The sequence below is a fragment of the Lutra lutra genome, chromosome 2, assembly GCF_902655055.1.
Source record: "Lutra lutra chromosome 2, mLutLut1.2, whole genome shotgun sequence".
Lineage (NCBI taxonomy): Eukaryota > Metazoa > Chordata > Mammalia > Carnivora > Mustelidae > Lutra > Lutra lutra.
Genome location: NC_062279.1, coordinates 174,170,885 through 174,293,480, shown reverse-complemented (window position 1 = coordinate 174,293,480; position 122,596 = coordinate 174,170,885). Strand labels below are relative to the sequence as shown.

General features: G+C 39.1%; 1 protein-coding gene across 4 annotated transcripts; it reads right to left on the bottom strand.

Annotated features, from left to right (window-relative positions):
- Window positions 1-17,937: 17,937 nt before the first annotated feature.
- On the bottom strand, window positions 17,938-119,480 carry KLHL5 (kelch like family member 5). 4 transcript variants are annotated; one of them, XM_047719118.1, is made up of 13 exons: window positions 119,217-119,369; window positions 98,888-99,362; window positions 97,670-97,768; window positions 75,940-76,122; window positions 73,123-73,259; window positions 72,258-72,454; window positions 66,833-67,045; window positions 53,403-53,589; window positions 38,839-39,063; window positions 33,523-33,685; window positions 27,229-27,441; window positions 23,480-23,651; window positions 17,938-18,632 (listed from the first exon to the last, which is right to left on the bottom strand). In XM_047719118.1, the coding sequence occupies exons 2-13, from the start codon at window positions 99,265-99,267 to the stop codon at window positions 18,576-18,578; spliced, it is 2,226 nt and encodes a 741-aa protein (XP_047575074.1). In that variant the 5' UTR covers window positions 99,268-99,362; window positions 119,217-119,369; the 3' UTR covers window positions 17,938-18,575. The 4 variants fall into 4 exon arrangements, with proteins under 4 accessions (XP_047575074.1, XP_047575075.1, XP_047575076.1 ...); XM_047719119.1 differs by lacking the exon at window positions 97,670-97,768; XM_047719117.1 differs by lacking the exon at window positions 17,938-18,632 and having other exon boundaries at window positions 22,250-23,651.
- Window positions 119,481-122,596: the final 3,116 nt, after the last annotated feature.

Sequence of the window (122,596 nt, the reverse complement as noted above, 5' to 3'; positions counted from 1 at the left end):
ATAGGGGCGCCCGGGTGGCTTAGTCGTTAAGCGTCTGCCTTTGGCTCAGGTCATGACCCCAGGGTCCTGAGATTGAGCCCCGCATTGGGCTCCCTGTTCAGTGGGAAACCTGCTTCTCCCTCTCCCACCTCCCCAACCCCCGGCTTGGGTTCCCTCTCTCACCGTGTCTCTGCCAAATAAATAAATAAAATCTTAAAAAAAAAAAGGAGAAGAATATGAATCTAACAAAACAGCAGAGACAGTTGTCAGAAACTCAGGGATAAAAGTAATTTTTTGTACTTTGGTTAAAAGAATCACAAAAACAGTATTTTCAAAGAAAGATTTATGAAAGAAGACAATAACAGTTTCTATTGGCCCACCGACTTATAAAGAAAGGAGGACTCTCTCATGGTTCATTATTAGAAAACTTCATATAATCGAACGATGGCAGCTGCTAGCCTTCTTAAATGATGAGGGAGAGAATGAAGGAGACGGAGCAGTTAGTGGCTGGCATATTAGGCCAGGGATATTCGCATATTTAGAATGGGGCTAGAGACATAGGGCCTTCAGCACCAATTAACCTGTTCCTGGATCTTGTGATTTTTCTTTAAATTTAAACGTAAAAATTTTCTATGTCTCTTTTCACCTTCTTTGTTCCTGTCTCCTTTTTACTTTTTCTCTGTCCTGGAAATCATAACTATCTGAAAAAGAAGCTTTTCCCTTGGCTCATCACTAGCAAGATATTGTAACCTAAGTATCACCTTAAACTCATAAAAATGTTAATTTCAGAGGTTTCAGCATTTCTTTCCGTGCCTTCATTCACTTTCTCTTATCTCTCCCACAGGAAAGGGGATCATTTTTCTCCTAAAAATTTTTTGAAAGGAAAAGAAAACTGAATTTTGTGTGCCTCATTTGCTCCATCACACATATGGTCATTTTCATAAACTCTACCTCATATGGATGGAGTTATGCACAGAGGAGCTGCCATTGTTAGTTCTGAGATCAGATGTGCAGTTTTCAAAAATCAATTATTTGCAGATGATTTGCAATTGCACCAATGTTTCCTATGCATCTGAGGAAAGCAAGAAATTTACTTTGTGGAAAACTGGAAGGAGGAGGCCTAGAACGCGGAGAACATGTGTCAAGCTGAAAACTGAGTCGTTTTTTTTTTTTAATATTTTACCAAATTTTGAAACAACTGGAGAGTTACAGAAACATAATTTTTTTCTGAAGGGTTCGTGAGAACATTGCGAGTTTAATGGTCCATCATCCCAGAATATTCTGTATTTCCTACAAACACACTTCTGTACAAAACCACAACACAACCATAAAAAAATTAGCAAGTTCACACGATACATTACTATCACCTGGTTGTCTCTATAATGTCTTTGATAGTGAAAGAATTCAACCCAGGATCATGCATTACATTGTGTAAGGGCCTATTCAGCCAGAGCAGCCCCACCCCGGTTGAACTGCCATTTTGCTGTAAAGCTTAAATTGACCTTGCCCCGCCCCGGGGAACTTATTTAAAAAGCAATTCCAGGAAACCAGTCCCAGGTAACAAAGTCCAAGTACAAGGGTGGGTCAGGCCAGGTGGAGGGATTCAATCAGTGGGGGCGCATATTGTCTCCTAGCTACCAAAGAGTATGGGCCCCCACCCTTTGGGAGTCTTTTGGCGCCAATCCTAACCAAGGTGTGATAGGCTGGTTCAAATGTCTACTAGGGTAAATTGTAATTCAGCTGGTCGCCTAGCATCACTGTGGAGTTTCCTGTGTGTGTTACAATCTTATTGGCCACCTGTGTGTGGCCAGGCCCAACCACATGGCCTTTGCTCTATAAAAATTAGTCTGGAAAGCAGGGAGGGATCGCCCTCTTTGTAAGAGGTGTGGCCCTTGCTGACCAGTTTGATTCCTGATGCTTGGCGAGAAATAAAGCTTTGCTTCACCTTCGCTTTGTATCAGTCTCACTCCTTTAATCACGGACCCATTATTGGGGGTACCCAATTTTGGGGGGACCCAACAATTGGATTATCCTGTTTCTTTGGTCTTCAGTCTGGTACAGCTGCTTGATCTTTCCTTAACTTTCAAGCCTCAACACGTTTGAAAATTCCAGAGTAGTGATTTTGTAGAATGACCCTCCATTTTAGTTTGTCTGATAATTTCCCATGATTAGATTCAGGTTTTGCATCGTTCGCAGGAATATGAAATCACAGAAGTGATGCTGTGTTCTCATCCCATCCTCTCATGTGGTATAAGATTTTGCTTTATCCCATTACTGATGATGATCACTTTGATTACTTTTTTTTTTTTTTAAGATTTTTTAAAAGTATTTTTTCATGAGAGGCAGAACGGGCAAGGGGAGCCCGATGCGGGACTCGATCCTATGACTCAGGGATCATGAGCCGATCGTGACCTGACCTCAGATTAACCAACTGAGCCACCCAGGCACCCCTGATCACTTTGATTACTTGATTAAAGTGGAGACTGCCAGGCTTCTCAATTTAAAAGGACTCTTTGTCCTTTGTAATAAACAAATATTTTGGAGGGAGATACTTTAAAACTATGTAAATGTCTTGTTCTTCATCAAACTCTCAGTGTATGTGTTTTGATATCTGATGGGTTCATGTTTTATTCAAAAACTTATAGTTCATCGCTGTCTTTTTTTTTTTTAAGTTCTTATTTATTTGACAGAGAAATCACAAGTAAGCAGAGAGGCAGGCAGAGAGAGAGGGGGAAGCAGGCTCCCCACTGAGCAGAGAGCCCGATGTGGGGCTCGATCCCAGGACCCTGGGATCATGATCTGAGCTGAAGGCAGAGGCTTTAACCCACTGAGCCACCCAGGCGCCCCTGTCCTTTATTTTTAAGCTTAAATAGGCTCCAGTTTGTTTAGGGAAAGCCCCTCCAAGCTGGCTTCCATGTCCTTTTGCCATGTCCTCCACATTTTTTTGAGCACAATGTTGTTTGCTGTCACAATAAAAGGTTTTAGGCTGTCCTTGTATTTTTCCTGCCCCAAATCTGGAACCAGGCATTTCTCCAAAAATCTCTGCTTCCTGTTAGAAAATGGTATTCAGAAGTCAAGATCTGGGCACAAGGTGTGATCACTGCTATTCCAAGATTGTCTCTGTGGAGAGAGAGCGCTAAGGAATATTTGTCCATTTGTCTGTCTAAACTATGCTGAACTATGAGTTCACACAGATGCATCCAATCCGAATTCAATACCAGGATTCATTCTAGTTTTTACTATTCTGTATTTATAACTCCCTTCTCCAACGGTGAGAATCTTGTGTTTCATTATCCTTAATAATTACTAATCCGATGAATCCCCTTTAAACGTTCTGGGACCAAACCCAATGTCTGTGGGTTTTTTCCACACCATCAAGTAATCCGTGTCTTAAAATTCAACTCAATTCTTTTTTTTTTTAAGGCTTTACTTATTTATTTGTCTGAGAGAGAGAGAAAGAGCAAGAGAGAGAGCACGAGCAGGGGAGCAGCATGCAGAGGGAGCAGGCTTCCCACTTCGCAAAAACCCACTGGGGGACTTGATTCCAGGACGCTGGGATCATAACCTGAGCTGAAGGCAGATGCTTAACCGACTGAGCCACCCAGGCGTCCCTCCACTCCATGCTGACACTACCTGGAGATCGTGTCAGATCCCATAGGTTAAGGGCTCCATCCCACAAGACTGCAACCCCCATTCCCTCAGTTCAGACACTAATCACAAGTCCAGTTTGCCACCTGTGCATCTCACCAACTGACTGTGGATTAGAGTTTCCAACAACCCCCTCCTTGGGTTTGATTAATATGGCAGAAAGGCTCGCAGAAACATTTTACTTAACAATCTGTTATTAAAAAGATACAACTCAAAAGGAGAGCCCAGTGGAGAAGATGCATAAGGTAGGGTAACTTACCTGAAAGATGTGGAGCTTCTCTGCCCCCTCCCAGCTGCCAGTTTCCTCAGTTCTCCACAGATGCATCAACCCAGAAACTCTCCAAATGCCATCCCTTCTAGTTTTGTTAGGGAGGGTTCATTTCTTAGGCATGATTGATTAAATCATTGGCCACTGGTGATTGAACTCAATCTAGGTCAGGGGTGGGACTGAAAGTTCCAACCAATAATTCACCTGGTTGGTTCCCCTAGCAACCAGCCCCCAGCCTCAGGGGCTTTCCAAAAGTCACCTCATTAACATAACCAAAGACACCTCCATTGCTCTCCCCACCTGGGAAGTTACAAGTGTCTTAGGAGCTCTGATGGGAGACATAAAATATGTATTTCGTATAAATTACAATATCGCACCTTTGTATGCACACACTTCCCAGTCCCTGTCCCCACTCTCTTCATGTCCAGATACCCACCGCTCCCCCCTGGGCTCTGACTCCCCCTTCCAGGTTGTCCCCCTTGGACACTTATTCGCTCTGGCTCAGTCTCCGACTTGCCAATGGGAGCTGCCCCACGGTGTGGTTACCCTCCCTACACTGCTTGGACTCCAGCCCCCCACACTGGGCCACCATGTCTTCCCTCAATACCACTGCCCATGTTGTCCTTGCCATGTTCCTCCTAATGGCTTTAGATTGCATTTTTAGGGAAGGAAAATGCTTTCTTAAAAATAAATTTTAGGGGCACCTGGGTGGTTCAGTGGGTTAAGCCTCTGCCTTCGGCTCAGGTCATGATCTCAGGGTCCTGGAATCCAGCCCCGAGTTGGGTTTCTGCTCAGCGGGGAGCCTGATTCTCCTTCTCTCTCTCTGCCTGCCTCTCTGCCTACTTGTGGTCTCTCTCTCTCTGTCAAAAAAAAAAAAAATCTAAAAAAAAAACTTTAAACTACTTAAATACGATCTATGTTTTTATTTGAATAGGCCTATTTTTCCAGTCATTCTGTTTCTCTTACTTAGTTTTAAATTGGCTCAGCACGAAAATCAGATGGTACTTTGGGCTGGCATTACTGGTGAGCAACGGACATTTTTCAAGGGCTGTTGTTTTTACTTTTAGAAGCTGTATAGAGCTTGGTATTTTTTTTTTAAGATTTTATTTATTTATTTGACAGACAGAGATCTACAAGTAGCCAGAGAGGCAGGCAGAGAGAGAAGAGGAAGCAGGCTCCCCGCTGAGCAGAGAGCCCGATTCGGGGCTCCATCCCAGGACCCTGGGATCACGACCTGAGCTGAAGACAGAGGCTTTAACCCACTGAGCCACTCAGGAACCCCTAGAGCTTGGTATTTTGTTCTCTACTCTTTATTTTCCCCTTTTCTGTTCAGCTTCGTGTTGTCCCCTGTAAACTTTTTTCCTCTGCCATCTTCTTTAATTTCTTTTTCTTTTCTTCCATTATTTAGTGAGCTCATTTTTCCCCCCATCTTTCCAGAGAAGGGTCCATAGGTTGGTACCACACAGTCTGAGACTGCCAGATTAGGTTTTGTTGATTGTTAGTTCAGGCAGAAAAGGAAGAGAACATCTCTCTTCCCTTTCCAGTTGACCTCTGGTTGGAACATGAGATTTACCTCCATGCCCATGTTGAATTTCTAAATCTGAAGTTTCACTGGGGATGGGCAAGGGTATCAGATTATGGAAGAAGAGAAGTAGACACTACACATTTATTTATTTAATTCAGCTGTCTGTGCCCCCCAGCTTGTGAGCTCCTTAAGATTGCTGAAGGGTTAGGACTATGTCTTTTGGTTTCTGCAGCTCTCAGCACTCAGTGGAGATCACACACACACACACACACACACACACACACATTTGTTAAAATGGATTGAATTACCCTCTTCCTTCTATTCTATGTTTTCACACTATATCTTGATGCGCTGTGTCTTGTACTACGGATAGTCATATACGCTAGTCTTTAATTTATGCCTTCTCATCTCCAGTCTTCATTATGTGCCCTGTGAAAACAGAAATGGGCCTTTTCCTCCTTTTCCAGCTGGCAAATGCTAAATGCTGGAGACATGGCAAGAGGAAGGGAAAGGCCATCTACGGCAGTCCCTCGGTATCCCTCTTTATTACTCTTAACCCTGGGCCATATCTCAGGGTGGTGTGTGTATGTAGAAACCTTGAGGACAAAGCTGGCTTGGTTACCATTTACCAGAAAATCAGTGAATTCCCTAAGCTCGGTGGATTCCCCACCTGCTCCTGTGGGACTTGGGGGCCAGGAGAGTTAACCCAAACTGTGATAGCCACACTCATTTTTTGTACTTTGGGTAATAAAGTTCTTTGTCTCTGCCCCAGTTTAGTGTTCTCTGCCAACACCCATGAAACAATAACAGGCGGATTTATTAGCCTGCAAGTAGGGCAATCCAATCCCACACCGTGACAGCCAGCCAGCCCTGTGCGAGTCTCACGTTCTGTAATAGCGCGTAATTCCTTATACCAAACCTTCTCTGTTCCAGGTATGCTGTGGGTGCCGGCTCCTGCTTGGACCCTGATCGATCCAATACAGCTACAGAATCCTCCTCCTCACAACCTCAGAATTTGGAAGCCCTTGTCTCTTTGAAATTATAATTAAATGTTGAACAATGGATTGGCGACTTGCTAGTAACAGCTCATCGTCTCATTTCCATTTGTTACTGGTCCACCCAGCACCCCTCCCTTTGCTCTATTGACAGCAACAGCGCTCTGTACCCAGGACATTAAATATGCCACCCTCACTAAAATGCCCTTCTTTTGTCCTCTCCCAACAAGCGGCTCTTATTAAGGGCCTGTTTGTGTGCGCGCGCATGCGCACTCATGCGCGTAATAGGTAGAATTCCGTAGCCTGTTCCTACTCATTAAAAGTGAACATTTACAATGTGGCACAGATGTGATGAGGACACTATCATAACAACTGACCTTGGCATCAAATATGTATCATCCTTTGAGCTAAAGCTCACCTCCATGTGGCAATCTTGCCTAGGTTTTTGAAGAAGGCTCTGAGGTCCTACAGACCTGGTTGGTTTTTAAATTTGGCTCTGCCATTTACTAGCTGGTTTCCACACCATGAAGTGGGAATGATCGTATCTACTTCATAGGGCTCTTGTAAAGATCTTAAAAATTAACATGCTTAGCACAGTATTGGCCACATAATCAAGTTGACTCAAACTCTGCATTTCAGTAAACGAACAGCCAAGTCTGAGGCAATTTAATAAAAACATGAGCTTTTAACCCAACTTCATTTGGCTACCTCAACAGCTAAGAGAATCTCTAAGTGTCTTCCGGCCTGGAGAAGACTTCTCCGAGACTCAGTGGGGAGGCAAACTGAGTTCACAATCTCATTCCTCGAACTTTCCTTCTCTCTCTTCTTCCAATCACTTTCTTGCTGTTGAAAGCTCCCTCTTGGCTTACCATTTTTTTTGCTCTATATTTTCCTCATTTCCACCCTGTCAGAGGCCTCATCTCCTAGGTGATGGAAGAATGATTCTCCCTGTACAGATTGGCAAACTTTTGCTGTAAATGTCAAGAAAAAGATACGGTTTCTGTCACAACTCAACTTTGTGGTCACGCACCAAAGTAGCCAAAGGCCATATGTAAACAAATAGGCACATCTGTGTTTCAATAAAACTTTACGGACACAAACAAATGGCAGACAGATTTGCCCTGTGGGCTATGGTTTGTTGACCTCTGACCTCTAGTTTCTCTGCTTCTATTTAGTCTTTGGACCTAGAGAACTGAAGTATAATTTTGAGTTGGCCATCTTCCTCTGTGTTTGGTCTTCAAAAGAGGAACTCATTTGTGGAACTTTGCCTCGCCACAGGTAAAATCTTCATTTTAAACATATTCTCTATTCCAGTAGTACTTATTGTATTTTATCATGGGCCTTCATTGAATGGTTCTATCTGGCTTCCTGAGAGTCTATAGTCATAGGCTATTTATTATATGTATGTAGATGATTAGATACAAAAATACCTTTAGCTCTAATCTTAAAGCACTATGTAATTACTGAAAAAAAATGGCAATGTGCTGAATAGCATTAACTATACAGTATCAATGAACAACCCAGATTAATCAATCAGCATAATTTTTACACTTTGATGTAATATTAGAAAGCCCATAGTCTAAAATGTTGACTGCGAAAGACAAAGAAAAATGGAACTGAATAATTTTTATTATCAACGAGAGAGTAATTTCAAAATAATGACTGTTAAAATGTTTAATATTGGGGCACCTGGGTGGCTCAGTCGTTAAGTGTCTGCCTTCGGCTCAGGTCATGATCCCAGGGTTTTGGGATTGAGCCCCGCACTGGGCTCCCTGCTTGGCAGGAAGCCTGCTTCTCCCTCTCCCACTCCTACTGCTTGAATAACCTCTTTCATACTCACCCCCTCTATCAAATAAATAAATAAAATCTTAAAAAAATGTTTAATATTAATTAAGTCATTGTTTTATTATGGTCAAAGAACTTACTATTATGCAGTCATGGATGTACTGGGATTTTGGTTCTCTTAACTAAACTGTCAGTTGATATTTTGTAGGTTTTGCAACTCTTTCTGAATGCTCCAACATTATATAACATGCTTATACTAATGGCAATTGTTGCAGTGAACAACACAGAAGACTAGATTGAATTAGAGAATTAACATCTTTCACCATATTTTGAATAATTATAGAATTAGTTTAATGAACAAATTTTAGCATTGTTGAAGGTCATATGAATGAAATATTTTATTGGAATTGTGTAGATAGGGCATTTCTTTGACGTCATTTTTCTGAAATTAATTACCTGAGCACATATTATTCTGTTTAAATACTTTTTAGAAAGATAGTCTTCCTTGGGCGCCTGGGTGTCTCAGTGGTTTAAGCCGCTGCCTTCGGCTCAGGTCGTGATCTCAGAGTCCTGGGATCGAGTCCCGCATCGGGCTCTCTGCTCAGCGGGGAGCCTGCTTCCTCCTGTCTCTCTGCCTGCCTCTCTGCCTGCTTGTGATCTCTCTCTGTCAAATAAATAAATAAATAAAATTAAAAAAAAAAAAAAAGATAGTCTTCCTTGACTGGTAGAAATTGTCTGAAAAATCTGGGCCTGGAGTTTTCTCTGTGAGAAGATTTTCTTTAAATGATTATAGGACTATTCAGATTCCCTCTGTCTCCTGTGATGTAAATCTGGGGCAACTTTATGGCAGGGGTGTGTGTGTGTGTATGTGTGTGTGTGTGTGGCTTGTGATCACCTGTTCTGAAGAGATCCTAAGGCATTTTCTTTCCTCTTTTCCTTCCTTCTTCCCTCCCTCCCTCCCTTCCCTTTTTCTTTTTTTCCTTTTTCTTTCTTTTTCAGTCTCCTGATAATGGAGAATGAAGTAGGTATTATTTTGGTTTGCCATTTCCCTTGGGCTGTAGCACTTTGAGATCTCAGCTTTATAGAGGTAATCTTCCCCTTCGGGCACATCTTGGGATTTAACTTTTCTAGCCCACACAGTAGGAGGCCAACAAAACCAGAGAAAAGCTCCTCAGTTTGGGGAATGCCCTGGGGCAAAAGAGGTTTAGTGCTCTCAGCTCATCTTTCTGGGTCTTTACTTTCACTTAGCTTTTTGTCTTCATAATCATTAATATTTCATTTGTTTTTCAGTGTTTTGAAGAAAATGCATTTTATTCAGAATTTTTAGTTGTTTTAAGCAGGATGATTCATCTAAATGCTCTACACAACCACATTCCCAGAAACGAAGGAAGTCTGCTCTGAGTTGTTCATGTTTTTCAAAGCTGCTTTTCATTTTAGACCATCACAATATCTTTGTTAAATGAGTTTGTTAAAAATACTCCATTTCTTCTACAAAAATACTATACAGCCTCCCTGATTTGGTATAATTTGGGAAAAGCTCATCTAAATTGCGAAAACCTCTCAATGGTATGTAATTTTAAAATAAATTGTATACTTTGCACATGCTAAGTAAAGCTAGCAAGATATCATCTCATAGTGGTCCTTGGGGGAACTTGAGCAGATAAGACTGATTTGCAAGCTCATAATTATGTGACTAAATGGCTCTCCTAAAACCGTTAGAAAGTTCCCTCTTGGTGTAACACTGTGGTAGTCTGTCTGGCTGCTATATTAAAAAAAAAAAAAAAAAAAGTCTACTGTTTATCAACAGTAGAAATTTATTGCTTACAGGTCTGGAGGCTAGAAGTCCAAAATCAGGGTGCCACGTGATTGAGTGAGGGCCCTTTTCTGGTTGCAGACTTCCTGGATATTCTCTCAAGGCAGAAGGATCTAAGGATCTCTGTGGAGCCTCTTTTATGAAGACACGAATCCCATCCAAGAGGGTTTCTTCCCTCATGACTTAGAAGCACTTTCCAAAGTCTTCGCCTACTAATACCATAACTTGTGGGGAAGAGGATCTTAACACATGACTTTTGGGGGGACACAAACACTCAGACTACACCAAGCATAGAGGGCCTTGATTTGAAGAAGTTGGCAAGCGGTGACGTAGTCTGAGGGGAGCGGAAGCCACACTGTGTGACACTGGCCGGGATTAATGGTTCTCTGCTGTGGCTGCACATTTGAATCACCTAGGTTCTGGCTGGGACTGACATCCTGCGATGGCATATAAGGGGTAGACCCCTTATATGGGGTCTTTTAAAAATCTGTCAAGTAATCCTGATGGGATGCCATGGCTTGGAATCCCTGGCGATGCCTGCAATGCGGTGATAACTCTGTAGCATTCTGGGTTCTGGTGGGGATGGTAGCCCCAGCTGTCATGGGTGGTGGATATCAATGCCCACAGATACTCAGATGATAGTCAACCTACTTTACTGAGTACTGGAGCTGGAAGGGACCTGAGTAGTCATCTAGGACAATCTTTGCAAAGACTAGTTCTTACTGTGAAAGGTTTAAGTAATGGACAATACAGATTTTCCCAACCGCCCAAATATTGAGTTCAATGGTCATGACACTTGAAAATCGTTATTGTTGTAATATTGCTGGGAGAAGAGAAAACAGACAATTTAGTTGATATATTGTAGCTGCACATGGTCCATATGGCTACTTAAACGAGGTCAGAGGGGAAGAGCAGGTAGACAGAGCATAATGGGGACCTACCCGTAGACTGCATCCCTGGTGTTATTTATATCCTTCTAGAGCTTTTGCATAGTATTTTGGAGTCATGTGCAGATAAAAACGATGACTGTCCTTCTTGAGTAAAACAGTAATTGAGCCAGTGTTTCCTTCCATCGCCCTGCATGTATCCGATGAATGGGCAGTCAGCCTGGGCTGCCCCTTCCTTCCTGAACATATTCTAGTTTCCTCACTCCCGTGTTCATGCTTTCTACCCCTCTCCTCATGTCATAACCCTCTTCCAAAATGTGAATAAGGAAATCTCCTAAATACTTTTTGTTCTTTCAGAATCTGTGTTACTATAGACCTGCATTTCAATATATCTGCAGGGACTGACCTCAAAGACCAAGTCGACCCCATATTTACGTCAACCGGTAATTAGCAAGAGCCTATTGGGTGAAGGTGTAACAGTGGGGAAAATGCTAAGTGCTGTCGTGGGTACAAAAAGATACCCCAGTACGTGCCCTTAAGGAATTAGCCTTCTTTCCCCTTCTTTGTGTCATGATCAGCGATTGTGTAAGATTTTAGTTTCCTTACGGCTTTGCTCAGTGCCTTATTGATCAGAAAGTTTCTGAGATAAATGATTCTCAATTGGATTAACTTCCCCCGCCCCCACTCCCAGTCCTTCTCTGCAGCTCCGCTGTTGAGTTTGTGATACAGAATCAGTCAGGTAAGTAGGTCAGCTTTTGCCAGACTTACTACCTGGCTTTTTCTTTCTCTGAAGTCCTCACACAGCCCAGCTAATCTTGTCACTGACAGGCAGATCTTTGAATGACAGCTTCTCTCTAACCTCATTGCTCCGGCCACCATGAAGCCAAGACCTCTTTCCTTCCACAAAATTTTTCTCCATCTGGGTCTCTTTGGAACTGCTCAGCTTATCATGTATTCTAGATTTGCAAAGATGCGAACTTCAAAGAAAGCAATTTTTAAAATGTAGTGTGCATCCTCCTTCTCAATTTCAAGTAGTGTGTCTGTGCTCTCTTAAAAAGTGACAACAGACTTTCTGGGTAGAATTCGCTCAGAAAAATATAAATAAGCAATGTGACTAGTTTTGAAACTAGTGTAGCTATGATAATTTTAATACCTTGAGCATGCCACCACTCCCGGTATGACAAAAGGGTCACCGAGTCATTGTTTGCCTTCCCAACTTCTATTAGTTATCCTCTAAGCACATATTATACAAGTAGTGTTCATTCAATAATATATCTGTATGCTGATGTATTTACAGATATCTCGATTAAATATGTGTTTATTATCCACAAAGAAATGTCACCAAATGGAACCAACATTGACTTGGGGAAAGATGGAGGACACTGAACATGGTTTCCAAGCTTCCTTGGCTTCACTCTTTGGAGGCATCTCATTAGCTAAATGAAATAATTACCCAGGGAAGGGGGAAATAGGGTGGGAGTAAACGCCAGATATGATGTTAACACCTACATCAATCAATATTGTATTTCTCCAAGAGATTCACAAGATGCCAGAGTTGCTCACGCCCAGGAGAAGATACAAAGTAAACATGGTCTTTTCTTTTCTTTTTTTAAAGATTATTTATTTATTTATTTGATACGAGAGAGAGAGACAGAGATCACAAGTAGGCAGAGCAGCAGGCAGAGAGAGAGAGGGAAGCAGGACCCCCGCTGAGCAGAGAGCCTGATGCGGGGCTCGATCCCAGAACCCTAAGATCATGACCTGAGCCGAAGGCAGAGGATCAACCCACTGAGCCACCCAGACACCCCAACATGGTATTTTCTTGGGAGTAAGGACAGAGTCTCTGATAGGGGAGTTGGTCCATTTTTATAAATCATGGAAGGTATCTGAGATTGAGAAGGATGAAAATGCCAAAAGTAGGTTTTAATTTTTCATGGCATTTGATTTTTTTACTCCAACTAAAAAATGAAATAGAATGAAAATATTACATGGGAATTTGTAATCCAGTCACAGTAAAACGTCATTTCACTGAATATTTATTCAATAACAGTTAAGAAATTACAACAATTTTAAGCATTATTTTATGAAAAGATACTTTGACTTTTAACATTTATGGGATGCTTTTGGGTAGTAGGCATTGGAAAAGAGCTTCCAATCAAAATTTCCTCTGTCATTGTTTCTCACTCTTAGATTAGAATTACATTCTAAAGAGATATTGTCAGACTCTTAAAAATCTGTTTACTTGCAGATTGCATTTAGAAATAATCTCTTTGGGATGAATATAAATGCAGAGTTTTAATCCTAGCAATATAGAGAGAATGTCTGTTGTTATGACATTTAAATAACAATTTGTAATGTACCTACTAAGCTTTTTATTGTTGTAAAATATACATAAAATTTGTCATAAGTGACATTTAGTACCTTCACCCTGTTGTGTAACCACCACTAATTAGTTCCAGAACATTTTTATCACCCTGAAAGGAAACTCCTTACTCATTAAGCAGTCATTCCCTACTCCCTCTTCCTCTCAGACTCTGGTACCCTCCACAATTTTGCCTATCTTGTATATTTCATATAAATGGAATCATACAATATGTGGTCTTTGTGTCTGGCTTATCTTACTTAACATAATGTTTTCAAGGTTCATCCATGTTGCAGTATGTATCTGTACTTCATTTCTTTTTAAGACTGAAAAGTATTCTATTATATTATGTACCAAAATTTATCGGTTCATTGGCTGATGGACATTTGGGTTGTTTTTACCTTTTGGCTACTATGAATGTTGCTATGAATATTTATGTGCAAATTTTTGTTTAAACACCTGTTCTCAGGGTTTCTTATTTTGGTTGGAGGGTGGATATATACCCAGGGGCAGAATTGCTTGGTCACATGGTAATTCTGTTTAATTTATTGAGGAACCACCAAACTCTTTTCCACTATATCTATACCATTTAACCATCCCACCAACAATGTATGAAGGTTCCAATTTCCCCACATCCTCTCCAGTACTTATTTTCTGTTTTTAAAATTATAGTCAACCTAGTGGATTTGAAATGGTATCTAATTATGGTTTTTATTATCCTTCCCTAAAGACTAATGATGTTGAGCATCTCTTCATGTGATTCAGACCTACATTGGAGAAATGTCTATTCAAGTCCTTTGCCCATTTTAAAATAGGTTGTCTATCTTTTTGTTGTTGACTGTAGGAGTTCCTTATATATCCAGGATAGAACCTTATATGATTTGCTAACATTTTCTCACATTCTGTGGGCTGTCTTTTCACTTTCTTGATAGTGTCCTGTGATGCACAGAAGCTTTTAATTTTTATGAAATCCAATTTATCTTTTGTTGCCTTGTACTTTTGATGTCATATATATGAAACCATTGCCAAATCCAAGGTCATGAAGATTTATGCCTATGTTTTCTTCTTAGAGTTTTATGGTTTTAGCCTTATATTTAAGGTCTTCAACTTATGTTAATACTTATTGTGTCCTATTTCATTCTTTTCCACATGAATATTGTTTCAGCACCATTTGGTGAAGAGACTATTCTTTCTCTATTGAACGGTCTTGGCACACTTGTTGAAAATCAGTTGACCATAGTTTATTTCTGGACTTTCTATTTCATGCTAGATTTTGAAATCAGGAAATGTGAGTCCTTTAGCTTTGTTCTTTTTAAAGATAGTTTTGACTTACAATCCCATATGAATTTTAGGATCACCTTTTCCATTTCTGCAATAAATGGCCATTGGGTGTTTGATAGGGATTACATTGAATCTGCAGACTAATTTGGAGACTATTGCCATCTTAACAATAAGTCTTTTAATCCATGAATGTGGGATGTCTTTCCATTTATTTAGAGCGTTATTTCATCAGTGTTTAGTATTCTTCAGTGTGCAAGCCATGCACTTCCTTGGTTAAGTTTATTGCCAAGTATTTAATTCTCTGTGACTACTATAAATAGAATTGTTTTTAAAATTTCCTTCTTGGATTTTTTTTTTTTTTTTTTTTTTGCCAATTTGTGTATTGATCTTGTATCCTGCAACACTTTTGAATTTATTTGCTCTCAAGTTTTGGGGTGTGTGTGTGTGTGTGTGTGTGTGTGTGTATTTGTTAGAATTTTTAAAATATGGGACCACGTCAGCTGCAAATATCGTCGTCTTACTTCTTCCTTTGTAATTGGGATTCCTTTTTTTATCTTTTTCATTGTTCTAATTGTTCTTGCTAGAACTTCTGGTGCCATGTTAAGAAGAATTGGTGTTAATGTCTCTTTAAATGTTTGGTAGAATTCACTGGTAAACCCATTTGCTGCTGTACTTTCTTTGTTGGGAGTTCTTCACCACTGATTCAATCTCTTTACTTGATATAGGTCTGTTCAGATTTTTTATGTCTTCTTGAGTCCATTTTGGTAATTTGTGTGTTTCTAGGAATTTGTCCATTTCATCTATATCATCTAATTTTTTTTGGCAATAAAGCCTTTTGACCAATAAATCTGTTTATGGTTCAGTCATCCAAAATACCATGTAATTTATCTATTATTTATAAAATGTGGAGTATATATCGTGTTTTCTTGCATGTACTTTTCTAAATAAAGCAAATTTATATGTAAAATTCCATAAGAGATTTAAACAAAATTTCCCTAGTGAGGGGTATGACTGGTATAAATTGTGATTCTAAAAATCATAAACCTTCTTCATTTTTATTAAAATAAATGATTCCTCATTTATTAAAATGAAACCTCTCTCTTTCTACCTAGAGAAAGAAATAAGAGTATGGACTCTCAAGTGCAGAGTATGTGCATTCAAATTTCTTCTCCTACCACTTACTTGCTATAGATGATCTTGGGCTTAACTTCTCTGTGCCCCTGTCTCCTCACTGTAAAAATGAGAATAACGGAACCTACCTCATGAGGTTATTGTGAGGATTAAATGCATTAATGCATGCAGAAAAACTGATTCTTAATTCATAATAAGCATTCAATAATTATTAACAAATATTTTTGCAAGGCATCACTAATTGAGGTTAAAATAAAGAGCACATAGACATCATCATCAATGAACCAGCAAATAAAAGTCAAGGCAGCTACTGCTGGATGATGGATACTAAGAGTCATATTTTCCTCTAGAGTCAGAAGACCCCAGAGGAGCAGAGGAAAGAGTATTTTGGTGAGCATTCTGTCACTAGAAAGAATTGGTTCTCTTTATTCCTATTCAGGAAAGCTGATCCTCTGGACCACAGCTGACCTTTGAACAACACGGGTTTGAACAGTATAAGTCCGCTTATATGAGGATTTTTTTCGCTATAGTACAATACTGTACATATATTTTCTTTTTCTTGTGATTTTTTTTAAATAATATTTTCTTTTCTGTAGCTTACTTTAATCTAGGAATACAGTATCTAATACATACAATATACAAAATAGGCGTTTATCAACTGTTTACATTACTGGTAAGGCTTCTGGTCAACAGGAGGCTATCAGTGGTTGAGTTCTGAAGGGGTTAAAAATTATATGCAGATTTTTGCTGTACAGAGAGTTGGCATCCCGAAACCCTGTGTTGTTCAAACACCAACTGTACTAAACTGCATAAAAAACGGCCTCTCTCAGGGTAGAAAATCAAAGGCACTCTTTATGAATCCCATAAAGAAAAGGAAGGTCCTCAGAGAGGAGAATCAGGTCTTTTACTCTGACATGAGTCTGGCCTCCACTGTGGGCCATAAGGAGTCAGAGAGTGGGTGGTGAGCGTTCAAAGGAATAATCGCAAGTATAAATCCTTGTGCTTCTATAAGCATAGATTCCTTTCAAATCGCAGGCCTAAGCCTCCCCGAGAAGGTGATGATGTGCTAACACATTTCTGCTTTTGATTTTCGTTTTGTTTTGCTTCTTAAAACTTTCTTCTTTTCCTCTCTCTTTCCCTAAATACATAAATATACTCTAAGGCTGATCCCTCTTTGTCATGAAAAGAATTGAATTTATATCCATAATATAATGAATATAGAAAACTTTAATGTATTTTTCATGATTACCAGTATTTAGTTTGTGGCCACACCAATAAGATGACCACAAGATTTTTTTTGGGAATGGAAGCATTCAGTTTCTTGGTTTCCAAAGAAACATTTCAAGAGCATTCAAAATTGGCTCCCTCCCTCCCCACCCTGCCCCCCCTCAGTAAAAAAAAAAGAGCTTGGTTTAATTTTTTAAAGAAAGCAATTAGAATGAAGTCTACCTTGATATAAAATGTAAAAGCACATTAACCACGGCATTGTATTTTAAAAGATGGGAATTTAGTTTATACTCATTTTTATATTAAGACATAAGTTAATGACTTTTATATCTTAAAGGATTTATCATAAAATGTTGCTGCCCAGTGCATTTTTCAGACAATAAACAATTCGCTGAGAGTATTAACATTCACATGTGTAACTGGAGTTTACAAATGTACAAAACTTCAGGTAATAAACACTTTAAACTTATTTTTCAGACATTCAATAAGCCCATTCCCCTCAAACTGTTTGATTACGAAGAAACACGAAGGGTTACTAACTGCAGCAAAATGTGAGAAACAAAGCAAAGGAGGCAAATCCAGACTTGAGGACGTAAGAATATCCGAACAGTTTTGTCAATATCAAAAGACAAGAATCAAAACATCTTTCATAATAAAAACAAATCCATATAATTATTACTTAGGTGAAAGAACATGTTAGGGTATATGACATTTCTTTCCTCAACATAAATGTGCCTCTCTTCAATTTACTGCAAAACACCATCTTTCAGTTCCAATTTGAGGATATCATAGCCTGTATTGTTAGTGACTCTAACAATACCAGGAAGACCATTTTATTTTATTTTTTTTTTTTAATTTTTTATTTATTTATTTGACAGACAGAGATCACAAGTAGGCAGAGAGGCAGGCAGAGAGAGAGGAGGAAGCAGGCTCCCTGCTGAGGAGAGAGCCCAATGTGGGGCTCGATCCCAAGACCCTGAGACCATGACCTGAGCTGAAGGCAGAGGCTTTAAACCACTGAGCCACCCAGGTGCCCCAGGAAGACCATTTTAAAAGAAGCCAAAGATCATTTCGTTTGCATTTGGTCATTGTTTTGACTCTCGTTTTTCTTTATTCATGAGACTAAGCCAATTGAGAAGTCCACAAGTCAAAGCCTATATAATGCAGCTGTTTCTGAAAAAAAAAAAACTGAAGATTAGCATAGTGTTTAGTATGTCATGAAAGCAGCAGTTGTGGTTAAACGGATAAAAATTACTGCAACCAACATATGATAAAGTTATAAAGCAAACGTTCAAGGTGTTCTCTGGTGTATGTGCACTGTAGTAAAAGAAATCTGGGTAATGTTAGTAAAATGTGATTGATTATTAATAAATGACATCCCCAGCCAGCACAGGCTTCTGTTTTTAGAGCGGTGAATTTGTCCTCACACGTGGTGTCAGTCCCCCAGCTGTAGTTTTGATTTACTGAGAAATGACTTAACGGAGAAATGCAGGATTTAATTCCAGGTCTTCCCCTCGTTGCTACCTTGTTTGACTGTCTTCGCTTTGAGATGGGCACTCCGTGCCCAGGAATGCGGCATTGCAAATTGGCTAAAAATGTATCCCTTGGTAGGAGAATAATTTTAGTAAATTCGTGAGGAAGACGATATCTTCATTTAGAAAACAAAGCACTGTATTATAGTTTGACAGTTACGACGCAAGCCCCAGCTCTTCCTAGGCATAGTGGAGCAACCTAAAAACAAAAACAAAAACAATAACAAACACAAACACGAAAACAAAAAGACATATTTGTTGGGTGTGTAGGTACAACTGTTGATAAAACCACGTAGTTGGTAAAATATTGAAACAGTCTGTACTCATCAAAGAGCAGCTCCCAACTCTGCCGCCCCAGCCTTACTGTAGGGCCAGCCCATCCTCCAAGCCCCCTGTAGAAGTCCAAGTGTCACAGACTCAACTGTTTAGGGCACAGTACTAAGCAGTACTTCTTTTTAAAGGTACCTCCAAAAAAAGAAAAGATCGTTTGGGACTTACTCTATCTGAAACAATTTATTTGGCCAACAGGATGTGGGATATGGATAATGAGGAAACGCCCAACACTCCAGGACCCAAGTGGCGAAAATACCGCGTATTATCCAGAGAAGGCGTGTAACAGCTATGCTGTTTCAGAGCACACCAGAGTCGCTGTGTGCCTGGCTGCTTTTTCCCAGGGCACCAAGCATTGCACATTCACTGACTAACTTCTCTGTGCATGGCTGGACAATCTAAACCCACTCTCCTACTTCCTAGCACAGTAAATAAATAATAAATATACCTCCTCCAACTCCACCCTAGGAGTAGAAACAAACCTGGTGAATAAACTCTATGACAATGAGGTATAAGGACGGGTGCTAGGGAAAGAAACAGAATCTTAGTTTAGGGATAAGGAGTAATTCCTAAATCTTTCACTTACCCTTCCTCCCTCCTTCCCTCCCTCCCCTTCTTCCTTCCTTCCCCTTCCTTCCTCCTTTCCTCCCTCCCTCCCTTTCTTCCTTTCCTTCTCTTTCCTCCCCCCCTTCCTTTCCTTCTCCTTCCTTCCTTTCTTCCTTCTTTCCTTTCCTTCTCCTTCCTCCCTCCCTCTTTCTTCCTTCCTCCCTTCCTCCCCTCCCTTTCTTCCTTCCCTTCCTCCCTTTCTTCCTTCCCTTTTCCTTCCTTCCTCCCCCTCCCCTCTTTCCTTCCTCCCTCCTTCCCCCCTCTCTCTCCCTCTCTCCCTTTCTTTTTGAGCACTCTAGACACCAAGCAATTCAGAGTGCAAAACTACAAGTGTGGACAAGGATAGCTTTTAAAGGATTAATTTAAGCAGAGTAAGCCCTAAGACTTAAAATGACAGTATTTAGAGAAGGGGTGACTAATACAAAGTACTGAGAAAATTTGTACGTATGTATGCGGGGGTATGTAATACAGTGTTATTGTCAAATACATGATATCAAAATGACTCCTTGGTCAGGTTGGCCTCTCTCCCAACCTTTCCAGACCAGTGACTGGATCTTAAAAATATACCAGACTTCAACTGAGACTTCTCAGTTGTTCTCTATCTGAATCAGGTGTTTTGATCCCTATTCTATCTCCTTGAACAATCAAATCACCCACTTTAAAACCATCTCTATTTAGAGTGTTCTAGGAGTAAACTCTAAATCATTTCAATCAAAATGACTATTTGTAATGAGCAGCCTTTCTCCAAACACTGAAGACCTGAAGTCTTTACACTGTAAAGAGTTGATGTTCCCTAACAACCAGCTAGAAAGTTCAGCTTAGGGTATTTACTAAATACAATGGACTCACTCCTGCTTTGGATCAAGGTGGATAGCAGGGTGGGTGATGGCTTCAGACTTTATAACCTCATTTCATTCCCTGGACAAATGTCCTCTTGCCCATTTGTTGGAACACTGAATGGAAAACATTTATTTTTCATATTCCACAGTTGTAAGTTCAAATTCAGGTGCTTAAAAATAGTAATAGAGGGGACATGCAAACAAAATATCTATGTGGTCACAGGTAATTAATTTTGATAGTAATTCAGCATAAAGCATTAATTACCTGTAATAACAAGTTTCGAATACTGGCCAAAAAATTTCTTATAACTAGGCCTAAGTTTATAAATAAAATACACCTTAGAAAAAGAGATTTTACATCTCTTTCTGTGCTCCTTGTTTATCATTCATGTTGCCACAGTGAGAGGCTAATGGTAGAAAATCACATAATTTCTTTTTTTTAATTAATTTATTTTAGAGAAGGGGGTGCAGAGGGAGATGAAGAGAGAGAAAAAATCTCAAGCAGACTTCCGGCTGATCATGGACTCCGACGTGGGGCTCATTCTCATGACCCAGAGATCATGACCTGAGCTCAAATCAAGAGTTGGATGCTTAATCCATTGAGCTACCTAGGCGCCCAAATCACATAATTTCTAGTGAAGTTCTGCAGTACTGATTCAAGCTCTCAAATTATCTATACTTCCCTTCACCCAGTGACCACACTTAAATTGAAGAAACAAGATCAAGGTCAAGTCCCTTTTTTATAGTCTATCCTCTTCATTTAAAAATTCCCTGCCCCTTTCTACAATCATATTCTCATCTTCTTTCCCAGCCTTAGAAGAGATCTTTCCTCCAGTCTGCAGAGGACCAGTCTTTGCTTTCAATTCTGTATCTTGCCCTTCTTTCTTGCCCTTCAATGTTGCTCTTTCTAGCATCTGGAATCTCTACTCTCTTATTTTTACCTTTATTGTGAAAAAGACCTATGGCTCAAATTCTAACTGCCATTGATTTACTGTGTGGCTTGGGTCAACTATTTAACCTCTCTCTGTCTCAGATTCCTCATCCAATAGAGCCTGGTACATAAAATGTGTTCAATAAATGTTAACTTTCTATTATCATCATTTGAAAACTGTATGCTCCTCCAGCTCCTGCATTTACTTATTTTTCTCTTTACTTTTTACACTGTGAGTATCTTTTGCTTCTATCACATTCTCAAAGGTTCTTACAACTTCACGAATGATAAATTATCTTCATTCATCCTTATCCTGTTGAAAGCCTGTCTCCTCTCTCTAATGCTCTACCTCATTATCTTATCTAAGACACCCTCTGGTCATTCATTTGCTATTTTCTTGAGAAGTTGAATCTTTAATTCAACCCTGCAAGTGTAGAAAGAAAGAACAGATAGGACTTGGTAATATCTCTTGAATCCATTTCTAGAGTTGACACCTCAAGCCTTAAAGTGAAGCAACCTTCTATATGTTTTTTATTCAGCCTTTGCTTCCCTTGCCCCTAACCCAACTTATCCTGTCCCCAACCACCACATGAAATTTCTGTTACTGTATCACTCTCCTGGTTAAGTCTCCACCAGCTTCCCACTACCAAACTCATGAAGCATGGCCTTTGCCAACTTCTATCCTGACCCCAACCTTGCCCTCCAATAAGAATGTTCACAACAGCCAAACTACAGAAAGAGCCTAGATATCCATTAACAGATGAATGGAGAGAGAAGATGTATATGTATACAATGGAATATTATAGAGCCATCAAAAATGAAATCTTGCCATTTGCAACAACGTGGATGGAACTAGAGGGTATTATGCTAAGTGAAATAAGTCAATCAGAGAAAGACAATTATCACATCTCCATATCATTCATATCACCACAGGTATGTGGAATTTAAGAAACAAGGCAGAGGATCATAGGGGACAAGAGGAAAAAAATGAAGTAAGATGAAACCAGAGAGGGAGACAAACCATGAGAGACTCTTAATCATAGGAAACAAACTGAGGGTTGCTGGAGTGGAGAGGGGTAGAGGGATGGGGTAACTGGGTGATGGACACTGGGGAGGGTATGTGTTGTAATGAGCACTGGGTATTATATAAGAGTGATGAGTAACAGACCTGTGCCTCCAAAACAAATAATACATTATATGTTAATTAATTGAAATGAAATTAAAAAGGTGGGGGGGAAAGACGTCCTACTCTTACTAAGCATGGATCCTTAGAACCAGCCACGCTTTCTCAGTATATCTTGTGTATTTCTTCTTCACTGACATTTCTTTCATGTTTTCTCATACAATTTCCCATTTCTTTCTACATTTTGCATTGGATCAATTGAAAGCTTAGCTTAAGTCCAACTTCTTCTCAACAACTTCCAACTTCTCCAACTTCTAAAGCATTCTCAACAACCAATTTATTTTTTCTCTTTAATTTCCTACACCACTCAATGCCTACACCATGGGACACTTGCTACCAACTGTTCTACATTGCGGGTTCTCCCCTTACACCCCCAGATTATACCTACTTAAGTCTTTAAGTTCTATGGCAGTGGGGATTCTTTTAAGTTTTGTTTTCTTGACAGTACTTACCATTGCTCCTTGTATATAGAAAAACCTTGGGTCAATTAAACATCTGAGGGTCTTTCAGGTACCAGATTCTGAACTGGGGCACAAAATTCCTAATTCTGTTCTCGGTAATGATGGAAACAAAGATCTCAAAAGATCATTCTTAGAAGTACTAGCCCCTCCAGAAATAGACATGGCTGGAATTCCTTTTGTTAATAAGCTTGCCAGGTCAAGTTTCTTACTTGTTAATGTAATTTAAGGTTGCCATCTTTATTAGGTGATGACCAGACATTTCATTTGCTCCCAAACATCAGTGGCTTGAATATTTAAAAATTATACCGTATGTCTGCCTAAGTGGTTCACATTTTTCTGATTTCTATCTTTGTTTCTTATTTTCCACCATCTCCCCTCCCTCTGCCACAGCTCTCTTGTGGTCCTATCTGGCCTATCAATACTAGAACATCTCATCAGTTCCCAGTAAGCAAATGGTGGCAGGTCAAAACTATTAGTAATTTCTCTGAGTATTAATTTATTCTTTAAAAATAATTTTGGATTTTAATTATATCATAAAATTAAACATTCCTTCTTGTTTTCATATATTTAATCAAAGAGATGACTTTATCATGTTATGCCATATATTTTGGTATTGACAAATGGAGATCATTTTTATTAAACAAATTGTTTTAATAAAAACAGAGAAGTGTAATAATGAAAAATGAAATGCCATACCTGGGTCCACTCATTTGTCTGGGGATCATAAGCCTCCACTGTATTAAGATAAGTCTGTCCATCATACCCTCCAACAGCATATAATTTATCACCAAGTAAACAGACTCCCACTGCGTCTCTGCTGATGCTCATAGATGCCACTGCAGTCCACATATCTGTTTTGGGATCATATCTGAAAGAAAATTTTAGAACTGGAGCTGACATTGTTCTCACAATATTTTTAAAAAATATTTTATTTATTTATTTGATAAAGAGACACAGCGAGAGGGGGAAAACAAGCAGAGGGAGTGGGAGAGGGAGAAGCAGTCTCCCTGCTGAGCAGGGAGCCCGATGTGGGGCTCGATCCCAGGACCCTGGGATCATGACCTGAGCAGAAGGCAGATGCCCAATGACTAAGCCACCCAGGCACCCCATTCTCAGAATATTTTTATGTAAAAACAGTTTATGGATGAAAGACTAGCATGTTGGACCTGATACCATAGACCTTCTAGAAGAAAACATAGGGAGTAAGCTCCTTGACACTGGTCTTGGCAATGATTTTTTTGGATTTGTCACCAAAAAGCAAAGGCAACAAAGGTAAAAATAAACAAATGGGAGCACATCAAACTAAAAACTTCTGCATAGTAAAGGAAACCATCAACAAAATGAAAAGGCAACCTATGGAATGGGAAAAATGTTTCCAAATCATATATCTGATAAGGGGTTAATATCTAGGAGATAAAAAGAATGTAAAAAAAAAAAAAAAACCCCAACAAATAAACCACTTAAAAATGGGCAGAGGGTCTCAATAGACATTTTCTAAAGAAGACATATAGAGGGCTAATAGGTACACAAAAAGGTGCTTAACGTCACTAATCATCAGGGAAATGTAAATCAAAACCACAATGCCTGCTGAAAAGATAATAACAAGTGTTGGTGAGGATATGGAGAAAAGGGAACCCTTGTGTACTGTTGGTGGGAATGTGAATTAGTGCCACTGCTACAGAAAACTATATGGATTCCCCCCAAAAATTAATAAGGGAACTACCATATGATCTAGTAATTCTACTTCTGGGTATTTATCCAAAGGAAATGAGAACACTAATTTGAAAAGACATATGTACCACCCATGTTCACTGCAGAATTATGTACAGTAGCCAAGGCATGGAAACAACCTAAGTGTTCATCAATGGCTGAACAGATAAAGAAAATGTGGTACATGTAGACTACACACATATGCATGCACACACTGAACATTATTTGGCCATAAAAAGAAATGAAATCTTGCCATTTCGACAACATGGATGGACCTTGCAGGCATGATGCCAAGTGAAATAAGCCAGAGAAAACAAAAACTATGGTCTCACTTATATGTGGATTCTAAAACAGAACAACAACTAAGTTCATAGATTGGTGGTTGCCAGAGATGGGGCATGGAGGGGGTGGGTCAAATGGAGGAAGAGGGTCAAAAGGGACAAATTTCTAGTTATAAAATACATGAGTTATGGGGATGTCACGTACAGCATGGCAATGTAGTTAATGATACTGTACTGTATATTTGGAAGTTGCTAAGAGAGTAGATCTTTAAGGTTCTCATCACAAGAAAAAAATTGTAAGTATATATGGTGATGGATGTTAACTAGACTTACTGTGATCATTTCTCAATGTTTACAAATGTCAAATCATTATGTTATATACCTGAGAGTTGTATGTCAATTACACCTCAATAAAAGAATATCAACACATCCAGAAACACCTGGGAGAGGTGTATAGCAAAGTGGTTAGAGAATGGGCTTTGGATTTGGGCTGAAGAATCTTGAGTCCTTATCCTTCCAATCACTGGTTCTATGGTATTGTAAAGTTACTTAAAATCTTTACATCTTAGTCTCTTTATTGGTGAAAATATTGCTCACCAGGTAGCACTGAGGGTTAAATGAAAATGCACAGTAAGCATTTGATAAATGTTACCTTAAAGATGAGTCGGTTCATTTGTTACAACTTTTCCTATTAGTGAGGAATACATTCTTGTAACAAAAATTCAAAGATTACAAAAATATATAAAATATGCAATAACTAGCCTCATTTCCTTCCAACTTTAATTACAGAGTCAAGTGGTAACCCCTATTAACAGTTTGGTTTGTATTTGATCTTCTAAATATCTCACTTTTTATTCTTAGGGCTTGAGATACCTATTTCAGAACATGATTTTTATTCAATTTAATTTTTCTTTCCATGTAAAACGTTAACATTTTTTTTCTTTCAAGAAAATAAAAATGGTTTAGTTCTCTAAGCCTACCCTTTATCTTATCACTGCTATTTAAAGTACATTTGAACATATTTTAGAAAAAAAATCAATATTTTCCTGAAAACTTTTAATTTACAATATTACAGATTCATTTGGTAAATCCATAACACTTAATGATCCAAAAGAGCTAAAGTAAATACTGAAAACTGCTGTAAGATTTTCGATTATCTACTGAAAATCTGAGGAAATCAATACATGAAGGGCTAGGTGAGATGACTGACAGACACAATCATGAAAGCTGTCCACTTTTGAACCTTCTTGTTCTTTTCATGAATATATTAATTAGAACAGCCCAGAGTTGGCTGTCTAAGAGCAGATACATCATGCTAAAATGCTAATACCTCTTGCACAATGAACAATTTTTCACTGGGTGCAGTACTGCGGTGAGCCTATAACTTATGGGGTAAAGTATACAAAGACTTCCATATTCCTTTCTTGGAGTGTAACACACAGGAAGTGTAGTCTGAATCACTTTCTCCCTAACACAGGGCAAAAGACTTTCCTGCTTTCTCAAAAGACAACAAACCAAACCTTATTATTTCACAGAAAGCACTCATTGTCATCAAGCTCGCATTTCACTGTTTAACTTTCTTCCAATCATGTATGATTAAATAACACACACACACACACACACACAGAGAGACACACACACACACACACACTTACTTATCAACTTCCCATTGCTCTTTAAAATCCAGAATCCTTAAGATTCTATGTGATCTGCCGCCGTCTCCACCCTAGCCTGCCTCCTTTCCTGCCACTGTCTCCCTCCCTCTCTTTTTCCCCAGACAGAGTGGCCTCCTTTCAGTTTTCTGAATGAATCGTATCCCCTTCTGCTTTGGAATGTTCATACATGCTCCATGGACCCTACCTCCTAAATCCACTCAATCCTCTCCATTCCTTGAACCAGACTAAAAATAACAGATGGAAGCCTGAACTGTTGTCCAAACTGTCCACTGATGTAATTAGGTTCTTTACCTGGCCCTATACATGAGTTTCATGAGGCCAGTTTGGACGACTTGTGTAACTTTTAAGCCATATTAGTTTTTTAAAAATTTTATTATTTCATGGTATTTCCTTATATCAAAATGTGTTAGAAAGGCTCCTCTCCTTTTCACTTCTTCCTTAGCCTCCAGTCCCTACTACTTCTCTCTGAAATTCATCAAGCTCTTTTTCTTTTCTTGTCAGGTAGAGTATCCAATATGAAATATGTACACAATAAGTGTCATATGACTCAATTAATAAATTATATAATCAATTCTAAGGTAAATCTTAAGTAGGCAGTAATATGGGGAGAGAAGAATCCGAGAAAAGCTGTTAGGAAAGAGACCAGGAGACAGCCAGAGCAGACGACCCAGTGTTCACAAAGCTGGGAAGAAACCGCCTTGCATGTGCTAGATGTTCAATAAGGAGTCAATGATTTGTCTGGAAGTGTCAGACAACGTTTTCCTTCACAGGAAATTACCTCTCCACACAGTCTGAGAGTCTGGAAGTCAAGTTGGATGCAGGGGCATCGTGTCCTCCAATCGCATACAGCAATCCATTCCAGGTAGTTACTCCTACTCCCCCTCTCCTTTTTGACATTTGTGCACAGAGTGTCCATTTATTAGTGTGAGGATCAAAACATTCTACTGATTTGAGGCAAGAACTTCCATCACGACCACCAACTGCATAAAGTCTGTAAGAACAAAAAGAATAATAAAAAAGAGTGCCATCATTATGATGAAGGCAAAGAGATTATTCTTATGGTATTTCATTGAAATTACGGTGTCATAGATTTTAAGACACACTCTCAGTTTATGTGCCATCAAGAAGATATGCTACCAATTATATGACATATGTATATATCATATGTAAATTACATATATGTATATATCATATGTAAATGTGTGTATGTATATATACCAGCTATTACTCTGTATATACATAAAAAAAAAAGAACAAACTCACCTGAAAGCAATGACAACTATTTCTGATAAGTCAACACGGATTATAAGACACATCACAATTTTAGAGGCATAAGATGTGTCTTAGAATAGATAAAATGCAGTATATAAATATACCATGACTTCTTTCTTAAATAGCTAAGACAGGACTACATTATAAAGGAAAGAAATCAACCTTCTCTGTTCCTACCAGAGGCTAGATATTTTACCTGTATTAACTGAATCATCTCAATAATGCTACAGGGAACCATTTATATTCCTGTTTCATGGGTGAAGAAACAGGCTCATGGAGATTAAGAGGCTTATAGAGGGTCAGAAGCAGAACGAGGACACAGAGTAATGAGCAGCTGTACTGTGAGCGGTCACCTGGCATGTTCTTGCAGCAGTGAAATAGGAGAATAAAAGGATTGCTTGGAACAGTGGTGTATAAATTAATATTTATTACATATGAACTGTGATCCTCCACTAATTTAAATTACTGCAGAGAAGGATACTGTATGTAAGTTATCTAAAATGAATACGGTATGTTAATGTCCTAAATATTGCCTAGCAGATAAATTTTAATTCATTACCAGTCAATATACTGCATTAATCTTACAAAGTCTTTTATTCTGACCTTAAAATATATATAAAATATATTTTTATAATAGTTTTTTCAAGAGTAAAAAATTCAGATCATTGCTTATATAAAAGTTCCCACATTTTGAATTTACAGATGCCTTAGTTAATATTTAACTAATTTTTTAGCTCAGGAAATAATATTTGAGCTATGCCAAAAATCTGCCAATTAAAACTTTTTGTTATTTTAACTTATTTTATAATGCTTCCTAATGCAAAATGTAATTGTTTCTTTAGAGAAGAACTGTTTGAATGTTTTATGAGTTACATCTTGTATCTTGAAAATTTATTTATATTTATATTTTTTATTTATATTTATATTTTATTTGTATTTCTATTTGGGTAAATATATATATTTTAAAGACATTTATTCATTTTAATTCATAATGTAAAGTTCACTCTACCACTCAAAGTGGTTCTTTAGTGAGAAGATGACCATATCTTAGACAGCAACATATGGGTGTGGCAATATCTTGTTTTAAACTTTGTATTAATAGTATGGAAACTGAAATTCATTTGAAACTTTGTTAAAATTTTTATCTGTCAAAACTACTTTCTTGTGTTATTGTTCTTAAACTGTTCTCATTTTTAACTAATACTTGGTAGAATAATTGTTTGAATATGGATCACAGACAGAATTAGAAAATTGTTTGAATATGGATCACAGACAGAATTAGAAAACACCCATAATTTAAAAAACATGTACATGCATGCGTGCGTTATGTACGCACGCATGGGTGCGCACACTCAAATTCAAGGCACTGTCCCCTCTTCAGAGTGAACTCATGGGTCTTGATTGTGAAAAGTGGTGCAGTACAGGGATTAAGAGGTGAACTCTGGAGCTGGGCTCTGGATTTGAACTGTGGTTCTCACACTTATGAGCTCTGACTGTGGACAAGTTATTTAACCTCCACCTGCCTGAATATCATCATCCAAAACATCTTTTAAGCCCTGCCTCGTAGGATTATTGATGACCAAATGTAAAATACTTTGAACAGTGCCTTACACAGGGTAAACATGGTCTAAGTGTTTTGGGGGAAAGAATGAATTCTGTCTCTATATTCTTCTAGAAAATGTCATTTTTAGGTCTTAAGCATACAAACAACATTTACACTGAGCTAATGTTAAGGGCTAACGTGTACCAATAACACTTCCTAAAGAAACATTATCTCAAGCAATGGTTTTCAAATTGTTTTCTAAGAATAGGATTCTGTGGAGTACTTGAGGAGATCCCCAAAATGTGCATTTGAAATTCAAGTTTTGTTTTGTTTTTAGAGAGAGAGAGTGTGCACGTGCGTTTGCTCTCCTGTGCAAGTGGGGTGGCGGAGCGGGGGGGCAGGCAGAGGGAGAGAGAGAATCTTGAGCAGGCTCTACACCCAGTCTGAGTCCCATGCAGGGCCCCCACCCACCACCCTGAGACCACAACTCAAACAGAAATCAAGAGGCCAAAACCCAACTGACTGAGCCACCCAGGTGACCCTGAAATCCAAGTTTTAATAATTTTCAAAATATCTGGCTCAATTAAATGCCATACAAGATTCAGAACTCATCTCTTTCCCCCATGACAGTAGCTATTACAAATAAAAAGAGAAACATTATGTCAAATTGTGATTGTGTCAAATTGCACTGTACTATAGACTTTAAAATAAGACTTCCTCATGCCTGACATTTAAAATTATGATCAAGAATGCAAGGGATTGGTGGATATTGAGATTTAACTTAGGAAAAAAAAATTTTCTAATACTCTCAAACTGCATTAACAATTTAACTGAAAAGTTTCCTGAGAGTCCAATTAAATTGCTCTAGTAGTTAAAATAACTGTTATCTTCTCAGCTACTTATTTGTGAATCAGGATTTTTCTTTATACTGAACAACAACAAAAAAAACATAGAAATAATCTGGTGTTCTTTAAAACAGACTTGTTCTTCTATATCGATTTTTTATAATAAATACATGCTACAAACTTGAGCTTAAATTTAAGATAAGTCTATAATAATCTTGAGTTTCCATTTGTCTTAAGTATCAGGGTTTTTGTAAGGTTGCATTTGAGAGAGAGATTCTACTGTGAAAAATATTTGCCAGCCAGGGCCTTAAAAGTAGCCCGAGCAATTGGAATTCTAAAGTTTCTCTCAAACATGGTAGAAAGAAAAATTTTAACACTTTGAAATTTTCAAGATACAAGATGTAACTCATAAAACATTCAAACAGTTCTTCTCTAAAGAAACAATTATATTTTGCATTAGGAAGCATTATAAAATAAGTTAAAATAACAAAAACAATAGTTAATCTAGGCTTTTCATTTTATAGATTAAAAAACTCAGGCACAGGGAAATGATTTATTCTAAATCATAAAGGAGTAGAAAAGATGCATAGTTATTTTTTTTCAATCAACTGCATATTTTAAAAAAAACATGATTTCTATTTTTTCATATTCTGGATATGTACCTCAAAATGGATAAAAACAAAATATTTTAAAATATTGCTACTTTGTTTTAAAGCACACTTAGAGGGGTGCCTGGGTGGCTCAGTCAGTTAAGCACCTGCCTTTGGCTCAGGTCATGATCCTGGGGTCCTGGGATTGAGTCCTATATTTGGGCTCCCTGCGCCTCAGGGAGCCTACTTCTCCCTCTGCCTGCTGCTCCACCTGCCTGTGCTCTCCCCCTCTCTCACTGACAAATAAATAAATCTTTAAAAAAAAAAAATAAAGCAAGCTTAGAAAAGTGTTAGTTGATACGTTAACACATCCTCTTCTTGGGGGTGATTACAAGCACCACTGCATTTAATGGTACTGGAACATTCTTCAGTAAGATTGTACACTTCAGATTATGTTCCAGATACCATACTACATGTAAGAACGAAAAGACCAGGTCACTCAAGACCCTGATGAAGAAATAAAAAATCTTTAAAAAAAAATATTTTATTTATTTATTTGACAGACAGAGATCACAAGTAGTCAGAGAGGCAGGCAGAGAGAGAGAGGAGAAAGCAGGCTCACCGCTGAGCGGAGAGCCTGATGCGGGGCTCGATCCCAGGATCCTGAGACCATGACCTGAGCCGAAGGCAGAGGCTTTAACCCACTGAGCCACCCAGGTGCCCCCAGGTTAGGTTTTTTAGATAAAACATTTTATTCATTTATTTGAGAGAGAGAGAGCACATGAGCAGGGGGAGAGGGAGGGGGAGAGGGAAAAACAGACTTCCCGCTGAGCAGGGAGCCCAACGTGCGGCTCGATCCCAAGACCCTGGGATCATCACCTATGGTGAAAGCGGACACTTAACCAACTGAGCCACCCAGGCGCTCCACAAATAGGCTAGTTCTGCTGGATATGCACAGGGGAGTGGAGTGGAGGGGAGGAGGGGAGGAGCGGAGATATGTGGACAGAGGTGAGACCATAAAGAAGGTTTAGTCCTGTAAGCTCCTGAAATTTCAAAATCAATGTCTTAATAGTTAGTAGATGAGAGATCTTCAGCTTCTGATCTGATTCTTTGATGGTCTCAGTGTCAATATCGAATAAATTGTACCTTAGATGAACTAAAGACTGAAATATTTATTTCTCATAAGAGAGCAAGAGAAAGGGGCGTCTGAGTGGCTCAGTGGGTTAAAGCCTCTGCCTTCAGCTCGGGTCATGGTCCCGGGGTCCTGGGATCGAGCCCCGCATCGGGCTCTCTGCTTGGCGGGGAGCCTGCTTCCTCCTCTCTCTGACTGCCTCTCTGCCTACTTGTGATTTCTGTCAGATAAATAAATAAAATCTTAAAAAAAAAAAAAAAAAAGAGAGCAAGAGAGAGAAAGTGAGAAAGTAAATTATTTCCATGCCTCGAAGTTAAAGCTGCGGTAGGTCTAGAAATCAGATTTTACAGAAGGCAGTTATCCTTTTTGTGCTCTGAGAAACATTTATTTCTAAGTAGGAAATATGCCGGTGAGCAAGAATTAGATCAATGAACTACTCCCAGAAATTTTAACTGAAGGGTTAAAATGGAAAAGATACTGTTCATTTTCTCTCTTTTTTCTCATTTACTAGATGCTTTGGTGGCTGACTCTGCTAATTTTGAAGTTCTTTCTTCAGTTAAAACACATGAAGGGAGGGGTGTGGAGATCAGGTACATTTCAAAAAGTGGGTTTCTATTTCTCTCTCTTATCACTTGTAATACTGCTAAAAACTAAGAAAACGTAGGACATAACTAATAGGTCCTGAGGAACCAAGACCTTAGGTCATAAAAATTTTTATAAATTTTCATAAAAATTTTACTAATATTTTCTCATTTTTTTCTTTTACCAATCAATCAATATAATTCTACAAATAATTTTAAGTTTGTTTTAACTTTGATTCCTTCTCTTTTCTGTAAATGATGATAAAGCCTTTTGAGTGAGTAAAGGTATGTAACCAACAACATTTATTTAATAACCATATAGGGCTTCATTTTATGGAAGAAAGGCCTTTGATATGTATTTAAACTCTGAGTTACCAAGAGCTATTGGTAATGGTTCTGTCCAAATCTGTTAACTCCAGTTAGAGAAGACAAGAGTCAAGAGAGCACCTTTCTAAGTGCATTTCAGTTTTCAGCAGTTTACCAAGATAAGAAAGAAGTAAAAGTAAAGATAAGTCAGTAGACGAGATGGAAGGAATTATTTAGGAAAACACTTAGAGGGCATCTACTACATTTAAAACACTATATGCTTTTAAAGCTTTATAAACCTCCAGACTTGTACTCTATTGCATATTTATATAAAATTTCTCCATATAAAATAACTTGAAATTTATAATAATATATTATTATATATAGAATTATATATATGTATATATAACCAGTAATATTTTATATATATATACGTATATATAAAATCAGTATATTAGAATGAAAACCTAACATGGTGAGTTATTTATATTTACAATTACAATAAAAAGAGACTATTTTTAAAGTTTCCATCGTTCTTAAAAGTTTTCCCCTTTCGTGATTTTGTGTGTTTTTTAATGTATATTTTTAACTTAGATGTATACCTCAATAAATTTGGCTTATTGTGTTTTATTTTTATTTTTTTTATTTTATTGCAGGCTCCCCGCTGAGCAGAGAGCTCGATGCGGGGCTCGATCCCAGGACCCTGAGATCCTGACCTGAGCCGAAGGCAGCGGCTTAGCCCACTGAGCCACCCAGGCGCCCCGCTTATTGTGTTTTAAATGGAATTTTAAATATTTCCTTACTTTCCACTTAGTACTGCCACACCTACTGTGCTCCTGGGGGTGGACATAGTGGCAACAAAATTCCACTGGCGAGCCTGAGGGTCCCATCTTTCAACTGTGTTCAGATAGCTCCAGCCATCATGTCCGCCTACAGCATACATGGGACCTTCCAATACAGCCACACCTGTAAGGAGACAGGAAAGAAACAATGACTTCAGGGGCATTTGGGTGGCTCAGTTGTTAGGCGTCTGCCTCTGGCTCAGGTCATGATCACAGGGTCCTGGGATCAGCCCTACATCAGGCTTCCAGCAGAAAGCCTTTTTCTCCCTCTCCCACTCCCCCTGCTTGTGTTCCTTCTCTTGCTCTTTCTCTGTCAAATAAATATATAAAATCTTTTAAAAAAGAAAAAAAGAAGCAACGACTTCAGGTTTGCTGCTACGTCTTAAAGATTGCATTTTAATTTAAATCTCAATATACAGTTTACCACCTACATTTTTATCTATGGTTTTATGGTTCAAGGTCTTATGTTCAATACTTTAACCCATTTTGAGTTTATTTTTGTGTTTGCTGTAGGATAAAAGTCCACTTTCATTCTTTTGCCTGTGACTGTCCAGTTTTCCCAGAACCATTTATTGAAGACAGTCCTTTCCCCATTGTATGTTCCTGGCTCCTCTGTTGTAAATTAGTTGACCACATATGCATGGGTTTATTTCTGGACTATTTTGTTCCATTCATCTATGTGTCTGTTTTTAAGCCAACTACCATAATGTGTTACGTAGTATAGTTTGAAATCAGGAGTTTGATGCCTCTAGCCTTGTCCTTCTTTCTCAAGTTTGCTTTGCTATTTTTGTTTTGTTTTTATTTATTCATTTTTTTGTGGCCTCATTCAAATTTTAGGATTATTTGTTCTTTTTCTTTGAAAAATGTCACTGGAATTTTGACAGGGAATGTACTGAATCGGTAGATTGCTTTGGGTAATACAATGAATCTTAAATATGCAAATTTAATTAAGGAAATATTTATGGTAAAGATACCTGATTTCTTTCTAGCTCTTCTTGCTTGGTAGGTGGGGGGGGGGGGTGAGGGGGCTAAGTAGCTCTACAGCTCTGGTCTAGTAAGTTTTAAAGGCAGTATCTTGAGGTCCAACAGTGGAAAGTTATTTAAAACCATATTATATGTACACATTGCCATAATAAAAAGCTTTTTCAGTAATTCAGACTTAAGATATATTTGAGAAATCATTTTTATTTCTTTCACTGTAGTTAGACTTTATACCACAATCTATTGGTGTGATTCATCATCAGGGAACCAAGCTAGATTCATTTATTTCCTTATTCAACAAACATCTATGTAGTGTTTATTAAGTACCAAATGTTTAATAAAAGATAACAAATAAGGGCTCTACCATCATGGGCCTAATATTTTAGTCAGGAAACAGGCAAAATATATTTCAGGTATTGATAAATGCTAATAAGAAAAATGGAACTGAGTAGAAGGGTAGGGAGGGTCAGGGGAGACCTCTTGGACAAAGTGACATTTGGACAAAATGACATTTGAACAAAAATGTGGATGAAGTCAGACATGGAGATATCTGAGAGAAGAGAAGGTGAGGTAAAGGGGATAGTATGTACAAACCACACATATACACCCACGTATATAGTTCCAAATATATAAAAAATATACCCAATTATCTGTGTATATGTGCATGGAATTAATTAAAGAGCTGGAAGAAAAATTAATGGATGCATCTAATTCAACTCCTTAAACAATATCTCTGAAAATAAATTTTAGCAGTAGAACCACTTCTACAAAATGAAATCTATTTAATTATGAAATCTTTGTTTAATTATTTAAAATTTATTTAATTCTCACATTTTTAAAAGAGATAAAAGGAGTGTTTCCTGAAAAACAATCTGAGGGTTTTGAAGGGACGGGAGGTGGGAGGTTGGGGGAACCAGGTGGTGGGTATTGGAGAGGGCACGGATTGCATGGAGCACTGGGTGTGGTGCAAAAACAATGAATACTGTTACGCTGAATAGAAATAAAATTAAATATATATATATATAAAATAAATACAAAAAAAAGGAGTGTTTCCTATGTTAAGAGTTTCTTTTTTTTTTTTTAATTTTATTTTTTATAAACATATATTTTTATCCCTAGGGGTACAGGTCTGTGAATCGCCAGGTTTACACACTTCACAGCACTCACCATAGCACATACCCTCCCCAATGTCCATAATCCCACCCCCCCTCCCAACCTCCCTCTCCGCATCAACCCTCAGTTTGTTTTGTGAGATTAAGAGTCACTTATGGTTGATTTATTATCTGGTAAATAAGTAAATAAGAATGACAGAACAATCTGGAAAAAAGAACTACATGATCATTCCCCTTTGAATTTGCTTCAATAAAGCATTTTGTATGGTAACTAGAAGTAATGACAGTATTCTATGTACAATCTGATCTGCACAAAACATAACAGGATTATGGGCATTCTTATTCTACATACCATAAGAATTTACCTTAAGTTAAAATTAAATTTCTTTTCTCCACGGTGGGGGAAAGTATGCAGGTGAATCACACTATTGACCCTGGATTTTATGGTCAACCTGTTTTTAAGTCTCATTCATGCTGCTTTTAAGATATATTCCCATTCTGTGCCTAAGTAATAAGTTGACTTTACGGACTCAAGATTATTATCCTATAGTTTTGTTAGATCTCATATAGTTAATTTTAAGCTCCCCTTCTTAGTACTTTACCTCTAACCTTCTGGTTCTACTTCCTTACCAAGCTTGAAACTTAAGATCACCTTGAACTGAAACCTAATTGCAAATAGTAGAATCACTTGTTTCTCTGATTTTTTTGCTGTTCCCACTATCAGACCAATCTTCATGCCTAGATAATCTTCATTACTGGCTATTGACTTTTTTTTGGCAGCTCTACTCTGGTGCTCAGCATTAATAAATTGAGTGGAGTACAAGGCTATGCTATTGAAACTGAACTATGACATCATTGCTACTCATCCATCTTTGAATTCATCTTTTATGATGACCTATCAAATTCTTTATTGCTACTAATTTAAACCTTTTCCAAATGGTGATACACTGACAATATGGCCACAAATTCTTCTCGCTGAATGCATGCCTGTTTTCAATGTGACTCTGCAGCTCCTCCCACCAAGAAGAGTTGTCCATCAATATATGAATGGATAAAAAAGATGATATCTTGGGACGCCTGGGTGGCTCAGTTGGTTAAGCAGCTGCCTTCGGCTCGGGTCATGATCCCAGCGTCCTGGGATCGAGTCCCACATCGGGCTCCTTGCTCATCAGGGAGCCTGCTTCTCCCTCTGCCTCTGCCTGCCATTCTGTCTGCCTGTGCTTGCTCTCTCTCCCTCTCTCTCTCTAACAAATAAATAAATAAAATCTTAAAAAAAAAAAAGATGATATCTTTCACACACACACACACACACACACACAGGAATATTACATTGTAAAAATGATGAGATCATGCCATTTGAGACAACATGAATGGACCTAGAGGATATTATGCTAAGTAAAATAAGGCAGACTGAGAAAGACAAATGCCATATGATTCCGTTCATAGATGGCATCTAAGAAATGAATAAACACGGGTGCCTGGGTGGCTCAGTCGGTTAAACGTCTGCCTTCAGCTCAGGTCATGATGCCAGGGTCCTGGGATTGAGCTCTGTGTTGGGCTCCCTGCTTGGCAGGGAGCCTGCTTCTCCCCCTGCCTCCTGCTTGTGCTCTCTCACTCTCTATCTCAAATAAATAGAAATCTTTTAAAAAATAAAATAAAAATGAAAAAATAAATAAAGAACAGAATCAGAACTACAGATACAGAGAATAAACAGATGGTTGCCAGAGGGGAGAGAGATGGAGGGCTGGACAAAATGAGTGGAGAGGGAGATACAGGCTTCTAGCTAATGAGTACGTCATGGGAAGAAGAGGCAGAGCCTTGAATATAGTCAATTATAATGAAATAGGGATGTACAACAGGACAGATGGTAACTATACTTGTGGTAAATATAGCATAATGTATAAACTTGTCAAATCACTAAGATGTACACCTGAAACCAATGTAACATTGTGCACCAACTAGACTCAAATATACACATGAATATAAACATAAATATATATATATATATATATATATATATGTAAGAAGAATAATCTTTTTCTCTCCTCTTTGAACCTGGGCTTGCCCATGGGACTTGTTGTGACCAGTGCAACATTAGCAAACACGATGCAAGCAGAAGCTTGAAAAGTCTGTGCCCTGTGGCTTGCCGTCTCTTGCTGCTTTTGAAACCCTGTGACTGCCCCCATGTGAAGAAGCCTGCCTAGCCAGCTGAATGATGAGAGGCATGTGGCCCAACTGTCTCTGTTGCCCAGGCCAACAACCTGCCCACCACTACACATGTGAATGAGGCCATACGAGATCACCTAGCTGACCTGCCAGCCCACTGGAGATCCATGAGAAAACCCAGCAGAAATCATCCAAGGCAGCCTGGACCAGAAGAATGGTTCATCAGACCCACAGATCCTTGGGCCGAATGAATGGTGGTTGTTTTAAATCTCTGAATTTCAGAGTATTTGTTACGCAGCAAAAGCTAGGGTGAAACAGATACATGTCAAGCCCCATCTCATTCTATTTCCAGCTGCTTCACGCTCATCGAATAATTCTACTTCACCTATTTTTTTCTCCTATCAAAAAAGATAGGTCCTGTGATATAGGACCCTAAATTATCTTGTCATCTCAGAGTGAGACATCAGTTCCTTCAGATAAAGACAGTGTCTTCTATGTCTTTGTAGACCCACAGAGCAAAGAGCACGGCACAGAGTATATGCTAATCAATGTCAGTTCAGTGAATTATTGAATGAAAGAAGAAAAATCTCTATCATTACATTCTCTGTGCCACCTCAGGATTTCTCTGGGTTTTTACCCACTTCTACTTAAAAACCAGGGGCTATCGATGAAAAACAATAATGCTAAAAATTTTTAAAGAAGCATTTCATTCAGGTTAGATTAACACTGATTGTCAACCCAGAACACATATTTAAAAAGGTGGCTTATCACTCCCTCATGCTACGATAAAATCCTGAAATATCCATGTTTTTACTTATGCTGGTTGCTGTTACATTTATGTATATGCTTGTTTGTCCAGATGCTGCTTTCAGGTTAAGGAGCGTGTGAAGGAATGGTTGGTGACTGACTGCTCCTGACTCAGCTGCTATCCAGTAGTCTTCTGCCTGGTACAGAATGTAAACATGCTGTGGAAGCTTAATGTATGGTATCATGGACAAACCTGTATAGTTATACTCACCAAGGCCATGTCTGTGGGTGGACATAGGAGGCATCACACTCCACGTTTTTGTTTTGGGATTGTAGCATTCTACAGTGTTCAAAGTCTTCAGTCCATCTCTTCCTCCAACCACGTACAGTTTGTCATCTAACACAGCGACACCAAACTGTAGCCTCCTCCCATTCATATTTGCTACAGGAGTCCACATATTTGTACGAAGATCATACTTCTCGATGCTTGTTGCTCCTTAACAGTAATACATAGAAGTTATGTAAATAAAAACTTTACTGTGTTTGAATATTTTATGAATTTATACATATAAAAGTATAATTTTATTAGCACTGACAATAATCCTTTCATTACACTTCAGTGAGCTCCTGCATGGCCAGGCCCCTGGTTCTATCTCTGACATCATCTCCTACTATTCTCTAGGGCATACATAAGGCTCTATATTAAAAGGTCAAGTGAGAAAGGATTATTTGTAACAGACAGAAATGGGAGGAAAAGCAGGGTAGATTAGTGTCTTGGAAGCCAAAATAAAAAAAAAAAATTTAGTAGGTAGCTTTAAAAAACAAGATGGTGGCCGAGTCCCACAAATACAACTAGATAATTATAAAATCCTAAATCTCCCAGGAATGAATCTGAAGACTGGGAGAACAAACTCCACAACTAAAGGTAGGGAAGAGGCCACACTGAAGATGTAGGAAGTCTGGAAACACAGCTTGGGAGAGAAACAGATCATGGCCAATACAGTGAGGAGGGAACCATGGTCTCAGAGAAGGGCAGGAGACAAACTAGCACACAGGAGAGTGCGTGGGGAAAATGAATTCCCTTAGCAATTGGCTTGGCAAGTGAGAGGGTCTGCATTTCCTGAGTTCTTGCAACCAGTGGGGCTTAAAGTCTGGAGTTTTAAAAATCAGCATGCTTTGCTCTTGGAGAGCTTGGAGGACACTGCAGCTGCTCCTGAAGATAACTGTGGACACACAGCATGGAAACAGTAATCTGAAGAGCATCTAGGCACACAGTGAGGAGGTTAGTTGCTATCAGAGCATGTCCCAGGGAGGCAGCATTCATGGAAACCCCTCTGGGAACAAAGGAACTGACAGGTATCATTTCCTTCCTCCTGCTCCTCGGCACAAGCACAAGACCAGCTGTAGGAACCAGTGCAGTGCTAACACTCACCACCTACCTTGCTTACACCAAGCCCTGTTCCCCCAAACTCCAGTGGAACTGTCCTTCCCAGTCACACTTGCCTTAGTCTCAGGACAGCAGGCCCCTTTCCCAGACCAGCCCAAACCCCTGCCAGATGAGGAGTTTTGTGAGGTCTCAGTTCCCGTGGTGGTGGTGGCAGGTCTCATTTCACAAGGAGACCAGAGTACACCTAGTTAAAAATGCACCACATTCAGGCCAGGGACCAAACACTGCCCACAACAAGCAAAGACAGCCCCTGCAGACAACTGGTCTGAAGGATAAAGTGGTCAGGTCACAATAGCAGAGCATACACAGCACACACTGGAGACACTCCTGGAAGCACCAGGCCCGAGGGAATAGGGGCCACTACACTGCAGGGCACCATAAGACCTCTTCTTCATAGAGTCATTACCCTCAAGTCATTACAGGAGATATAGCTGGTTTTTCTAACATAGAAAAACAGGGAGACTTAGACAAAACATAGAGACTTAAACAAAATGAGAAGACAGAGGAATATGACCCAAAAGAAAGAACAGGACAAGGCCACAGCTGGAGAATCTAAGCAAAACAGATATAAATAACATGCCTAATGGAGAATTTAAAGCAATGATCATAAGGATTCTCACTGGAAAGGATACCCTTGAGAAAGGTGTGGAGGACATCAGTGAGACTGAGAATAAACTTAAGGGAACACAGTAATTCCATCAAACGTAATTAACATTTGTATTATAGAAGTCGCAGAAGAAGGGACAGAAAGGTGGCAGATAACTTATTTGAAGAAATAATAGCTGAAAACCTCCCTAATCTGGGGAAAGAAACAGATATCCAGATCCAGAAACACAGAGACCCCCCAACAAAAGCAATCAAAGCAGATCCACACTAAAACATACTGTAATTAAAATGGCAGAATAGGGGCACCTGGGTGGCTTAGTAGGTTTGGCATCTACTTTCAGCTCAGGTCATGACCCCAGGGTCCTGGGATCAAGCCCCACATTGGGCTCCCTGCTCTGTGGGGAGACTGCTTCTCCCTCTTCCTCTGCCTGCCACTCCCCCTATTTGTGCTCTCTGTCAAATACAAAAATAAGATCTTTAAAAAATGGCAAAACATAGTGATAAAAAAAAGATATTAAAAGTAGAAAGACAAAAAACGGTTACATACAAAGAAACACCATAAGGATAGCAGCAGATTTTTCAGTAGAAACTGACACCACCAGAAAGGAGTGGCATGACATATTCAAAGTGCCGAATGGGAAAAATCTGCAACCAACAATAGTCTATCCAGCAAGGCTATCATACAGAATAGAAAGAGAGATAAAGAGTTTCCTAGACAAAAAAAAAAAAAAAAAAAACTAAAGGAGTTCATGACCATTAAACTCAGCCCTATGAGAAGTCTTTAAAGGAGAGTATTGGTAGAAAAGAATGACCAAAACACAATATGAAGGTAGGAAACACAAAAGCGGGAAAAAGAATATTTCTGTAAAAAGTCAGTCAAGGAACTCACAAAATAAAAGGATGTAAAATAGGACACCATATACCTAAAATGTGGGGAGGAGAGAAGAAAACAATGGGTTCAAACTTAAATGACCATTAGCTTAATACAGACTGCTGTATCCAGAAGAGGTTATATATAAACCTAATGGTAACCAAAACAAAACAAATCAAAACAAAAAACATGAATAAATATGCAAAAAATAAAGAGAAAGAAATCCAAATATATCACTAAAGAAAACCAGTAAATCATGAAAGAGAAAAAGATAAGAAGTGTTCATAGAAAATCTTTAGAAATGATCATAAAACAAGTATTAAAATAGCAGTAAATACGTATCTATCAATTATTACTTTGAATGTAAATGGACTAAATCAAAAGACAATCAAAAGACATAGTATGACAGAATGGATAAAAAAAAAATAGATCCATCTGTATGCTGCCTACAAGAGACTCACTTTTGACCTAAAGACACCTGCAGATTAAAAGTGAGAGGATGAGGGAACATTTATCATGCAAATGGATGTCTAATAAAGCTGGAGCAGCAATACTTATATCAGAAAAAACAGACTTTAAAACAAAGATTATAAGAAGAGACAAAGAACGACACTATATAACAACAAAGGGGACAATCCAACAAAAAAATATAACAATTGTAAATATTTATGCACACAACTTGGGAGTACCTAAATATATCAAACAATAACAAACATAAAAGACCTAATTGATAATAATACAATAATAGAGGGAACTTTAATACCTCACTTATATCAATGGACAGATCATCTGAACAGAAAATGAACAAGGAAACAATGGCTTTGGATGACATACTGGACTAAATGGATTTAACAGTTATACTTGGAACATTTCATCCTAAAACAATAGAATATATATTCTTTTCAAGTGCACATGGAACAGTCTCCAGAATAGATCACATGTTAGGCCATAAAACAAGTCTCAAAATTTAAAAAGATTGAAGTCATACCATAAATCTTTTCTGACCACAATACTTTGAAACTAGAAGTCAACCACAAGAGAAAAAATCTGGAAAGGTCAAAAATACATGGAGGTTAAATATCATGCTAACTAAACAATGAATGGGTAAATTAGGAAATAAAAGAAGAAATTTAAAAAACATGGAAACAAACGAAAATGAAAACACAATGATTTAAAACTCTGGGACACAACAAAAGTGATTCTAAGAAGGTAGTGTAGAGCAATGTAAGCCTATAAGAAAAATCTCGAATAAATACCTAACCTTACACTGAAAGAAGCTAGGAAAAGAACAACAAAGAAAACCTAAAATCAGCAGAAGGAAGGAAATAATAAAGATTAGCACAGAAATAAATGATATAGAAACTAAAAAAAGAAGAAGAAGAAGAAGAAGAAGAGGAGGAGGAGGAGGAGGAAGAATAGATCAATAAAACCAGGAGCTTGTTCTTCGGAGAAAAAAAAATAAAATAAAATTGACAACTCTCTAGCTAGACTTGCCAAATAGAAAAGAGAGAGGACCCAAATAAGTAAAGTCACAAATAAGAATGTTGAAATAGGGCGCCTGGGTGGCTCAGTGGGTTAAGCCGCTGCCTTCGGCTCAGGTCATGATCTCAGGGTCCTGGGATCAAGTCCTGCATCGGGCTCTCTGCTCAGCAGGGAGCCTGCTTCCCTTCCTCTCTCTCTGCCTGCCTCTCTGCCTACTTGTGATCTCTGTCTGTCAAATAAATAAATAAAATCTTTAAAAAAAAAAAAAGAATGTTGAAATAGCAACCAACACCACAGAAATATAAGCAATTATAAGAGAATATTATGAAAAACTATATAGGAAAAAAATTGGACAACCTAGAAGAAATAGATAAATTCCTAGAAACATATAAACCACCAAAACTGTAACAGGAAGAAATAGAAAATTTGAACAGACTGATAACCAGCAGAGAAACTGAATCAGCAAAGAACTCCTAACAAATGAAAGTCCTGGACCAGACGGCTTCATGGAAGAATTCTACCAAACATTTAAAGCAGAGTTAATACCTATTTTCTCAAACTATTCAAAGAAATAGAAAAACAAGGAAAACTTCCAAATCTATTCTATGAGGCCAGCATTCTCCTGATACCAAAAGCAGATAAAAGCCACCACCACCGCACATACACAAAAAAATCATCAATATCCCCGATGAATATAGATGCAAAAATTCTCAACAAAATACTAGCAAATTGAATCCAACAATACATTAAAAAAATCATTCACCATGATCAAGTGGGATCTATTCCTGGGTTGTAAGGGCAGTTCAGTAGTCTCAGATCAACCAACACGATACACTGCATCAGTAAGAGAAAGGATAAGAACCATATGCTCATTTCTTTTCTTTTCTTTCTTTCTTTTTTTTTTAGAGAGAGAGAGAGATCATGTGCATGAGTGAGTAGGGGACGAGGGAGAGAGAGGGAGGGAGAGAATCTCAAATAGGCTTCATGTACAGAGTGCAGCCTGATGTACAGCTCAATGAGACCATGACCTGAGCCAAAATCAAGAGTCAGACACTTAACTGACTGAGCCACCCAGATGGCCCATGATCACTTCAACTGACATAGAGTATCGATTCCATTTACTATAGCACCAAGAACCATAAGATACCTGGAAATAAACCTAGCCAAAGAGGTAAAGGATCTGTACGCAAGGAACTACAGAACTCATGAAAGAAACTGAAGAAGACTCAACTGACATAGAAAAAGTACAACAAAGTACAACATTCATTCATGATAAAAACACTCGACAGAGTAGGGGCGCCTGGGTGGCTCAGTAGGTTAAAGCCTCTGCCTTCGGCTCAGGTCATGATCCTGGGGTCCTGGGATCGAGCCCCGCATCAGGGTCTCTGCTCAGCGGAGAGCCTGTTTCCCACCCCCCCTCTCTGCCTGCCTCTCTGCCTATTTGTGGTCTCTGTCTGTCAAATAAATAAATAAAATCTTAAAAAAAAAAAAAACCCACTCAACAGAGTAGATTTAGAGGGAATATACTGCAACATAATAAAGACCAAGGCTAGCATCATTCTTCATGGAGAAAAACTGAGAGCCTCTGTCCAAAGGTCAGGGAAAATACAAGGATGTCCACTCTTACCACTTTTATTCAACATAAAGCTACAAGTCTTAGCCACAGCTATCAGACAACAAAAAGAAATAAAAGGGATCCAAATTGGTAGAGAAGAAGCAAATGTTCAACTATTTGCAAATGACATGGTACTATATATAGAAAACCCAAAAGATTGCACCAAAAAAACTGCTAGAAGTGATAAACATATTCAGTAACAGGATATAAAATTAATGTACAGAAATCTATTGCATTTCTAGACACAATAATGAAGCACAGAAAGAGAAATTAAGAAAACAATCCTATTATGATTACACCAAAAATACTAAGATACCTAGGAATAATCCTAACTAAAGAGGTAAAAGACCCATACTCTGAAAACTGAAACACTGCTGATAGAAGCTGAAGATGACACAAAGAAATGGAGACATTCCATGCTTATGGATCGGAAGACCTAATATTGTAAAATGTCCACACTACCTGAAGAAAGCTACACATCTATCTATCTATCTAATCTATCTGTTTTTTTTGTTTGTTTGTTTTTTAAGTAGGCTTCACACCCAGTGTGGAGCCCAACTTGAACTCATGACCCTGAGATCAAGACTTGAGCTCAGAGCAAGAGTTGGACACTTAACTGAGACATGGAGGTGCCCCTATCTAGCTAGCTATTTTATTTTATTTTATTTTATTTTTTTTAAAGATTTTATTTATTTATTTGACAGACAGAGATCACAAGTAGGCAGAGAGGCAGGCAGAGAGAGAGAGAGAGAGGAAAGCAGGCTCCCCGCCTAGCAGAAAGCCCGATGTGGGACTCGATCCCAGGACCCTGAGATCATGACCTGAGCCGAAGGCAGCGGCCTAACCCACTGAGCCACCCAGGCGCCCCTAGCTAGCTATTTTAAAGTAAGTTCTATGTCCAATGTCGGGCTTGAACTCACAACCCCAGGATCAAGAGTCACATACTCTACTATCTGAACCAGCCAGGCATCCCAGCAATGTATACACTTACTGCATTCCTCTCAAAATACCAACAGCATTTTTCACAGAAGTAGAACAAACAATCCTAAAATTTGTATGGAACCACAGGAGACTCCAACGAGCCAAAGCAACCTTGAAAAAGAAAAGCAAAGCTGGAGGCATCACAATTGCAGACTTCAAGTTATATTACAAAACAAGCTATAGTGATCAAAACAATATGGTACTTGCAGGAAAACAGACATATAGGTCCATGGAACAGAACAGAAAACCCAGAAAGAACCTCACAGTTACATGGTGAATTAATCTTGACCAAGCAGACAAGAATATCCAATGGGAAATAAGCAGTGTCTTCAACAAATGGTGTGGGGAAAGCTGGACAGCAAAATGGAAGAGAATGAAACTGGGCCACTTTCTTACACTTACAAAATGGATGAAAGACCTCAATGTGAGACCTGAAACCATAAAAATCCTAGAAGAGAACACAGGTGGTAATTTCTCTGGCATTGGCCGTAGCAACTTTTTTCCTAGATAGGTTCCCTGAAGCAAGGGAAACAAAAACAGAAATAAACTACTGGGGCTACATCAAAATAAAAAGCTTCTGCCCAGCAAAGGAAACAATGAACAAAACTAAAAGGTAGCCTATGGAGTGGAAGAAGATATCTATAAAGGACATATCTGATAAGGGGTGAGTATCCAAAATATAAAGAATTTATATAACTCAACACCCCAAAACCAAATAGTCCAATTAAAAAATGGTCAGAAAAGATGAACAGACATTTCTCCAAAGAAGACATGCAGATGGCCAACTGACACATGAGAAGATGCTTATCATCACTTATCATCAGGGAAATGCAAATCAAACTACGAGGTATCACCTCACACCTGTCAGAATGGCTGAAATCAACAACAGAAGAAATTAACAGGTGTTGGGGAGGATGTAGAGAAAGGAGAACCCTGTGGCACTCTTGGTGGGAATGCAAATGGAGCCACTCTGGAAAACAGTATGAAGGTTCCTCAGAAGGTTAAAAATAGAACTACCTTATGATCCAAAAATTGCAGTACTGGGTATTTAACCAAAGAACACAAAAGCACTAATTCAGGGGTGCCTGGGTGGCTCAGTTAGTTAAGCGACAGACTCCTGATCTCAGCTCAGGTTTTGATCTCGAGGTCACGAGTTCAAGCCCCATATTGGGCTCCATGCTGGGCATGAAGCCTACTTTTCAAAAAAAGGAACTAAGTCAAAGGGATACATGCACACCTATGTTTTTAGCAGCATTATTTATGATAGCCAAGATATGGAAGCAACCCAAATGTCCATGGATTGATGAATGGATAAAGAAGCTGTGGTGTATACATACACAATGAAATACTGCTCAGCCATGAAAAAGAATGAAATCTTGCCATTGCAATGACATGGACAGAGCTAGAGAGTATAATGCTAAGTGAAATAAGTCAGAGAAAGACAAATACCATATGATTTCACTCATATGCGGAATTTAATAAAAACAAAACAAATGAACATAATGAGAGAAAAGAAAAGAGAGGAGAACCAAGAAGCAGACTCTTAACGAGAGAGAACAAATGGATGGTTACCAGAGGGGAAGTGGGTGAGGGATGGGCGAAATAGGGGATAGGGATTAAGGAGTGCACTTGTCATGATGAGCACCAGGTGATTAAAATAAAAACTTAACTCAGGTCATGATCCTGGGGTCCTGGGATCAGCCCACATCAGCAGGGAGCCTGCTCCTCCCCTCTCCCTGTTCCCTCCACCTCGCTTGTGCTCTCTCTCGCTCTCTCTGTCTTCCAAATAAATAAATTAGATCTTTAAGAAAATTAACTGTATAGAGGGAAAAAAATTTTTTTAAATAAAAAGGTAAAGAAAATTTTGTAGCAAGTAAAACTACTAACAGTATCAAATGCTACCAAGAGGACCAAGTAAGATGAAGACCACAAAATATTACTAGATTTATCATCACAGAAGTCATTAAGAACTTTGTGGAGAGTCCCTTGTCTGAGTGGTTAAGGCATGATGGAGAGGTGAGGAGATAAGAGACAATGAGCAAAAATGATTCTATGAAAGTTCGGCTATAAAAGGGAGGAGAGAACAGATACTAAGTGGGTTGAGAGAGGTTTTGCTTTTTTTGCTTTAAAACTGGATAAAGGGGCGCCTGGGTGCTCAGTTGGTTAAGCATCTGCCTTCAGCTCAGGTCATAATCTCAGGGTCCTGGGCTCTCTGCTCAGCGGGGAGCCTGCTTCCCCCGCCCCCGCTCTGCCTGCCTCTGTACCTACTTGTGATCTCTGTCTGTCAAATAAATAAATAAAATCTTAAAAAAAAAACTGGGTAAACTTGAGTTTGCTCACATGCTAATGGGGAGGATCTAGTTGTGAGGAAAGAAGCTAAAGGGGTTCTACTTAACGGCGAGGTTCCTGAGGAGGGAGGAAAGAGCAGTGTCAGAACACAGGTGTGGGGCTGGCTTTCCTAGGAGGAGGGAGGGGGTACACATCTACTGCAACCTGGAAGGACAAGAGCATAAGTGCAGATCATGAACTTTGGAAACTATGAGTGTGGGAAGTTTGGGAGTAACTATCTGGTCCTGCCTACATTTTTTTAAGAATTAGGAGACTCCAGGGGTGCCCAGGTGGCTCAGTCAGTTAAACGCCCAACTCTTGGTTTCAGGTCAGGTCACGATCTCACAATCATGGGATCCAGCACCACATTGTGCTCTGCACTCAGTATGGACTCTACTTCAGATTCTCTCTCCCTCTCACTCTCTCTTTCAAATAAATAAAGAAAATCTTAAAAAAAAAAAAAAAAAGGATTAAAGGATTCCAGGAACTCTCTTGTTTTATGAAGTGAAAAAGAAGTGTAAAAGTCCCACCCCTCTAAAAGAACCCAACCTCCATTTATGAAGTGTTCGATCAGAATCTATTTTATGTCTCTCATTCTACATTTCTAACACAATATGTAATCAGAGATATCGTTATAGAATTAAAATCAGGACAAGTATTTATTCTAAAGCATTTGTTATAATTAGTTCATCAGAGCACTAATACTATTAATAATCTCCTAAAATTCAGAAAGTTTTGTGATACATATATGTATATACATATATATTTTTTTCTCACATGTTACAGTTTTTATTTTTTTAATTTACCCTACAAAATTATTTGGTTATGTGGGGTAGATTCCAAGTCTTTTTCCAACTCTGTGCTCTTTTTTTTTTAAGATTTTATTTTTAAGTCATCTCTACACCCATCATGGGGCTTGAACTCACAGCCCTGACATCAAGGGCCAGACTCTCCACAGACCAAGCCAGCCAGGCACCCCACCCCACCATCTCTGTATTCTTCACAGCCACAAATAGAGTTCCTTGGCGGTTCGAAAGTTTTTTTTGAGCTTGAATAATCTTTCTTTATAATTTTTAGGTATAATGAGATTTTATTCATACACTCAGATTATTTTATGTAATAGTATTCTTTATTCATCACTCTAAATTTGATCTTTAAAAATGTCTTCATTCTGTTAAATAAAAAGCCAATGGTAATCATCTTTCTTCACTAATGAGTTTAAGGAATATATTTTTTTCATTCCAAGTTATTTTACTTCCAGTTCACTGAGCAGTATCATAGTTCTATGAATTGGTGAGTAAAATTTCCTTAGCCAACACCAAACATAAATTTACTTTTTAAACACCCACTTTTCAAATTTTATTCATAACCATTGAATATTTGCATGAGAATGCAAATATATTACTAGAAAGATAATTTAAATAGTTAAACAATAGACACAGTATAAATAACTGTAACACAATGATATTACTGAACAAGTCAAAGCATAATCTCTTGTGACATTTTTGCAAAAAAAAAAACTAGTATTTTTATGGGGTACTTTATATAGTGTTTAATTTAATTTTAATTTGTAAAAAGATTTATTTATTTATTTTCAGGGGGGCAGAGGAAGAGGGAGAGAGAGAATCCCAAGCAGACTCCCAGTTGAGCCCCACTCAGGGCTTGATCTCACAACCCTGAGATCATGACCTGAGCCAAAATCAATAGTCAGACACTTAACCGACTGAGCTACTCAGGCATCCCTGTAATATTTAACTTTAAAGGAAGTAATATTGTTATCAAGGCTGTTGAATAATGCCCCTCCAAATCCATGTTTACTCAAAATCTCAGAATATAAACTATTTTGAAAATGGGGTTTTGTAGATGTAATTAGTTAAGATGGAAACAAGTTATAGAAAAGTATGTTGGTGTGACCAAACATAATTCTTTTTTTTTTTTTAAGGGTTTTATGTATTTATTTGTCAGAAAAAGCGGGGGGGGGGTACACAAGCAGAGGGAGCACAGGCAGAGGGAGAAGGAGGGTGTCGGCTGAGCAAGGAGCCCGATGCAGGACTTGATCCCAGGACCCTGGCATCATGACCTGAGCTGAAGAGAGATACTTAACTGCTTGAGCCACTCAGGCATCCCATCAAACATAATTCTTAAAAAAATATATATATATCCCCGGAGTGGGGCGCCTGGGTGGCTCAGTGGGTTAAAGCCTCTGCCTTCGGCTCAGGTCATGATCCCAGGATCCTGGAATTGAGCCCCGCATTGGGCTCTCTGCTCAGCAGGGAGCCTGCTTCCTCCTCTCTCTCTGTCTGCCTCTCTGCCTACTTGTGATCTGTCTGTCAAATAAATAAATAAAATCTAAAAAAAAATATATATATATATGTATATATCCCCAAATAACAAATTCCTGATAATTATAAAATTCTATATAAAAGGTTAGAACTTCCCTGACTTATACTAAACAATTAACCTTTAAAAAAGTAAGCAGAAATATATTCTTTTCCTTCATGGCTATTAAGAAACATTTGCAGCTCTTTTTTGCGCCCTCTACTAAGACATATGGAGGGACCAAGAACCCAGTGATCAGACTGCCATCCAATGGATGCAAATTGCTCTTCATTACAAAGACTTTGGGTACAAAGTAAGTTAAGGCCAGGGAAGATAGCTTGAATCAGACAGGTGAGAGGAATTGGCATCTAGGAAAGGCTCAGAAATAAAGTTGGTCAAGTAACAATGGCCAGATCACAGAAAGCCTTGGGAACTAGAAAAAGGAACTGGCATCTTAGGTGGTAAGAAATGAAGAACGCTATCCTTTTTGAGCAGAGTAGTGCATGTTAAAGAAGAGGTAATGAAGCAGAGGGTGTAGTCTCCTGAGTGAATGCCTGCTTTGAATCCTGATTCCATCACTAATTAACTGTGTACTCCTGGAGAAGACCGTGAACTCTTCTAAGCACAGGTATCCTAGGGCAATAACAACATTCAGCTCTTAGAGATATTATGAACATGAGATTAAAAATGATAGGGGAAGGGCTTAACGTCATGCCTGGCCCAGAGTAACAACAAAAGGAATGCTATTCACACTCAATGGACATGATCAAAAGATGTAGGCTGATAGGAGGCTACCAGGAACTGGAAAGTAGCAATGGAAATTTAGAAGAATAAGACCCATTTGAGGGGTGCCTGGGTGGCTCAGTGGGTTAAGCCTCTGCTTTTGGCTCAGATCATGATCTGAGGGTCCTGGGATTGAGCCCCGCATAGGGCTTCTGCTCAGTGGGGACCCTGCTTCCCCCCATCTCTCTGCCTACTTGTGATCTCCCTCTCTCTGTCAAATAAATAAATAAAATCTTAAAAAAAAAAAAGGACCCATTTGAAAGAAGACTGGGTGATTGTCAGAAGATAAGATTTGAAAGAAAATGTATTATTTACTTCGGGTACCCCTTCTCATGCATGAGGAACTTCCCACAGAACCAAAGAGCTCTGCTGAGAGGCAGGAACCCCATCTCCCATAAAGTTGAAGACACATACTCATCCTTACTCTCCTTGGAAGTTTTGGGCCCAGGATGGGCCTGCAGCTAGTAAAATAGATACTTGAATCTAGGACTTAAAATCCAAGGCAGGTTTTATAAAGAAGGTACAGTGGACATAGTTCCTGCCCACTTCTCCATGGCCTTCCTTCTTGGCCTAAATGAGCCAGGGTTGGTGTCCACTGATGCCACCGAAAAATGCTGAATTTCAGTTCCAACCCCCGAGTCTGGGAGACATGTTCAGAGAAGACCTGAACACACAGAGTTTGAGATGAAAGCTGAACAGTGACTAGATCTTTCATGCAAGCTGAAAATATGAAAATAAAAGTAACACGAGAGTACAAGCAATACAAAAATAACAATTACAGCCTTAAAAAAGAGAGGGAAAGATGGAGAGGAAGAAATGCTGGTAAGGATTACAAAGCTGAGCTCCAGTTCAAGGCATAGAGGAAATACTTAGTAAGTATTGATTACCTGGACTGTGGGGCTCTCCAGACATTTCAAATATTTATACTATAACTCTCACCAGCTATTTAACTTTACATATTTCTCTACCATTCAGTGATCAAGCCTATATTTAGAACTCAAGTTACTATAAATATTTAGTACCATACTATGTTATATGGGATAATATCTACAGCTATCCCTTTGTTACCATGAAGCAGAGGAATGAGATACAAAGAGGTATGCACAAGACTAGAAAGTGATGGACAGCTCATGACTGGCCAATGGAAGCCTTTTTGGTTAGACTGATGTTTGGAGATCCCAGTGAATAAGTTCTGCTAAGCATTCCAACATTAGGGCACAGAGCATTAAAGTGAGAAGGAACAGCTAATGTAATATCCCCAATGTGGGATAATGTTTGGCTTGTTACATGAACAAGGAGGCCAGTGGGGCTAGAACAGAAAGGGTGAGGGGAGAAGTAGAATGAGTTGAGCTCAGAGCTATAGTCCCAACTCAGAGAGGTGCTGTCAGGGGATGGAAGGCTATTAGTACTAGGAATTCAGAGGGAAGGGAGATCAATGTACTCTAAGAGATAACATACAGAAAGCTTCTAGCACACAGCGTGGCACTGAGTAGGAACTATATATAATGCTTATTACTATTATTGTTGCCATTAGTAACAACTGTTGCAAGAACAGTACAAAGAATTCCCAGGGACCCATGGCCAATATTTTCCAAATGTGGATATTTTACATTTGCTTTCAATGTATATGGTATGTATACTTCCCCGAACCCACCGCCATGCCCTTGTACCCTAAATACTTCAGCTTAGCGTTCTCAAAACAAGAAACCCTGTTAGGAAACCACACTAAAGTCATCAAAATCTGGAAGCTAACATTTATACAGTGCTGTTATCTAATCTACAGACTTTATTTTGGATCTTATCATTTGTTCCAATTATATCCCTTATAGCAGAAGAAATTCAAGATGATGCATTGCCCTGTCTTTATTTGTATCAGTGTGGACTCATGAATACTTCCTGTTTTGTTTTTTTTTTTTAATTTATTTGTCAGAGAGAGAGGGAGAGAGAGCGAGCACAGGTGGACAGAATGGCAGGCAGAGGCAGAGGGAGAAGCAGGCTCCCCGCCAAGCAAGGAGCCCGATGCGGGACTCGATCCCAGGACGCTGGGATCATGACCTGAGCCGAAGGCAGCTGCTTAACCAACTGAGCCACCCAGGCATCCCAATACTTCCTGTTTTAATAAATGATCATCTTTTATCATCATTATCTATTTTGGTGTTGAAATTATCCAGATTTGGACAGTAGGGGCCACTACAAATGGCCTCTTCTGTCCCTTGAACTGTCTCCATTATTCTTTGAGCGCTCCCTTACTTTGTGGCACTACAAGATGTTCTGGATCTACCTTGTATTTTTCCAGTCCTGGAACTAGCCATATCTCTAAAGAGCTTTTTGGCCATGTGTGTTACTAATTAAAATTCCTCCCACCAACCCCCACGTTCCCTCCCGAAAAAGATTATTTAATACCTTTTGTTGAATCCATTCCTCCAACTGCAAATAACGTTCCAACTGTTGACTTTCTAGGTTTTGTCCGAGGGCTCTGTAACATGGGTCGTCTCTCTGGTAATAAATGGTATTTCATCGCTTCCATAATAAGTTTCTGACATTCTATATCATCCCGAAAAAGAGCATTATTTTCCATGTCTGCCAGGAACTAGAAAAGAATAATGAGTATGTATGCTGAATGAGCAAGAAAATAGTAATGAAAAGAATATATAGTTCACAAATGGAAAGGATCTCATTTAGGAAAAAAAAAATCCAAGACTGGACACCTATTTTTAACTAAAATATGCAATATTTACAATGTACAAGATTTACATTTTAAATTTCATTGAAAAATATAAACTGAAGAGGATAAGTGGTATGCTCTGAAACCTGAGTAGTGTTTATCTCTGGATAGTGGAGAAATGGTGCTTCTTAAATAATCTTTTTACTGCTTTTCTATATTGTCTAGGTTTTCTAAAATAAGTCATTTTAACCTTATAAATTAGAAATGATTTTAACTGAAGAAGAGTAATTATAAGTAGAAGTTGACTAATTAGACTGCATTTACCTGACCTCTCTAAATGGGGCTCAAAGAACAATAGCAGGGGCACCTGGGTGACCCAGTGGTTAAGCATCCAACTCTTAATTTTGGCTCAGGTCATGATCTCAGAGTCATGAGATCGAGCCCTGAGATGGGCTCTGAGCTGGGTAGGGAGTCTGCTTGAGGTTCTCTCTCTCCCTCTTCCCTGGCCCTTCCCACATCTAAAAACAAAACAAAACAAAACAAAACAAAAAAAACCCCGAAACCAGCAAAAACAACTTCCCAGTTTCTCCAGGGGCAAAGAACTCTAAATGGTGATAATCCTACGATAATTTACATACCTTGTGCTTCACTGAATCCCTTTTTAAAAATTTATATAATTTTATGCAAATGAATAGATACGGTTCCACCCTTTTTAAAAGATGATTTTCTTGTCTTATCAGATAAAGGGCTGGTATCCAAAATCTATAGAGAACTTCACAAACTCAACATCCAAAGAACAAATAATCTAATCAAGAAATGGGCAGAAAAGGAATCTAGTAAGAAGTTGATTGAAAAAAAAAAAAGGAGAGAATGTGATCAGGCTGGAGACTAGAACAAACCATACATTAGATTTAGGGTATATTTTGGTCTGTTAGAAGAAACCGTATCCCAAAATTTTAAAGAAAGAAAAACTTATATGTATACAAAAAAATAAGAAATGGGCAGAAGACATAAACAGACATTTCTCCAAAGAAGACACATAAATGGCCAACAGACACATGAAAAAATGCTCAACATCACTCGTATCAGGGAAATATAAAGCAAAACCACAATAAGATACCACCTCACACACTGGTCAAAATGGCTAAAATTAACAAGTCAGGAAATGACAGATATTGGTGAGGATGCTGAGAAAGGGGAACCCTCCTACGTGGTTGGTAGGAATGCAAGTTGGTGCAGTCACTCAGGAAAACAGTATGGAGGTTCCTCAAAATTTGAAAATAGAGCTACCCTCTGACCCCGCAATTGCACTACTAGATATTTACCTCTACAAATGTAGTGATCTGAAGGGGTACCTGCACCCCAATGTTTATAGCAACAATGTCCACAATAGCCAAACAATGGAAAGAGCCCAGATGTCCATCAACAAATGAATGCATAAAGAAGAGGTGGTATATATATACAATGGAATACTACTCAGCCATCAAAAAAATGAAGTCTTTCACGAGTACTTTATAGTTTTCTGTGTATAGATTCTTAGCCTCTTTGGTTAGGTTTATTCCTAGGTATCTTATAGTTTTGGGTGCAATTGTAAATGGGATTGACTCCTTAATTTCTCTTTCTTCTGTCTTATTGTTGGTGTAGAGAAATGCAACTGGTTTCTGTGCATTGATTTTATATCCTGACACTTTACTGAATTCCTGTACAAGTTCTAGGAGTTTTGGAAGTTGGTGGCATCACAATTCCGGACTTCAAGGTCTATTACAAAGCTGTCATCATCAAGACAGCATGGTACTGGCACAAAAACAGACACATAGATCAATGGAACAGAATAGAGAGCCCAGAAATAGACCCTCAACTCTATGGTCAACTCATCTTTGACAAAGCAGGAAAGAATGTCCAATGGAAAAAAGACAGCCTCTTCAATAAATGGTGTTGGGAAAATTGGATAGCCACATGCAGAAAAATGAAATTGGACCATTTCCTTACACCACACATGAAAATAGACTCAAAATGGATGAAGGACCTCAATGTGAGAAAGGAATCCATCAAAATCCTTGAGGAGAACACAGGCAGCAACCTCTTCGACCTCAGCCACAGCAACATCTTCCTAGGAACATCGCCAAAGGCAAGGGAAACAAGGGCAAAAATGAACTATTGGGACTTCATCAAGATCAAAAGCTTTTGCACAGCAAAGGAAACAGTTAACAAAACCAAAAGACAACTGACAGAATGGGAGAAGATATTTGCAAACGACATAACAGATAAAGGGCTAGTGTCCAAAATCTATAAAGAACTTAGCAAACTCAACACCCAAAGAACAAATAATCCAATCAAGAAATGGGCAGAAGACATGAACAGACATTTCTGCAAAGAAGACATCCAGATGGCCAACAGACACATGAAAAAGTGCTCCATATCACTGGGCACCAGGGAAATACAAATCAAAACCACAATGAGATACCACCTCACACCAGTCAGAATGGCTAAAATGAACAAGTCAGGAAATGACCGATGCAGGCGAGGATGCGGAGAAAGGGGAACCCTCCTACACTGTTGGTGGGAATGCAAGCTGGTGCAACCACTCTGGAAAACAGCATGGAGGTTCCTCAAAATGTTGAAAATAGAACTACCCTATGACCCAGCAATTGCACTACTGGGTATTTACCCTAAAGATACAAACGTAGTGATCCGAAGGGGCACATGCACTCGAATGTTTATAGCAGCAATGTCTACAATAGCCAAACTACGGAAAGAACCTAGATGTCCATCAACAGACGAATGGATAAAGAAGATGTGGTATATATACACAATGGAATACTATGCAGCCCTCAAAAGAAATGAAATCTTGCCATTTGCGACGACGTGGATGGAACTAGAAGGTATCATGCTTAGCGAAATAAGTCAATCGGAGTAAGACAACTGTCATATGATCTCCCTGATATGAGGAAGTGGAGATGCAACATGGGGGGTTAAGGGGGTAGGAGAAGAATAAATGAAACAAATGGGATTGGGAAGGATACAAACCATAAGAGACTCTTAATCTCACAAAACAAACTGAGGGTTGCTGGGGGGAGGAGGGTTGGGAGAAGGGGGGTGGGATTATGGACACTGGGGAGGGTATGTGCTACGGTGAGTGCTGTGAAGTGTGTAAACCTGGTGATTCACAGACCTGTACCCCTGGGGATAAAAATATATTACATGTTTATAAAAAATAAAAATAAAATAAATAAAAAAAAACAAAAAAAATGAATTCTTCTCTTCTGCAATGATGCAGATGGAACTAGAGGGTGTTATGCTCAGAGAAATAAGTCAATCAGAAAAAGACTATTATTATATGATCTACTTCATATGAGGAATTTAAGAAACCAAACAGAGGATCATAGGAGAAGAGAGGGAAAAATAAAACAAGACAAAATCAGAGAGGGAGGCAAACCATAAGCAACTCTTTTTTTTTTTTTTAAAGATTTTATTTATTTATTTGACAGAGAGAGATCACAAGTAGACGGAGAGGCAGGCAGAGAGAGAGAGAAACAGAGGGAAGCAGGCTCCCTGCTGAGCAGAGAGCCCGATGCGGGACTCGATCCCAGGACCCTGAGATCATGACCTGAGCCAAAGGCAGCGGCTTAACCCACTGAGCCACCCAGGCGCCCCCATAAGCAACTCTTAATGATAGGAAACAAACCTAGGGTTCCTGGAGGGGAAGGGGGTGGTGGGATGGGGTAACTGGGTGATGGACATTAAGGAGGGCACATGATGTAATAAACACTGGGTATTAATAAGACTGATGAATCACTGAACTCTAGCTCTGAAACTAATAATACGTTATGTTAATTAACTGACTTTAAAAATAGCAAAAAAATTAAAAAATGAATTTCTTTTCCTTTTGTGCTTGTTTCTCCATCCCCCTCCCTACCTCTTTTTTTTTTTTAAGATTTTATTTATTTATTTGACAGAGAGATCACAAGTAGATGGAGAGGCAGAGAGAGAGAGAGAGGGAAGCAGGCTCCCTGCTGAGCAGAGAGCCCGATGCGGGACTCGATCCCAGGACCCTGAGATCATGACCTGAGCCGAAGGCAGCGGCTTAACCCACTGAGCCACCCAGGCGCCCCTCCCTACCTCTTTTTGCTGTATTTCTTTTATTCAGCCTATTGATCTATGTGAACTTAATTTTTTTTTAATTTTATTTTTTATAAACATATATTTTTATCCCCAGGGGTACAGGTCTGCGAATCGCCAGGTTTACACACTTCACAGACCTCACCATAGCACATACCCTCCCCAATATCCATAACCCCACCCAACTCTCCCAACCCCCCTCCCCCCAGCAACCCTCAGTTTGTTTTGTGAGATTAAGAGTCACTTATGGTTTGTCTCCCTCCCAATCCCATCTTTGAACTTAATTTTTAAATAGAGTATGAGCTGAGGAATATTTTATTTTTTTAAAGATTTTATTTATTTACTAGAGAGTGAGCGAGAGAGAGAGAGAGCACAAGCAGGGGAGAGGGAGAAGCAGGCTTCCTGCTCAGCAGGGAGCCCTATGCAGGGCTCAGTCCCAGGATCCGGAGATCATGACCTGAGCCCAAGGCAGATACTCAACCGATGGAGCCACCCAGGCACCTGAGCTGAGGAATATTTTAATTTCCTTCAAGCTAGATGGCCAATTCTGTACCAGCACCATTTATTAAACAATCTCCGCCATTTCCAAGTGAATCAAACCTTGGTTATATTATTCTCATAAATACATCTCAGGATATTTGAGACCTGTTTTCTGACTCTTCTATTGATCTTTTTGTCTATTCTTATTCTAATACCACATTTTTTTAGTGTCTTGATAGCATATTCTGGTTTTAAAAAAGATTTGTCAGAGAGAGTGAGAGAGCGAGCATAAGCAGGGAGAGCAGCAGGCAGAGTGAGAAGCAGACTCTCCGTTGAGCAAGGAGCCCAGTGTAAGACTCGATCCCAGAATCTCAGTACCATGACCTGACCTGAAGGCAGATGCTTAACCAATTGAGCCACCGAGGCATCCCAGCATATTCTGATTTTTTGATAGAAATCTACCCTTACTGTTCATTTTCATAGATTTCTTGGCTACTTTTGAATCTTTAATTCCCCTACAAAATAAAGATAAATTTATCTAATTCCCCTTCACCAACTTGATCCTATTGGAATGTTAATATGAACTGCATTATTGGAAGAATTTACATTTTATGATATTACGTTTTTCAGGCAACCTTTCTATTTATTGTATATCTTTTTCATATAGGTGATATGCCTTTTTTAAAAATTAAATATACACATTTAATACAGATCTTATACATTTTATTATTTTTGTTGCTGTTGGAAATGGATCTTTATTTTCATTTTGCATATATTTTACTGGAGAGAAAAATCTTTTGATTATTGTATACTTATAATCTACTATTTTACTATATTCCCTTCTAAAACTATAGTTATTAGGCATACAATCTTAATCACAACCAAACAGGGACAGTGGACATCTCTTTCTAATGTTAATGTCAATTGCTTCATCTTTATTTTATTATTACAATTGCTGTAACATTCAAAGCGATGGTAAATAACTAGGATGACACAGAGTACCTGTTTCTGGTTTGAATTGACATGGTTTTAGTGTTCGACTAGGATGAAAGCTGCTAGAGCATTTAATAACCCATCTTTATTATATTTGGGCTCTTTTCTTCCTCTTTTACTTCAGAGTTTTAAAACTAAGAATGGTGAAAAACACATTTTTCCCAAATGCCTTTTATACACCTCGTGATATGATCATATGGCTTTTTCTCCTTTAAGTTACTGATATAATAATTATCTTGACAGATTTCTTGATAATCATTCTTCCTGGAAAAAAAGGTTCCTGGTCTTAGTGGGCCATTCTTTTTGATACACTGCACGATCCTATGTGATAATATAAGGTATATCTTACAAATCATCCAATTCGCCATTCAGAATTCATTGGTTTTTAGCAAATTCGCCAGGTTGTGCAACCATTACCATAAAGAGCTTTGGGACACTTTCGTCACCCCACCTAGATCTCACATGCAGTTTGCTGTTTGATCTCTGTTCCCATCTCCTGTCCCATGGGCTTATCTGTCTCTACAGATTCATTGGCCTTTTTTTTTTTTTTTTGATGTTTTCTATAAAGTCATACAACATGGGGTCTTTTGTGCCTTGCTTTTTTCCCTTAGTGTGTTTTATGAGGTTCATCCATGTGTAGCATGTATCAGTACTTCATTTCTCTTATAAAAATTTTTTTTTTTTTAAGATTTTATTCATTTCATTTGACAGACAGAGATCACAAGTAGGCAGAGAGGCAGGCAGAGAGAGAGAGAGGAGGAAGCAGGCTCCCTGCCGAGCAGAGAGCCTGATGTGGGGCTCGATCCCAGGACCCTGGGATCATGACCTGAGCCAAAAGCAGAGGCTTTAACCCACTGAGCCACCCAGGCGCCCCTCTTATAAAAAATTTTTGTTGTTGTAGTTGGCACACAAGATTCCATTAGTTTCAGATGTACAAGATAGTGATTCGACAACTACAGGTTATGCCATGCTCGCCACAAGTGTACGCACACTATCTGCCACTGTACAACACTATTACAACACTGACATATTCCCTACGCTGTCATATATGCTTCTACACCCACGATTTATTTATCCCATTCCGGAAGCCTGTCTCTCCCACTCCCCTTCATCCATTTTGCCCATCCCTCATCCCACTGCTCTGGCAACCACCAGTTTGTTCTCTGTGTTTATGGCTGTTTCTTTTTGTTTTGTTTTTAAACTCAATATGTAAGTTAAATCAACAGTATTTGTCTTTCTCTGACTTCTTTCACTTAGCATAATACCTTCTAGGACTATCTATGTTGGCACAAATGGCAAGATCTCATCCATTTTTATGGCTGAATAATATCCCTGTGTGTGTGTGTACACCACATATTCTTTACCCACTCATTACTGATGGACACACGGGCTGCATCCTTATCTTAGTTATTGTAAATAATGCTGCAAGAAAAACAGGTGTATGTATCTTTTTGAATCAGTGTTGGTTTTCTTTGGGTAAATACCCAGTAGTGGAATTATTGGATCATACGGTACTTCTATTTTTAATGTTTTGAAGAACCTCCATACTATTTCCCACAGTGGCTACGCCAAGTTATATTCCCACCAGCAGTGCACAAGGGTTCCTTACAAATTCATTTCTTTTTATTGCTAAATAATATTCCATTTATGGATATACCACATTTGGTCTATCTGTTCACAGTTGATGGACACAGATTATTTCCAGGTTTTGGCTGTTATAAATAAAGCTACTAAGAACATCTGCGTGCAAGTCTTTATGTCGATAAATGTTTTCACTTCTCTTGAGTAGATACCTAGAAATAGAATTGCTGGATCATATGGTAAATACATGTTAACTTTTTAAGCAACTGCCAAACTGTTTCCCAAGTAGCTGCATCATTTAATGTTCCCACCGGCAACATATGAGGGTTCCTGTTCCCCCACACTCTCACGAACAATTGTTATGATCTCCTTCTATTTTAGCCATTTGAATGGGTGGGGAATGCAGTTTTACTTGGCAAATGCAAATGAGTAATAATTTTGAGAATATGTTCACATTTTGACAATGGAAGAGTCTCTAAACAAAAGTCACTATAAAAAAGGGTTTGTGGCATTTGGAAACTAGAGCAGCATGTTAACAGCAAAAAAGCCAAATTAAGACATAAGTCTCAGGACCTATGCCAGAGTAGAAATTATGATATTAATTATTCCATATTTTTTCTATGCACACAAAGTATAGTTATACTTGTTACAGAAACCGCAACTGAATAATGCACTGAGTTGGCTCATTACGATTGATCTTAATGTTTATATTACTTCCATTATATATAATTACTTTAGTTCTTTCTAAATAAAAATAAATGTGAAAAATTACAGAAACTAAAGTCTTGGGAGACTTAATAGTTATTGCAATTTGAAGTAAAACAGATTCTTTTTTTAAAAAAAATTTATTTATTTGAGAGAGAGATTGAGAGATTAAGAGAATGAGTGGGAGGAGGAGCATAAGGAGAAACAGACTCCCCAGTGAGCTGGAGCCTGATGGAGGACCCGATCCCAGGACCCCAGGATCATGACCTGAGCCGAAGGCAGACACATAACTGACTGAGCCACCTAGGTGCCCTGAAGTAAAGGATATTCTTAAACATGTTAACAGTCTCTATACATTATGAATAAATGAGATTAATCATATTTAAGTAGAGAGATGAGAATAATAGAAGGGAATATAAAGCCATTAATCCATATCAGATTAATCAAATAGAAAGTACCAGAAATAATTCAGAAAATCATTCAGAAGGCAATGAAAGAGAACTAAAAATTATAGACTCTTGGATACTCTGCCTTTTAGATGAACACGGTATAACTTCTCTGCCCTTAGATAATGACAAATTACTTACATGAAGGCATTTAGAAAAAAGAAGAAACATTTTCAATGTGTACATTTTTATCTTCACTCACATACTTAATCTCCGTATGACTATTTCTCTAAAACTGCCCCCTCCAATACTACTTAAAGATAGAATGTGAATAATTTCTGAATTCTGTAGGCTTTTAAAATGTTTTGGTATCAAAAACATGCACATTAAAGAACAGTAAAGGTAAATCCTGGCTCATTTTATATTTTTTACTTTCAGTAGAAAACAGTAATGGGAATTGAGCACAGAATAGTGAAGACCAAGATACTTAAAATACAAGCTAACCACTGGGACCTTTAAGAATTTAGGTGGCGGGGTGCCTGGGTGACTCAGTGGGTTAAAGCCTCTGCTTTCGGCTCAGGTCATGGTCCCAGGGTCCTGGGATCGAGCCCCGAATCGGGCTCTCCGCTCAGCAGGGATCCTGCTTCCCTCTCTCTCTGCCTGCCTCTCTGCCTACTTGTGATCTCTGTCTGTCAAATAAATAAAATCCTTATTAAAAAAAAAGAATTTAGGTGGCAAAATATTTTAAGTAATGTACATCTGTCCTATCCACATTTAACATTCGATCAAATAGAAAAGCCTGTAATGCATTCAAAGGTAAAACAAAAAACCACAAACATGTATCTTCTGGATTATTCAGAGTTAAAAAAAAAAAAAAGCCACCACAACCAACCACACTAAATGATCAGTTGGCAGAGGATGATAATTACATATATTATTTCTCAGGCCTTTTCAAGGATCTACTGTGGGAGACACTATAATAGATTTACTATATATTTAAGTTGCATCCTTTATAGCTTGACTGAATGGTGTTTCATATTAACAGAGAAGAGTAAAAGTTCACCGAGGAAGGAACTATTTCACAAAAGTGGATTCTTTTTAAAATTTTTATTTATCATTTTTAAGAATTTTAACATTCAGTGTTATGTTAGTTTCAGGTGTACAATATAGTGATTTGACAATTCTATACAGTACTCAGTGCTCATCGTGATAATAAGTGTATTCCTAATCCCCTTCACCTATTTATAAATGTAAGTTCTTTAGGTAACTGGACCTGATGGCCAGTTCATATTAGTCACTTATTATTTGATGCCCACTGGACAATTTAAATAAGTGTCACATTTTCCTACCTTTTACAATAAAAATGTCCAGAATACAATCCAATGTTTTCTTGATGATTTGGGTCTACTTCAACACTTCATCACTTGATAACTCTCATTATGCAAACTTGCCTTTCACTTTTAGCAAGGAAAGAAAAAAAAACAAGGAAAGAAAAAAAAAAAAAAACCAGTCCTACTAGTATCTCTAAGTGTCACAATAGTGCAACATGTTATTATCTTTGCAGAAAAGAAAAACATGGCTCAGAGAAGTTAAGTGACTTATTTGAATCATACAAGGAATGTGACATCAGTCACATGACATCGGTCCCCACTACTCAAACGTGAGTGTGCTTCAAATCCACTTACAGACACACTTTTTTTTTTTTAAATTTCAGTTTCTTTTTTCAGTGTTCAAGTTCACTGCACTTGCAGGCATATTAAAGCCCAATCTGCTAGGCCCTACTACCAGAGGCTCGGATCCTATAGCTATAGAATCTGTATATTAAATAACTTTCCAGGTGGTGCAAATCCTAGAGTTGGGGACCACACTTTGAGAATAAATGGGCTAATCCAGGGGATCTTCTGTCCTTAACTGTCTCCTCTGTCATATCTGTTGCTGTTAGAATTTCCTCCTCCTTGAACGTGGAATCTTTTTTTAAGAGCACCCGAGTTATTTAGGCAGGGTTAACTACCACTAATTACTACTACCCGTGGTGCCCTTGTGTTCTCTTTGGGCCATGTCATTCTCTTCCTTTTGGCTGTGACAACCTAAACAAGAAATTTTCAAAAACTTCCTAGGCTCCGAGAGGATTAAAGGTACCAAGAAGCTCTGGGAACATGATTCTTCCATTTTCTTCCCCACTTGAAACAGAACTCTTCCTCCTGTATTCTTTGCCTTATTTGACAGCACACATCAGAATCATTCAGGATCCCTCTTTTTTTGGTACCCCACACCTTCCAACCGGTCATGACGGTGCATTACTTCTACTTCCTAAATAGCTCTTGAGCCTGGCAATTTCTCACTGCCCAAGAGCACCTAATTCACTTGTCTGAATCCAACAGTCTTCCTAATGGATTTCTACCTGGACCGCTCCAATCCAATCTCCACAACGCAGAGAATCTTCCTAAATAAAAGGATAATTATGCTTAAAATCCCTGCTTAAAATCCTTTAGTGCTTCCTCACTGCTTTTGGGATAAAATGCAAACTCCTGGCATCACTAGAAATTCTTTGTCTCTCCACACTGCCCATGTATGTCTGCACTTGACCCAGGCGAGCTCTCTTCGAATTCCAGAGTACAACGTATTTGCACAAGACTCCATAACCAGACACAACCTCCCGTCTCTCCTGGGCTCTCATGGCCCCTCTGCTGGGTTGCTACTCAGGATGGAGACCGAGGAACACTTGAGAAAGTTCTCCCAGCTTTCCCACCATGAGCCCGGGCTGGCTACTCCAGTTACTTTCATAATGTCATGTTCATATACCTATCACAGCCTTCCTCACATTATTTTGTCATCACAAATTTATTTTTTAATCTATTTCTTCCTCCACTTGATATACCTACCCTGACCCAGCAATTTTACACAGAGTATGTTCAGGAGGCTGACTGGTTCAGTGAAAAAGGCACAGAACTTAACTTGGGTTCAAGTTCTCCCTCTGTCTCTTACTAGCTCTCTGAGGTTAGCCAAGAAACAAAGGCAAATAAAACTACAGTGCAGAAGGGTGAAAATTTAGACAATTGCTTTTGGATCTTGAATATATGGTTTCACTTTTTTGGTCTGTTACTTCCTTTGTACAACAGGTGTTAGGCTAAATGATCACCTTTCAACTCTAAGATCTTATGGCTGTGATCATCAGCTGTATCCTGAATAACAGAAATGCTGAACATCTCTCGGAACCATGCAAATACAGTATCATAAACATATGAAACTGCAGGACTGAAGTCAGTCATCACGTTACTTAATCGCACAGATTCTTTTCAACGTCTACTAGGATTTTTCAGATTTTATTTGCTTTAACCTAGAAAAGGATAGGAAAGAAACTTCTGCCAAGTACCCGTAAAACGTAACCTTCTTCTGTAAATCTGATTTCAAGGGAAATGTTTTACAGCGTTATTCTTCCTGAATTGTCATCAGTTTATGCAGTTTCACTTCTATAAGTTCACATAACATTCTACCTCTGAAGAGGATGTCTTTCTTCTAAAGCATCAGCACTACTCTTTGGCTCTGTAAGGTAGAGAATGCACAGTAGCTTCTGCTAACAACCACTGGAAATAATACATAATCCTCAAGATAAATACAAAGCAGATAAAATTTATGGCACTTGAACAATGGACATCTGCCCCGAGCAGTCACAGTTCATTCTTTCTTCACTTTCAAGGCCTCTTGCTCTATTTGAGCCTTCGAGCTAAGCAGCAGTTAATTATCGATCAGTAGTCTCCCTGAACCACGGGGATATGTTTCCCGACCCTTCATGGATGCCTGAAACCATAAATAGCACTGAACCCCATTATAGACCATGTTTTTGTTCCCTCTACATATGTCTCTATGATCGAATTTAAGTTAAAAGTCAGGCACAGTAAGAGAACAGCAAATAATAACAGGAGAGTGAAACTAATGGAAGTTATGAGAATGCAGTCTCTCTAAATATCTAATGGTACAGTACGCGCTTTCCTTCTTCTTGGGATGACCTGAGATGGTAAGACGCCTACGGGATGGGATAAAGTGAGGCGAGTGACATAGGCCTGTGATGTATGGAAGGATCCTACTGACCTCCTGAATAGAGGTCAGGAGGACCATCAGCTTCCGGACCTTGGCTGACACCATGGAAGGCAAAACTGCAGAGAAGGGGGGACTGCTGTTCAGCCCAGTTAGAACTGTATAAAGGGGAAATTATGCATGCAAATGTGTTCAGACTTACTGCTTGAATACACTAACCAGGCAGCTTTCAATTCTAAAACAATGCTGATAATCCTACCATGATTATTTGTAGCACATTTGATGGTACAGAGCACTTTTCTCATCTTCATAATAATCCTGTGAGATGGTCAAAGAGGATGTTACCTCCACCTGACAGATGAAGAGCCTGGGGTTTATGAATATGTCAAGACACAGAGTTTAAGATGTCAGAGCTGGAACACTTACCATGCCTCAGTTTATAAATCACCAGAATCCAGCATTCAGTGGGTACTTAATAAACATGTAGCAAATGAATTAATCTAAATTAATTTAAATTTTCTGTCCACTGCTACTTTCACCCATGGCTTTACTAATTCTTCAATTGCTAGGATAGGTTTGTAAACTGAATCAAATAAAATTACGAACCCCTAAGTGATCACGTTATAATGCAATATAGGCAGCCAGAACTTCTGGGTCAAAAACACAAGCAGAAATATTTTCTAGTTAAGTATCTTTTCACTTACACACTTCATAGGATATATAAAAGAATCTTATCTGGTATAAGAGCCAAAGGGAAAAAAAGGGAAAAAACCTATAGACATGTAATATTAACATGATTAGTATAAAATCAATACACAAACGTTGTTGAAATTAGGATACTGATTTTAAATAATCAAAAAACAGTTTACCTGCGGTGCGAGAAGAGGTAGCCTAATATAAGCCAGAAGTTTACTGAGATCTTTCCGTCTCTGTTCCAAATCATGACGGACCCAAGTAAGAAGAGCATTCAGTATTGTCTCCTCGTTAGGAATGTTCATGTCATCACTCGCCAAGAGCTTTGCGATTTCACTGGCTGGTAATAATACAAATTCCTGGTTTCGAATTACTTCCATGAAATGTTCCTAGAGGGGAAAAATTGCACATTTCAACAATATTGCTCCTTCTGTCCATCAGTTTGTTTAAGAGAAAATAAACATTTTTGGATTAGATGCCAAAACACAGTTTATACTTGAAAGCTTCCCTACAATAGCATTACTGTTTACCAGGAAAGAAGCACAGTATAAAATAACATTTAAGCTGCTATTATGTTGTTACACTGTAAGTCTCCATATCAGTAGAATTAAATTTTATCATTTGGTACATTTTATTTTTTAAAAAGATTTATTTATTTATTTATTTTAATTTTTTTTTTTTAAAGATTTTTATTTATTTATTTGACAGACAGAGATCACAAGTAGGCAGAGGAGATAGGCAGAGAGAGAGGAGGAAGCAGGCTCCCCATCGAGCAGAGAGCCTGATGTGGGGCTCGATCCCAGGACCCTGAGATCATGACCTGAGCCAAAGGCAGAGGCTTAACCCACTGAGCCACCCAGGTGCCCCTTACTTTGGATTTTAAATCTATTCTGTGGACCTGGGATTCTTAGGCTTTGCTTTACTTGAGATAGGGAATAGTTCTGGTAAGTCTTTCGAGAGGTAGAGAGTAGAAAAAAATGAATGAGACTCTGAGATGCAAGATAGTCTAACATCCAAGTTAGGTTACATTTGTGAAGAAGAATTTGGCTTCTGTCCAGCCAGATCCCTGGGTAAGCTGGGAAGTTCTTTCTCTTATCCAGAAATGGCTGCCAGGTGGCTGGGTTTCCCAAGACCGGAAGAAGCCTTCTCATACTGCCCAGGGAAGACTACATATCCTTAGGGCTATTCTGGCTCTGACTGGCCTTCAAGAGTGTTTTAATGTAATTCTTGAGACCACCCAGGATTCTAGGTCTATTTTTAAAACTACAAATCTGATTTATGTATAACGTCCTTTTGGTCTCAGAGAAAAAGAGCCAAAGCAGAAGTGTTGATTGACATCGAAGGCACTGGGACTCCAGAACCGTGGACTGAAGATAATTCAGTTGCAACTACATACTAGAATCAGGCTCCTTTTAATTTGAAATGGGAAACAGAAATGACTTCAGCTGGGAGAGAATGACCTTTATTAGGATATTATGCTGAACAGCCTGAAGAGATGGGAAATTTACTATCTGGTGTGCAAAGTTACAAGTCTTAATGCATGGACTGTTTACTTAGCTATAATATAAATGCAAATGCTATACATATTGTCCCTTAATGTTTTTCTTACACTTCCTAGTGTGCTGGGGCTGTCTCAGCAAACATGGTTTTAGTGAAATAGTTAGGGCCATTGAAATTAGATCTAGAGATAAGGATTACCAGCAACCATCTTCTATATTAAAATGAGAATTAAAGTTCCATATAACTTGCAGTAACCCAAATTAGGTACTGATCTAAAATCTATCTTGGGTTGACATTCCTTTCTTAGCAATTCTTAACAGGAAACCATGCATGAATAATTAACTAAATTCAATTGCTTCAATTCATCATGATTTGTTAAAGATGCCCAAATGTATCCATTTTAAATGACGGATTATCATTTTCAGAAATATATTTTAATAAAAACTCGATGTTGGCTTCATGTAAACCGTTCTACTCAATCGTATACTGACATTATAAAACGAGCTGTAACACACTGTAAGAGCTATAAAAATGTTGAAGTTCTCAACCCAGTTATCCTACTAGCAGTTTAATCCTTAATAAATAATTCACAAGAGGAAAAAGAAAGCTGATGCTTCTCTAATGATGCTTCTCTGTATTATTATTTATAATAGTACAAAATGGGAATTAGCCTAAAGGTCCAGCTATAGGGGGCTGTAATTCAATGGGCTATTAAGCAGGCATTAAAAATTTCAAAAACAAAGATCCCATAGATACATGGAAATAGATTTATTACATAACATTAGGTAAGATTCTCAAGAAATCAAAGTAATACACATTTTTAATTGCTCAAAGGTAGAGTATAGGAGGATCAACATTTAAGGCATACTGACAGAACTTTTGCTTTGCTTTCAAATGGTATTAATGGAATTACCAATGCCATGGTATTAGTTCATCAAGGAGAAAAGGACTATTATATATATTATTATTTATTTGTTGATTTTCTATTTCAGAACCATGCCCCTTCCATTTTAGTACAATTCACTTTAAGTGAAAAATCGAGGCTCAACAACTTACAGAAAGACTACTGACCTCAAGGTTAAACACAAAGTGCTTTTCCAAAGTATTATTTGGTTTTATAGCAGGTATTTTAGCAAAGTTCAGTATTTTTTCTAGGTCAAGAAACAAAATTCAAAAATTTAAAGTTAAATGCCTCTATTTATGTCACAAATCCATACTGCCATTAGATACTTGTAATGACACACCCAGTGTTGGGTTTTGGTAGAGGTTAAAGGACTCGTGCCAGGTCACATTCAGTGGCAGTAAGAGTGAGAACAAGTTTCCAGATTTTGGGATTATTACAAGGAAGAACTCCTCATCCTGTCCTACCTGTGTTCCTAGAAGTGGAGTGAACATTCCAAGCATGTGTACCATTTACTGATTGTGACAACTGAATTCACTATGTGGCATGATGCTTACTTCAGATTTTTTTTTAAAGATTTTATTTATTTATTTATTTATTTATTTATTTTTTTAAAGATTTTATTTATTTATTTGACAGAGAGAAATCACAAGTAGGCAGAGAGGCAGGCAGAGAGAGAGGAGGAAGCAGGCTCCCTGCTGAGCAGAAAGCCCGACGTGGGGTTCGAACCCAGGACCTGGGATCATGACCTGAGCCGAAGGCAGAGGCTTAACCCACTGAGCCACCCAGGCGCCCCTTACTTCGGATTTTAAATCTATTCTGTGTCGTTGTGATGAGCACAGGGTAACGTACAGAACTGTTGTGTCACTATATCGTACACCTGAAATTAATATAACACTGTATTACTAACTAGCATTAAAATAAAAACTTAAACAAAATCTATTTTGTGATATAAATAGCTATACCTTACTGAACACTTGCTAGCAAACATCCTTTCTCCATTTGGAATAAGCTTTCAAGCAAATGAAATTACTGAGGGATTTATTTAAATTGAAGATTGAATTTTGCTATACATTTTCATTGAGTTCCCATAGCAACAATTGAAATCAGACAGTCTGCCTCTAAATGACTTACTGTTATTAGAATTAAATTTCACCTCTCTGTTGAAACTGAATGTCAAATAATAGCCCTGAGGGGGAAAAAAAAACAAAACTACCCAACTAATTGGCTATGAAAATAGCTTTAAAAACATTGAGCTGAATCGATAATATTGTAATAACTCTGTATGGTTACAGAAAGTAACTGCACTTATCATGGTAGGCACTGCATAATGTATAGAATTGTCGAGTCACTATGTTGTACACCTGAAACTAAAATAACACTGCATGCCAGCTTTAATTAAGAAAAAAAAAGAGCTAATTTAAATTTAATTTATGTCTAAGCAGCCACTGTGCCTCTAGTATAAACAACGGGCTGACCTAAATGCAGAGAAATGTTTTCATGTGAATCAAACTCCTTCCTAGGAAAGAGATATTATTTAAATGATGAAACTATTATGAAAGAAAAGGAACCCAATTTTATTTATAGTCATCTTACTTCCCAAATTATTTGAACTCGAGGTTTAAGGTTAAAATGAGAAATTTGCAAGGAAACGATAAAAGACGGAGGTGGGGAAAAAAATTTTCCATGGGAATTCATTTAGAAAATGCAAGGTCTGTATAGCATTGCCTTGTCACACAATCTCTGACTGTTATAAACAAGAAACACTGGGCGCCTGGGTGGCTCAGCGGTTAAGCCTCTGCCTTCGGCTCAGGTCATAATCTCAGGGTTCTGGGATTGAACCCCACATCGGGCTCTCTGCTTAGCGGGGAGCCTGCTTCCCCCTCTGTCTCTGCCTGCCTCTCTGCCTACTTGCGATCTCTCTCTGTCAAATAAATAAATAAAAATCTTAAAAATAAAAATAAACAAGAAACATTCCTGAGAAGTGACGATACCGCAGGGGGGAGTACGAATCGTAAAGGTCGCCCTGCGGTATGAGTGCTTTTGTTCACTCCCATCAATCCCTGTTGTGTTGAACAGAGTAAATCCGTGCGGTGATGGGACAATGCTAAGGATATCATTTATTGATTGGATATGCTATGGGTTAATCACTATTTTAAGTGCTACACTCCCATGAACTCATTTAATCCTCACATCGAGCTTATGAAGTAGGTAGAATTATTCTTCCCAATAGTCGTAAACCTCTGTTCTTAGAATTGTTCCAAAATCTCTATTTCTGTAGTGAAAGATTCCTAAAGTATTTGTCAATCCCTTCACAGACAAGCCAACTCCATGGAAGGATGGAGAAGGTAGACAAAAACATCTCCAGGTTGATAAAAATCAGTAACATGGATAACTAGTGTGTGCATATTCTTTCTTCTCTTAGGAGGTGTACTGGCCTAACTGCAGGAGACAAAGTAACAGTTCTCAGTCTTGGCCCAGCTATGAAGGCTTAACGCCACGGTGGGACAAGATGGTCATTCCTTAAAAATCCAAATATCCTCCCTTCCCCAAATCCCTGTACTGTGAAGACTGTGGGGCCTGGTCCTAACAATATACCCTCAACATGCCCTTCCTTTCTTGCTGTCCTAGATCAGTCTGTATCCATTATCCTCCAGTGTCTAAACAAGAACCTCCTCTGTAATTTATTTTGAGCACACAATTTGCTACAATTCATACCCACATTTTTCTACACAGCTAAAAATGCTTCTTACATATAATCAGATCTACCTTTAATAAAAAGCCATCTGTACCATCATCTGTACTGCACCAATTACCCCCCACCCCATCGCGGTCACCAATTTCCATCTGTGAGTATGTGGGCAATTCTGAAATTCATCCAACTGCTACAGAGGGAAATGTTGGAGAAATCCTGCTTTAAAGTGCAGCAGATCTGAAAATCTTGATTAGAACCGTCCTAGGCCACTGCTCTGTTTCTTAGAGACTGTAATAACTTCAGGCTTGACTCACATATCCAGGAGAAATAGGACCTGGTGTTTCCCCTTGTAACTCAATGACAATATCACGCAGTAGACCGTGAACCTGAACCTCAGAGGGACGTGTGGCATAGCCAGGGGAAAACAGCACCATGTAGGTAAGTCTGCAACAAGAAGCGATGAGGTAAAGAGCACATGGCTTTCTGCGTCTCAGGAAATACATACCATGGTGTAATTATGAGCCACTTTATGTAAATCTGTACAACCCTGGGCATCGGCAAAAGAACGGATTCCAAGACAGTTGGATGGGTGAAGCTGCTTCATTAAAAACTTACAACAAGCTTCCACAACCTGTGAAAGCTGAAGGAGGCAAGCTGTGGACAGCAGGCACTCAATATTATCTTCTTTTAATTCAAGGCGGCCTAAATGATAAAGAGAAATTCCATTACCATAGAACTATATTAACTTTAATTTATAAAACAATCAGTATTAATAGTAATAATTCTAAACAAGAGCTCTGTAAATGAATTCTAAATGGTTTTAGATAGTCCAAAGAGAAAAAAGAAAAGTACTATGAAAAAACCCTTTAGCTCTTTGTGACTTCTATTAAAGTAAAAAAACAAATGGCTTCTTTTCAGAATTTTTAAATGATGCTTTAATTAAGTGGCATACCTATTAAATATAATGCTCAAATTTTAAATGCAATAACTTAAAAACATTACATTATTCACCTAATTATTATACTTTCCTTGTTAAAACAAATAATTTTTTTTTAACATATAATGTATTATTTGCCCCAGAGGTACAGGTCTGTGAATCATCAGGCTTACACATTTCACAGCGCTCACTATTACATATATACTAACAATTAAAAATACCAATCACAGGCTTAATTATGACCACCATTTTAAAGATTCTAATATAGAGATTTTTAACATTTTATAAAGGTATCATCAGCAGTGGTGATTCCAACAGCAGGATTCACTGTTAGCTTTGCCAGGCTTTCCTAAAAGCAGAAATCTGAAATCTCATAGTGCAACATAATTTTAAGATTATTATAATTTTAGATTTACATTTTCAGTTTTATTACCTGTATATGCATACTGAATCAAGGACCATAGTGAATTTGGTTCAACACCTTCCATTTTTATTTCTTCTTGTCTTGCTTCCCTGACATCATTAGTAAACATGGCAGCAAAATAATCTGAGACAGAGGAGAGCACCAATCTGAGAACATACCAGAAGAAAAAAAAATCAGTGACCACATTAAAGTTGATGGTCATTAATAAATGTTTCTGCTTTCTCTCTCTCTCTCTTTTTTTTTATTTTTTAATTTGTTACCCACAGAAAATGCGCGGTACCGGGAAATGCCTTTTAAATTTGACAAATTGCTTTATGCTCTAGTTCTTTCCTTGGAATAATAAATTACCATTATTGAACACTTTCTGCTGAGGTAAATGATTTACCCATTCATTACTCAAATATCACTTCATAACATTCAGACAAAAAGCTAAAGGCCACAGCATGAAACTGACTATATAAAAAAAAAAAAAGGAAAAAAAATATAAAGGTTACTTTCTGTTTATCACTTTTGGAAATAACCTAAATGCTTTTCTTTTTAAATTTAATTGTAGAAGTAACAGATATATGGGAGAAATCTGAGGATGGTTTCAGCATGTTGTTTCTATAACTCTAGTGATTTATTATTATTATTGTAATGCTCACATTTTATTATCAAATGACAATATTTTGTTATAAAACTACAAACTATTTTTGTAATAGTACATTATTATATATTAGGTTAATCTCTGACCAGATTTTTGATAGCCAGATATAAATAGGTTATAAATATGTATTTTGAAATGTGCTTTTTTTTTTTATTTGACATCTTGGAGATCTACCCATGTCAGCACATTTATATTGATTCACTTTATTTCTTTTTTTAATTTTAAGAAATAGATCATCACTGAAGCTTCCTCCATGTTCTTCTCTGCTTTCATTCTCCTCTCCCCTCCAGGAGTGCACTGCCGTGTCCTAGGTTTGCCAGACAGCCCTCCAAAGTGCTATGCCAAGTTAGACCCCCACCGGCACCGTATGAGAGAATATTTTCCTACAACAGCGTCAGATGTTAAAATTTCTGGCCATCAGCAAGGTGTTAAATGGGATCTTATTGTTGTTTTAATTTTCATTCCCCTGATTGCTAGTGAGACTGAAGATCTTTTCAAACGGTTATTGACCATTCAGGTTTCTTCTGAGAATTGCCCATTTATTCACTCACTAAAGACATTCACACCTAATAAGGACCGGGCACTTGAGTTACTGGTATAAATAAGAGATAAAAGATCCCTTCTCTCAGGGAGTCTTACATTCTGGAGGGAAGGGAGATAAACAATTAACAGCAGAAGTAAATTCTAGAGTACATTAAAGAGTGGGGACTGCTAAGAGAAAAAAGTAGGATAAGGGCAAATGGGGAATAGGCAAGGGATTTAAATAAGTGGTCTGACTGGAAAGTGGCATTTGGGCAAAGAATTAGTCATACAGGTATGTGGGAACAGCATTTGGGCAGAAGGAACAGCCAGTGCAAAAATCCAAAGGCAGGAGCAGCAGGCCTGGCACATACAAGGATCATGGGGGCCGTGCAGCTCAAGTAAAGTACATAAGAACACAATGTCAGAAGGCAATGGCCACCACATGGCCCACTGGGTTTCACAGTGATATGAGGAGTCACTGAAAAGTTAGATCACAGGAGTGACTGGATCTGAGTTTCATTTCAAAGGATCCCTCAGGTAGCTGTGCAGCAAACAGAATGTAGGGGGAAAGAGTGAAAGCAGAGAGACTGGTTGGCAGTTTCTGGCACTGACTGAGACGCTGAGAGTTTACACATGCGTGGAAGGGAAGCTAATGAGCTCTGTTTTGGAAAAATGGAATTTTAGCTATCTCTGTGGTGCACAGGTTGAAGTATCTTTTCTAGTAAACCCAGTTCATAACACAGACTTTTTGTTACAGTATCTAGTAGCATCTCAATAAACATATACCCATTGAATCATTGGAAACTAAAACCAAGCCCATTTTTCCTAATAATTTCACTTCCACTTTGGAAGGCTTAAGAAAACCTTTGAGACAGAGTGTTAATTAGCTTTTAAAAGCATTAAGAAAAGTCCTAACAGTGATTAACATGGAACAACTGAACATGGGATTATCAAAGGAAACATAATGAATTGTTCTTTATTAAACATCTCTCTTTTCTTATTTCAAAAATAGAACTTCATTTGTGTCAAAGGTTTTTGTTCCCTAACATCACTGCTTTTCATATTTCTTGGAGGTCAGCAAACAGAAGTTGGGATAGATGCTGCTATTTTAAGACTCTTCTGTTTTTGCTATTTCATTCCATTGGCTTTTTTGCTTCTAAATACTCAGAGCTTTAATTTCTGTTGAGTTTACTTATTTAATAGGTAGAATGTAGGAGAAAAGCTGCTCATAGGAGCTGAAATCTTTGTTGAACAATACTGACCGATCTAAGGCTAGTGTGTTTTGTTTCTGTGTTTTTGCAGAAGCATAGTGACCCCTGAGGGTCACTTAATGGGTGGCTCAGTGGGTTAAAACCTCTGCCTTTGGCTCAGGTCATGATCCCAGCATCCTGGGATAGAGCTCATCAGGCTCTCTGCTCAGCAGGGAGCCTGCTTCCCTTCTTCTCTTGCTGCCTGCCTCTCTGCCTACTTGTGATCTCTGTCAGATGAATAAATAAAATCTTAAAAAAAAATAATAATTTCACATGCACTGTTTTCTTTGCAGAAATCCCATGAAAGATACCCCTTCCCAAAAGTTAGTTGGAACAAATGATCTCAACATGCATAACTAAATTAGTAAGGAAATATTTCTCACATACAGAGATTTAGAAAACAATTACCTATGAGCTGGAATTCTGCGATCACCAGCAATTAGAATTACATCACACAACTGTTTATGTCTCAAATAGTTTTCCATCTTTTTAAATGTTTGCTCAGCATGATTAAGGGCTTGGAAAAATTCATCTGATGAACATGGCTCCATAGTATGGCAGGATGATAACGTCTGACTACTGTTGGAAGTCCTGAAAAGAAAGAGAACACACCTTTTGAAATGTTACTATGACACTGAAGAGATCTTCTCTATCAAGTTCTTTAAAAACCTTTAAGTGTAATAGAAGTCATCAATGCTACCAGTCAATAGTAATGTGTAATCATCATCTTTTGTCTTTTAAATTCAATGATGGCTCAAATCATACGTGTGTCACTCACACTGTGAGTGAATGTGACATCTGGTAGTTAATAACCATAAATACTCTTTGAGGGGTCTGTTTTTGAGATCGTTTCGTTGGTCAACATATCTTCCCTGTTGAAAAAGAGCCAAGCTATATTCATAACGATGGTGTATCTCCTTTAACATTATATTTAAGGGTATAAGAGATCATTCTTTGAAAGCGGGAAGGCAACTAAACTGTTTTAGTGACAAAAATCCAAGCCATCCTTTACTTAAAAATGGGTGATAGTCCACAGTTCATGTACAGGGTAATGGTTTAGGATATTAAACACAGTTGACCTTTGACCAACATGGGCTTGAATTGTGGGGGTCCATTTATACATGGATTTTTTTTCTTCTTCATATTAGTCTTTACAACATTTTCCTTATTCTAGCTTACTTTAAGAATATAGTATATAATACATAAAACATACAAAATGTGTTCATTGACTGTACATGTTATTTGTAAGCTTTCCAGTCAAGGGCAGGCTATTACTAGTTAAGTTTGCGGGGAGTCAAAAATAATATGTGGGTTTTGGGCTGTGTGGGGTCTGGTATCCCTAATGCCTGCATTGTTCAAGGGTCAATTGTACACCGACATAAAAACAATGTTATAAATAATTCATTTGATTCTCTAGTCAGTCTTGAAAAGCCTAGTTAACCTATAACTTATATTATAGGTAAAAGAAATGTGATGGCCTAACCTAGGTATCTAGAAATTATTTGAAATTTCCAAATCAGAATTTGAAAGGTATGAGTTCTATATCTTCATATAATTTACTGATGGAAATTGTGAAAAAGTAAAAAGGTTACTACTAGGAACTAAGTCCCAAGTTCCACCAAGATTACCTGAATAGCATAATCAACATCCATTGGGTATGCAATAAACTACCAAAAAGGTCATAACTTGGTTCTCAATTCTGGTCACAATTACTTTTAGGGATGTTTTCATTCTGACAAAGGCTTTGTTGACTCAATCCTCACTGCATCTTAAGATATATATATATATATATATATATATATATTTTTTTTTAAATATTTTATTTATTTGCCAGAGAGAGAGAGAAAGAGTACACACAAGTAGGCAGAGAGGCAGGCAGAGGCAGCGAGAGAAGCAGGCTCCCCGCTGAGCAAGGAGCAGGATGCGGGACTTGATCCCAGGACCCTGGGGTCATGACCTGAGCCGAAGGCAGTGGCTTAACCCACTGAGCCACCCAGGCATCCCTTAAGATATATTTTTAATATAAACAGCTAATAAACTTCCCCCAAAAAGAAAAAGTCACTGCATCTTTTAGAGTCAAGAGAACTGAAGCCAAAGAAAGGAGGTGCCTGTCGAGAGTCCTACAGCTTGTGCTTGACAGAGACAGGTATGTCACAGAGACCACTTTTAAGACCCTTTCTCTTTTTCTTCAGAGAATATAACTAGGCTGCATTTCCCAGACTCTCTCAAAGACAGGCGTGGTCTTATGATGGAAATGAACTACATCACCTCTAGGCTAACATGGCTAAGGGCAGGTGTTCCTTTCTCATTTTTTCTTTCTCTTTACAGGAGCTGAATGGAGAGGACCAAGGGTTTAGAGGAAGGAACAGGTAAAATACACACGTGGGGGGGCGCCTGGGTGGCTCAGTTGGTTGCACAACTGCCTTCCACTCAGGTCATGATTCTGGAGTCTGGGGATCGAGTCCCACATTGGGCTCCCAGCTCCATGGGGAGTCTGCTTCTCCCTCTGACCTTCTCCCCCCTCATGCTCTCTCTCACCCTCTCCCTCTCTCAAATAAATAAATAAAATCTTTTTTAAAAAAATGTATGTGGCGGGAGGAGTCAAGATGGCGGAGAAGTAGCAGGCTGAGGCTACTTCAGGTGGGAGGAGATCAGCTAGATAGCTTATCTAAAGATTGCAAACACCTACAAATCCAACGGGAGATCAAAGAGAAGAAGAACAGCAATTCTAGAAACAGAAAATCAACCACTATCTGAAAGGTAGGACTGGCAGAGAAGTGAATCCAAAGTGACGGGAAGATAGACCGCGGGGGGAGGGGCCGGCTCCCGACAAGCGGCGGAGCAACCAAGCACAAAATCAGGACTTTTAACAAAGTCTGTTCTGCTGAGGGACATCGCTCCAGAGGCTTAACCGGGGTGAAGCCCACACAGGGTCAGCGTGGCCTCAGGTCCCGCAGGGTCACAGAAGGATCGGGGTCTCTGAGTGTCCCAGAGCTTACAGGTATTAGAACGGTGAAGCCAGCTACAGAGACAGAGCCGAGGGGTAAGCTCTAAGCTCGGGGTTACCTTAAACCACTCACAGTCCAGGTCAGCTCAGAGCGCGGCCAGAGGCCAGGGTGACGGGAGTAATTGGGCGCTGTTCTCTGGGGGCGCACTGAGGAGTGGGGCCCGGGCTCTCGGATTCTCCAGCCGGAGACTGGGAGGCCGCCATCTTCATTCCCGCCCTCCGGAACTCTACGGAAAGCGCTCAGGGAACAAAACCTCCCGAAAGCAAACCCAAGCGGATTACTCAGCCCGGCCCCGGGTAAGGGTGGTGCAACTCCGCCTGGGACAAAGACACTTGAGAATCACTACAACAGGCCCCTCCCCCAGAAGATCAACAAGAAACCCAGCCAGGACCAAGTTCACCTACCAAGGAGTGCAGTTTCAATACCAAGGAGAGCAGTGGAATTCCAGAGGAGGAGAAAGCAAAGCACGGAACTCATGGCTTTCTCCCCATGATTCTTTAGCCTTGCAGTTAATTTAATTTTTTTTCCTTTTTCAATTTTTTTTCTCTTCTTCTGCTAAATTTTTTTAACTTATACCCTTTTCTTTTTTAACTTTTTTTAACTAGTTTATCTAATATATATAATATTTTTTTCCTTTTTATATTTTTTCTTTATTGGTTTTCTTCTTTTAATTGTTTCTTTTTTTTTTTTTTTTTCTTTCTGAACATCTTTTTATCCCCTTTCTCCCCCCTCATGATTTGGGATCTCTTCTGATTTGGCTAAAGCATATTTTCCTGGGGTTGTTGCCACCCTTTTAGTATTTTACTTGCTCCTTCATATACTCTTATCTGGACAAAATGACAAGGTGGAAAAATTCACACAAAAAAAAGAACAAGAGGCAGTACCAAAGGCTAGGGACCTAATCAATACAGACATTGGTAATATGTCAGATCTAGAGTTCAGAATGACGATTCTCAAGGTTCTAGCTGGGCTCGAAAAAAGCATGGAAGATATGAGAGAAACCCTCTCGGGAGATATAAAAGCCCTTTCGGGAGAAATAAAAGAACTAAAATCTAACCAAGTTGATATCAAAAAAGCTATTAATGAGGTGAAATAAAAAATGGAGGCTCTCACTGCTAGGATAAATGAGGCAGAAGAAAGAATTAGCGATATAGAAGACCAAATGATAGAGAATAAAGAAGCTGAGCAAAAGAGGGACAAACAGCTACTGGACCATGAGGGGAGAATTCGAGAGATAAGTGACACCATAAGAAGAAACAACATTAGAATAATTGGGATTCCTGGGGTGCCTGGGTGGCTCAGTGGGTTAAGCCGCTGCCTTCGGCTCAGGTCATGATCCCAGGTCCTGGGTTCGAGCCCCACATCGGGCATTTCTGCTCAGCAGGGAGCCTGCTTCCTCCTCTCTCTCTGCCTGCCTCTCTGCTTACTTGTGATTTCTCTCTGTCAAATAGATAAATAAAATCTTTAAAAATAATAATAATAATTGGGATTCCAGAAGAAGAGGAAACAGAGAGGGGAGCAGAAGGTATATTGGAGAGAATTATTGGAGAGAATTTCCCCAATATGGCAAAGGGAATAAGCATCAAAATCCAGGAGGTTCAGAGAACCCCCATCAAAATCAATAAGAATAGGTCCACACCCCGTCACCTAATAGTATAATTTACAAGTCTTAGTGACAAAGAGAAGATCCTGAAAGCAGCCCGGGAAAAGAAGTCTGTAACATACAAGGGTAAAAACATTAGATCGGCAGCAGACTTATCCACAGAGACCGGGCAGGCCAGAAAGAGCTGGCATGACATATTCAGAGTACTAAACAAGAAAAACATGCAGCCAAGAATACTATATCCAGCTAGGCTATCATTGAAAATAGAAGGAGAGATTAAAAACTTCCAAGACAAACAAAAACTTAAAGAATTTGCAAACACCAAACCAGCTCTACAGGAACTATTGAAAGGGGTCCTCTAATCAAAGAGAGACCCTAAAAGTAGTAGATCAGAAAGAAACAGAGACAATATACAACAGCAGTCACCTTACAGGCAATACAATGGCACTAAATTCATATCTCTCAATACTTACCCTGAATGTTAATGGGCTAAATGCCCCAATTAAAAGACACAGGGTATCAGAATGGATAAAAAAAACAAAACCCATCTATATGTTGCCTACAAGAAACTCATCTTAAACCCGAAGACACCTCCAGATTTAAAGTGAGGGGGTGGAAAAGAATTTACCATGCTAACGGACATCAGAAGAAAGCAGGAGTGGCAATCCTTATATCAGATCAATTAGATTTTAAGCCAAAGACTATAATAAGAGATGAGGAAGGACACTATATCATACTCAAAGGAACTGTCCAACAAGAAGATCTAACAATTTTAAATATCTATGCCCCTAATGTGAGAGCAGCCAACTATATAAACCAATTAATAACAAAATCAAAGAAACACATCGACAATAATATAATAATAGTAGGGGACTTTAACACTCCCCTCACTGAAATGGACAGATCATCCAAGCAAAAGATCAACAAGGAAATAAAGGCCTTAAATGACACACTGGACCAGATGGACAAGAATATTCAGATATATTCAGAACATTTCATCCCAAAGCAACAGAATACACATTCTTCTCTAGTGCACATGGAACATTCTCCAGAATAGATCACATTCTCGGTCCTAAATCAGGTCTCAACCGTTATCAAAAGATTGGAATCATTTCCTGCATATTTTCAGACCACAATGCTCTGAAGCTAGAACTCAATCACAAGAGGAAATTTGGAAAGAACCCAAATACATGGAGACTAAACAGCATCCTTCTAAAGAATGAATGGGTCAACCAGGAAATTAAAGAAGAATTGAAAAAATTCATGGAAACAAATGATAATGAAAACACAACAGTTCAGAATCTGTGGGACACAACAAAGGCAGTCCTGAGAGGAAAATATAGAGCGGTACAAGCCTTTCTCAAGAAACAAGAAAGGTCTCAGGTACACAACCTAACCCTACACCTAAAGGAGCTGGAGAAAGAACAAGAAAGAAACCCTAAACCCAGCAGGAGAAGAGAAATCATAAAGATCAGAGCAGAAATCAATGAAATAGAAACCAAAAAAACAATAGAACAAATCAACGAAACTAGGAGCTGGTTCTTTGAAAAAATTAATAAGATTGATAAACCCCTGGCCAGACTTATCAAAAAGAAAAGAGAAAGGACCCAAATAAATAAAATCATGAATGAAAGAGGAGAGATCACAACTAACACCAAAGGAATACAGACAATTATAAGAACATACTATGAGCAACTCTACGCCAACAAATTTGACAATCTGGAAGAAATGGATGCATTCCTAGAGACATATAAACTACCACAACTGAACCAGGAAGAAATAGAAAGCCTGAACAGACCCATAACCAGTAAGGAGATTGAAACAGTCATCAAAAATCTCCAAACAAACAAAAGCCCAGGGCCAGACGGCTTCCCGGGGGAATTCTACCAAACATTTATTTATTTTTTTTTTAAAGATTTTATTTATTTATTTGACAGACAGAGATCACAAGTAGGCAGAGAGGCAGGCAGAGAGAGAGGAAGGGAAGCAGGCTCCCCGCTGAGCAGAGAGCCCGATGCGGGACTCGATCCCAGGACCCTGAGATCATGACCTGAGCCGAAGGCAGCGGCTTAACCCACTGAGCCACCCAGGCGCCCCTCTACCAAACATTTAAAGAAGAACTAATTCCTATCCTCCTGAAACTGTTCCAAAAAATAGAAATGGAAGGAAAACTTCCAAACTCATTTTATGAGGCCAGCATCACCTTGATCCCAAAACCAGACAAGGATCCCATCAAAAAAGAGAACTACAGACCAATATCCTTGATGAACACAGATGCAAAAATTCTCACCAAAATACTAGCCAATAGGATTCAACAGTACATTAAAAGGATTATTCACCATGACCAAGTGAGATTTATTCCAGGGCTGCAAGGTTGGTTCAACATCCGCAAATCAATCAATGTGATACAACACATTAATAAAAGAAAGAACAAGAACCATATGATACTCTCCATAGATGCTGAAAAAGCATTTGACAAAGTACAGCATCCCTTCCTGATCAAAACTCTTCAAAGTGTAGGGATAGAGGGCACATACCTCAATATTATCAAAGCCATCTATGAAAAATCCACCACAAATATCATTCTCAATGGAGAAAAACTGAAAGCTTTTCCGCTAAGGTCAGGAACACGGCAGGGATGTCCGTTATCACCACTGCTATTCAACATAGTACTAGAAGTCCTAGCCTCAGCAATCAGACAACAAAAGGAAATTAAAGGCATCCAAATCGGCAAAGAAGAAATCAAACTATCACTCTTCGCAGATGATATGATACTATATGTGGAAAACCCAAAAGACTCCACTCCAAAACTGCTAGAACTTGTACAGCAATTCAGTAAAGTGTCAGGATATAAAATCAATGCACAGAAATCAGTTGCATTTCTCTACACCAACAACAAGACAGAAGAAAGAGAATTAAGGAGTCAATCCCATTTACAATTGCACCCAAAACTATAAGATACCTAGGAATAAACCTAACCAAAGAGACTAAGAATCTATACACAGAAAAATATAAAGTACTCATGAAAGAAATTGAGGAAGACACAAAGAAATGGAAAAATGTTCCATGCTCCTGGATTGGAAGAATAAATATTGTGAAAATGTCTATGCTACCTAAAGCAATCTACACATTTAATGCAATTCCTATCAAAGTACCATCCATTTTTTTCAAAGAAATGGAACAAATAATCTAAAATTTATATGGAACCAGAAAAGACCTCGAATAGCCAAAGGAATATTGAAAAAGAAAGCCAACATCGGTGGCATCACAATTCCGGACTTCAAGCTCTATTACAAAGCTGTCATCATCAAGACAGCATGGTACTGGCACAAAAACAGACACATAGATCAATGGAACAGAATAGAGAGCCCAGAAATAGACCCTCAACTCTATGGTCAACTCATCTTCGACAAAGCAGGAAAGAATGTCCAATGGAAAAAAGACAGCCTCTTCAATAAATGGTGTTGGGAAAATTGGATAGCCACATGCAGAAAAATGAAATTGGACCATTTCCTTACACCACACATGAAAATAGACTCAAAATGGATGAAGGACCTCAATGTGAGAAAGGAATCCATCAAAATCCTTGAGGAGAACACAGGCAGCAACCTCTTCGACCTCAGCCACAGCAACATCTTCCTAGGAACATCGCCAAAGGCAAGGGAAGCAAGGGCAAAAATGAACTATTGGGACTTCATCAAGATCAAAAGCTTTTGCACAGCAAAGGAAACAGTTAACAAAACCAAAAGACAACTGACAGAATGGGAGAAGATATTTGCAAATGACATAACAGATAAAGGGCTAGTGTCCAAAATCTATAAAGAACTTAGCAAACTCAACACCCAAAGAACAAATAATCCAATCAAGAAATGGGCAGAAGACATGAACAGACATTTCTGCAAAGAAGACATCCAGATGGCCAACAGACACATGAAAAAGTGCTCCATATCACTGGGCACCAGGGAAATACAAATCAAAACCACAATGAGATATCAACTCACACCAGTCAGAATAGCTAAAATGAACAAGTCAGGAAATGACAGATGCTGGCGAGGATGTGGAGAAAGGGGAACCTTCCTACACTGTTGGTGGGAATGCAAGCTGGTGCAACCACTCTGGAAAACAGCATGGAGGTTCCTCAAAATGTTGAAAATAGAACTACCTTATGACCCAGCAATTGCACTGCTGGGTATTTACCCTAAAGATACAAACGTAGTGATCCAAAGGGGCACGTGCACCCGAATGTTTATAGCAGCAATGTCTACAATAGCCAAACTATGGAAAGAACCTAGATGTCCATCAACAGACGAATGGATAAAGCAGATGTGGTATATATACACAATGGAATACTATGCAGCCATCTAAAGAAATGAAATCTTGCCATTTGCGACGACGTGGATGGAACTAGAGGGTATCATGCTTAGCGAAATAAGTCAATCGGAGAAAGACAACTATCATATGATCTCCCTGATATGAGGGAGAGGAGATGCAACATGGGAGGTTAAGGGGGTAGGAGAAGAGTAAATGAAACAAGATGGGATTGGGAGGGAGACAAACCATAAGTGACTCTTAATCTCACAAAACAAACTGAGGGTTGATGGGGGGAGGGGGGGCTGGGATTATGGACACTGGGGAGGGTATGTGCTATGGTGAGTGCTGTGAAGTGTGTAAACCTGGTGATTCACAGACCTGTACCCCTGGGGATAAAAATATATTATATGTTTATAAAAAATAAAATTAAAAAAAAAATGTATGTGGCAATGAATGACTAAAAGAAAGCATTTCCCTGAGTTCAAGTTATACTATCTTTAAAATAAATAAAGTAAAATAAAATAAAATAAAATAAAATACACACATGGAAGGTCACTCAGGTAAGAACATTCATAGGCTACACTCACAAGAATTCTCACATTGTATGGAGGTTTGTGAGTTTTAGAATGTAGCAGTGTCTCTACCTAAACTCTCCCAGCCCAACGCATTTTTAACACATACAAATAAGGGCCCTAAAAAATGTTCTTGGAGGATAAATGTAACAGAACCAATAAAAATAATAATAATAATAATAGAACCAAAATATATAGTATCTAGAATGCATGTGTCATACACTATGAACATTATTGGTGTAATGACTTGGAAAACCCAGGATAATATCAAATTTACATTTAAGGTAATTATCATAAAAATATATTGAGTAATGTAAACTATATTTTGCTTATGCAAATGAATGAGAATTTAAAACTATTTTAAAAGCTAGGAGAAAACATAACATGAGCAATAACAGATGACGGTAACTTTGGTGCATAACAATTTGAAGATTTAAAACATTTTTCAATAAAATGAAGTTTTATATTGTCAAAATGCTGACAAATAATCATGAGTTTTACTGATCTAAGAAGGAAAGAAAATTAGAACATTTAATTTTCATGAACCACAAATTCTTTTAAGAACAAGATTAAGTAAGGAAATTAAGTACTTCTTAGGGTTCCTAGATGTTGTATCACATTTCTTTCTTTCTTTTTTTTTTTTAAAGATTTTATTTATTTATTTGAGAAACAGAAAGAGAGAGAGGGCATAAGTAGTGGGGAGAGGGAGAAGCAGGATCTCTGCTGAGCAAGGGGCCTGATACGGGACTGGATCCCAGCACCCTGGGATCCTGACCTGAGACAATGGCAAACCTTTAAGCGACTGAGCCACCCAGGAGCCCCCGTATCACATTCCTTATATTAAATTCTTACTAAGGGCAGGAGAGTGAGGTAGTTGAATGTTTTTGAGTGACAAATAATCAACATTAACTTTTGAAAGAACAAAAGAAATTTATAATATGATTATAAGGCTAGTTTTGATATTGGTAAAGGCCATCTCTTTTCTTGTCAGGAATTTTCAGAATGGTTCTTTAACTTCTGGAATGCATAAGAATAGCCTGGGGAGCCTTTCAGCGTCTGCATTCAGAGCCTCATTCTCTAAGACTGATTGACTAGGTCTGAGGTAGGACTTGAACTTCACATTTTTTCAAAAGGTGTTTTTTTTTTTTTTAAAGATTTTATTTATTTATTTGACAGATAGAGATCACAAGTAGGCAGAGAGGCAGGCAGAGAGAGAGGAAGGGAAGCAGGCTCCCTGCTGAGCAGAGAGCCCGATGCGGGACTCCATCCAAGGACCCTGGGATCATGACCTGAGCTGAAGGCAGCGGCTTAACCCACTGAGCCACCCAGGCACCCTTCAAAAGGTGTTTTGAACACACATCACGGGCTGAAGAGCAGTGTGGTGTGCACTTCAGGGAGAGCCAGAGACATTATACAAATCAGCATGTGATGAACGTACAGGTTCAAAACATAGTTTTACACAATAGAGACTTCAAATATTTGTCAACTGAATTTCTTTGCCTAAAATATTTTAAATGAACTAGCTGAACTTAATAGAATATTTGTTATTTTTAAAATGAACACAAAGGTAAATCATGAGAATCATGTATGTGTATTTATACATATTAACAAACAATAACATATTTCTAAATTAACATTTCAAACTTTGTTATTTGCTTTCAAGGCTTCCACTGCCATCACCTGTTAAATAAACATATTATTTCAATGGGACAATTAATTTACTGAGATTGTTGGGTATAGAAATCACTTCCACCCACTGCTACAAATGAAGGATCTTAAGGAATGCAGGTTTCCGATTTGTAGCCAATGGAAAAGTGAAGTCACCCATTCACAAAAGGAGCATGAAAGCTGCACAGCCTTCTAGTGTTTCTTGTTTTAAGAAATTTGGGGGTTTACATACATAATTTTAATAATACAAGAATTTACTAAAAAAATTACTGTATCTCCATACAGTCAGAGGATCTTGACAATTAGAAGAATTATATATGGAATTTTTTACATCTAGGAGCAACCTATGTATTTAATTTAATTCCTTCTTTTGATATGAGAAAATCCAAGGCCCAAACACAGTAATCAGAGACACACAGCCAGCCAGTTACAAAGCCAGGATAAGGAAGCATCCAGAGTGTTCGCCAAACCACTCACAGAGAGAAATGGGAATTCTTGCCTCCCTTTACCCTAGGGCATCAGTGAGCTCAAGGACTAAGGGTATGAAAGGAGAAGGATGCTACAATATGAATGAGGGTAATTTCACAGAAAGAAAATATCATAGAATTAAGAATTGTAGGGGCACCTGGGTGGCTCAGTGGGTTAAAGCCTCTGCCTTCGGCTCAGGTCATGATCCCAGGGTTCTGGGATCAAGCCCCACATCGGGCTCTCTGCTCAGCGGGGAGCCTGCTTCCCCTCCCCTGTTTCTCTCTCTCTGCCTGCCTCTCCACCTACTTGTGATCTTTGTCAAATAAATAAATAAAATCTTTAAAAAAAAAAATTCTAGACAAATGTCTCCTGCTGTGTGGCTGCCCCTTTGCTGGGTGTAAGAGAGCAAGAATCTTTTTGGTTTCCATGGGACAGAGATCACATCTCTATCCCTGGCTAATCGGAATGCTTTTAATACTATGGCTCCTTTACAATGCTAATATTTTCTAATTATTTCTTTTCCTATTATGTACCTTGGTTTGGAGAGTCGAATTGGAGAGGTACAGTGTAGTGATCAAGACCATTTTAGGAAAACTCTAGAGCTGTGCTATCCAATACAATAGCAATAGCCTCATGGTGCTATTCTGGTTTAATTACGATTAAATGAAAAATTCAGTTCTTTAGTTAGAATGGTCATATTTCAAAAAGTCAGTAACTTCAGGGGGATGATGGCTGCCAAAATGAATGGTGCAGGGGCGCCTGGGTGGCTCAGTCATTAAGCATCTGCCTTCGGCTCAGATCATGATCCCAAGGTCCTGGGACAGAGCCCCACATTGGGCTCCCTGCTTGGTGGGAAGCCTGCTTTCCCTCTCCCACTCCTCCTGCTCGTGTTCCTACTCTCACTGTATCTCTCTCCGTCAAATAAATAAATAAAATCTTAAAATAAAAAAAACTTAAAAAAAAAAAAAGAATGGTGTAGATATAGGACATTTCCGTCAGTGCAGAAAGTTCTATTAACTTTTTCAATAGCAAAACAGGAATAAGTAATACACAGTATTTTCTTTAAAGGATCCCTCATGGGAGACCATTAAATGAAATGATGAATGGATAGCCCTAGCATAGAAGAAGTACAGAATCAAGGTAAGCTACTGTTAATAGAACCTCTGGTTTAAATGGCAAATGGAAAGGCCTGTCTCTTGTCTTTATATAATATTGTTTGGCTGGCTGGTCGGCTGTCTTTTAAAAAAACAATTCCCAGCATTATCAATTTATAACTAAATCTCTTATTTCCTAATTAAAATGGTCTTTAGTAAACTTGGTAGGCTCAAAACCCATAACAGAGATATTTGGGAACAGGCCATTTACAGAGCACTTAATATATATTTCCCGGAGATCCTACTCAATCTTTTACATGATAACAGAGGAACTAGAACATCTCTGCTTCATTTTATTTATATGATGTAACTAGGATGGTAAATCATTAAAACCATTCATAACAGATGTTCACTGTAGAGAACTATGCATGGCTGGCTATTTCTGGGCTACAAAGAAACATTTAATTTTTAGCCCACTGTTCCTTGGCAGTAGGCAATGAACTTGTAAGTCAGAAAAATGCCTAAACATAGAAAAGAGGCAAGTATCAAACAGAATCAAGTCATCAACTATTTACAGAATAACTCCTAATATGCAGTACTGCCCCAGCTGTTAAAAACCGAGGGATGCAAAGGAAGAGAGGATCCTTCTAGGAAGGATGTAAAGAGTCAAGTTTCATGAACTGGAAAAAAAAAAAAATTAAATAGCAACACTGCCCCGCCCTTGCAATTCCTCAGTCTTCACACATGTGCACACTCGCAAATGCACATACAAAATACGTTCCAGGACCACTGGTACCACTAAGTGGTAAAAACCACTTGGATTCTTCCCTTTTGTCATCAGAATTTAAGTTCTAAAAATCACTTCCTAAGAATTACACTATATGTAGATTTGCGGCAAAAACAAAACTGCGTTGAAAGGCTAACTGGTCTGTGTGGCTGGCTCCCTCGGTAAGTGATTTATTCCCAGCTACCTGCCTCAGAGCTTCTGGCCTTCAGAATTCATGCTTTTGCAAAAGTGCAAGTTACTGGATCATGAATCTTTTGGCATCCTCTACAAATATTCAAAACCACAAATGTAAAATAAGAATGCAAATTCCTCGGTATAGGCTAGCAGTCTCTAAATCTTTTTTATGCATATCCTTTCCGGTATCTTTTTAAGCATGTGCCAAAATGCATGGATATTTACTAATTTATAAAGGATATACAGACACCATTGTACAGTTATTATTTATATTCTAAAACATAGGAAAAAATAGAGCTTGAAACGATAAGATAAAGGAATATAGTCAATAATATGGTAACAACTTTGTTCGGTGACAGATGGTAGCAAGATTTATCATGGTGATTACTTCATAATGTATGTAAATGATCGCAGTTGTATACCTGAAACTAACATGGCGTGCCAACTACCTCACAATAAAAAAGCATAAGAGAAAATGTAAATAGAACTCTATTTTTACCATCTCTCCAGCTGATCACTGTGTACATCCCCAACTGGAGAGTAATTGCTATTGGAATACAGAGAAGGGGAAGATCATTATGAACTATTGTTTGGAAAGGCGACAAGTAGCAGGTGAGATCTGAAATGCGCCTTGGCATTAAGTGGGTGAGGAAGAAGATTCGGGTGTCTCCTTTAAAGCGGGGGACAAGTCAGGTATATAAGGAGAAATGACAAGAAGAAAGGAAAGAGAATACCTTCACCTCCTCCCTTCTCAAGACATAGATTTTTGATTTTAGAATTCAAAGTCTTTTTTCCTGGCACCTTGATCAGAATATCTACAGTGAAGACAATTAAATGTTTATAAGAATCAAATTTTATTAAATAATAGTCAGTATGAATGGGAAGGGCCAGCAGACACTTTCATACAATGGTGCTGAGAATTAAAATACTAGTAATGTTCCTAAAGTGACTTTGAGAATACAAATCAAACACCCTAAAAATGCGCACATCCTTGGGGCTTTATCCAAAGGAAACAATCATCTGTGGTATATAGACCTTACCACATTGCAGATTGTTTCTAACAGGAAAATATTGGAAATAATCTAAATTCCAAAAGGAAAAAGAACATTGGTTAAACAGGTTTTTCCGTGCATGGGGGGGGGGGGTGGGGGAGGTTGGGTGACGCAATCATCTAAAAAGATAGAACAGTTAATGACATGGAAAACTGTTTTAGTGGACACTGTTTTTGCCTATCCAGACCCATTTCTACCCTTTGGGAAACCACACTTTCCCCAGCTCAGTCCACATGGTGTGGGCAGAGATGAATCTTCCCCCTAGGCAAAAATGAACAAGCTCATAAAAGTTATCCTATCTCTGGGCAATTCTGATTGGTTTGAGTGAACCCATGATGCAAACAAGGCCAGTCAGAGTCAATTTCAAGATGTGGGCTGGCACTCCTGGAAGAGTCACTCTCTTTCCATTGGGGTTGCTAAGCTGATAAAAAGTAAACCTAAGTGGCTTTTGCTACCACACTGAGAACCTGCCTGAGAAAATGCCATCACAAAGGAAAACAGAATCTAGATAGGGAGAATGATCAATTTCTGGTGTTGTTTGAGTATCTGGTTTCAGCCATGGATAGAGCTAAGTTCTATCCTTGGGCATTTTATTTATACAAACCAAAAAAATTCTAGTTTTTGCTTAAGTCACTTTGAATTGGGCTCCTGTCTTTTGTGACAAAATAAGACTTGATTTTAGTATTTATATTAGGGAAAAAAGTGGTTTACAGGATGCCAGGGTGGCTCAGTCATTAAGCATCTGCCTTCAGCTCGGGTCATGATCCCAGGGTCCTGGGATGGAGCCCCACATTGGACTCCCTCCTCAGCGGGAAGCCTGCTTCTCCTCCCTTTCCCCTGGCTTGAGTTCCCTCTCTTGCTGTCTCTCTCTGTCAAAGAAATAAATAAAATCTTTTTTTTTTTTTTTTTAAAAAGGTGGTTCACAAAATAATATCTACAGGAAGATTCATATTTTCACTCTCAAAATACATATTTTTTTTACACATGTATAGAAAATATACTGAAAGGGCACTTCCCCAAATTGTTACTGGCTGTTATTTTGGGGTGGGAGCATAATTAGTGATTTTTTATATTTCTCTTTTTACTTATCTCTATTTTCCAATGTCTCTATGGTAAAAATATTACATAATGTGGGAAAAAAGCTAATTAAAAAATTTGATCTGAAGAATTCTGTTCAGCTGTCTTCACCTTTGCACCTGTTGATTTTAACTCCTAAATCATTCTTTCCTTCTATGGCAGTAAGGAGTTTTGCTGGACACATGGCTATACTCAGAGAAGATAACAGTTTGGAGCCTCCCTTCCAACTAGTTGTGGCCATCTGTCTCCGTCTGCAACAACAGAATGGTGTTATCAGCAGAAATGATACATGCAACTTGTGTTGTTGGCTTAATGTCCTCCCTTTTCTTTTGCGGGTCCCTCCTGTGGGCTAGAATGCAGAGGGGGAGATGAGTAAGCTGGCTTTGAACATAAAAAAAGAGATAATACCCTACAGGATGGAGAAACTGTATGGGAGAAATCTGGGTCACTGAGTGAATTTGAGAAGCAGCTCTACCTATCTGCCCTGAGCCACCTTCCATCTGTTAGGAGACAGAGAAATAAACTTCTATTTTATTCGAGCCACTGTATTTCGGAATCTCTTACTGTATCATCTTAACCTACTCCTTACTGATCGGCTCCCTAAAGTTAAATGACCAAATTCTATGGCTATGTGCACATGGGGGTGTGTGTGTTGATTGTTTTCATGCCTAATATATCTAATATTAAAAATATAAAGCCTCAGGGCGCCGGGGTGGCTCAGTGGGTTAAGCCGCTGCCTTCGGCTCAGGTCATGATCTCAGGGTCCTGGGATTGAGTCCCGCATCGGGCTCTCTGCTCAGCAGGGAGCCTGCTTCCCTCTCTCTCTCTCTCTCTCTGCCTGCTTCTCTGCCTACTTGTGATCTCTCTCTGTCAAATAAATAAATAAAATCTTAAAAAAAAAATATAAAGCCTCACATTCTAGTTCCAAATGGGTGAAAATGAAATAGAAGCAGTAAATGGATAAAGGCAGGTTCATCTGCCTTGCAACTGGAGCTATAAAGGCCAGTTTTACAACTGAAGTGCCTATCCTTTGTCCTAGGCTGATCCTGCCGCTCTCCTGGCAGTTCTGAGAACTAACAGGATTCCCATACATGCCTATTCTGTGTCAATCAGCCAGTCAATTTCATTTGCTTAAAGCCCAGAAAGCAGAATGGTACAGCAGACAGAGAGTTCATGAGCTCCTTGAACTCTGTACAGAAAACTTAACACTCACATGTGCACACACTTTCACGCACACACCTGCACGTGTGTGCACAAAGTGTCATGTGGGAAGAAGTTCCACTGTTTATGTCAAAGGAATTCATGCTCTGACTTGGGCATATACGTGTCAGGGAGGACGAAACAGATCCTCCCCAGATGCAAGTACGGTACAGTTGAACTTCTCTGCCATCTCTGAAAACAGCATTTGTGGAAATGTTGAGGATTTAATTTCAGACTGCACCAGAATTAATACACTGGTTCAAACCAGGAGAGGTAGAGACAGCGTAACGAGGGGCAAGAGAAAGGAGGTAGGACTTGAGAAAAGGCGAAGATAACTCCTCGTTGGGAGAAGAGGAGGACCTCAGTGCCTTCAAGAGGAGTCAAAGAGGGGCGCCTGGGTGGCTCAGTGGGTTAAAGCCTCTGCCTTCGGCTCAGGTCATGATCCCAGGGTACTGGGATGGAGCCCCGCGTCGGGCTCTCTGCTCAGCGGGAAGCCTCTCTCTCTCTGCCTGCCTCTCTGCCTACTTGTGATTTCTGTCTGTCAAATAAATAAATAAAATCTTTAAAAGAAAAAAAAAAAGAGGAGTCAAAGAATAGTGTCCACATCTGTAGTTGAAACAGAGGAACAAGGAACCGATTAACACGGGTCAGACAGATGACTGTGGGTGAAGCACTGTGGCCTTGTTAAGAGGCTATACCTGTAAACTGGCCAGGGTTGGCATTTTCAAGAACCAGGCTAAGAAAATCAGCTGAGGAGAGAAGGTAAAAGTGGTTAGAATGAATCATTAACTATTAGGTTAACCCAAGTTGAACTTGGTGATGAAAGAGTCACGGACAGCTGAAATAGTCACATGCAGACTGGGCTGTGAGCACGAAATCTACCTCTTAATTGTTTGGGCTCAAAATGCGGCTACTTCCAAGTGATCAAGGTCAGTATCGGCTGCGATAATTCAGGTTGATAGTACAGAGCCTTGATACGATGTGATGAAAATGCGCTTTACCTTTGTGGTCTTAACCCCAGCCTAATCATGAGAAAAACATTAGATGAATCTCAGCTGAGTAAGACATTCTACAAAACATCTGACCCTACTCCAAGGTCTGCCAAGGTCATCACAAACTGCCAAGGTCATCACAAACACGGAAAGTCTGAGAAACTGTCACAACCCAGACGAGCCTGAGGAGACATGATAACTAAATGTAACATGGTGTTCTGGACGGGATCCTACCACAGAGAAAGGGCATTAGGGGCACCTGGGTGGCTCAGTCCTTAAGCGTCTGCCTTCAGCTCAGGTCATGATCCCAGGGTCCTGGGATTGAGCCCGCATCAGGCTCCCTATTCGGTGGGAAGCCTGCTTCTCCCTCTCTCAATCCCCCTACTTCTGTTCCCTCTCTTGCTGTGTCTCTGTCAAATAAATTAATAAAATCTTTTAAAAAATTAAGAAGAAAAAGAAAAAGTACATTAGGCAGAAATTCAGAAAATCTGAATAAAGTATGGACTTTAGTTAATAATAATGTATCAATATTGTTTTATTAATAGTAACACATATATCATACTAATATATTAAAAATAGGAGAAACTGGGTTTGGGGTATAAAGGAATTCACTATACTATTTTTCAATTTTCCTATAAATCTAAAACAGTTGTAAAAATACAAAGTTTATTTTTTTAAATGTAGTGTTATTTCACTTACTAACCTTGAGTAAATTACTTAGCCTTTCTGTTCCTCATTGGCTCATCTATAAAATTAGAACAAGAACAGTGGCTATCTCAGAAATTTGTTGTGTAGACTAAATGAATTCATACTAAAGTGCTTAAAACAGATACTAAGCACCCAGCTAGTGTTAGCTGTTACCATTTTTGAATATTTATAAAGTATAGTAATATTTTACACATATTGACTAAAATGTGACATACAAATCTGACATATAAAATATTAAACTCTAAATTTGTGAACAAAACTTGAAATAATGAAATTTCCCTCAATAGGTCAAGAATGGGCGCCTGGGTGGCTCAGTGGGTTAAAGCCTCTGCCTTCGGCTCAGGTCATAATCTCAGGGTCCTGGGATCGAGCCCCACATCGGGCTCTCTGCTCAGCAGGAAGCCTGCTCCCCGCCCCCCTCTCTGCCTGCCTCTCTGCCTACCTGTGATCTCTGTCAAATAAATAAACAAAATCTTTAAAAAAAAAAAAAAGAATTATATAATTTCAAATTTCAAAGATGGCAAGTCTAGTGAAATGTAAACTGTGTTCGTACCATCTATGGTCACATGGTGGGTCATAATGGAAACTCCTCTGGCCTTCATAAGAATTCATCCTGAATGGGGCACCTGGGTGGCTCACTCGTCAAGCGTCTCCCTTCTGCGGCTTGGGTCATGATCCCAGGGTCCTGAGATCAAGCTCCGCATCGGGCTCTCTGCTCAGTGGGAAGCCTGCTTCTCCCTCTCTCACTCCCCCTGCTTGTGTTCCCTCTCTTGCTGTGTGTCTCTGCCAAATAAATAAAATCTTAAAAAAAGAGAATTCATCCTGAATTATGGTCTTAGTAACTACTGCACACTGGCAACACTCACTTAGGGCCTAAAATTCCTCACAGTGTGAAAAATAAGGGTTGTACTTCAACATCAAGGTAATGACTTAGATGATTCCCATCAAGAAAATTTTGGCTAGGCTACAGACCTAAGATCAAAGTTAAAATAGGAAAACTTTTATTAAAGATTTTATTTATTTAGGGAGAGCATGAGCAGGGTGGGGCAGAAGAAGGAGAGAGAGAATCCCAAGCAGACTTCATGCTCATTATAGAACCCAATGTGGGGCTCGATCTCCCAACCCTGAGATCATGACCTGGGCCGAAATCAAGAGCTGGATGCTCAACTGACTGAGCCACCCAAGTGACCCCAAATAATGAACACTTTTATTTATTTTTTTTAAGATTTTATTTATTTATTTGACAGAGAGAGATATCACAAGTAGGCAGAGAGACAGGCAGAGAGAGAGGAGAAAGCAGGCTCCCCACTGAGCAGAGAGCCCGATGTGGGGCTCGATCCCAGGACCCTGAGATCATGACCTGAGCTGAAGGCAGAGGCTTTAACCCACCGAGCCACCCAGGCGCACCATGATGAACACTTTTATTTTTTTAAATTTTTTATTTTTTTAAAAGATTTTATTTATTTATTTGACAGACAGAGATCACAAGTAGGCAGAGAGGCAGGCAGAGAGAGAGGAGGTAGCAGGCTCCCTGCAGAGCAGAGAGGCTGATGTGGGCTCTATCTCAGGCTTCTGGGACCACGACCTGAGCTGAAGGCAGAGGCTTTAACCCACTGAGCCACCCAGGAGCCCCTGATGAACACTTTAAAATCACTTAGATGCACGGCAAGAGAAATTAGCAGAAGTCCACGGGCTGAGGCTGACATGTCTTCTGGTTAGAATGCAACTAATCAAACATGTAAGCAACATACGATGCCTTTAACTTCTGTCTGAAATTGTGCAGACCCACTGTGGGTGGGTGGGTGCAGGTAAAACCACTCCGCTGTTCTCCCTTTCTCCTAATAATTCAAAATTTCAGTCTAAGTTCTGAGATCTACCTATGTTAACTATTATGAGTGTTTACACAAGAAATTCTCCATATATCAGGTATATTTCTGTTATCTTAAATATTTTAAGATACCAATCTATAACATACTCAATTGTTTACTGTATTTTATCTTTTGTAAATATTATGTAAGAAAAAGAAAAAAACTTGTTCCCAAGTCATATACAAAAATTTGATGAATGTCAGTGTGGCTTCTTTTGACGTTAACAGTGACAGCTTCTGATTTGTTTACAGTAGAAGGGCCACCACAGGAGACTGCTCACTTAATCAAAAAGCTAGGGGCAGGGGTGCCTGGGTGGCTCAGTGGGTTGAGCCTCTGCCTTCGGCTGTGGTCATGATCCTGGAGTCCTGGGATAGAGCCCCGCATAGGGCTCTCCACTCAGCAGAGAGCCTGCTTCCCCCTCTCTCTCTGCCTGCCTCTCTGCCTCCTTGTGATCTCTCTCTCTCTGTCAAATAAATAAATAAAGTCTTTAAAAAAAAAAAGCTAGGGGCATATAAATGTATCCTTATGACAAAGATCAAATATTCAGCTGAAGGAAGATGTGAGAATCAGATATATTTAATCTAGGAAAAAACAGAGGAGTAGAAGGGTACACACAAATGACATTTCTAAATCTAGAATGGTTGTTTTTGCTTTTTTGCAATAAGATGTTAGGATAGAAATTTCAAACCTTTGCAAATAGTAAGTTGCCTTGACACATTTTCCCTTTTCTATCTAAAAATCAGAGACTTTTTAAAAGTCCATTTCATTTTTGAAATATTATTTTAGGAATAGTTTGGTCATTGCAGATGTAAACTATTTATTCCCATCTTATTATTTACTTTCTCAAGCTTTTTGATTAGCATTTTTAAAACAACTACATTTAGATTTTTTTAAAAAGATCATTGTTTTACTTTTATATCTCCTATAAGTAAGAATGTCAATTTTATGTTCTTGAAGTACACATACAGCAATCTCTCGCTTAAAAAAGAAAAGGACAGTCTTTTTCTTTCAAAATAATTATCCCACTAAGATGATATTTTGATATGTATACTAAAGAATACATTAACTTGATTTCAATAATCATTAGCTATGCATATTACCTTTGCCATAGGAAGTAAATTATAGCAACCAATGTGTGTATAACATTTCCAACTTTATAATTGTATATAGATTTTATACTCACATATGTCTGATCTCTCCAAGTAGTAGATACATGTTAAGATTTTTATAACTTAGGATGATAAATGAATGTTTTTTTTTTCTGATTTTGTTATAATAGTCTTGATATATTGCATTGATTTTCAAATGGGAAGATGATTACTTTTTGGATTTCCATAAAAATGATAAACCCTGACCCTTTTACTGTATAAATTATTATTTTCTATGGCAACAAGTCTCCAAAGAAAATACAAAGTAATGAAACATATAAAATATTAAACATATTTTATGTTTACTCAACTGATCTCCATATTAAAATTATTTGTGGTTCTTATTCACTTAATGCCAAGTCACAAACTAATTTAAAATATTTAAAATTAAATACACTAGTTAGTTACCTATGTAAAGATATGCCCCTCTCTCCGTTATACAAATGATTATAGACGACTGGTCTATATTTATTATTATTCCAACACCATAGTTCAGAATTCCATGTTCTGAAGGTTAGAAAAGGAGAAGGCAATAAATATCCCCAAGGAAGAGATACTTGAATCTATGAACTCATTTTGTCTTCATCTCTTATGATGCCTATAATTAAGAACCGACATACAAATTACAAGTGTTATCAAAACCTGCCAAGAAATTTTTTAAAAAGAACCCAGTCATCAAATTGGACAAACAATAGCCTTTAAATATTGAGAAATATCTTTGTGTGAAGATGAACCAGAAAGATGATTTTCATGCTGTGACTTGTTACATAATATGCTATAGTAGTTTAAACTGATTGAGAAGAAAATTCATTTCAAAGATAAAGCCGGGTTCCAAGGGGGAAGATGGATAAAGTCATTGAGAAATCAACCAATTTTTTCTTTATGTTCTCTCCTCAAACTCACTCTCCCTTCTTCTCTCCCTGCTTTCAGCAGCTGACCACATCTAGCCCCTCTGTGTTCCCAGATATTCTGAAGGAATGTCCTTCACTTCCCTAAATAGCACAATTTTCAGTGAAGTGAAGGTAACAGGAATGAGAAGCTGTCATCTCAGAAAGAGACATGCTACTGTATTTCCTGTGTTAGTCTGGAGGGCTGCAACATACTGGACAAAGAGAGATAACCGTAAGAAAAAATACTATTTTAAGTACAGTGGTGTTAAAAAAAAAAAAAATGAGTGACAACTACAACGTGCATCTCCTTGTAAAACCTTTCATTTTCATTAAAATTAAAAAATGACTCCATAATCTGTGGCAAAGTAAAATGTCATCTCTTCTATAGTTTTGCTATGACTCCAGAAGGTAAATGAATGAAGCAAACTGCACAATGATGCATAAAATTGCTACTATATATTATTTTCGAGGCAGAGCCACATCTATATATGGAACACAAGATATTTCAGAATGATTGCAACTTGCTGTCTTCATAATTTTATAGAATTAAAATTAATATTAGAACATTTTAGTAAAACCCTAGCAAAAGTACCATATATGCATACCTAGATGTTATATGTGGGTATGTATGTAGAGGTCTACATATATATACACACACATACATATATACTGAATTATTAACACTATAGAGCATATGCCCCCACACCCCATTTCTATCAGTAAGAAAATAATCAACCTGCACGAACTGGAATCAGATTCATTTTCTTCTTCACTAGTGCCATCATCCACTTCTGGTCTATCCAGCCAATGGGCACCGCCACAATCTTCTGCTGTGAACTCAAACGCAGGGACTTCAGAGGTGGATGCCATTGGCCAAGAAGGTGAATTCTGAAAATCCAGTTGGCTGGACCTTCGGTAACCAATTGAAGCCAAAGGCAACTGGAGGCTACATGGATCTAAAAACTTTCTCCCACCGTTTGCGCCAGTCTGTCCTCGATTCCAAAATTCTCCCTGCTGGCTGTCAACTGTAGAATGAGATGATGCTTGATGGCTAAACCACCTCCATCTGATTTTCAAAATCTGCTTCACATCAAACTCTTTACGAGAACCAGACATCCTCAGAGAAACCAAGTGATCGTCTAGGCAACGGGCAGAAAGCACTGCACCCGGATTTTGTGCATCCGACCAAGACAAGAGAAGTCTATGCCCTCCTGTACACAACAAATAGATCGAAAGGCAATAAATCACGTTCACATATATATCTGCATTAACTTTTATACTAAGAGAGCAGATGATAAAGAACAAAGGAGAATGAATAGCGATGCAACACAGTGGAACATTCCGTTCAATCAGAGCAAACTCTCATCCACCTATCCTGAAGCAGCTCAACCACTTTCCCCCCTCTCTTTTCCCATACTGACCATTAGCTCTCACAAACACTGACAGCATTCATTAAAGTCCTTTCAAATGCAGAACACCACCCTCTTTTCTTAAACCACAAATGACAGAAACAGAAAGCACTATCCCCTGGCAATATCTCAGTCTGGGGCTGCTTAGTGGATTAACTCTTCCATTGCTGAAACCAGGAATTTATTCCAGAACATTTTCCTTTGTACATAAAAATCACTGGGAAACGAAAATGTTTCTGGTTTCAGACTAAATTCCCAGAGGAGATATCACAAAATCATTTTTTTTTTTAAAGCATCTTTTTGTCAGATGAGTTACAGTGACTTTCGAGCTGTGCTCTGTAGAGGCAGGAGGAGGGGGAGGGAGACAAAGGTGGGGCTCCTGTTCGTTGCTCTCCGCTTCTATCTTCTTCCTTCAGGAAAGGAATGTATTTAATTAATACAGTAAGATCTGGGGTAAGATTTCATTTGGGCAAAGATTAGAAAGAAAAAGTCTGAAAACTACAAAGGATCAAAATATGACAGTACTTACTCTTTTCTCAAAGAAATAACTTGAAGCCAGTATTGCTCTATAGTTAGGACTGAGCTGCTTTGATTTAGTATAATTTCTGAATTTGTATGACACGGTTTAGAAAGAGGAAAGTGTGGCTCAAGAAAGCTACCAAGGACTGGGACGGGATTATTTCTTGGGTGTACAAGTATTTTCATGGTGCCCTCTATTGTTAGCAAAACAAAACAAAGGTCTGAACATAGTTACAGTTAAGGCAAACTGATAAAGCGAGTTAAAAAAAATCAATCAAAATTTAAAATACTGAGTAGTCACTGTGAGCCAGACACCCAGGTAGGCCTCGAGGGGGACACAGTCACGTAACATCTCGGTTCCTACCTTCAAAAAGAACTGAATCGCGTTACTGAAACAAAAAGTATTTGGTAATTTAAGTAGAAAACACATTATAAAGCTGCAATATTAATATACTGTGATCTACAAATACCGAATTGAAGTTTTCAGGGTGTTCAATGTCTAATGCTGTTTTGCTTTAAAGACAGTGCCTATTCATCAACGGACCAAAAGAAGGCTACTTTGGAGGCTTATAAAAATATTGGGAAGCATAGATCTTAAGTTCACACAGCTCTTCAGAAGAATAAAAATAACTCAGAGAAAAAAGAAAAAGAGGCATGAAAAACCATCTACAATCTTGTGGCCAATATCGTAGAACAAACCATAAATACCGTAAGAAAGAGGAAACAGATATGGGGATGGTGTGGGGTGGTATGTACTAGTTTCATTAGAAAGAAGGTCTCTGGGAATAGTAAGCTGTACAGAAAGAATGAGGATATTTTATAAAGGAAAAAAGATATTAATAAAAGCATGAAGTGAGCATATTGACAAAGAAAGTTGTGTGGGGAGGGGGATAACAGTCTGATTAGCCAGCCAGACATACCTAATTAATTTTAAGGAGTAATAAGACATAAACTGGAATGAATATGATAAGATAAAATGCCTTGGGCATAAAGCAAAGGTGTAAAGACTCACAGGCAATATTAAGTGGACCGTTGAACAGGGCAATGTTTTAGAAAATTAATTTGGCAGCGGTCTGCAGGAGCCATTCAAGAGGAAAATGACATTCTCCCTGTCTGCTCACCTCTGTCACACTCCTTCCTATCAACAGTTCCAACTCCACTCTATCCAACTTTGTTTCTATTTTCCAACAAGGACCTGCCGCTTCATCAGTTGGGATAGAGTCTACATTATGTTATTCCAGCTTTTATATGCTATTTGTGTCCCAAGGTCTCTGGGTTTAAGATCTTACTGATCCTTCAAGGTCAGCATAGGTACCTCTGCCCGCAGAGAGGCGCTTCCCATTCCTCTAGCCTTGTGATTCTCAATAGGGGTAGAGCCTCTGCTCCTGCCCCCCAAAATGGCTTCTGGAAGTCACGAGGGGGTGGGGGGAGGAATGAACTTGTAGTTGCTGGATGACCAGAGAGTGCCACAGGCATTGAGTGGGTGGAGCCCAGAAATGACAAATGTCTTACAGTGCATGGTAAGGACCCACTTCATGGAGAGATATCCCTGTGGTAATTCATTAGGATCTTGTCATCATCGTCATTCAATTTTACATAAAGGATTCTTTCACCAGTGTTTGGAAATTCATCTGTGTTGTTGTCTGTAGCAGTTGACAGTTGGTTTTTATGGCTATATGGTATTCCACTATATAAATACACAACCATCAAAGTATATTCTTTTGCTCACTTCAGTTGTTTCTTGTTTTAGAATTTTGCAAGTAATGCTTCTGAGAACGCTCTTGTCTGTATTATCGGATGCACATGTATATGCATTCTTATTGTGTACGTATGTATATATGTGTATATATGTATATACATATATGTATATATGAAACAAAACTGCTAGATTATAAGGTATGCATATATTCAACTTCGGCTGTTCTCACTGATTTATACTCCTACAACCGTATGAGAATTCCAGGTACTCCACACGCAGCCAATACCAGTACTATCAGTCTTTAATTTTAGTCTCGCTGATACAGGTGCACAGTGGAATCCCATTTGATTTTTTACTTTACATTTCTCTGGTTATTAACATTGTTGGGTAACTTTTCATGTTTACTGGGCATCTGGATATCTTGGTGAAAGGGTCTTTGCTTAGTTTTCTTCATTTTTTTTTCTATTAAGTTATCTACATCTTTTTGATTTGTTGGAGCCCTTTTTATTTCTAATAGGAGTCCTCTATTAATACAATTTTAATGTAAACCACCCTTTTCCCATTGTATTGAGGTATTGTTTTTGGTATTAAGTAGCATCTCATATATTCAGAGATCAATTCTGGGATACCAATTCTATTTGTCTACTGTTCTACTATTTGTCTTTTTAAGCCAATAGTACAGTATTTTAATTATAATCTATCATAAGATGTTTAATATTTGTTTAAGCAGGTTCCTATCTCCATATATATCCTTTTTTAACAGCTGGAGCACCTGGGGGTTCAGTCAGTTAAGCTTCTGACTTGATTTCAGCTTAGGTCTTGATCTCAGGGTTCTCGGATTGAGCCCCATGTCAGCTCTGTGCTCAGCAGGGAGTCTGCTTGGGATTTTCTCTTTCCATCTCCCTCTGCCCCTCCCCACCTAAAATAAATAAGTAAATCTTAAAAAAAAATAAATACTTTTTAAAGTTAATTTTAGATATTAACCCTTGTATACACTTTAAAGTAGTATTACCCAATCCTCTCCTCAACAAAAAGCCCCGACCCTATTGAGATTCTAATTGGAATTGCCTTAAATCTACATATGAATTGAAATGATTGGCATTTTATGATATTAAGGCTTCACATCTAAGCATATATGTTGTTTAGTTTGTTCAGCTCTCATGCTCACCAATAAAATTTTAAAATCTTTTGACTATAGGTTCGGTGCTTTTCTTACTAAATTTTTTTTATCAAGTTCTATTCCTTTCTTTTTTTTTGTCACTGTAGTAAATAAAGTAATTTTTTTCTAGTTTCATTTCCCCATGGTTATTTCTATTATAATGAAAGCATTGAGTACATTTATCTTGTATCCAGTCATTTTATTATACTTCCTCATTAGTTACAGTTTTTGCATTGGTACTCATTTCTCATTATATTAAGTTACAGGTACCTTTGAGACGCCTAAGTGGAGGTGTCAGATAGCTGGGATAAATGTTCCTGGAACTCAGATCCAAGCTCCAAAAAACTCTAACAGAAGTCTAATGGTGGAGAAGCTGCCAAAGGAGACTGGAAAGAAATAACCAATGAAGTAGAGGAAAATCCTCAAGGTCTGGTGTCAGGCAAGTCAAAGGATAAAGGTGTTTCATGGCTGAAGGCATGGCCACAATGTCAAATAAGAGGGTGACTACCACCTACAAGGAAAAATGTCCACGGGAATTGTCAACATAAAGATTTTGCCAAATGAGATAGGAGCTGTTTCAGTAAAAGGGTGGGGACAAACCCAGCCTGAGGTGGGTTTAAGAGTTAATGGAGTATGAGAGGAGTAAGGAAGGACATGATCAGAACTTGTTCAGAAAATCTGAACAGAGAGGCTGGATGGGATTATAGATGGAAGAGGTGAGGGATCAAGGCAATGGATTTGCTTACTATTTGTTGATTTTTTAAAAAATATGGAACACACCAGAATGATGAGAATGATCCAGCTGGAAGATGAGATTGATGACTACAGGGAAGCATTGAAGCAAAAAACAGTGAAGACTTTGATAAAAGGGAAGGAATGGCACCTGGGTGCAGTGGATGGCTTTGATAGTCATAGGAGGAGGGATGCTTCTTCTGTTCTAAGATTTACAACTTTCTAAATGCATTGATTATTTAAAAGGAAAGGCATACATTAAGCAGTCTATTCCAGATGAAAATCAAATCAGCCCTCTAAAAGGAGTCATGAAATAATAAAGATCAGAGGAGAAACTAAAGAACTAAGAAATAAAATGACAGAATTAATAAAGATCCAGCTCTTGAAAAATTTGCCAGTGTATTCTCTTACCTTCTAGTAAATACAATCAAAGGAAAAATAAATTAGAACTTAGAGGATAAAATAACAGTTATAATAAAATAGAATATTTAAATAAAATAATTAAAAAATAAAAGACTGGGGCGCCTGGGTGGCTCGGTGGGTTAAGCCTCTGCCTTCGGCTCAGGTCATGATCCTAGGGTCCCAGGATCAAGCCCTGCCTCGGGCTCTCTGCTCAGCAGGGAGCCTGCTTCCTCTCTCTCTGCCTGCCTCTCTTCCTACTTGTGATCTCTGTCTGTCAAATAAATAAATAAAATCTTAAAAAACAATAATAAATAAATAAATAAATAAATAAATAAATAAATAAAAGACTAATACGGCTACAAAAATTTTAGATGTCAAATTGAGTAAGGGAAAATGCTGACAAATGGAGAGAATTTAGGCAAGTGAAGTTGGAAAATAGTCTTTTCAAAGACAGAATTTTCTCAAAATCGCTTACAGCTAGACCTCTGTTTAATAGTTTTGCCTAAGGTTAAGCTTGTCTAAGCATGGGTACTTTGGTGAAAATTCTTCATTCTGACCAAAAAGTTGAAAAATTATCTATTGATACAGTAGTCTGTTATAGCCCCCATGTTAGAAAGAGCTTTACAAAAATTATTTCCCAGCTTTAACTCAATTCTTGGGCCATGCTTTCTTTATGAAAAATATGTAGTAAGCTTAAGAATTAATGCTTTCATGAAATTTAGCGTTTTTTAAAAGATTTTATTTATTTATGAGGGAGAGAGCGTACATGGGGAGGAGCAGAGGGATAAGGATAAGCAGACCCATACCGAGCACAGAGCCCATCGCACAGCTTGATCCCAGGACCCTGAGATCATGATCTGAGCAGAAATCCAGAGTCAGTTCCTTAACTGACTGAGCTACCCAGGCGCCCCTCAGCATATATTTAAATAACATTTTTTCTTGTCTCATCTACCTTTGCCAAACAATATAAAATTGTTTTGCTCAAAAATTAAGCCAGTTCTGATGAGAAGTACTCCTTACAGTAATTATTTTTATAAGATCAGGACATATTAAAAGTCATTACATTGTTAAATTGTTAAAATGATATACACAGACTATTCCATATAAATTAGATCCCTCCCTGTTCCCTATCCCCCCAACTCTTGAAATTCTTTCATAGCACTTACCATCGCCTAGCATACCAGATGTTTATTCCCTTATTTACAGTCTTTATCCTTACTACAAAGTAAGCTTCGGCAGAACTTTTGTTAATCACTGTTGCCTTAGTACTTAGCATGGTACCTGGCAGACAGTAGGTGATCAATAAATATTTCTCTAATGAATGAATATATCCAACAATTATAAGAGCAATAATAAAAAACAGACACTGTGAAATTGTAATACAATCTAATTTTTAAAATATTAGGAAACATTTACTTCTGGTAACAAACCCTTTTCAGTATTTTTTCAACTTAAGAGAAAAACCACAATATGTTACTCTAAGAATTTTCTTTTTCTTTTTTTTTTTTAAAGATTTTACTTATTTATTAGAGAGATGGAGAGAGAGCACAAGTAGGCAGAGCAGCAGGCAGAGGGAGAGGGAGAAGCAGTCTCCCCACTGATCGGGGAGCCCTATGCAGGGCTCAATCCCAGGACCCCGGAACCATGACCCAAGCTGTAGGCAGATGCCCAACCGACTGAGCCACCCAAGTGCCCCAGAATTTCCTTTTTCTATTTCGTTCTTTAGGCATGAAATTTTTGTCACTTTGAAATCTAATGACTAAACAGCAGATGTCTTTTCAGACTGACCAACATTAGCTTCAAACTGATTATCCAATTATATTCTGTTCCTCTCTTCTATTTTAATAAGTGGGGTTTACTTAAATCTGAGATACAGCTCAAAAACTATTTAAAATAGGAAAGCTCCAATTCTGAATACATTTTTCAAAATGTACTTAAGGAGTTCACATGCAATTTCTGCTGCAAATCTGCTGAAATATTCGTTTGTAAATTTACAAGATGACTCTGCTCATTATTGTAACAGCAACAGTGAAATGTCATGAAGACAGACTGCAGACAAGCTCACTTCAACAGTGTGACTCTGGAAGGTACAGCTTCACTCAACAATAAAAATCAAGGCTACTGAGGAACAGGGTTATATGGGTAATCATTATTTTACAAACCTCTCTTCACATAGCGCTTTTAAGATAACAGTATTTGTTTCATGGAGTAATCATTTCTAATGACTCTATTCCTGTAGTTTCAAGTGTGTAATACAGATCACATAAAACACTTCAAGAATTAAGTTTTTCCTTGACTATAAGAAGGAGTTACGACACATGATTTCAAAGAATCCTTTAAAGTGTGATGTTCCAGGATACTCTCAAAACTTAGTCAAAACAAGTCTTTTACCAGAATTTGGCTTAAAACACTAGGAAATTAATATAATTCCAGTAACACTTAAATTCCAGTAACATTTAAAAATGATGGCAGAAAATAGTTATTTACATGGATTAGAAAAGATGGAAAATTTGAACTTTCATTTCAGAAATATTATCGGATAGCCTGTACCTCTTCTCCAACTCCATAAAAAGCACATGTTATAAACGTAAAACAAAAAATCCTGTTTATGTAAATTTAACACATCTTTGTGCTATATGCAGGAAGAACTTAAAGGTGAGAAAACAGACAATAAAACTGTTTAGGGCAGGGACCACTATATCCCTAAGAATTCGTATTAGGCACGGCATTCAAATATTTACCACATTTAAATCAAAGGATAAATGAATAAATGAACAACACAGATCTTGATTTGAAAGATCTTAAAATCTAACAGAGGGGTTTTGAATGAATCCCTTGATGAATTATCGAGGAGGAAGTAGGTCCTTTATCTGGGAGAGGATGAGGCTCTTATGTCAATTTAGAGGTATATTTCAAAAAAATCTGGCATTTACTCTTGACAAATAAAATATATATCTACATATTTTTTAAAAAATTGGCAACAGTGAAGAATGGATTTGTGAAAGAAGAGACCATTAGAAGGGAAGCCAGTTAGAAAGCTCTTCAAGGTGGGCACCTGGGTAGCTCAGTTGGTTAAGCAACTGCCTTTCGCTCAGGTCATGATCCCAGGGTCCTGGGATTAAGTCCCATATGGGGCTCACGGCTCATCGGGGAGCCTGCTTCCCCCTCTCCTTCTGCCTCTCCCCACACACACTTGTGCTTTCTTTCTGTCTAATAAATAAATAAAATCTTTTAAAAAAACTCTTCAAGGTAAGAGGTATAGTTTAACCTTAGTTACAGGCAACGAGATCTGAAAGGGAGATGAGCATTAAAGATACAATAGAGACAGAACTTATAGAATGTTTGTGGCAAATGGACATGAAGCAGTCAAAGATGACAGCATTTTCAAACCTGGGTGATTGGAAGAATGGTAACATCAACATAAAGAAGGAAGTAAGAAGGTTACAGTTGCACGAGGGTTGAGTATAGCTCTAAATAAATTTCATTTTAATTACGTATCTAACAACTAAATAGAGGAATAAGGGACTGGTGTCTTACCTACCTCATAGTTAAATATCAATCTATTTAAGAAATCAGAAATTTAGATGGACTCTGGACTCTTAACACTCATTATCTTTCCATTCTTTCCACTAGTTACAACACATGGCATCAACATTTCTTCTGTAATAATAATAATAAAAATACCTTAGAATAGAATCTGAAATACAAAATAAGGATTCTAGCGCAATGTTACATCTTTCACTTTGTTAAAAATAATTGGGAAACACCTCTGATTCAATCCATAAGTGAAAATTAAAAATAAATACTGAATTTAAATTCAGTTGTAACATACGAAGATTTAGCTTTGTAAACTACATGATGGATTAAAAGCTCAGTTGAGAACTCTGACATACACTGAAAATTGAAGTTGTTTCAGGGTAAAAGCTATCTAATATAGGAATTTTATTTCTTTGTGTACCCCCAAAAGCACTGTGACATATACTTATATAAGATCAAGGTGAAAAAAAAAAAATAGGTGAGGTAAATTTTAACCTCTAAACTCAATCACGTCTCCTTACCACATGATCAGACATCATCCCAAACTACTTCCTCAGATTTACTCAATAATCTCATTGAAATTATTTATTTAATGTCTGCCTTCTTCCCTAGACTGGAAAGTCTATGAAGGTGATAGAAAGAACCATGGCTTTTGAGATACTTACAGTACAGGAACTGACATTTAAACTGCAATTTAAAAATTGCAATACAGCATGGTAAAGATATACAGAATATAGAGATTTATATTCTATCTAGCTCTATATACAGAGGATGGAAAGTCAAAGCATATATTTCCAGTCTAGCCAGACCTCTTAGAAAGCTCCTTGCCAGATGAAACCTCATAGTTGGTCCATTAAATGGAAAAGTCAGTAATTGTAAAAATTATAGTCCTATATCCTTAAAGATTTTAACTGAAACACGTACATATACATTCATTCACAAATCTTTTCATACAGGGCTAATGACATACATTTTATGTGGGCCCCCTCCTGAGTTGGGGTCCTCTTTCTTGTAGAAGCTAGGCCCACCATGACCCAACATCCATGATTTCCATTTACAGTTTCTATTAATGGAGAGAGAACTTAAAGGGACTTCAAACATAATATGACTACGGAAACTATTAGATCACTGGTCTGTCCACCATGACATAAAAAGCTTGTGCCAGAATGTAGATTAATGCACCTCTTTCAAGGACAAAGTGTTACCATGAAAATAAAAAGTCCCCTGAACAAAACAGTGTGCTTCGTGATGTCGCTAATTTACATTTCAGTGTGAGCTCACTTCCTTGAGAACGATTAATAGCTGGCCCAGGAACTTGCACTGCTTTGGACTTTGATGATCTCCAACACACACCCACCCCTAACCCTGCCCCCATCCAGTCCTTCACAGTTGTCCAGCCTTCCTCAAATTCATTAAGAACTCTTTTATACTGAGATGTCCTGGAGCATTCAACTTAATTTTCACAGAATGACTTTTCTTCATACTCATTAATTAACATGTTTACAAATGCTTCATAATTTTTAGAAGAAGGCCAACTGTTAAAAACGGGTTTGTAGGGGTGCCTGGGTGGCTCAGTGGGTGAAAGCCTCTGCCTTTGGCTCAGGTCATGATCCCAGGGTCCTGGGATCGAGCCCCGCATCAGGCTCTCTGCTCAGCATGGAGCCTGCTTCCCCTTCTCTCTCTGCCTGCCTCTCTGCCTACTTGTGATCTCGGTCTGTCAAATAAATAAATAAAATCTTAAAAAAAAAAAAACTATCAAAAAAAAAAACGGGTTTGTAAATAAACACAACCAATTTTCGGTGAGTACCCAAATCATTAGGTAAACAGAGAGTTGTGCCCCAGCATTAGGCACCCTATTTAGCTGTGAGCATTTAGTTGGCCCTGGGGATCAGTAAGGACAATTTACAGAGAGAAGAGAGAGCACGAGGTTACAGCTATGAATCAGTTCAGAGGAAGCCAGTTGAGGGTGCTTCTGCTGTTATTTTCCCACATTATTACTTATTAATGGTAGCCTAAGTGATAGAGCAGAAAGCTGGAGTCAGTACTAAGCCACTCACCAGCTAGCTGTATAATTCGGGCAAATCACTTCTTGGGTCTTCAGTTTTCTTTTCGGTTAAATGGGATTAAGTAAATAGCACAGGCAACTATTGAGGATTTGGATTTCTAATAGCAGCTATTATTTCCTAAGTGCATAAATGTGCATGAGAATACATGAAGTCTCTATACTGAATGGGTCTTTTGTCGTCTCACACACTCTGGCAAACAGGGGTCATTCCTTTCCCCCCTTCGATATGAGGACACTGAAGTCAAGTGAGGTTACAGATATCGGCTGAGTAGCAGAGTTCAGTGTGAAGCCAGGATTGACTCTAAAGGCCACACACTTTCAAGTATAACACATGGCTTCATGCTTATAAAATATTCTCATTTGGAACTCATAACTACCATGTGAGAAGGTAGAGTACACATTTATCCCCACTGTCCGAAATGGAAAGCAGATTCCCAATATGGCTGACTTGTTCAAGGTTACATATCAAGGAAGAGTAGGGCAGACTTAAATTCTTTACGAAAAAGATCTGACCAAAATAAAAGCAAATAAGGCACAAAGAGAGAGAGAGAGAGAGAGAGAACAGTCCTTAACGAAAACATCACTCCTAATTTAGCAAAATACTAAGTTCATCATAATTGCCATTAAATGCTAAAGTGGTCTTTATTTCTGAAGTACAAGAGCCTCCCGGATTTCTCCCCACTTGACTCCTTCCCAATTTCTATCACTAATTCTTATAGGGCAAAGTGCAGATCCACAGTAATATGTATCGAAAGTATCTTTTCATTCCTCAACTGCTTATTGGTACTAATATCTGGTAGTAAAGCAAGCAACATTTAAAAAATATAAGTTAAACTAATATTATATGGCCTTCTTATCCCTGAACTCATCTGTAACAGTTATCACAGTTGATACTATGAAGACTACAGCGTAATTATAACAAAAGGTTTACTTTTTTAAAAAGCCCTTTCACTTGATGGTAGGTTAAAAAAAAAAAAAAAAGATTTTCTTGCCATCCACTCTTAGATTTTGAGAATTTTGGTATATATTTGCTGTGGCATGAGGATGAAGACTGTCATGCCATCGAGATAATGGCAAACCACACAGCCCTACTGATCCTTTACGGCTGGCATGTGCTGTGACACCCAAATGTCTTATGTGCCATAAAAAGTAATAATCTGGATAACCATCGGTTTGTCTTTTACTGACCTGAACCAAACCCAGTATTTCTATCTTCTGTGTTGCTTTATGGTGATGGAGGGAAATACAGGAATCAGTCAGTACTCTCTAGACACAAATATAATCAAGGAAAATTAGCTGGGTTCTCTGTATACATAATGAGCCAATCACAGATCAAGTTGAGTCTGCTGCAGAACCAATCAGATTTTATATGTTGTGTATTATCTGGAACAGCAAAATTTGGGTAAGGGTAGTCAAGGGCAATGTAAGCAATAGAGAAAAATGTGAAGCACTGTTTCTCATCTTCCTGTAATTAGAAACAGTTAATCAATACAAATGTTACACCAGTTAACCATGATAAAGAAATTCCCTGGCTTGCCCTACAGCTAGACATTAAAAAAAAAAAAAAAAAAAAGCCACCAATTCATTCTATAATTCGACTCCAGCACAAAGCAAAATGAGTTATGTCAGTGAGTCAAATGGCCATCAGTGGACCAGTGGAGGCTAAATTTATTTCTCAGTGTTAATTCAGTATTGTTATAAGGCAGGTCAGAGCAGGCCTCCCAAATCCCCCATCCCTGCGGAGGAGGGATGTGAGAAATTTAGGATGAATGGGTCAGGCCCCTCCAAAGCACCATGCCGAATCTGTCCAGTGATTCTAAACTCCTGTGGAGCAGGAGCATTGGGTGTTCCTTCTTTCTGCTTATCATAAAAATATCTCCCCAAAGAAAGGCAAATATTAAGTAAAAGTGAACCCACCAGGGACACCTGGGTGGCTCAGTTGGTTTAGCCACTGCCTTCAGCTCGGGTCGTGATCCCAGGGTTCTGGGATCGAGTCCCACATCGGGCTCCTTGATGGGTGGGGAGCCTGCTTCTCTCTCTGCCTCTGCCTGCCGCTCTGCCTGCATCTCTGCCTGCTTGAGCTCTCTCTCTCTGACAAATAAATAAATAAATAAAATCTTTAAAGAAAAAAAAAAAAGGTGAACCAACCAGCCTCAGTCTAAATCTCTCCTTCACTCTGCATACTATAGCCAAAGGAAAGTCCTGAAGTCCAACTCATGACCATATTACTTTTACTTAAAGCTTTTGTTTTCAATCACCGACAAGCTCAATAAAAGCCGAGATCTGTGGGATGGAAACCAGTGTTTCTAACAATCTAGGGTTCTTGCTACCTTTCTGGCCTTGCTTTCCTCTCAACTTCTCTTCCTATGTCACATTTTTTTTTTCTTACATAAAAAGAGTTAAAACACACCACATCAAAGGAAGCAAATGAATATTACTGAATACTTCCCAAATGAAAAGGGCTATGGAAGATACTATGGATAATATGAGTGTGAGTGGAGTTAAATCTCATTCCCTTCTGCATTTAACCTTCAGTTAACTCTCTTAGCCCTGCTCCCTGGTGATCTGATAGAAGTAGGTAGGCCAACTATGTTACCAGGCAACATTGCTTATAGTAAAAATGATTAGTAAATTTGCACCTGGACTCAGAGGAACTATAAATAAACTACAAATACCTCATAGGAAGCCACAGCTTTGTCTTCCTTGAGTGTGACAGCTCTCGTGATTGTCATATCCCTTATGGGGCCCCTGGAAGCTAAGTCGATGGAGCTGTATGGTATATGGTCTCCTGGGAGACATGAGATTTTTTTTTAAACCAAGAGAGCTCCTGCATCTACCTTGTGTGAGCTTTCTCTCCTTCAGCCGAGCTCTCCCTCGGAGCAAGGACTCCCAGATGGCTTTAGGAACTGCTTCCCCGGACTGCTGTGAGGATCCCAACCACTGAGGAGAAACATCTGATGCTGCCTTCCTGGCAAGCTGTGGTTCCTGCCTGCTACCCTTCTAAGTAAACAAGCCTATGGTAGTTTTCTGTTGAGCTGAACCTAGAAAGACCCGTCCATTTGCGTAGCAAGAAGAGTAAAAGAATGCCTTAAAACGGCGTTCCAGATGTTCTACAATCTGTACCCAAACTCCTCCCTCTCTGTCTGCTCTTTTAGATTAATGTATATCCCTGACAAATCAAATACACAGCCTTTACTCACTCTCTCTGTTATTATTCCTTTTCTGGGGAGCCTGTGTTTCGGGGAACATATACTATCTCCCTTTAGTCCATTCCTTCAGCTATCTGCTGAGATGAAGCTATCGGTATTCACAACCAGAGAGAAAGGAAATACTGGGTAGGTAAAAAATGCAAGGGAACTTTGCTAAGAGAAGCTAAGTGTACACACTTACAGAAAAAGAATGGAAATTTACTGAGAATAAAAAATAGGTTGAAGTTGGTGGAGAGATATGGCAATAGCATGCTGAAGTGTAAAATGTCCAGATAGAGTTATCAAGACCAATTGTAGAAAGAGCAGAGCAAGGCAGTATATCGAATGCTCCCTTTTTTCCCCCGCATTATTAGCCATGGGGAGAAACCCAGATGGGCATCAAAAGCAGGTGACGTGTAAGAGTTAGATGATTCAGTAATCCTTGGGAGAGGGAGAAGAGATGGAGGAAAGGATTACAAAGGAGATAGGGTTTAACAGCAGTTCAGGTAAGGGACAGTGTTGGTACAAGTGCCCCAACTCTACCTTCTTACCCCATTATCCTCATCAGCCTGCCCAGTAGAATTTGCAAGCTCATGTTAATTGTGTCATAGAACTTCCATTGGCATCACAGCTTTCTTTAATCCCAAACTATCAGAACCGCCTCCTTTATTACAAAGTTGCCAAATACCCTAACTTTTTATACGTTAGGGTCAACTCCATGATTTCCGAACTCTGCCTGTGGTTAACTTAAGATCTAATCAAGATGTGGCACTTAGGGGCGCCTGGGTGGCTCAGTGGGTTAAGCCGCTGCCTTCGGCTCAGGTCATGATCTCAGGGTCCTGGGATCGAGTTCCGCATCGGGCTCTCTGCTCAGCAGGGAGCCTGCTTCCCTCTCTCTCTCTCTCTCTCTCTCTCTCTCTGCCTGCCTCTCTGTCTACTTGTGATGTCTCTCTGTCAAATAAATAAATAAAGTCTTTAAAAAAAAAAAAAAGATGTGGCACTTAGACAAAAACATCAGTTCTTCTGGACTTGCTAAAGGCTCTAGTAGGTTTTGATTTTTGGTTTTTTTTTTTTAAGATTTTATTTATTTATTTGACAGAGATCACAAGTAGGCAGAGAGGCAGGCGGGGGCGGGGGGGAAGCAGGCTCCCTGCTGAGCAGAGAGCCCAATGCGGGGCTCGATCCCAGGACCCTGAGATCATGACCTGAGCTGAAGTCAGAGGCTTAACCCACTAAGCCACCCAGGTGCCCCTCTAGTAGGTTTTCTTGAAGTGTGTGAATTCTTAGGTTAAAACACCCATTTGAAAGCAAAATAAAGAAAATCAGTCAACAGAGAAAAAGAGGAATGAAGTATACTCGCAGAGAGACACTAGCAAGGTATCATAGAGATATAGAGAAGGAAAGCAGCTCCAGTTTTTTTTTGAAGATTTTATTTATTTATTAGAGAGAAAGTGAGAGACAGCACAGGGGGAGGGGGGAGGGGGAGACAGAGGGGATGGGGCAGAGGGAGAAGCAGACTCCCCCTTGAGCAGAGCCCAGTCTGGCTTCACCCCAGGACCCTGGGATCATGACCTGAGCTGAAGGCAGCCCCTTAACCAACTGAGCCAACGAGGTGCCCCTCCAGCTCCCAACTTTCTGTTACTGATGTCAGTTGGCTCTGAGACTGAGCTGTATTCCCTGCTCTTGGACTCTGTGACATAAAGCTGTATCTTTCTTTTAACACAACACTCTTTTTGGTTAAGCTAGTTTAATTTGTCACCAAAAAGTCCCTAACCCAGAAACAGAGATTGGGGCGAAGTGTATACATAATCCGGTTTTATCATATTGAAAGATTCTGTTAATGTCGTTTTAAAGAGAAAGAGAGAGAGAACTCAATTATAGTTATTTTATTTGGGGCTGTTAATTTCCCATTCATCTTTTTACTCTCACAGGATCTAACATAGTGCCTTATACACACCACATTTAACACATTTAAATGTTTATAGAATGAAAAAATAAATGTTTATTGAAGGAGCCTATAATTAGAAAAGAATGAAATCTATTTGGTCAAAATAGTTTGCCTAATTATGGAGTCTTTGAAAGCATTTCATTTCTAATTAATAAAAAATATTCTTTGCAATTCTCATTAGCATGATTCTATGATTAAACACACATACATACACACAAAAAATGCTGTATTCTGTGCTCTAAATACTAAAAGCATAATTTGGATTTCATTTATTCAGATTTTGTTAACTCATGGGACTGTAAAGCCTGCTAAGTGTGGTCATTAAGACTACCAGCAGACTCTTACAGTTCTCCTCCTTCTGCGTACAGGATAGAACTGCATTTCTCAACCTCCTCGAAGTTGGATGTAGCCATGATTTCTTTGGCCATTAAAATGGCAGTGGAGGGCGCCTGGGTGGCTCAGTGGGTTAAGCTGCTGCCTTCAGCTCGGGTCATGATCTCAAGGTCCTGGGATCGAGTCCCACATCGGGGTCTCTGCTCAGCAGGGAGCCTGCTTCCCCCCCTCTCTCTACCTGCCTCTCTGCCTACTTGTGATCTCTCTCTGTCAAATAAATAAATAGAATCTTTAAAAAAATAAAAAAAATTTTTAAAAATGGCAGTGAAGTTACACATGTCCCTTCCACGTAGAAGCCTTTAAGAGCCAAGGTGCAATTCATCACCTCCTGCCACCCCTCTGCCCTAACAATTGTGGAAGCCTTTGTTGAGACCGAACCTCTGCTAAACTGGGGCTCCGAATGACCACCTGGAACCGAGTTCTCATGTTGACGCTAACTGCACACGTCCTGTAACTAAGAAACAAACCTTTTTCTAAACCACTGAGATGTGAAGGTCTTCTGTTACAATAGACTAATTACCCTACCTGGCATATTCAGCAAACACTTCTCTCATACATGGAGTAAAAACAAGGACTAGCTCTGGCCTTTAATTTGCCTTCAGAATAGTAACATTCTGTATAGCACTGCAACATTTATAGAAATGCTTTCTTATAGCAGTGCACCTCATCTTCCAGACTCTCAAAAGCCAAACACAGCAACTGAACGGAGTCAGATCCATTTTTGGACCAATCCCTCCTTTTCTCAATTCCCACTACCTGCTATCTGAAACTCAGGGACCAAATATATTTGGAGGAGGCGCTATTCCTTCCTTGCCTTTCAAACCCTTGCAATCTGAACTCAGGAGTGAAAAAAAATTTAGACATTAAAGGATCCTTGATCATTATTTTATTGGTTCCCTTAAAGCTGTTTTGCTACTACAATACCTCTTAGACCCTCAATGTCTGTTGAATGAGCTGTGTGCTGTCATCATTCTAATTTTACAAACAAGGAAAAAGATTTAGGGAGGTTCATAAACTTGCTGGGAACCTTACACATTAGCGGCACAATCCCAGATTTTCGGGTTTCAAATCCCTTGCTCTCTCCATTTCCACTATGTACCATGCTTTCTAAGGTCTCTCACAGCTACAGAATTCCAGGATTTGATACTAAATTAATAATATCAATAGTGTTGTGATTTTTTTTAAAAAACCATGCTAATCACATATTTACATCCAAGAATAATTAAGGTCATTCTTTAAGTCATTCTACTTGGCTGAACATAGTCTAATTCAGAATCCTGAGTGCCCGGAAGCACAGAACATGAAGAAATCTTAGAGATCACTTGGTCCTTGAGGAATATTGCAGAACAATGAAGAACTAGGAAAGAATTCAGGGGGAAGGTAGCCTTTTCTTTTGACATACAGTCTACTTAAAATTCTGACTTTTAGATTATCTTCACTTTGGTTCTTACCGCATCAGCTAACCTAAAACTCTTTGCTCTCCCAATTTTTATCAAACCTCAGTTTAAGAAATACTTGTGAAGGATTGCCTGTCCATCCATTTCTATAGGTTCAGTGGTTCTCAACAGTCAAATAAATTTGGAAAAGGTCACTGAATATAGCCTCCTTTAAAAGAGTCATCTTTCACATTAGTCAAGAAATTGAGTAAAAAAACTACTGAAATTGGTCTAACCCAGCTATTTCAAAGTTATATGAGTTCAGACTCTTATTTCAAGAAATAAACTATTGATTGTCACTTCTTAGAACAGTTTGGGAAATACTGTTCTAGTTATTTCTGAAATGTTATGACTGGATCAAGTTAAGCCTTCAGGGAACTTATCTCTAGAGTTTTATTCCTGCCCTACATTGATGAACACTGTCTAAAATTCTTTATTTTCTGTAGGGATTTTTTTTTTTTTAAGATTTTATTTATTTATTTGACAGAGAGAGATCACAAGAAGGCAGAGAGACAGGCAGAGAGAGAGAGGGAGAAGCAGGCTCCCTGCTGAGCAGAAAGCCCGACGCGGGGCTCGATCCCAGGACCCTGAGATCATGACCTGAGCTGAAGGCAGAGGCTTAACCCACTGAGCCACCCAGGCGCCCCGGGATTTTTTTTTTTTAAGATTTTATTTATTTGACACTGAGAGCAAGAGAGTGAGAGAGCAAGCACAAGCAGGGGGAATGGGAGAGGGAGAAGCAGGCTCCCTGCACAGCAGAGAGCCCCAAGTGGGGGCTAGATCCTGGGATGCTGGGATCATGACCTGAGGGAAAGGCAGATGCTTCACCTACTGAACCACCCAGGCACCCCTGTAGGGATTTTTTTTTTTTAAGATTTTATTGATTTGACAGTCAGATGACAAGTAGGCAGAGAGTCAGGCAGAGAGAGAGGAGGAAGCAGGCTCCCTGCTGAGCAGAGCCCGATGGGGGGCTCCATCCCAGGACCCTGGGATCATGACCCGAGCCGAAGGTAGAGGCTTTAACCCACCCACTTTAACCCACCCAGGCGCCCCTGTAGGGATTTTTTTTAAAAGATGTTGCCAACTGCATCATACAATCTAATCTCCCTTTTTATTAGGGCCCATTAGAGAATACTCTTCTCAGAGAGTATTCTTCTCAGGCCTCATCACCAGAAAATGCCCTCCTTAGGCAGAACTGGTTTGTTTTTATATTTTAAGCAAAAACACACTGAAACATACTTTATCCCCTTCCCCCCTTTTTCCTGCTGCTGTGAAGCCCAGAGCCAAAACTGTGACTCACTTTTAGTACAGGATCTTACAGTATGCACTTGGGGTTATCTTATCCCTTTACTTTATTTCCTTTTTTCCTGTTCTGCCTCAATTTTATCATTCAGTTTTGTTTGATCCCTTCATACCATATGGACAGTAAATGGCTTCAAATCAGTTTTGGAACTCTATGCTGTATGCATTAGTCCTATCTTCTTACTAGTTTCATATTCATTTTTCCCTACCTGCCCCATTACCCAAAAATATCAGTGTATTCACTTTTCTGTAAAAGTATAATTATGATACCAATAGAACATACACATTCACAATATAACCAAATCCGTAGATGCTTAAAACCAGAAAATTAGACATTATTGTTCTTTTAATGGTCTAATAACCAAAACAACTTGTTAAATCTGTGTTCTGAACGGAAGGAGAATTACCATTTATTGTGTACTACTAACTGCCAGGCACTTAATATACAACAGTTCCACTTTTTGAAGGATGAAGCAAGGGCATTTGCATATACACAATTTCTGAAAGGATGAATTGGAAACTGGTAATATTGGGGGGGGGAGGAAGATGAAGAAACTGGTATTATTAGTCGGCTGGGGGAGCAGGGGTAGACCGGGGGAGACTCTGTATATATTTCCCTTTTATAACTTTTGCATTTTGTTAATGTATCAACTATTCCAAAATATTTGTAAAAATCAAATGGGACGATAGTAAAGATGGCAGTTATGCTTTACTCTGCCACCACAAACTTTTTTCATCAGTTTTGGATCCCTGAATACACACTGAAATGCCCCACGGAGTTTCAAGCAGGCACGCCAGTTTTTATGTAAATAAAGTCCCTTTCTGATTCTCCACTCTTTTGGATGAGGCAATTACTTAAAATAAAAACTGAAGTTGTGATAGCCTGAGGATAACAATGAAAAAAAAAAAAATCCGAAATGGTTTCCAGTTGGTTTTATTAGTGGAAGAGTGCGGGGAGGAAGCAACGCAGTGCACGCCTCAGCCGACCGGCCGCACCACCGCGTCCAGAACTTTGCCCAAGTCCGAGCGCGGCCCACACGCCGCTCCGGACCCCCGGCGCGCGGCGGGGAGCCGGGCCCGGGTTCGAGCCCCGGGCGCGGCTGGGGCAGGTTCCCGCCCGGCCCACCCCTCCACTCGGATGCGCCCCGGAGGGTCCCGCGGGACCCCGGCCATCGAGGCCCCGCGGGAGGGTCGCGTGGGGGCGGGGAGTGGGCCTCGTCGCGCGGCCGACTTGCCGCGGCCCCCTCCCCGACGCCGAACAGGAAGGCGCACTTACCGCGTCGGGCTCCGGAGGCGGCCGGGGGTCACGGCGGGTAGGGGCGGCCAGGCGTGAGGCGAGGGGCAGGCGGGGGGCGAGGGGCAGGCGGGGGGCGGGGGCCAGCGGGCCGGGGGCAGGGATGCTCGGCCCCACGGGCGCCCCCAACCCCTCCCCGGCAGCCTCACCCCGCACGCCGGCCGGCCGGGAGCCGGCCACTCCCCCTCCGTCAGGCTGCACCAGGCCGAGGGGCCACGAACCCGTCGGGCAGCCCCGGAGGGGGCGGGCGAGCTGGCGGGGTCGGGCCGGCTCGCCGGTCAGTCTCGGAGCGGCGCGAGCGGCTGCCTGCCCCGCCCCCTCCCGTCAGGCCCCGCCCCCTCCGCTCCGGGCCGCGTGTCCCGGGAGACCGCCGCCACCGCCGCCGCCGCGGCCGCTCGCTGGGCGCTTTCTCTCCACCCCCAAAGCGCGGCGCGCGCGGACGGCCTGGGCCGGGGAGGGAGTGGGAGGGAGGAGGGGAGGGGAGGACAGAAGATGGGAAGGAAGGGCGAGGCGCGGGCTGCGGCTGGGGGAGCTCCTGGGGGAGGGGAGCTCCGGGGGAGAGGGGGTGGTAGACGACAGGCTGGGCGGGGCTCCGGGGCAGGAGGCGGGGCGCGGCGGACCTGCCAAAAATTCCGGTTGTTCCCGCCCCTTGCAGCGGGGATGAGGGGAATTCCTGGGGCTGGAAGTTTAGGAGGAGGCCCCTCTTCAGGGCAGGAAGACAGCGGGCCTGTCGATTTTGATTCCTTAGAGAACCGCGGCCTAGAGCTTTGAGGCTTTGAGGGAACTCACCAAGAGTTGCCTTTCTTCTCCAACTCCTACAACTCTTCCCCTTCAACAGGATGGTAATTATTGTGTACCAGGTAGTGGGTTTGTGCCAAAGCAGTTATGATCCTCAACTCTGGGACCATAATCCTTGTTTTCCAGTGGTGGGATAATAGGGACGCAAGAGAAGTAGGTTCTCTTCATTCCAATCGCCAACGTATATTAAGCAACAACTGTGTGCTAGGTGCTGAGAAAACCGAGAATTTACTCAGCGTCTATATACCAAACACATATTTAAAGGGCTTTACATATAATAAGTCTTGGGCGAAACAGCTAAGGTCTCTGCCCTGTCCCCCCCCCCCCCCCACCGTGGAGCTCATGGTGGAAAAAGGAGGGAAGGAGTTTCCTTAGTTTGTCTCAGTGATGTGTAAAAGAAATGTCTACCTGCTTTAGGTTCTCAGAGTAATGCCTGTGTTCATTATTGGCAGATTCCGTGTTTGCTACTTTGAGCTAGCGGTATGCTGTCCTTGAGGATGGAATGTGGTCATTCTCCCCCACAAAATGAAGGAGAATTTGCTTAGATCTTCAGTATGTCTCCACAATAAAAGTCCAGCGCAAGCAAGTGGTCCAGAAACGGATGGATCAAATCATTAACAGAACAACTTGGGCCAATTATGGTACCTGCCTGGGCTGGGTGGGAGATCTCTTCAGGGATCTATTTTGTAACCTCGGGCTGGAGGAAGTGGTTAACAAAAGGCAACATATAAAACAATGAAGCATTGACAGGGACTGCCAGCTCAAAGGGAAGCGGATGGGGCTACTTAGAACTGTTACAATCAGGAAAAGACACATCACAGAATCTACCACCAAGGGCTCAGGTCACAAAACACAGGATATATTTTTTAGAGAGCTCAGTGGTTGTAACTTCCACCCCACCCAACCCCAACCCCTTTGCCACCACACCTCCATGCACAAACAAAAATTACTTCAGTGCCATGGTTTTTAAATACGAAGACAGTTGTGTAAACCCTTGCCCTGAATTTTTGGGATTTGGTTCTGTTTTTCTGCCCTTATTTGATTTTTTCCAGTGTTAACGTTTGTGCACAGTAACAGCAAATGACATTCTGCTCATAGTTATTTTGTCCCCCCTCTCATTTGTTGTTCAGTTTTGGAATTTTAATTCAGCCTTTCTCTTTGGGCTTTATACTAAGAAAGATTAGAAAAACATTACATTCAGTTCAGATTACAGTCACAGTAAAAAAAATGAATCCTAATTTAAGACAGGAATTCCTATAAACCCTTTCCTTTTTTTTTTCACGTCAAATATATGGTTAGTTTGTCTCAAAATCTCTTCTCTTCCACTTACTCATCTGTATTTTCAGCTTATTTGCTCTACCACCCCTATAAAAGCAAATGGAATAAAACATTCTCCATGACCTGGGGACCTCAGCACCCACCTTGCTCTTTCTCAGGTTGTTCCTCACACTGACTCCTGCCAACATTCCAAGCACTTACCAGTGAAGCTTTTGCTGCTCCTCCGTCTGGAAGGCTATCAGCTAATCACGTGACTGCCTCTCTTTTCCTTCATGTCACCTTTCCTGACTGTCCTATGTAAACCTGCAAACTGTGCCTTAACCCCCACTCTCTGGCTACTCCTTTCTCAGCAGATAGCACCACCTTACACACACACACACACACACACACACACACACACACACATATCTATATATAGATATAGATATATAGATATGTATCTATATCTATATATGTATCTGTCTCTATTCCCTCTAGAATGTGAACTCCATAAGAACAGAATCCTGTCTCCTTGGTTCAGTGGCACATCTTGTGTTTATTACTTCTCACGTCTGTCACGTAGTAGATACTCAAAAAATATTTATGAATGAATGAACAGCTTCTCATAGGAAAGATAGTGTGTGTTCCTTTTTGTAATGGCCAAAGGACTTTCATGCAATTTACCTTATAACTGAGTCATAGGCCTTAGATGTATTAATAAGGTTGAAAATAAAGCCGTTTCACCCTACTTAAAATTAGTATTTGAAATAGCTGTTTTTTAAATCTCCTATTCTGGCATTATACCAAGGAACAGAATTTGAAAAAGCGTTCACAGCTAAGAATTCATGCTGACATTTTACAACTTGGCCCATAAATGGATCCATGGAATCAGAGAGTAATGATGGTTCAGTAAATCCTGTCAAAGGCTTAATGTTTTTCCCTGAGATGAAACAATGTAGCAGGGATCAGAAGTGGAATAATTGGACTTAAATTTGATTACTGATAACTTGATAGATGGTTTTAATGTTCCTTGGTCAGTACTCTAATAATTTTAATTGATAATCATGTTGTTGAAGTTAACAATGTTCTAATCTGGTTAAATAGCAGTTCTGATAGATAGCAAACAGAATTTAACCGTAATGTGTAGACACCTTTAATAAAGAAATGGAGTGTCTTTATATATTCTGCCCTGATTACCAGTTAGTGTGGGTGTGGGAGGGGGATTAGAGGTTTAAGTATCATTAAATACAGTGTCTGTGTTCAAAATCTGGATCCCAGGGATGGGATGTCTTTTAGAGGATTTAGGA

What these genes read in the sequence shown, in the direction of transcription:
- KLHL5 (XM_047719117.1), bottom strand. Translation starts at nt 99,267, where the DNA reads ATGTCTGGTTCTCGTAAAGAGTTTGATGTGAAGCAGATTTTGAAAATC. An exon ending in CGCAGAATTCCAGCTCATAG is followed by an intron (nt 73,260 to 75,939) that starts GTAATTGTTTTC and finishes GTATGTTCTCAG; the next exon opens with ATTGGTGCTCTCCTCTGTCT. An exon ending in CACCCACAGACATGGCCTTG is followed by an intron (nt 33,686 to 38,838) that starts GTGAGTATAACT and finishes GTCTCCTTACAG; the next exon opens with GTGTGGCTGTATTGGAAGGT.